General features: G+C 45.6%; 1 protein-coding gene across 1 annotated transcript; it reads right to left on the bottom strand.

Annotated features, from left to right (window-relative positions):
* Positions 1 to 16,890: 16,890 nt before the first annotated feature.
* Positions 16,891 to 89,619, bottom strand: TSPAN1 (tetraspanin 1). The gene is made up of 8 exons (XM_069232762.1): positions 89,478 to 89,619; positions 60,786 to 60,850; positions 36,030 to 36,236; positions 34,811 to 34,885; positions 26,783 to 26,881; positions 24,811 to 24,957; positions 23,520 to 23,603; positions 16,891 to 19,621 (listed from the first exon to the last, which is right to left on the bottom strand). The coding sequence occupies exons 2-8, from the start codon at positions 60,840 to 60,842 to the stop codon at positions 19,565 to 19,567; spliced, it is 726 nt and encodes a 241-aa protein (XP_069088863.1). The 5' UTR covers positions 60,843 to 60,850; positions 89,478 to 89,619; the 3' UTR covers positions 16,891 to 19,564.
* Between the last annotated feature and the right edge of the window lie 54,560 nt (positions 89,620 to 144,179).

Raw genomic sequence — 144,179 nt, forward strand, 5'->3', positions numbered from 1 at the left:
GGACTTTACGGTGGAACATCGCCCAGGGGTTGACCACGCCAATGCTGATGGTCTCTCCAGGTACTTCCGCCTTAGCGATGAGAGCTCCCAGGAGGTCGGGTAGCTCTCCCCACTTTCAGCTGGGGGGGACACATGTTAGACCTGACAGCCTTAGGGTAGTCACCCCTAACTTTTTGCCTGCCTCCCTCCTCTTTTTGGATACTGTTTTTGCTGGTTTTTAGACTCTGCGCACTTTACCACTGCTAACCAGTGATAAAGTGTATATGCTCTCTCTCTGTAAACATGGTAACTTTGGATCATACCTGATTGAACTATTTAATCTACTTATAAGTCCCCAGTCATGTGCACTCCAGGTGCCTAGGGCATATAGATTAAATGCTACTAGTGGACCTGCAGCACGGATTGTGCCACCCACTTAAGTAGCCCCTTTTCCTTGTCTCAGGCCTACCATTGCTAGGCCTGTGTGTGCAGTTTCACTGCCACCTCGACTTGGCATTTAAAAGTACTTGCCAAGCCTAGAACTCCCCTTTTTCTGCATATAAGTCACCCTTAATGTGTGCCCTGGGTATCCCCTAGAGCAGGGTGCTGTGTAGGTAAAAGACAGGACATGTACCTGTGTAGTTATATGTCCTGGTAGTGTAAAACTCCTAAATTCGTTTTTGCACTGCTGGGAGACCTGCTCCCTTCATAGGCTAACATTGGGGCTGCCCTCATACACTGTTGAAGTGGCAGCTGCTGATCTGAAAGGAGCAGGGAGGTCATATTTAGTATGGCCAGAATGGTAATACAAAATCCTACTGACTGGTGAAGTCGGATTTAATATTACTATTCTAGAAATGCCACTTTTAGAAAGTGAGCATTTCTTTGCACTTAAATCCTTCTGTGCCTTACAATCCACGTCTGGCTAGGTTTAGTTGACAGCTCCTTGTGCATTCACTCAGACACACCCCAAACACAGGGTACTCAGCCTCACTTGCATACATCTGCATTTTGAATGGGTCTTCCTGGGCTGGGAGGGTGGAGGGCCTGCCCTCACACAAAGGACTGCCACACCCCCTACTGGGACCCTGGCAGACAGGATTGAACTGAAAGGGGACCTGGTGCACTTCTTAGCCACTCTTTGAAGTCTCCCCCACTTCAAAGGCACATTTGGGTATAAAACAGGGCCTCTGCCCTACCTCATCAGACACTTGCTGGAGAAGAAACCGGAACCAGAAACTACATCCTGCCAAGAAGAACTGCCTGGCTGCTCAAAGGACTCACCTGTCTGCTTTCTACAAAGGACTGCTGTCTTGCTGTTGCCCTGCTGCCTTGCTGCCTTGCTGAACTCTTGTCTGGCTGTGAAAGTGCTCTCCAAGGGCTTGGATAGAGCTTGCCTCCTGTTCCTTGAAGTCTCAGGACCAAAAAGACTTCTTCCTTTCACTTGGACGCTCCGTGCGCCGAAAATTTCGACGCGCAGCTTGTTTCGCGGCGAGAAAAACGCCGCACACCGACGCTGATCGACGCGACGCCCTCGGGACGATCGAGACTTCGACGCACAACCTCGCAAGGACAAAGCCGCTCGACTTTCCAGGAGAAATCGACGCGACGCCTACCGTGAGTGCGAAACTTTGACGCACGGCCTCGCAAGGACAACGCCGCCCGACTTCCAAGGAGAAATCGACGCGACGCCTGCCGTGAGACCAAACTTTCGACGCACGGCCTCGCAAGGACAACGCCGCCCGACTTCCAAGGAGAAATCGACGCGACGCCTACCGTGAGATCGAAACTTCGACGCGCAGCCGGAAAACAAGCAGGAGAATCCACGCACAGACCCGGGACATCTGGTAATCCCCGCGATCCACAAAAAGAGACTGTCTGCGCGCCGGAAAACGACGCCCGACTTCCCCGCGTGGAAAAGAACGACGCAAGTCGGTGGGTGCTGAGAGGAAATCGACGCACACCCCCCTTTTTCCACGCACCTCTTCACCTGTGGCCCTCTGAGGAGATTTTCCACCAGAAACCAGGTACTTTGTGCTTGAAAGACACTTTATTACATTCTAAAGACTTAAGACCCTTTATATCACTTTCCTGTGATAGTTCTACAATTTTCCATTGCATCTTTATTCTTTTTGACCTACAATTATCCTGATAAATATTATATATTTTTCTAAACACTGTGTGGTGTATTTTTGTGGTGCTATATGGTGGTATTGTATGATTTATTGCACAAATACTTTACACATTGCCTTCTAAGTTAAGCCTGATTGCTCGTGCCAAGCTACCAGAGGGTGGGCACAGGATAATCTTGGATAGTGTGTGACTTAAACTGACTAGAGTGAGGGCTTTTGCTTGGACAGGGGATAACCTGACTGCCAACCAAAAACCCCATTTCTAACACGTACTTCATTTATCTTATGTCTTTCTCTCTCATGTTTGTGGTTAATGTCTGATAAGGAAAAATAAATGCTGGTCCCCAAATACAAGTGCTGGTGCCCCCTACCAGTTTAAATGAAGCAGCGATTATTGGCCCCAGAGTAGTATAAGCATTGCCTAATGCCAGAGTGCTAGGTTCTCCATGCTTCATCTACTCTCAGGGATGAGGTGAACTCCTGCATACGCACATCTTCACCGCGCAGCCTGGCCAGTAACCTGCAATGTTATCTGACATCACCATATTGGTATCTCTCGTTACCAGCGATCCCACAGGCACTCGCATTAGTGGTGGTCCAAATGTATCCAGCACCGATGGCTGGAATCTGAATGGGTAATGCACCAAGCATAGGCCAATCCACTCTCCATCATGCACTGCGTAGGAGCCCTAGGGATCTCTCCAGATTTGTCCTGCCTCAAATGGAGATCACTTATTAACTAAGATCGCCACTCCTGTAGAGTCTGAAGTGAAGTCGGTATGAGCTAACAGATAACTTTCTCTACCCAGTATGCACCAGACTGTGTCCTTTCCTTTAGGAAAGCCTCACAAGTACCATGTCTTTTCAGCATTTGCAGCACTAGTCCTCTCTTGAGCCGCACCCCTTTCCCAGCCTCCTCAGTTTCTTACTAGTGTCTGCAGTCTGACTCCAGCCACATGGGCCTCCACTCATCAGCACGTGGCGTCACTCGAGCCTACGTCCAAAATGCTGTGAACTCTGATCTGGACCCCCAGAAATTACAAAGTGCTTTTTCTGTCTTAAGTACAGGCCACACGCCTCAGCCAGGACGGAGGAGGCGGAGGAGGAGGAGGAGGGGAATTCACTCTGCCGCTCTCACCTCTCTGCTCATCATAAGCGACCAGTATGTAGTCACCTGGCAGCAGAATTGATTTTCTTTGAACTCACTAGTTTAGTGCCAGTGTTATATCAGGATTGCAACACAATTTTGATGTATCTAGCCGGGAGTACTCAAATCAAGCAGTTATGTTTGTTCATGGCTAGCTATGTCACACCTTCAATACCAATTCTGATACATGGGATTTTGAAGCACCTGGGGACCTAGCCTGCCTTTTGCCTGTCTCTTCCAGTTCCTGCTAGCCTTACCCAGTTGGCACTGTTTGATCAAGTGACACTACTGCTGACCAGGTATTCTCACTCACCATTCTTCCCGCCAACAAAAGCCCTGCCTATCCCAGGACCTATATACTGCAGACCGCAGTGCCTGGACCAAAGGCAAGCCCTTCTGCACCCATCTGCATCTGGACCGCACCCAGTGTCACAACCCCTGGACCTCCCATCTCTCACAGATACACCATTGCTGTCCTCCACTCAGCTACAGAAGACATTTGAGCCCTACTCGACAGAGGTGAAACTGCGGCTCTGATACTACTAGACTTCTGTACAGCCTTAGATACGGTCTCCCACCACAAACTCCTCACAAAGCTTCACAACATATGCATTCAAGAAGCTGCTTCCAGATGGATTGCCTCTTTCTTCACCGTAAAAAAGCAACAAAAAAAAAAGTGCCTTCCCTCCTTTACCTCCAGACCCAAGGAAATCATCTGTGGAGTACCCCCAAAAACCCTTGCTTAGCCCCACAGTCTTCACCACACATTTGACACCTCTGGCCAGCACCTCCAGAGCCTATGGACTCAACATCATATCCTACTCCAGTGACATACAACTCATCCTCTCTCTTTCCCAAGACACCACCAAGACAAACTTCCACAACTGCATGACCGACATCACTATTTGGATAAAGGACAGCTGCCTGAAGCTCAAAATGGACAAGAAAGAGGTACTGGTCTACAGAAATAGAAAACTCCCTATGGGACGCATCCTGGGGGCTGTCAGAATCCAGACCTACTCCTACTCCCACTGACCACACTGGGCATCATTCTGGACAATAAGCTAACCATGACGACGCAGATCAACTCAATCTCCTCCTCCTGCTTCTTCATACTCTTAATGCTTCATAAGATATTCAAATGGCTACTCCAGAGGTCAAGACAAACCCTCAACCAGGGCCTCATCTCCAGTCGACTGGACTACAGCAACACCCGATGCAGGATCGCAGCTCACCTCCTCCGACTACAGACCATACAGACCGCTACTGTACCTTTTCAAATTGGACCCAACCGTTAACCTAGAGAACCTGCCATTTTACACGCAGGAGGAATTAAAGGGGTTCTGTAGAGAGAGGACTACCAGAGCACGGGGAGATCAGGAGGTCTCTGAATTTCTTTGAAAGGTTTGTGACATATGCCCAGGGGGAGAGTGTTCTAAGGGGGTACTCAGCGGGTCCTGATTGCAGTGAGGATTGGCAATGGGAGGGCTCCCAAACCTCATCCCTAGTGAACAGTGAAGAGACTGGCCAGGAGGATGAGAATGACCGGGCAGGGATGCCAGTTGACAGGGAAGGCCCCTGTGATAGGGAGTCCCTTGCTGGGTCCAGAGTAAGGAGCAGTGTCACCTCTCATTTCTTGTCACCTAATGAGCAAAGAGATAAGCAAGAAGAGAGAGACCTGAAGTTGCAGCTAGCGCGTCTGGCTGTGGAGGAGAAAAGGGCTGAGGTGGAAAAGACCTTAGTACAGGAGAGGATGGCAGAGGGGGCCTTTGTCAGAGAGAAACTCACTGTTGAGTGCAGTCTGAAGAGTCTGGGCTCATCAGCGCTGCAGGTGGAGTCCAGTGGTGGCAGCAATGTAAAGTGCAGTAGCAAAGATGATCCACACATACCAACAGATCTGGCACCTAGGTTCTGGGGGGGGGGGGGGGGGGGGGGGGAGGGGTGACATACATCCGTGGTTGAAGGAGTGTGAGGTGGCGTTGGCAGTGTGCAGGACCTCTGAAAAGGATTGGGGGACTGGCCTAGGGAGCTATATTCCTAAGGAGGGAAGGGATGCCCTAATGGCTCTGGAAGGGCGTAACAGGAAGGGGTATTCCACTATGAAGGACACACTGAGAAGTATGATTTTTCCCCTGAGGAATACAGAAAGCAGTTCAGGGGCTGTAAGAAACAGTCCCAGTAGTCTTGGAAGGAGTTCGTGGAGGGTTGCTGCATGGCACTAGATGGATGGGTGATGGGCAGAACAGTAAACAATTTTGAAGGGCTGTTTAATATGATTTACAGAGAGCACCTACTTTGTTGTTTTTAAGGGCTACTCTAACACTTGTCAGTGTGTGAGCTATCTGACCCCCAGGGAGCTTGCAAAGGAGGCAGACTTCTGGGTGAGTGCCAGAGGGTCTGATGAGGCATTTGGGGGTGTTCTTAAAGGGAGTGGTCTAGGTGTTTCCCAACCAAGTGTGGTAGGAGAGGCTTATGTCCCAGATAGGTCCCATGTAGTGGGATGGGTTCGGGTTCCCATGTCCTGTCTCAGAGGAGAGGGAGTGGGGGTGGGGGTGGGCTGCATCCCAGGATGTCTGAGACCGGGTCTCAGAGCATGGTTGGTTCCATGAGTGAAGGCCAGGAGAGGATCCTAGCCTGCACATAGGGCAAGCTCCTGGAAGGGATCATGTTTTGACAGGAGGACTTGGGCGGGTGGCTGGTGAAAGCGTTACGCCGGTACTGGTGTCTGGTAGTCTCATTCCAGAGTGGAGGTGGTGGAAATCCAGACGTAGGGTTGAGAGGGGGTTGAGGGTCCCAGTGGAGAACCAGGAGGGTCAGGGTTCGGCTCTGAAGTCAGAACCCCCCCCATCAATTACCCTGGTAATACCATTAATTGGTTGGGGGGGGAGGGTGATCCAGGCTCTGGGAGGTGGGCAGAGGTCAGGAGACCTGTGCCAGCCAGACTCTAGTGCAGCCCTTAGGGAAGGTGTTTACCTTGTGGGAGGTAGATGTGCCCCCAGGAAGTCCTGGTTTGCCAGGCAGTGGTCCAGCCTCAGGTTGGTTACTCTGTGTTGGATGGTCAGATGCAGGGGGAAAGCTCTGACCTGGCAGGGGTAGGCCTGCTCCCCCGGAAGTCCTGGTTCGCCGGGCAATGGTCTAGTCTGAGGGTGTTGACTCTGGGCTGGGTGGGAAAGTTCAGGGGGTAAACTGACCGTATTTGGGGGGGGGGAGGGAGTGCAGTTGGTGTGCTCACCCCCTTTGTGTAACCTCTAAAGGTTCTTCCCATGGTTGGGGGGGGGGGGGGTGGCGGGTACAGAACTCTGGAATTCGGGGAAGCAGAGACTCACCCGGTGCAATCCATGGGTTGTGACCCTGGGTTGGGAGGCCAGTTGCTGGGTGGTGATCCTGGGCTGGCGGGAGAATTGTGCAGGACAACTGTAACCAGCGCCCTGACAGTTATGGACTCTGGTGGTACTCCTCCTAGGAGAAGGTGGTGGGACCCTAGAGGAAGGGGTAGGGAGGGGGGGGAGAAGAGCTTCGCCTCTAGCCTCTGTGGAACCTATTGGTGCAGACTCTAGGTTGGTGGATCAGTGGCAGGGTAGACTCCCTGAACGGGTGGAAGTGGAGTGTAGACAGGTTGCTATGCACCTGGGGCTACCACCCCCCCACTCGGTATGGTTTCAGAGACCAGAGACCCTCGGAGGGCCTCAGGCTTGGTTCTGGCCCTTGGCAGCTAGAGAGCTCCCCTGGCTTAGCCTAGGTTGCCTGGGAAGCATTGACAGGGGGACCCAACTGGGATCAGAGTGGCATAGAACTGGAGCGTGCCTCTGCAGTTGCGGGCCAGGATCCCTGCTCTATCGCCCCCAACCAGGGAAGCCTTATCAAGGCCTGGCCCTTTTTGCAGGTTCATCCTTAGACTTTTTGCCTCCTTCCTCCTATTTTTTCGGACCTCTTCTTTTTGGCTGTAAGACTCTGAGCACTTTATCACTGCTGATCAGTGCTAAAATGCAGGTGCTCTCCCTACTAAAGTTGGTATGATTGGCTTATACCTAAGTGGCACTTTTCATTTACCTTTAAGTCCTTTGTACAGTGGTATCTCTATACCCAGGGCCTGCAAATTAAATGCTACTAGTGGGCCTGCAGCACTGCTTGCATCACCCACAGAAGTAGCCTTTCAAACCTGTTTCAGGCCTACTAGCACAAGGCCTGCATGCACAGTTTTCTGCCACAGGGACCTGGCATCTAAATGTACTTGCCAGGCCCAGAACTCCCCTATTACTACATGTAAATCATCCCTAAGGTAGGGCCTAGCTAGCACTATGGGCAGGGTGCTATGTATGTAGAAGGCAGGACATGTGCCTGGTTGCGTGGCCTGTCCTGGTAGTGACAACCTATTTGGTTTCTCACTTCTGCGAGTGCTGCCTTCTCATAGGATTGCATTGGAAATGCCCTGCCTTATGTCTAGGGAGTATTGTCTGACTTATGAGGGGTAGCCTAGGCATGTTTGGTATGGGTGTAATAGTAGTGAGAAATGCTGCTTACTGGTATATGTGGATTTTTTTTATTATCATTACAGAAATGTCACTTCTAGAAAGTGAGCATTTCTCTGTGCTTATGACTGGTGTTTTGCAGCTTGACTCCAATCCATGTCTGGGGCAGTGCGACAGTTGGGCTTTGTGCATACTTTTCAGACATCCCTTACACAGGGAGGGTGGAGGTGTCAGAGGTGCATCTACATTTTGGATGGTCTTCCTGGGCTGAGAGAAGGGGAAGCAAGGCACACATGCATCTGTAAAGGCGGTGACTGGCCTCACACAAAGGGCTCATTTACCCCCAACTGATATCTGAAGCCTCTGCTGGAGGAGAGAGGGGACACTCCGAGAACCAGTTGTAACTGGTTGGAACCTCCTCTCCCTCTCTTTGCTAAACCTTTGCAAAACTGAGTATAAGTACCCCATCAAAATGAGACACACTGGACACTGAAACATGCTTGGAACTGGGCACAGGATGCTGCTGGAGGGAACTCGCCAAGAACCGCCTTGGACTGCTGCTGCTGTGCTGACCTGTGGGTGCATCCCCTTTGCGTTGGCCTTCTGCTGGGCCCTGCCACCCTGTGCTCCACCTTTGTGTCCCCCCCCCCCCCCCCCCCCAGGGCTGGTTGCTGTGGCCCCTGACCCCTGTAATTGTCTACCTGAAGCGCACAAGGAGCACTTCATTTTCATGACATAGCCATGGGAGAAGTGCTTTATGTGCAGCTAGTGCCTTGGGAGCACATTCTTTGAGTCTGCCAAAGAGCACGGAGGGCGCTTCTTACCTTGAAAGATCACCGCTGCAACCCGGGCGTTTTGAAATTGATGAGCGCGTTGAAAGCACGCTCCTGGAAATGCCCCCTGGCATGAGTGACGCTAAGACTGGAGCAAGCGCGCTCCTCACGGTGCCCCCAGGGCGAAGCACACTCTAAGGAGCACCCACCGGGCACCAACAGGCACTGAATTTGGCCTGATCACCGCTGCGGCCTGGGCGGGCTGCATCAGACTTGCGCACCAGATTGGGTGCAGGTGAGTCAGTTGGGATCTGGCAAGACTGGCAGGGAGGCGGCCTCCCCTCTCCACTGAGGCCCCAAGTGTGTCGCTGGGTAGACAGGCGGGGAGTAGGCCTCATCAGAGACTTCCAACCCCACCGGGCCCTCATCTTTGTTCAGTGGTCACCGCCGGGAAGAAAGCCTCATCGGACCCCCCCCCCCCCCCCCCCCCACCACCACCACTTGGCCCCTTTCTTGTGTCCTCTGCTCACTCTGGGAGGGGAGTGCTGGCCCCGGGGGGGCCCTGCAGAGACCATGGGTGCCCTAGTTCGGGTGCGGGCTCCAGGACCAAAAAACGGCCCCCATTTTCGCACCAGGGGTCCCGGTTTTCCTTGTGGCACTCGAGATGTGATCACCATAGGAAAGGCAGGTACATTTTAGTAATGTGTTCCTTGTGGGCATTCAGGCTGATATGTTTCTGCTCTTGACTTGCCATATACTTCTAATGTTTCTTTTAAGGGAATTCTGGGAATGTTATGTTAACCTGCTTTCTTTTTATGACGTGCCATATGTTTGCTAATGTTCGTGTTATGGGCATTTACGCTAATCTGTTTTTGTGACTTGCCATATATTTCGTAATGGTCCTGGTATGGCCATTTATGAGGATCTTATGACGTGCATTATTGTACTAATGTTTTTCTGACTACTGCTTATGTTGTAGAATGAGTAACCTGTGTGTTATATGTGACTACTGCTGATTTCTGCACGGTAACAGTACTGTGTACTGTTCTGACAACTGCTTGGGTAGCAGGGTTTTACTAACAGGTGTTTGGTCTAATGAGGTTGTGTAGAATACAGTTTTTTTATATAACTTGGTTTTGTGTTTCCTTTGTGATGGGGATAGTGCGTCACGTGTGCTGTGTGTTTTGTGCAAATGCTTTACACATTGCCTCTGGGATAGGCCTGACTGCTTGTGCCAAGCTACCAAGGAGGTGAGCAGGGGTTATCTTAGGTGTGTAACTCCCTCGCCCTGACTAGAGTGGGTGGGTTCTGCCTGACTTAGGGGCATACCCTAGCCAACCAGAAACCCCATTTCTAACATTAATCTTGAAGAGTTGTGGAACAATGCAGTGAAATATCTGCATTAGGCTACGTTTCAAGTGTGAAACCTGAGAAAATGGAAAGAGCAACATCTTAATGCTGACACAGGCCCTTCAGAGGTTTATCTTAAAAGCTGGAGATTGTGAATCAGGAACAAGAAGCTGATGCTGCAAGCTGAATTGTTTGTGTATGGGATCACCTTTAACATTCTGGTACCTAACATTTCTTCTCCAATTTAGTACCTTTGTATTACCCAAAACAGAAGTTTTGTACACAAATTAGCAAGGGCAGACTGAATTTTCACACATGTAACCTGAATAATTACCTCAACTGTGTCTTTCTTGTCTGGGTGAGCTGTACTGCAGACACTGCACAGGAGGTAGGTCTCCATGGAGAGGGAGGACTTGTAAAGGTGTAGGTTTTGTTTGCTGTGTTGGCAAATCATTTTCAGGAATCCACTGTTCCTTATTTGACTATCTAAAACGCAAACATGCGCTATTTGCTTCAATTTAAAACAAACCCATGAGGCCATTCAGCATTTTTCACAATTGTGAGGTACTCACTTTGTTTTTAATAAATTGTGAGTATTTCTTTGTTTTATGTGCCACTCTCTTTACTATTTAAAGTACACAAGCGAGCTTGGGAGGGACACAGTGACAGATGGAAGACTGACCTCAAGAGGAAATGGGAGAATTCCTGACAGGCCAATGCCTCTGAAAAGCAAGAAAAGTGGGACCAGTCACTTGTTAGGGGCAACTCTAAAAAGTCTGTTGTGCTGTGGCAGAATCAGACTCATACCAGATGCATCTGTGTATAAGCCAGTCAGACCTGTGCCAGGTACTTTTATGTATAAACCAGTTAGTCCCGTGCCAGCCGCATCTGTGTATAGGCCAGTCAGACCAATGCCAGACACATTCAAGTATAAGCCAGTCCGACCTGTGACAGGTGCATCTATGTGTAAACCAGCCAGACCGGTGCCAGGCACAACTGCGTATAAGCCAGTCAGGCCAGTGCCAGCCGCATCTGTGTAAAAGCTGGTCAGATCAGTGCCAGACGCATCTTTGTATAGGGCAGTCAGACCCCTGCCAGACACATCTATGTGTAAACCAGTCAAACTAGTGCCAGACGCATCTGTGTATAAGCCAGTTGGTCCAGTGCCAGATGCCTCTGTGTATAAGCCAGTCAGGCCTGTGCCAGACGCATCTATACAGTATATAATAAGCCAGTCAGGCCTGTGCCAGACGCATCTGTGTCTAAGCCAGTGAGGCCTGTGCCAGACACATCTGCATATGAGCCAGTGAGACCCATGCCAGATCCATCTGTGTATAAGCCAGTGCAACCCGTGCCAGAAGCATCTGTATAAGCCAGTGGGCCCAGGGCTGATTTGATCTGATGTCTGGCTCAGCTCAGACAGGGAAGAACAACAGGAGCAGAGTAAATCACATGCGGCTCTACACGGCTGATATTATGCCTGTTGCTTACCAAGCATGCATGTGAAAGTCCAGGGTAGCTGGGTCAGCTTCAATCATAAAATCAGACACATATTTGAAATGGAAGTCGGTCTGGGAAAGGGTCAATCTTATAGAAGTCATTCCTCTGTAAAGTCAACAGGTCTGAGACAGTCAGTCACATTTTAGATGCATGGTGCACAACACACAAGTAAAGAGGTTTGAGACAGTCAGTCACAAGTCAGCTGCATTAGACAGGACAGTGGACCAAGGGCAGAGTTAGTCTTACGTCAGCCTCGTGTCAGGTGCATCTCTTACAGGTCATAGGGGTGGGAACAGTTAGTCATGCCAGGACTCTTTGTAAAAAAAAAAAAAACAAAAAAAAAAAATAGGCCTTTTGCAGTCAGCGACGTCAAGCACATTTTTTAAAGATTAATAGCGTTGAGATGGAATCATGCACATTCTCAGTTCAGCCCCGATAAGTCAGTTGGTTGGGACATGCATGGGGCCACCCCAATCAGGGGGGCCCCGCTTATGGCGGCAGCGCTGGGCTGGAGAATGTGTGGGCGGGGGGGGGCATTGGGCTCCCTGGCCCCCGCCCTGCAACAAAATTACAGCTGATTAGCTGAAATGGTCCACGGCCCCGGAAGCACTGTTTGTGCTTCTAGGGTCACGCACAACAATGACGTCACAGGGCTGGCCTTAATAAGGCAGCTGTGGTCGGCAAGCGCGTCTCTTGCTCGCCGACCAGACCAGGGGGCCCTAGTGACCACAAGAAGAATTACCCCACCCGCCTCCCCCACAACCCCTTGTTGTTGGGCATCAGTCTCTACTGAATTAGTTTTCTTACAGTTAAATCAAATGCTTTGAATGTTCAATTGTGGTCTACATGGTAATGATTTGTTTTTTCTCAGGTGACTCGATTTGTGGTGGAATTGGACAATTATAGTTTGTCGTATTTGATGGTGGGCAGGGTGGGATCATGATTGGGAATATAAACGGGTACCTTTTTATTACAAAAATTGGGTGACAAGCTAATTGGACCCTCCAAGGGGTGCTGGCTGGGAAGTGTGGACGACATACAAGGGTGCGGGGTTGTGAGCCGTCGCTGGCATCTGGCCCCTAGGGCCAACCACCCACGTATGTGCAGAAGGTCTGAAGTGAGCACTGGTCCTTTTGGGGGGGGGGGGGGGGGAGGGGGGAGGCAGTGGAGTCTGAGTGTGGCGGGCCCCCTCCACAGTAATTCAGTTTGGAAGGTATGAGAACATCCTGATTGAGATCCTACCCCTGGGATTCGTAGCGTAAGGAGGGGCAGGGTTTGGGGTACCAGTAACACAGTCATGATCTCATTCACAACCACCAACATTGGGTATGCAGGAACGAACTGTTTTAGTCAGTGACAGGAATGTGGCTGTATTAGTGTACTCTGTTAAGGCTAGGCATCCCTTGAAAACTCTGTAAATACTTTGTGAATATGATTGTGGTTACCGCGTATAATTTTGATTATGATTAACAATGTCTTGTCAGTAATAAAATATGGGCGGGGTTTACGATCCCTAATCCCAAAGCAAAGTGTATGTAAGGTTTAATTTAAGTTTGTGGCAAGTGGTATTTGGGGGTAAGAGGCCTCGGTGATACCCGGCCATAATGTCAGGCACACTCATAGGCAGAGGGGTACACCATGTTCAGTCAGATGCACCTCTGATAGGTTGGCAGGGTTGCAGAAGAGTCATTCATATTTTGAGTGTGCTATACATTGTTAAAAGTCCAGTTTGCAGTCAATACACCAGATGCTGCTAACAGACTGTCTCTACTTGCATGCCTTCAGGTTTGACTGAAATCTAAAAGTTTGGCTTTTGAATAGTGGATTTGCAAGGAGGTACACGTTCAGAGATAACAGAACAATTAGTGAAAACAAACCAGTACATGCAGACGCCAGTGTATAGACACCACAAACAAAACCATGCACACTAGAGTGGGCACAATTGGAACGTGCACCTGGGCCCTTGAGGGTCCTGATTTGTGTATGAAGCTTGCAGTGTAGTTGCCTGCTGTCTGCCTGTTCTGGCGCGTGAAGAAAGCCTGCACTGCTAATGCACATCTTAACTGTTCTGTATGTGAGTGAGTGTACATGAGTGTGTGTGTGTGGGGGTGAAGTCTATATTGCTGCTGCCTGTATTGTCCCTGATCAGTATTGGGGGGGTGGGGGGGGGGGGTAAGAAAGCTTGTATCGCCTGTGCATCCTGCCCGTGTACCCTGTGCTGCCCCTTGCACACTCCCATTGCCTCTCCACCCTGCACTGCATTCCACCCACTTCACTGTGCTTATCAGTTTGGCTTCTGTACAGTGAAAAGGTACTAAAGAAAGTTGACTTGAATACGAAGGCACTAGATTGGCGGCAGCAGTGCAAAGTTCAGTATCCAAAAGAAGATTCACAGAGCAGGCGCTGGCACTGTGTGCTTCCTCACATGGAGCGGCTACATTTGCATCAGCCGTGTAGGATGCCCATGGCCCTCGTCTGTGGGGAATAAGCTTTGCCTTCCACTGCCCTGGACCCAGCTCTTCTGTGGATTTTTCACATCTGGGAACATCTTTTCAGTATCTGCTGCAAAACGGATTTCCACTGCACTTTGAACAAAGACTTACTGTATTCCAATGGTTCGTAACCTTTTGACTTCTGTGGACCTCTACTTAATCATTACAGGAATCCGGGGACCCCCACTGAATCATTATTGGAATTCGTGGACCCCAACTGAGACATTATTGGAATCCGGAGAACCTGACCTAAGCAATTCCAATCATGTGAACTGAAGAATACCACACATAAATAAAAAAGCAAGTAGTTATCAAATACACAAATGATTATGGATTGTATTTAATTCACGAACAAAAAAAAATAACATTGAAATATTATTGGGAAGTTTGGAGCTTTTCTCATTTCAATGGAGTCCACCCATCTTCCATACTACATTCTGTGTGGTGCACTTGCACTGCGCTCACAAGTTAATTTGAGGATATTATCTTAACTTTCACCCTCCCGTTTCACATTGCTTCACATTTACAGAACGTTCTAAAAATGTTTAATGTACTTCTTTATTTATGTACACTTTAACCTATTAATAGTCTTAATTTTCTAAGGAGTCGCAGAACCCCAAAGTAGACATTGTGGACCCCCAGGTATCCCAAGACCACAGGTTAAGAACCACTCCTGCTTTTCAAATAACATATAGCTCTTAGTGTATAACACTACAACCGCCACATAATATCTATACATTCTAAACGCAGTTATATTTACTTTTTACTAACTATAACTTTTCAACAATGTTGCTTTGCCAATAACAAAAACATTTGACACAACATGCTATGCTTTTGTTATATTATAACAATGTCAATAACTATCACTCTTTGGATCTAGCTTTTTTTTTTCCATCAATGTCTATAAAACCGCTTTCAGTATTCAAGCCAGACATATATGCCGTGTCCAGGTTTGTCAACATAGGCATGCATTGTCTCAGGAGTAGTGCAGTCCTAGTTAAAGCATCAAGGATTGCAACCACTCTCTGCCTTCTATTCAAATTTCAACAAACGGAAATAAAATAGTCACCACGATTAAGGGCGGAATAAAAAAAAAAATCATAGATCAGAAGACAAAGCCTTATATCTGGGTTAGCTGAATTACACAAACCAACCATCACAAAGGTCAAATGAAAAAACAAACAGTAGTGGGAAAATGCCATTAACGACTGGGCAGTCAGTCAAGCATGCTGTTTAAATGATTTACCTCTAGGATAAACCCCTTGTTGTTCGTCCCCAATATGGCCCTTTATCACCTTGTAATGACCTCAACCGCACCCCGAAAAATGCCAACTAGAAGGCTTAGCGCTGTTAAGTTCTAAGCTGTGTCATACGAGGTATCCATAGCAGCTCCTATGGCCTACCTGTGTTTTAACTGCTAAACAGGAACGGGGCAGGCCTATAAGACTTGTTTTTTTAAACTAAAACTTGCCAATTCAATCTTAGAACCTGACCTGTGTCCCGGGTGCTGCTACTCTTCCTAATTTCTCATTTATGAAGCCTATGTCCTGACATCTTGGAAAAACTGTCTGGTGGTCCCATTAGTAAAGCAATCCAACATGGATGTCAATAATCCAGGCAACTTCTGCCCTATCACCACCTTCCCTGTTCTGGTCAAGCTCTCCATAAGAAATGTTGTGGTTTAACAGTAGGCAGGCTCTCAAGTTAGTCCCAGGGTGTGGGGTCATTATTGTTTTGTTCCTGTCCCTCACTAGAAGGTTTTCCTTTCCAGTGATGGACAAAAAAGACTTTAAGTATCCATCCTAAATAAGGTGGGGTGCGTAATCTTCCTCAAATGACCCCCGACTCCGCTGGCTGTTGGAGGAAGTATTCCATCGACCAAGGGACCACGGGCACCATTGACGATATACTTCAAAGTCAGCCCATATCTAAATAAGGCAGGATTGACGCTTTTGCGACAGTGTAACTTGTCTGCCAAACTCTACATGCGGCCCTTATTTTATTTTTTTATTGACAGCAGAGGAGCATGTCAAATGCCAGATCCACCAATGTGAGATCACAAAATGATTCACTGTTGTTCGTACAGATAACATCTTCAAGGAAGCAGAGGTCTGTGTGCCAATTGCTTTTGAAGAACTGTATAAGTGTTTAACATTGATCTCAGAGGCCCAGTCTGGTGTCTCAGCATAAGGTAGCACGGTCGCTGTAGTAAAAAAGTGCTATGAGCGGATCAAAAGATGTATGATGTCCTAAAATATTGATAAAAAAAAAAAAAAAAAAAATCTTATAGCAATAACCACATATTGCCATTGTGCAGTCTTGAACCAGGTAGTGGTAGCTTCCAGAAGTAGTTTAGCAAGTACAACTTAAACACAGACTTCTATTGCCTTGAAGAAGTCTCGACGAGGATGAAACATGTGTTGGCTGACTGCTTCTATGATAATACCTGCAGGAACAACTGTAAATCTTTTACAAATGGTATTGATGATTGCACGAAAGGTCCAGCACGGTTTGATGGCAGATACAGAGTTAACATTCCTGTCCAGTGGTGGAATTTGCCACAAAATTGTTTCCCAGGAAATGATGGTGCAAAAACACTGTAGTCAACATCTTAGCTTCAGACGTGTACCAGGTACTGAGATGCTTACATACAATATAATGCCTTAGCAAGGAGGCTCATACAGAGTCTAGGGTATAAAATTCAATTAGAAGAAGCCAGTACTTGTCATGCCACAAGATGATGATGAGGATATGTGTTTTTACTTCTGGAGCCAAATTAAGACAAAGATCTGTACTGTAAGGAAAGGACACGCTAGGCAAGGCTGGGTATTTGCTATACAGTGTTGATTTAAGTCACAGGTGAACAAAGACACCAACAAAAGTGCTCACAACAAAGTACAAGTACATTATGATGGAACCCATTGTTCTCTTTCCTAGTGCACAATAATTTATTTCTATTAAATATCAAACCGCCTTCAATTGCCACGTTACAAAGTACCCGTGGGTTTACTTGCGTTTCCATACAAAAAAACACTACGACAAACAGGATGGTCAAACAGATTTTTTTTTAATATTCTAAATTACAAAAAATTGCTCTTATTCCTACAATAGAGAATAATTTAAGGTAGAGTAAGGTGTAGTTACTATATCACAAGCAGATGTAAATGTACAGGACTACCTGATTTATAATCATGTTTCGAATCATTCAGGGAGAACAGAACGTGCTGGTATTATAATAGCTCAGAACACTACAATGTCATTTGGAGGATTTGAGCCCTTCATGTAACCCCCAGAGATGGGGTGTGGTAGGACAAAGTCCTTCATTCAAGGCTTTGAAGAAATGAAAAACTGGAACAGCAGCACATAGTCTGAAATGACAAAGGACTTGTGAAAAGTTGAAAAAGGGCTAAACAATAGGGTCTCTGCTTTGCCAACCTCCCTGGATCATTGACCAGAACAACTATTTGTAACACATTTTTCCTTTTTCTCACTTCATCGCTCTGCCCACAAAGGAGGAATAAAACAAGCAGAACGTTACTAAACTTTACATATTGGACTTCTTACTGTCTTTCTGATAGACTGTAGAGGAATGTTCAAATTACATCTCCAAGTAAGGCAGCGATGGCGAGAGATCCCTTCATATAACGCAATGCTGTCAGAGTGATGCAGATGGGAAACTTCGGTTCACAAAACAACAGGATGGATTGTCAGAGAGAAACGTCACAAGACCTGGGCTTTCAAGAGATTAATTCCGGAATTTACAATGAAACACCCGTGTCTGAAGACTAAAAGGTCTGCAATATCCAAGACAGTCCAGAACTGAGGTGGTGATGCTTGTCACACAGTTTAATGCTGACAACTTCAAGAGATGAATGCCACCCTTTACAAGTACAATTAGAACTGCTTGAACTAATACAGAGAACATAGATTTACTCATTCTGGTTAAAGTGGAAGCTGTGTAAATTACCTGTAGTCACTAATATTTTGTCTTATAGGGTGATTGGATCAGAGACATTACATGTGATTGGTACAGTAAATAGCTGAAAGAGAAATATGAGGCCCAAAAACACATACTGTGCAAACTCTAAAAGGCAATGTAGATTGGTTGTAAAAGCACATGAGTTTATAATTCCTTAGGCACTTGCAACGTCTTTATTTCTTCCTATATCAAAGTGTAAATGTGACTTCTGTCTGTTAAATCACCAGAAGCTGGATCATCACAACATGACAGGAAAATAACCAATCTTTGGAGAGTGCATGAACTAGGGAGTCACCCAAAAATAACTACAGGACCGGACCTGTTGACAGTTCCACTTCGTGTCATGATCCTCCCAAAGGTTAGCCTAGCATCCCTCTCTTGATGAAACTCGGTGATATCATTTTTGGGAATCATCGCAAGGCAAAACCCACAATACAAGGCTAATGTGGATTTGGCATAAAAACAATCATTACTGCAGACTAGTCTGGATGCGACAAAAAAAAAAAAAAAAAAAAGAAAAAGAAACATTTAGCATCGAAACAGCATTTGAAACTTAGGAAATGTTTATCTTTTTCATAGACCAAAAGGTATGTGTAGTTCTAAGGAGCAGACAATCCTCTTCTTCACAAACACAACTTATAAACTCAGGAGGATAATGGAAACTGGAATAATGGTACTTGGTCCACCGTTAGCATGGGGCTGCAGAATTATCAAAAGGACATATTCACAGTAACTACAAGTACTCTGGAGTGGATTAGACATCCGCTGCCAGCAGTGGATGAAGACAGAGCTAACTCACCTGCAGAATCTTTCAAAACCAGGTGGAGTCCTTGTCTGGTAACGTTGAAAGTTTAGACCCCAAGAAGACTTAACAGCATGGACTTTAATCAATGTAAGGGATGCAAAAAATAGCGATGAAAACAATCCAGGCACTGCTGCTGCATTCTTTCCGCAATGAAGGCTTGCAAGAAAGAACGCAGTCTAGAAGAGCAGTCTGGCAAACCAGAAGGTGTGCAGGTCATCAGAGTAGAAGTGCAAGACATACGGATGAAGTGGAGGGTGGGGCTCTGGTTACACCATGGATTTACAGACAATGGGGTAAATAGTGGCACATCTGAGGTCTGTCGGGGTAAACTGCAGAGCATTCTCCCCACTTGCCCACATTCAAATGCCACACTCAGCACAGAGAGGTAATGAGGCAAAAGGAGGAGCTGGCCAGAAATTAAAAAAGGCCAGTTCAAGTTACTGCAAGCCTCTGTTCAGGGAAGGTGAGCAAAACATTTTAGTGCCTTATGTACAGCATAAAAGCATCAAACTCAAGGACAGTAAGGTACGGAACATGACACACATATAATGTTTGCACCGTATTTGGTAAACAAGCACAGATTGGAAAGGGGCCTGACAAGAGCACAACCTGCAATAAGTCCTCCTTGAGTGGTGATAGACTTAAGACTACACATCTTTCTCAATAGGCCTCAAGTGTATAGTGCAGTAGCAGCAAGTGGAAATCAGCGGGCAAGGGGATGGAGCAAAATGAAGTAGAGTGGAGTGACAATTATTTTTAAAGTGCTATGCAGTCTCCCAGCTGGGTCGCTCGTGAAGTCAAATTAGCGTGTTTCCTGGTCTTAGCAACAGGTCAGCGCCTGGAAATCAGTTCCTTACAAAAGCCAAGTAATGAACACACAATCCTCCCATAGATGCTGCAGTCTGTCATCAGTGTCTTTGCAGGCCTCATTGGTGGGTCTAGGCTTTATTATCGATATGGCAATACAGGTACATAGCCACCACCATTGCTGCGATCTGTCAAAAAGCAGAGACAAAGGTTACTATTTGATAACTTGTCCATGTTATGAATTAAACACTGCAGTAGAAAACTGAAGCAATACATCATCACTGAAATACATTACAAAAAAAAACAGCCTATCATCAATCACTGATATAGCACAATCGAGAAGTAAGCCCATCAGTCATGAATGATATATAGCAGAAGAAATCTCGGACATGTGATCATTTATTCAAATAAAGCAGAAGAAAGCAAAAAGACATGAAGCAGAGAACTGAACCAATAGGTTCCTAGTCACTGAAATATAATAAAAGAAAACTAAGTAAATAAGTCATCAATCACTGAAATACAGCAGAAGAAAACTATGCCAACATGTTTCCAATCACTGAAATATCAAAACAAAAGCAATAGGTCATCAATTACCAGAATACAGCAGAACACTGAACCAATAGGCAATAAAGCACGGAAATATGGTGGAAAAACACCAAACTGAGAAAAACTAAACACTAAACTGTGATTATCAATCACTACTGCAGAAGAAATGTCTGCCAATGTGTCAACCCATAAAAAACAGAAGAAACTATACCAGCAGGTTAACATTCACTGAAATAGCACAGAAAATACGAAGCTAATGAAACACAGGAGAAAACTGACCAAGTAGGTCATCAATCCCTGAACTACATCATCAGTAGCTCAAATATAGTATCAGTCATCCAAATATAGCATAAATCACTGAACTATAGCATCAGTCATCCAAATATACCATAAATCACTGAACTATAGCATCAATCACCTAAAGTCACTGAACTAGCGAATTGTTCACTGAACTAGCGAATTGTTCATCGAACTAGAGCACCAGTCACCGAAATAGAGCACCAGTCACTGAACTGTAGCAGAAAGAAAGCGCTTCTCTAGAGCTTTAAATAAGATAATTCCGTCAGTGCTCTCTGACGGACTGTGTATCTGTAAGTGCACAAGCATGCACTAGCTTTGCTTTTCTATCCTCATTTAGCCCAGTAAAAGTTAGTGAAACCCAGCACAAGAGGACGGTTACACTGCACTAACAGAACATTTGTATGTTTGCATGTTATAGAGTAGGAAGAGTACCCAAAGAAGGGGCCACTGGGCAGTCAGTGTCATACCCTTGGGCTGCCATTCTAATATGGGGATTAACAAGTAACTGGCATACACAAGTGCCAGGAATATCACTAGTTTGTGTTGGATCACGAGGTCTTCATGAGCAGTTTGTTACTGGGTCTATGTGCACAGTGCACACACTCTTGAAGACCACATGGTTCTTCATTGGGAGCTTCTGCAAGTCTTGAAGTGGAAACTTTACAAGTCAAAGACAAAGACCAATGCCAGCATGGCGGCCTTACTGTGAACCAATCAAACCTGTTGGTCAACTTTAGCAGGAAATAATATTGATGGAGTCGTCATAATCTAGACAACAAAAGTTAACCGCATGCAATCATTTGTGCACTTTAATACACTCTGCACAATTTGAATTTTATTTTCAGAGAAAGCCTACTGCCATGTGCCCATACAAACGATTAGACCAATATTTTATTAAATATTCTCTTATTTAAGAATTTTGAGCTGCTGGTAAACACAAATTCTGAGCGAATTCTTCAGTAAAATATAGTGTCAAGTAGGAGTATATGTCCACATTCTCAAAGTGATTTTATGAAATTAGATGTATTATTAGATAAAGAACAAAGAGGAGCATGGAAGATCAATGAATATCATTTTATGAAAAAACTTAACGAGGTTGGAACTATAACAAAATTTAGTGTTTTTTTACTGTGAAATCCTTCTTCATAGTCTGATCTTTTGGAACAGAATAGTCTTACATACAAGCATTGCTTCCAAAGGGTGGACAGGTGAGTTTGTTACAGATTCATAGTCCGAAGCTACAGGTCTTAAATACTTAGCTGCTCTGATCCTCGAAGGAATACCTACACTCCCCGATTAACAGATATTAGCCCTACACAAATGGAATCAAGAGGATGATGGGGTTGTCAGAAGGAGGATGACAAACCAGGGGATTTGTTGCTTCCACCTTTACAAATTATTTTGTCCTATACAGTGCAAGCCAGTAAGCGTGTAACTATGCCTGTTGATAAACTAGACACTTTCTGGGATAGGTGGAAGGCTTTCCCTACACGTTTCCACCTCCTGCGGCCAGGTACCACCACACAAGCTGGTTATTCAAGGCTAGTATGAGAGGTGAGCTCAATGAGTGGGGTCATGCTGATGTTGAACATGGAGGAGATGTGTGGAAGAAGATAACCACAGTACGCCTCACCTGTGGTAGTGGTAGTGAGCATCTGGTTGATTCTTATTCCACCAAGTGCTCTCATCTGTAGAAACCGGTCACGGGCAGCAGCATTACTTAAAGTGTATACAAGGCTATACTGACAGCTCTTAGCAGGAGCCAGATGCTATGGTTTGGCCAACACGGAAGAGGGGGCTTTGTTTTAAGATGCCACCATCCAATGCAATGTGCTGCATATGATGAAACAGACCCTTCAGTACGCTGTAAATATTAAACATTTTTATGCTCGTTTTCTGGCTACGTATGTGCACGGCAGCAGTCTGCAGAACCGTTTTTTTTGTACTTTTCCTTTGATTAAGCAAAGTAGGTCAGTTTTTTCGTGCAACACTAAATGTGTGCAACCCTCGAGTTGCATCTACCAGCCCCAGGAGCACAGGCTTGAAGGAAGGTCATCAGCCTACCAGAACATTGCATCTAAAATGTGGCCATCGCTAAAACCTAGTGTCACAGGAGCTCAGACCTACAGGCAGCTGTAAACTGTAAAAAAAGCTTCGCACTTGTATAGTGCACTACTCACCAGTTAGGGTCTCAAGGCGCTGTACACATACCGCTGTGGAACTCCTCCTGTCTTTTCCCTGTGAGGCACCTACTCTTGGACAGCCCCAGGGTAAAGCCAGGCATCCAAGCGCTGTGAGGGCCATTGTGGAGATTAAGCAAGAGTTACAGAGTGGGACCCATTAATTAGATTAGGCACCGAGAATTATCTGGTCCAAGGGAATTAAGCCCAAGACCCGCCGAGGTGGGAATTGAACCCTGGTCCCGGGCCAGATCTTTGCATCAGGGTCTGCCGCTCTAACCATTGTGCCACACTTCTCCACTTATTGAAGAGGAGTGCCTTCACGTCAGAGATTGGGGTGCCATGGGATGAGGCTTTCGATACTGTCCAGGTAAACGCCCTCTTCCTACAGACGGGCTATTAAAAATAGCTCGGAAGGTATTAGGGCGCATGAAGCTGTGCAGCAAGATCCCTGTGCCGCACTGTGAAGACACGCAGTAGCAATGGACGTGAAGCACTATTGCTCCTCTGCCCATAAAACGTGACTGGTGCCAACTCGACCAGCACCAAAGTGGCCAGCCTGAAAAGGGACCTCATTTCCTCAACATACACTGCTAAGCTGAACTGTTTGAAAAAAACTCAACAAATAAAGGCACTCTTGGGGGGACAGAGTGGTTTGACCTGCAAGCAAATAAGATGCTGAAAACAACTCACAACCTCACAAACCTTCATAAAATGTGCACGGTCTGTGAGACAGGAAAGACAAGTTTCTGTCCACAACACACATTTGGCATATAGGGCGATCTTGCTTGGAACAGAAGACTAGATCCTAGCACCAACCGGATGTAGCGGAGCCCAGAACACCTGGTTCTTAGCCTGAAAAGTGCAGAGCAAGAGAAGACACATATTCCCCCATATGACTTGGCTTGCATCTTACATGCCACTCTTTGGCACTACTGGCGCCCTGCTGCCCCCAGACCCCGTGACAATTAATGTAAATAAACCAAAGCCCAGTAGCACAGCCAGTTTCATCAGCATAAAACCGAGGAGGGCGAGCAACCAGCCCTGCAAGAATACATACCTCTAATACAGCAATTCCTGCCGCTACTCCACCGACCACAGCGGCGTTCTTCCTGATGGTGTCCAATAACTGCTCAAAGCACCCCTGAAAAAAAGGTAAAGCGGTTAGGAAAGCACATCAGCACAGCATCAATGAGTTCGTCGACAAAGATCCAGTTTGTGCTGGTCCCAGTGGATCTGTAAATCACAACAGTGCACACAAGAAGGCGCGAGAAAAGGCGCACCTCTGGGCCCTGATTCATGAAACCAGTGACAAATTGGCACCCCAGATTTAAGTCACTGTGCGACTGCAGTTGTGCTATTGCTGAAGTATGGATAAAAAAATGCACCAGATCAGGCTTCCAGGAGTACGTCTGGGAATGTCATATGATGGGTCCGGGAGGTGGGGGGTTGGCAGATTCCTTATAGGGGAAACATTTTGCTCTACCGAGAATGCAACCCCCCTTCACGTCCACTGAATGAGGGTGTAACCCTTCTTCCCACCTTGGAAGGGACGTTTCTCTGCCCTTGTAAGTAGGTGTATGCCTGGCAGGAATTCCCTGTGACTTCCTCACAGTCGTAAACAATGTACATTTGGTCGGTAAACTCACTTTTTTGACCAAATTACCTTTCTGAACAGGGCCCGTGGTGTCTTAGTGGTTCAGGATTTGTTCACTTTGGTTGCAGATTAGAAAGTAAACTTTCAGTTTCACTGCCTGTCCATTGCTACAAACTACTGCGCGTGTGGATCTCAGAGATTTTGCAAAGGTTACTGTGCCCAGGCCGGGATCCTAGGGGCACCCAGAAACTGGAACAACCGACCATTCATGTGACTGCAGAACACATGTATTTATGCCAGGTGGGCTTGGAAGTGTGGGTGTTAGGGGCTTTTAAATTCACAAAAAAATAAAGAAAATGAACGGGAGAGGCTAAACCACAAACCAGGTATTATGTATTATTTATACCACAACGGTACAGCCCTCTTACAGCCTGTGTCAGAGTGCTGCTGGATAAGGTCACGGTGGAGGAGGCCAATGCATTATGGAATCTATTTTTTTTAACGAAATAACATTATAACACGACAAATGTCCCGGGGCAGACTTGCAGCGGTCTGTCACAACACCGGGTTACTACAACAGAAGAGCAAAAAAATCTGTCAAACATTCAGCATTGCGGGTGTGCTATTAGGAAAACCACAAAGGTGGCCGTTGTGTCAGAATGGAGCGAACGCAACAACCACAACAGTAGGTGGAAACGCAGACAGTCATTTGCGGCAAGGATTCCAGGAGGTAAACACATCTGTAAACACTTACTTGCACATTTGCAGCTGTCGCCTGTCCCAATTTACAAGTCGTTGTCACGTTGAATCGGCAGCACTGGGAGGGGTACGAGTCGCCATTATGTTTCATGTAATACGAGTTTGTGAAGTCGGTATAGTTGGAAAACCCGCAACATTTCAGCTGAAAAAGATTGCAAATGAATGATCAATACCGGTGTGAAGTCCCGAGACCACCACCACCATCTTCTTGCACATCCACACACCTTGAGGAGCACACATGAACTCACGCCAACTCTGGGGGGGCAGCAGACCTCATTGTTCAAACCCACAAGGAGCTATCAAGGAGTGCAGTGCGGCAATCGAAGGGCACACACTGTTGACAAGCGGTACAATAAAAGTGAAGTGATAGCACTTTGAAACAATTACATCTCTGAGGACACCATATCACCTCCAAGAATTTAGGGAGGTGAGCGAACAAGTGAAAAGCTTGGGTGAGCAGTTGCCGGAGATGCGAAGAAATTTCCAACAAAACTGATGTAATGCTGAAGGAACAAACTACGCTCATCCACCAGCAGCATGCAGCGGCCAGCGAAGGCTCACGCCTTTGGACTACGTACATCGTAGGAAGTAGGCTGGGTACAGTCCAGGGGCTGACTGACCAAGAGACCATTGGTTCTAGTGACCGGCCTGATAGGCTCAGGCATCGGAACCTTTACAAACCGGAAGGAGGTCGATAGGCGAGTCCGTCACATTTCTGAAGGAGTGATACACAAGATGCCGGAGAGATGGGGCTTGAGCTGTGGAGAAGCAGCATCAAGGAAATGTCGAACTGCGATGACAGCGAACTCTAGTAGCAGCTGTGATCCACACAGGAGATCCACACAGCACCTACCAGTAGGGAACAGCACATGTAATAGTGCACGGTCTGAAAGAAGCTGGCATAAAAGGAATGGGTGGATAAACTAGGCACCTTCCCAGGATGTTAACTTTTAAATTACTCTGATGGGATTCTACATTAACAACTGACTCAATTGACAGCATTGAAACCTTTGTCAGTGTTTTTAACAAAGCAGAGGTGAAAAAACATCTGCTGTTCATACTCCTATATATATTTGAATTAAAATACATACATGCACCCACTACCATAGCCCACTTCTATTCTACACCCCTACAGTCTCTGATCTTACCCTCAATGTAGGCCAGTTAATCCCAAGAACTCTATAAAGGATCCAGCAAATGCCTGCAAGTAATAAACTTCCAGACTTCAACTGCGGCCCCTTACATCTGATTGGAAGTTGAAGGAAACCAATAATTCCTATTGCAAATGTGACTTTGCTCTCTGTTCTGGGGTCACAATACAGCTCATCCTTCCTTGGGCTCACGGTACAATGGGAACATTACATTTCCAAAACCACAGAGAATCCCTGGCTGCTTGCTGAGGGCTCCCTGCCCGGCCACCCTTGCATCGTATCTTCTCAAAGAAGCAAATCACTTGTGCAGCTTTACACTACGAAGCTTTAACCCTTTCTTTAATGGTGCTTGCTCCTGCCACACTTCAGGGAGGAGTTCAAAGGACATCAGTCTTCATCTAAAAACCTCCATTGCTAACCATAGGTGCTTGAGCAGGCCAGAACCAACGAAGAGGTGCGACTTTTTTAAGCTTGAATTTCAGTACATCCGCAGATGAAAACCCTCCAACGCCAATGCAATACCAGACAATTAGGTAGCATACTTAAAGCAAACATGCTAGCCTCAGAATCGCCCAAAGTAACGCAGGAGGATCAGTGTTAGGGCTTGTTACATCACTGGATGCCTTGTGTGGCCATGGCTAGAGCTAGCCAACATGCGCAACTGCTGGTCATTCAAATGTCTCCTTATTTGTGAACTATAAACAGATGGCACATGATTCAGTACAAATGTCAAAAATTAACCATTCCTACCAAAAGTTAAATCCAAAAACCAAAGGTTTTTAGAAGAGACCCAGGGCAGTGCAGTAGATTGCTTACCTCAGTCATGGTGGTATTCCAGATCTGAGTGACGGCCGGATCTCTGCCATAGTCCCTCTGCAACACTTGCCTTAGCACAGGCTCCATAATGCTTTGTGCCTAGGGGTGGACATAAATGTTTAACGTTGAGTTAAATCTGTGTGCATTAATGAGGGTCACTTTTACCCAGTACAAGTTAGATCACATTATTCTGTCTTTTTCACACATCATATATTCTTATTAGTGCAATTCAGATACCACACTTCGGTTCCAAATTCCCATTTAACAAAGTCAATAGGTTTTGCTCTTGTATAGGTTATTTAAAGAAATCCATCAGCGACAGGCATATATCAAGCACAAATACATAGTTTCACAAAGTACAACATACTTCTAGCACACAGACCGAAAATAGAGGCATCAATGCTCAGCTGTCCATGAACCTGTGGAACGCAATGTAGATGCTGATGTGCACCAGCCAATGCTTCATTTGTAAATAAAAACGTGCTGGTGCCCAAAGCTCTCCTCTGAAACTCGCTGCTGCAATTAAATGTGCGAGCACGGAATACTGAGGCAGCTTAATCCAGAGGCCATCTTGGGCTTCTTTAATCCATTTACAGTGGGAAAAATCACTTACATCGCGGTGAATACAACAAAATGCATTTACAGCGCATATGCGTTTACCACACATGCCTTTACCACAAATATACCTTTAACCACGAATTAATTTACAACGAATAATCCAGTGTATACAATTGTCAGGTTTTTTAAATTGCAATTTTCACTGCAAGCATAGAGCTGCTGCATTTAGGAGGCGGCATGTTTCTTTGATTCTTCTTTTTTGGCGCCTATGCTTGTAATAAGAAATAAAACGACTCAGCCATCACACTTGCTTGTCAAGGCCAGACTCATTGGCTTTGCCAGTATTAAGCTTTCTGGAAATTGTAGGTTAATTCTCATTCCAAACAAATCGCGCTACATAGATTAGACAACAAAGGCAACCAAGCTCTGGCAAAGTCAATAAGTATGGCCTCAGAAAGATAGTGACATGTGACGCCAAACTAAAAAGAAGGGGATCAAAGAAAACATGCTGCTGTCCCAACGTGGCATCCAGAATTTCATTGTACATTTTAAATACAAACCAAAAATAAATGCAGCATATATATTTTAATAGAACAGTGCAGCCGATTCCCAGCAGACATGGTTACTTAAAAACAGGTATAGAAGAATTGTTTAGTTTTAAACAGCTTCACAGGAAAATTGAATATCATTGATAAAAAGATCACATACTGCTGGCTTTGAATTACGGTAACCTTAAGGCACAAAGAGTTCAATGGATTTTGGCAGATGCAGGACATCAGCCAAAAAGTGGTTTAATTACACACAGGTGAATGCAAAGGAGCTTGGGAAAAAATGGAGAGCAGAAGAAACTAAACCGCGAATGACAGATGAACAGAGAAATTTGTAGTGTCGTCACACTACGCAGTGCACTAGCGCAGTAATGATACAAAGACACACTGATTGCGGTTCTGTGGCTCAGCAGGCCGTGCTCACTCTGCATGTATCCCATATTATTCCCCCGCCCACTCGCTGCGCTTTATTTATATGCACCAACACGTGACCCGGAGGTCAAACAAGATACGGAGGGGTGGTCAGAGCGGATCCCCTCATGTCACATTCTTAACAGAGGTGGTAGTGGCCAGTTACGCCACTGGTGCGACACTACAGAATCAAAGGAGAGGCTGACCCAAAGCCATTATACATATTACTGTATGGTTTGTGAATTGTTTTGAGTAAATAAGGCTGGTGTAACAGCTAAAGCTGTATCTATGCCACACCTAAAAATAGTCACAGGATAAAATACCTGACATTTGGAAAGTCAAGAGGGCTATTTGGTTCTCTCCTCTCAAAACACTTGAGTGGCGTGTTAAGAGGGGCAGGGCAGATTTTTCAAAGCCAAACCTAAACAGGGGGGTAATTTGAGCATTTATGCTTCTATATTCTCCATACTCATGGAAAAATGCAATAAATGTAAAAGTAACTTGCACGTACGTTTTACATGCTAAGATATACATATGACGTGACGCAGATTAGGAAAGAAAAGTAATTTGATACTCTGAAAAAAAGTACATTCATCAAATAAGGAGAATCTTATTTTCATTAACCCGACGCACATAATTAATTAGCAAGTCAAAGACAACATGTTGAATACTACTTTTGAATTGCAATATACATCATAAAGTAACCAAACCAACCACATATCAAATACCTGGAACAAAACAACCTGCTCTACATCTCCATATCAGGATGCCAAGGAAACTGCAGCCCTCATCCTCCTCAATCATTCAGCTGTATTCAACGCTGTATCCCACCATACTCATCAATAGACTCAACAGTTTCAGCATGCAGGAATACACCCTTCCTCGCAGGATGCACGCAAGCATCCGACTGCCTCCTTTCACCTCTAAACCCAAGAACATAATCTGTGGTGTAACCAAAGGATTATCCCTCAGTCCCATGCTGTTCAATACCTACATTACCTCCCTTGCAGACATCAGATCCCACGGTCTCAACATCATATCCTACGCAGATGACATACAACTCATCCTCTTGCTCACCAAGGACATGACCTCCACACCACCAGAACAAACTTCTGTGACGACATGACCAGTGTCACAGACCAGATGAGAACCAGTTGCCAGATGTATCAAAGGGTTTTACCCATTCTGTGTCTATGGGAAAATGTGTTTGTACATATGGCCCCAATTGCCTTAAATTCAACTCCGACAAGACAGAAGTACTGATCTTTGGTAGAAACACCTCCATATGGGACCAAAACTGTCAGACAGCCAAACCTGGACCCACACCCACGCTGTCAGACCATGCACAAAACCTTTGAACCACCCTCAACAGCCAACTGACCACGAAACGGCAGATCAATGGAGTTGCATCCTCTTTCTTCCAAACCTTTTGCATGCTCCGCAGAATCTTTAGATGGATCCCAGTCAGCACCAAGACCACCATCACCCAGGCCCTAGTCACCAGTCGCCTCGACTACTGCAACACACTCTACTCAGACATAACCACCAACTCCTCAAGAGTCTCCAGACCATTCAGAACTCTCCAGCCAGACTCAAACTGGACCTTCCCAAACAAGCCCACATTACTCCCCACCTCAGAAACCTCCACTGGCTCCCCATCCAGAAAAGAAGCCAGTTCAAGACCCTCATGTATGACTACAAAGCCCTATGCTAGAGGTCTTCAAACTTTGAGTTGCGACACCCGGGGGGCTGTGGAATCATCAGAAGGGGTGGGGTGCGCATTCCCCAGTCACTTCTGCCTCGAATCCAAAACTTCTTCATTTTAGAAAATGACTACTGTCCTGGGATGGTTAATTTCAATAGTTTAGAAAGCTTCAGCTCAATTACCATCGGTGAGTCTCCTGTTAAGTGAATCAGAGGGAAGGGCAGACATCTAAAGAAACATTCTTGCCAGGGTGCCTGCTTGCCTGAAAGAAATGCAAATATGCGCTAATAGTTAATTTGCAAATGTAAACTGTAATCTACAAATGTAAAGGATGCTTGGGAGCCGGTACTGATCGAATCACTGGAAGCCTTGTGATGACACAGATTTATTCTTTTTGAGTGGTAGTAAAAAGAGTTAACTGAACTGTGAAGTGCGTACTTTTAATTGCAATTACATAGTGGTTGCTGCCCCTAAGGAGGTGCTGAAGGGATATTTATGTAAAATAAACTGTATTAGGTATGGTCTGCGTATTACTAAAATCTATATTTTGGAAGCACTATTTAATGGTAAAAATTTTGCACATTTTGTAGTAGTCTATTTTATACTGTGTCTAATGCAGGTATAAAATAATGACTTGCGTACTCAAGACTTACATGTTCACAGTGCTTTCTGTCCTCTCCGGCTACACACTGACCTATGCAGTGCATTAACTATTCGAGGTTTCATAATGCACTGAAGTGCATTTCCCACTGAGTAACAACTTTCTTTTATTTAGTTTTCATTTAGGCTGGCTGTAATTTCATATGTAGTTACCTGACAGTGAAAGACCTAAAAAGAAAAACCCTTTCAGAATATTTTGGAGCTTATTTATGAGAGGCTTGCGTTAGTGGAGCATCACTTTTTTTGACGCTCCGGCAGCACAAGCCTGTTGTCAATCACCCTATGTGGCTTTGCATGGTCTCATAGAAATGGAGGATGGCAAAGCAGCGCAAGCCGCTGCGTTGCCTTACTCTGTGCCAAGGAGCCGCACCATAGGCGTTGCATGGTTGTTCCCATGCAACACTCATGGATTTTGATGCTGCCCCAGCTTTTCAAAATCACTTAAACTGGAGCAGTGGCAAAACCTTACGCCTCCCCAGAGCAAACCTAATGAGAAATGTTTTAATTTTTTCTTTTTGTTATGTATTTTGCATGCTACAGCACACATAGAAAGAGGAAAATGCCTCTCTGGATTGTTTTTGTGCAGGAAGGTGCCCCTCCCTGCCTACATTGGCGCTAGGCAGCAATTTGTGCGCCAGCGCAGGGAGAAACAACAGGAAGGCACTGTATTTCATAAATACGGTCCATTCCTGCCCTTTTATATTGACTTAGGGCAGTGTAGCAAGAAGACTAGCTGCGCTCCCCTACGATAATTACTCATAAATAAGGATCTTTGTTTTTTGCCACACCTTTGACCACGCCCCCACACTCACTGACCTTTGGTTTGCTAAACACTGTTTAATATTATTTCTTCCCTGTAAAAATGATTTGGAGCGGAAATTGGGGACGTTTAGGATTGTCAATGATGAGGAGTAGCAGGTTTTAGACATTTTTGTCAGGAGGGGGTCCATACATCTAAAAATGTTTTGAGGGGGGGGGGGGGGGGTCCCGGCATTAAAAGGTTTGAAGACCTCTGCCCTACACGATCAAGGGTGGACTTCTTTTAACCACTGACTGAACACCCGCGTTCCTCCTCACTGGCCCTCGCCTACACCCCCCGTATTCATCACAACCGTGGTCACACCTTCTCCTACACCGCTGCCAAGTACTGGAAAGAGTTTCCCCTCCACCTTCTAGCAGCACCCTCCCATGCGGATTTCAGAAAGAAACTCAAGACCTGGCTTTTCGATGGAGACATCACACTTCAGCACCCAGGGACCCCTGTGGTGACAGGGTCGAGCTTTACAAATACTGATTGATCAAACAAGGGATTATTACAGGTGCTATAATGGACTTATTGTGGAGAAAGTAAAGTGTCATTTTCCACGGTCTTGTTTATGTACTACAACAACAGCAAGCTGCCCCCAACAGGCATAGGACATAGGTTTAACGTGATGTTCTAAAGATGCCACATGCTGTTAACTAAAAAGATCTGCCAGATATCTTGTGATCCAGGCTGCTTAATTATGCGCACTTTCTCTCCCAGACCCCATCTCATAGCCTACAGCATAGGTCATGGAACTCCCATGGGGCATGATCTGTAATCCTAGAAGGCTGATCCAACCTTCTGGAAATTTACCTTGGTTCCTTCATGACATGGAGGGAGGCTGAGGGCCTTGGGTAAACTTTACAAGCACCTGTTTGGTTCAGGTAGAGCCACCAACTCGCTTATTCTTGTAATTAGTTTCTCACTGAGCTTTGTCTTAAATACACTGTGGCAACAGAAATTCAAATTTACAGCTAGAACTTGATCTCTCCATATACCAATGCACATCCATATCATTTACAGTCTGTATCTGCAACAATTTATGGAGTTTGCTCCAACATGATACAAAAGACAGCAGTGGTACCTATGGAGGCAAATTGTCCTATTCAAGTTTTGTGGGTTCTCCTCTTGTGTGTGTCTGGGATGTGGTTCTTCTGATTTTGACTGGGTTACATATAGATGACCAGACCCAAAAAACCCAGTCCGGTGTGGCATGCACTACAGAAATCACACTGTCAATCAGAAACATACCTTCTTCCTGCACAACCATTTAAAAAAAAAAAAAAAAAAAAAAAAAAAAAAACCATACTGGTACTTGTACTTTTCGGTAATCATTTTGAGAAGAACAGGGGCCAAGAGAGGTGGTGCGATACTACCATCAACATGGGAAAGACAACACTTACTAAGAAACCTCAGTATGGTAATTGTGACAACTTTTAATAGCACTGCAACAAACTTCAAACACTTCTCTGATGGTTTGACTTGGCTCCTTCTAATCACACTTTTTAACGAAATGAAATACAGAGAACTGTTTGGGAAGAATGGTCATGCCAACCAACGCCTGAGCAATTAAAGGACGTAATTACAGAACTGCGCGGAAATAAATCTAAACAAGAATCATGTGTTGGTAGAAACATTTGAGCCCTGTCCTCCAGAAACGTAATCTGTGACCTTCAAGCATAACCCATCCCCAGACAATGGCACAAAAGCCGATGAACTATAACAAAAGGAGGAGGAAGTAAAATTTCCCACAAAACAGGTTCCGAAAAAAGCAAGCAATAAAACCACAACTAACATCTAGAAAATGATGTGATGTGATGACACTGAAAACAAGGCTGTGTTGATTCAGTCATTCCATCCTGCAGGAGAATCCTCATCGTAAATGCTAAAGCTTTGAACTGTGTACTTCACTGTTCTTTGAGGAGTTTTGAACCACTGCGTACTCTACAGAGATTCAGTAAAAAGTGCTCACACTTTACATCTCCTAGTTCATGAACATTTAATGAAGCAAGGTTGGAAAGGGTAGCCTGGGTCCTGAATGATGCCCGATTGTGGGGACAGTGAATCTGGCTTCATATTCAAAGGTTTTCCCTGCAGGCCGGGATTTGCATTTGTACCTCTGCATGGACGAACTACAGAATTTACATACGCTCTGCCTCATGTTAGGAAAATCAACGCAAGACAGAATAGTACTTGGTTTACATTTTGCAAATAAAGTCAAGATACACAATACCACAGACGCTGAGCAGCAGGGATTAAATGAATTAGTTTCTACTAATCTGAAGGAAATCACAATGTGATCTGACAGAATATACGTTGATCCAGAGTAGGAAGAAGCCCCAGTGAGCTTACATCAGATTCAATTTACATTGTTCTCATCAGATACCATAGGCCGCCCCATTGGCTAACACTTGTTAGAGGATAAAACTCCTGAGTTTTGTCAAGGTGTGGGCGGTAATAATGGGTCACTTTTTAGACCCATAGTTGTTTCTGATCAGGGAGGACACTTGCAAAGGTCCCGTTTCTTTGGCAGGGTATTGTTTGATGATGGTCATCAGCCTGTTTGTAGTGCGTTCCACACTACAATCTCCTTCCATTTTGCAGAAAATTGTGATACTAATCTACAGAAGGGTCTTTCTTTCTCCAGGGAAGCTGTGCAACACACCCCCCCCCCCCACCACAATCCTATGCAAGACGTACAATAAATGACAGCAAAAAAAAAAGAGAACAAAATACTGTGCGTCACAGTGACCATTACAGGTTCCCCTGAACTCAATACCTGCCCAAATATTACATTCTATTAGAGCACTGTTAAACAAAGGCCCTTCTGGTAACTAGTACGCAAAGAGAAAGCTTCTACCCAGCAAAAAGCAAACCCATAGGGTGCTATTTCTGTATGCATCTTTCAATAACATGAACAGGCGACAATTGCAAACTTCAAAAGGTACAGGAACAACATGGCGACATCCCATGTTTAACACTGGCACAGAAGGAATGACCTGAACACCAACAGAGAATGTCCGTGCCCTTCATGGCAATTCTTAAAAGGCACATCGGGACAGAGCCAATCAGGGTTAAGGATACTTTTAAGGGTCACAGAACTAATCAGGTCAATTAAAAATTGTGATTATTTTAGATCTCAATCATCCAGGACACTACACTTTGCAATATGCGCTAGTTAAATACCGCATGGTACACCATGGTGGGAAATGCACAGCAGGTCAAAGGCTCACATAGGTTTCCTGGATGAACTCTTGAATAACCCTAACCACCAATAGCATCACATGTGATCAAGGTTACACTTTTTTTTTATTTATTTTTAACACAGTCGAAGTCCTTACCATAGAAGAGTAGACCAACGCAACAACTGCACCAGCAACTTCAGCGATGAAGATCAGGAGGATGAGTGTGAAGAACTGAAAGAGACAACACACTGAATGAAAGCTGGCATTTACTGGGACAGAATCGCGATGCCACTGTCATTTTGCAAATAGTAGTACGGATTGCCCTTGTATTTTACTTTGCACAATACTAAATGATTAATGTTTATCTTCCTTACAGTAACTTAAACACATTATTTGCCTGTTCCTCCTTAAACGGACTACACAGGTGCGTAAAGTTTTTGTTTCATTTGAGGCGTTCGATCCCACCTCTGTGATTACAGAGCAAAAAAGTTAAAAGAAGTTAATTCCCACTACAAAGGTGTTAACATCTGATAACGCCCCTGGCATTAGGTAATAATGTTTGACTAGCATTCTTGGACCATCTGAGACAACCCGACGGCTTGGAATTCTGACATTAGCTACTCTGTGACATTGTTCAAAGTTCAGCGAGTGTGGAGTAGGGACATTAGGGAGGAGTAGAGGTTGTGTTGGATGAGACAAGGGAAACCAGTGCCAACAGCCTTATTGCCAACATACTGTCAGGCTTTAACTACTTTTTATTGCTCTTGAATAATCATGCACCTTTGTATTCAGTTCTGGAAAATACATGTATCGTAGACAATTAATAGTGGTTAATGCCCTGAAGAGCAGACATTAACTGTTGTTAATATCCTGACCATTAAAAATATCACCTAAATGTGTTCTGGAGATATTGCGTTCTAGCTTAGAGCTCTGAATCTACTGAATGACATGACAGAAGGTATTTAAGATATATCCTTTACCAAAGTAGAGCACTTTACTTTAGAGGCCCTTTCCAAAATCCTGAAGGAAAGAACTTATATGTCTTGTGGCACTCCAGCTTCAAACAGTAAAACGTTTAGAAGAATGAAGCTCTGTGGTTTAGGGGTTGGTTACCAACACTTCTAATGTTAAGACAGACATCAAGACAGAAACGCTTCTTAGGGTGAAAACCGGAGATAATTGGATTTGGAAGGGGTCAGTGAATTGTCAGGATGATTTTTCCCCTCTATATTGGCGAATTGCAAGCCACTGGAGAGATGCACTGTGGGATGAACACTGGTTTTCCTGAAGCATAACTAGTCAGCTTTGGGCTGAGGTGCCCCCCATGCATCAGATGTTCACACTGCCTCACAACAGACAGCAGAACAGAGCTTACCGTAATGAGGAGGCACTTGCTCTCCTTCTGGGCTCCGCAGCACCCCAGGAATCCCAGCACCACGAGGACGGCTCCGATGGCGATGAGGAAGTAGCCGACGTTCACAAACTGGCCCAAGTCACTGGCAAACGCGCCGAATATATTCAGGAACGATTTGGAATCCACAGTGACCCAGATGCCAACTCCAAGCAGCGTTCCTCCACCCAGCTAGACAAATGAAAAGGAAGACCTAGTTAGGGCGAGGATTAGATTCTGCATATTTAATCTCCACAGCATTCAGACCTTGGGCGTGGTGGAACAAAAACCTTTTCAGGATTAGTGCTTTTCAGACTTGGCAAATCATTGTAGAAAGACCATAACTTAAAAAAAACATGACTTCACAAAGCAGAAATTAAAGTTGAAAATCATCATGCACGTACAGCACTCCTGGAGACAAGAAATCTACTTTATCAGGGGTATATATTCGAGAGTTAAAAGTTTACTGTACACAGATCTGCCCTGCAACCATAGTCCTATGTCCAGCCTCAGCTGTTACATTACATTGAACATGTGCTACTTTGTAGCGTCTGTGGTGACCTCTTCAGTACAACAGATACTTTTGCAAATTAACTCAGGAGACAAGGAAGTCACAAGGATCCCTATATTTCATTAACTGAGAACGGAGGTAACTATAGGAAAGGGTGAGGAGTTCAGGAAAGAGGTGATAAACATGACAGGTGATGTAGGAGTGGGGAAATGCAGTCTCAGAAGTCTGAATTAGGAAGTATTTAAAATATCAGTAACAAGACACCAAAGGCCCAGCAAGGTGAGATGAACCGTTTTTTAGGTCACTGTCTTACAAAGAACCAAATGGGAAATTGTTGGACTTATCAGCCTTAGGGTGTTCTACCCCATAAACCTTTTGTCTTCCACCCCCATTTTTGCTGATCATGTTTTTGCTGGCCTTAGGACTCCACACTTTATTACTGCTGACCAGTGCTAACGAGCATGTGCGCCCTCCTTAAAACAGGGTGGCATTGACTTATCCCCAAATGGCATATTTATTTTCTTTTAAGTCCCAGTAAGGTGGTACTACATGTAACCAGGGGCTGTAAATTAAATGCTACTAGTGGTCCTGCAGCACTGATTGTGCCACCCACTTAAGTAGCCTTTTAATCGTGTCTCAGGCCTGCCATAGCAGCCTGTGTGTGGAGTTTTAAACTGCCATTTTGACCTGGCAAATTAACACCCTTGCAGGCCCAAACCTTTCCTTTTAAAACATGTAAGTCACTCCTCAGGTAGGCCCTTGTCAGCCCAAAGGGCAGGGTGCAGTGTATTTAAAAAGTTGGACATATACATTATACTTGTACATGTCCTATCTCTCCCATAGGTTAACATTGGGATTACCTTATTACATTTTATAAGTGTACTTTCCAATTGGGAAGAGATGGGACCCCAGGTGTGGCGTTTCTTGAATCACAACTTAAAATCATAATTTATGGTGAAGTCGGATTTTTTAAATTGCGATTCTGAAAAATGCCACTTTTAGAAAGTTGGCATTTTCTTACTTCAAATCATCTAGTTCCTTCTGCCTGTCTCTGAATGCATGTCTGGGCGGGTGACAGCTGGGCTCTTGTGCATTCCCGCCAGATAGCCACACAGAGAGGGAGCTTAGGTGTGACTGATGGCCCATCCTGGGCAAGATGGGAGTGAGGACAGTGTCCTGAGGACGCATAACATAACCCTCTGTAGTGTGTCTGGAACTAGAGCAGGAACAGCAGGGATTCTGTGCAATTCAAAGGCCTCTCTTTCAAGTCTCCCCCACTTCAAAGGCACCACTGAGTATAAGAACTGGACTTCTGACCCCAACAAAACAGTACACTTCTGGACCCAAGGACATTCTGCCAGGAAGAAGGACTGGTGGGCTGCTGAAGGGACTGTCACTTTGCCGGACACTGTTGGGATCCTGCTCTGCTGTGCCTGCCCTGCTGCCCTCCTTGTCAGGGAGTGAGAAGGACCGGACCTGCATCTCTATATCCCCAGAACCAAAGTGATTCCAAGGGCTTGCTTGCCTCCTGTTCTGAAGTCTCAGGGACAGCAAATGCTTCCCTTCCATCTACAATCAGGGCCAAACCTTCCTTTTTAATACACATAGGTCCCCCCTAAAGTAGGCCCTAATCAGCCCACAGGGCATGGTGGGGTATATAAAAAGTAGGACATGTAATTTCAAGTTTCACATGCCCTGGTAGTGGAAAACACTTAAGTTTGTTTTTCACTACTGCAAGGCCTGCCTCTCCCATAGAATAACATTAGAGATTACTTATTACATTTGATAAGCTGTAATTTCCAAATGGATGCAGGTAACAAGTTCATGTTTGGTGTCTTTGGAAGTCTAATGTAAAATCTATTCTCATTGGTGAAGTCTGATTTTAAGTTACAATTTTAGAAAGTTGGCATTTTCCTGCCTTAGCCATTTAGTGCTTGCAGCCTGTTTCTGGTTCACATGACTGGGTTTAGTTGACAATTGCGTTTTGTGTATTCCTCCTAGAAAGCCTCACAAAATAGAGAGCTTAGGTGTGCCTGAACAGGCCATCACTGGCAGATTGGGAGGGTGGAGGTGGGCACAGCCCTACTTACACTTCAATAAGCTATGTTCTCTCTGCTTACAAAGTGCTACATAACCCCTATAATTAGTCTGGAGTCAGGGAAGGAAGAATGCCTTGGGACTTCAAAGGGAAACCTCTAGAAGCTTCTCCCACTTCAAAGGAACAACAGGGTACACATTTTGGACCTCAGATGCCAACTCCCTCAAGACAGCCACCTTTCCAGAAAGATAGAAAAATGCCAAAGTCATCTCCCCCTCAAAATAAGTACTCAACTATTGACTCATTTGCTTGCCCCCTCCCCCTTCTCAGGCAAAGTCATCAAGAAGACCATCAAAAGACAACTCTCTGACCACCCAGAACACCACAAACTCCTGAATGACTTGCAATCAAGATTTTAAAACAACCACAGCACTGAAACAGCCGTAATCGCTGCCACAGATAAAATATGCACAATTTTCGACCGTGGACATACCTCCGCGCTCATTCTCTTTGACCTCTCTACCATCTTCGACACTTTCTCCCACCACACATTCATCACCCGACTAGTGCAGGAATACAAGGACCAACTCTCAACTGAATAGCCTCTTTCCTCTCAGGATCAACTCAACAAGTCAGCTTCACGCCATTCACATCAGAACCCAAGGACCTTATCTACAGAGTTCCACTGGGATCATCACTCAGCCCCACACTTTTCAATATGTAACTGACTCGTAAGATCCCACAGAATCAACAGTCTCCTATGCTGACACAGCCAATTTTTTCCTTCTCAGATGACACAGTCATCATCAAGACAAAGTTCAAACAATGCATGACCAGCATGGCTAATTGGATGAAACAAACTGCTCAAGCTCAACACTGACAAAACTGACGTGCTGATCTTCAGGAATAAGAGCTCACTTTGGGACTTCACCTGGTGGCCCACTGAACTTGGACCCACACCCACTCTAATCGACCAACTAGGAACCTAGACCGCATCCTGAACACCAACCTCACCATAAAGTCCTATGTCAACGCCATCACCTCCTCATTCTTCCACATCCTCTGCATGTTACGTAAAATCTTCAAGTGGACACCAAACACACCTTTTCGAAGGCCCTAATCACAAGCAGATTGGACTACAGCAACACACTATGCCAGCATTTCAACCCCTTTTCTTCACAGACTTCAAACCATCCAAAACATCACCATTAGACTTGTGCTCAACCCCCTGCGCTGAACCCACACCACTCCTCAGAGCGCTCCAATGGCTCCCCATCAGAAAGCGCTGCCAGTTCAAATTTCACACATGCATTCAAGTCACTACACAACATTGAACCCGCATACCTCAATCACCAGCTTCACTTCCATCAACCAACAAGACAACTTTGCTCAGCATCATTCTCACTTGCGCGCACGCACACACCTCGTATCCACAGAAGCAGAACAGAGGTCGATCATACTTCTACAAGGTGCCAAATCCTGGAACAACCACCTCCCCCCAAATCACAGCCTCCTCCTCACCTCCTGAATTTCACAAGAAACTGAAGACCTAGCTTTTCAATTAGTCTTTTTGCAGGACCATCAAGACTGCCTGTATTCAGGCCCAGTCTCACCACAAGCATACATTCACCTACTCAGCAGCACCTGGATACCCTCACGGGTGACAAGCAGTCTCTACAAATCCACCTTACATTACTTTGCAACTCTTCAGTACACTTCTGGACCTGTGGAAACTCTTCGAAGAAGACGGTCTGCTGTGCTGCTGAAAGGACTGCCACTCTGCTGGACTGCTCCCTGCTGCGCTGAACTGCTGCCCTCTTGCATCTGTGAGAATCACTGGATTGGCATCTATGGAACCCAGTACCCCAAAGTGATCCCAAGGGCAAGTTGGCTGGCCTCCAGACTAGCGCTTCAAGGACATAGCTCCAACAACCTTGAACCCAGCACCTGGGCTTTGCCATCCATGACTCCTATCCTTCCAAGTGGTGCCACCCTAGATGCTTGGAAGTGGGCATGAAGGTGCTCTGCCAGACTAACTGTGGATACAGCAAAAACCAACGCATAGCTCCTACTGCAAGGGTTCTCCTGATGCAAGGACTCAGCATCCACCTCTCCTCAGAACCGCTGCATGTGCGAAGCTTACCCAGCGCAGTCCCGCACATTGCAAATCCTTCATGAACTGCAGCTTCGATGACGTCGCAGATCTTCACATCGAAGCCTCATAGCTCCACGGAACTGACACATTGCCTAGACTGTGCAACATATCCTCGACTCCTAACTTCATATTGCAAACCCTCATCAATGGGATCCTTGAAGACAATGCAGGACCTCGCATTGCAACTCTGCCCAGAACCGATGCATTCTCAGTGCAGGTACTTGCAAAGCTCTGCAAGCAGAATATAAGGTACTCTTGCTCAAGGGGCCTAATTTGGCCCCTGTAGCTGCCTGGTACTCTATCGTGGTTGGCCTGAACTTGTGACTTTGTCCTGGTTAGTCATGACCAGATAGCCACAGTTGGCGCTTTGTGCCTTCTGGTGCTATTTTCCCTGAGATCTCTAAACCAGTGTATCTTCAGTTCTAATTAATGGATTTTTGTCAATTTGGTCTGTTTTCATTTATTAAAAAACACTATTGTTTCTAAACTGGTGTGGCATCCTTTTGTGATCTGTTTTCATTTTATTGCTGCTTGGAGTGTGGTGCAGATACTTTACACATTGCCTCCATGTTATGCCTGTGTGCTCTGTGCCAAGCTACCAGATGATTAAGAACAGGTTAATTTGTGGTTTGCTTGTGACTTTACCCTGACAAGGATTCTGGTTGCTGCTTGAGTAAGGTTTTACCAACCAGCAACCCAATGTCTTACAGAAATCACCTACTATGGGTAAAACAACTGAAGTGATGGATGGAGCACTTTAATTACTCTTAGCCACTGGCAATTATTTGAAGCCGCCATTCATGTGCAAAGCAAACTTGCCCTGATCCAATCGAAAAAGAGATACTCTACGGTCAGTACTAGGAAGACCACCTTACGCCAGGTCATTACGTATCCACCTTTCAAATACAAACAATTTTCAGGAGTTTTAGTCTAACAAGTTTAATGGAAGCACAACACTGCAACAGTCAAAATGCATTGAACACCAAAGTTCAGAATTGGAGCTAGCTTCTGTAGTGAACTGGAGGGAGGTCACCTTAATATGTTTCCTCAAGATAAGAGTACAAGAAAAGCTGCACCAGTTTCAGACTTGTTGCACCTCCTCAGTATGGTGCAGATTCAGTCAATGTGGCCATGTGCTTTATATAAAAAATAAAATTAAAAAAAAAGACAGAAAGTAGCCCAGAACAATGACCCATTATCTTTTTTGTTTTCATAATTAAGACACGCTTGCTACAGGAACAAGACTAGGACGAAACTTTGATGCAAAGCTGTTAAATAAGTAATCTACTACTTTTCACTTGCTCTCACAGTGCTCCAGCATATTCAAGTTGTGAAGGGAGTTCCGTGGTCACTGGTTGGCACGGAGGCCCCCGCATATCGAATTTCTAAGGGAAGTATATAATTAATTGCCCCAGAATCCCCGAATTTCCAGTTCCTTAGTGGAACACTGTGGTCACTTTTTAACCCAGTGCCCCCAGCATATTCAAGTTCTTAGGGAAGTACTATTGTCACTCAATGCCCCAGATCACCCTGCGTATTGCGTTCCTTTCGGGAGTACTTTGGTCACTCATTGCCCTAGAGCCCTTGGATATTCAGGTGCTTAGGTTGTGGTCACTCACTGCCCCCAGCATATTCATGTTCTTATAGGAGGTCTTAGGTTACTTATTTTATCAGCACAACTGGACAAACAGGTCTTAAGGGGAGTGCTCAGCAGCACTCATTGCCCAAGCGTGCCTTGCATATTCATATTATAAGGGAAGTACTGTGATCATTCATTGCCCCAGTGCCCCCTGCATATTCAGGTTCTTAGTGAAGAACTGTGGCCATTTGTCGCCCAAGGTACACTGCATAGTCCGGTCCTAAGGGGAGTGCTCAGGTCCCTTATTGCGTCAGCGCCTATTCCATTCCTTAGTGAAGTACCTTGCACACTCATTGCCCCAACACCCCTGCATGTTCAGGTCCTAAGGGGAGTACTCGGGTCACACATTGCCCCATGGCACACGCAGGTCCTTAAAGAAGTACTATGGTTACTCAGTGCCCCAGCTGCTCTGCATATTCGGGTCCTTGGTGAGGTTCTGTAGCCACTAAATGTTCCTGCATATTCAAGTCCTTAATTAAGTACTGGGGTCAATCATTGCTGCAGCACCCTTCCCACCGCATATTCCGATCCTAGTGGGAGTACTTGCATCACTCAATGTTCCAGGGCCCCTGTATAGTCAGGTCCTTAGATACGTACTGTGGTCACTCATTGCCGCGGTGCACACTGCACATGCAGTTCAATAAGGAGATAATGGGGTCACTCATTTCCCCAGCATCCCTGCATGTTCAGGTCCTAAGGGGAGTATTCAGATAACGCATTGCCACAGGGCCTATTTAGGTACTTAGAGAAGTATTGTGGGCACTCATAGCCCAGTCTCCAGTTCATATTATGGTTCTAAGTCCAGTACTTGACTTTTCAGGTCCTGGGTCAAGTAGTCACTCAATGTCCTTAAATATTCAAGTCCTTAGTGAAGTACGGAGCTCAATTATTGCCCCAGTACCTAGTCAGGCCCTTAGAGAAGAGAAGTAGTTACTGATTGCCCCAGCTCCCCTGCATATTCAGGTCCTTGGGGAAGCACTGTAGTCATTCAACATCCCTGCATACTCATGTGCTTAGTAAAGTACTGCGTTACTCACTGCCCCATCAATGCTACATATTAATGTCCTAAGGGGAGTCACTCATTGCCCGAGATCCTACTCAGGGCCTCGGTGAAGGACTGGGTCATATTAGGGTTCTAAGTCAAGTACTTGACTATTCAGATCCTGGGTGAGAACTTTGCAATTTCAAGTTCTCTGTGAATTACTGGGGTCAATCATTACCCAGTCAGGGGCTTGCAGTCCTGGACCCATCAACTCACTGGCACAAGGAACCTTGGTTCTCACAATGAGCACCCAGAAGACATCTTTGACACATATTGCAATTTTATAGTTTCATGGCAAAACGTAAAGTGTTGGGTCATTCTGGAGCAGCCTTTCATTCCATATATGTGGAACGTGAGTTATTATAGACTCTACAATTTTCATAATCGTTTCCGGATGATGGGTTTGTGAGGTAGAAGCAACGCTGTTAGAATTCCTCTTCCTTCCCAAGGTATTGATTGCACACACCTTTCGCCCCTCCATGATTTTGCGCTTGCCTACAATTGTGGGGACATGACGTCAGCGATACAGACGAATGTTGTGGTTGCCCAGGACAGCGGTGCGCGCGGCTCATTTAACTAAGGTGTGGTAGAGGATGCCAACAACACGACAAAACCCAACAGGTGCGGCCTTCTGCAGGCTGCGCACATGTGTGCGAGCACACACAACACACAGCGTCGAGAAAAACGAGACAAATAGATAAGTAGAACTCGTAATCCTCAGGGCTGCAAGAAGAAATATTTTATCAACACAGATCGTAGGGGGAGCAGGTTAAACCGGTACATACACATCGGGCTATAAATGCTCCATTCAGCGCTTGCTGGTTTAAATAGAAGGCAATATTTATTTGCACTATAATTCAAACAATATCATTAGAGCCTGCTTGCGCAATGAGGTGTTTAGAAAACAAAAAACTCTCAGAACCTTTTCCATTAAAAGCCTGGCCCGTGCACACCTTGTCATGCAGCCCTTAACGGTGAGGTCTGAAGTCCACACATTGTGTGCACAGCTGCATCTATGTGCCCATTCTTGTGACTTACTGGGTGACTCTGAGCAACTCAACCACTGTGAGCCCCTAGAGTTGTGCTCATGCTTGTGTTGCTCATCAATAGAGCCTGCGACTGCAGGTGCACCCAAGGCGTAGCCCGACCCATAGCAGAGGATGGTCACTGGCTACTGCCCACTAATCAGGCTGAAGTGGGAGATTTTGGCAGCTGAGATTCTAGTGGGAAAGGAGTCTACGGAGCTTTGTTGGATAAAATCTTAACAAGACTGTCTTCCTAATGAGAGCGTATTGCAGGGGAAGTAGGACTGGCACATGCGCCTGAAAGGCATGGAGACTCTGCACTTTAAACAGTGACCTTTGCAAGGACATATCGCATGCAACACACGGTTGTGGTTACCAGATCAGGGATAAGACCATTCTGGCGTCCAGTTTCTGAAGTAGCCCCCATGACCACTAACCCAGCAGAAGATTTACCGGGGCAAAATATATTCAGACCTACATCAGTTTGCTTCCGTGAGTAGATTTGCTATTTAAAGATGTCGGGGAAGCCTTCTATCAGATGTGTCGAGAGAGGGAGAGGGAGAGAGACAGTGGGGGGGTGGATGTGAATAAACATCTGTTTTATATAGAACACACAGCTACCAAATGGACTTCTTATTGTTTTGCTGCGAGCATATGGCCTAAAACAGGGATATTGATGGACTGAGATCAGAATTGGTCAGGTGACTGTGGAAATAGACATGGCTTAAGGAGTCCATATAAAACATAATAGTTGGCCTAAACCCTGTAAAAACAGACATAGAATTTTAAATTAATTAAATCCAAGTGAAAATCGTTGCTCTCCCAGCCTCACCCTAAATCCAAGGCGAGCTGTATGGAAGAGCTTTGCCCATTGCACCTGCCACTGGCTAATCAAAGAAGGTAGGATGAGGACTATAAAGCGAGTTTACGTTCAATGAAGGTAGGTTGCATAATGTACACACATACATACATACACAGAGAGCCGTATACCTTTCACTGGCTAAAAGGAAGCTGTGGAAGTCTCCAGGTACCAGAATAATGTGTGCAATAGTGCGGTCTCATTACAGGTGAAGAGCAGCATTTTGAAGCGTTTTCTGGACTAGTTGGTTCCGGGCCTTCTCTTTCTGCTACCACTTGATTGTCTTGTGTCAAGAATTTTAACCTGGTGTCAAGAATTTTAACCTGGCATTTAAGACTGGATTGCCCTAGCTGCCCAACAGTGTACATGGTTTCAGGCAAATCCTGCCCCAGCCCAATTAAGCATTCTTCATGACATCTCTGCTGCACCAGTACTGAAGGACATCTGGTCATGGACAGGGCTCCTAGTTGCTGTTTGTCACAACTATGGGTACAAACCTAAGGCTGTGGAGGAAACCCTGCTCTATAGCATGCACAAAGCAGAAGATAGCCTGACTGGGGCAAAAAGAAGCAGGCATCTGAGCACAAAACCAGTGGTAGCATTAGCCTATTCCAGAAGATCTCTTTTAGTGACTCACTCTGGAAACCACTTGGCATATACTTTGATCCCCACTTGTGCTAGATCTTTGCCTGGCACTTGCTTCGTAGCAATCACAGGGGGAGCCACTGAGCTGGACACAAACTTTTATTTTGGATCAGTTAATTTCCAGCCTAAAACAATCATTTTCTGTAGGTGAGAATCACAGTTCACTTTTGAGTAGTGGATGTTTTGGGCGTTTTCACATTGTTGTGCATTGCAAAACATTTGCTAGTTTTGCAGATGCTTATGCTCAAACTCACCAAGTTGCACCCCACAACCATCGATGCTAGAAACGAGGATCAGTGGCAGACGGATCTTAGCACACATGATGTGGTCACACCGTGCCTCACAACTATAATTATATTGACAGGAGTCTATAATCAAGGCCAAAGAAAGAGTACTGTGACCCAAAGATTCCGAGGCAGCAGATACTGCATAGGCTTATTCCCATAAAAAACATTGTCGATTCATGCCCACATTATCTGAATTGTGGGGTTTTACAGTACAAGAATTGTTAACATTTTTGGTCATCTCAACCCCAAAAAGTGGTGTAAAATTCAGGTTTGTTTTGTTATTCACCATTTTAAGCATGTTTCACTTCCTCTTTTTGTAGTTAAGGTGTGTACTACAGGATCCCATAATGACTCCCAACTCCACACCTGTGTTCAAAAACACTTTTCTCCTAAAGTACCTGCACTAGCAAATTTATCCCTGAACCTATGCACTCCTCTCTCCCGTCACTTTCCCTCTGGGCTTTAACGCCTTGATTTCTAGATTCTTACTTAAACTAGGCTCCCCGTTTCCAACCTTTTTATCACACCCATGTCCCCATAACAGCATTTCGTTATTGCTAAAGGAGGACTCGGGTGTATTGGCTCAGAATTCTCAGGTAAATGATACAACCCCTGCATTTGAGCATGTGTGTATATATATGCTACTAGGCCTTTCCAGCCAAGTGATGCGTCTACTACTTTCAGTGAGTAGTCACCCAGAGACTCTGGGACATCAGCAGTAAATGTCCCAGAACAAAAACTGGCCCGTAACCTCGGTTTACCTCAGAACCTGGTAAAAACGCATCACATTGGTGGACATTTGCTTCCAGACATCAGGAGGTATGTGGTGTCGCTCAAAGTCCTCTAAATTTACAGTACTGCTGTTAAGAGCGGCCCAACAGAATTAGCATAGGAGTCTAATCTGAAGGTCTAGCACAAATATAAGGCCAGAAGCCTTAAAAATAATGGGCTTCTGAAGGAGGAGCTCCTAGACAGAGTTGTATCAGACATGTGGATTTGGCAGTCAGGTCCACCAAGTACAAAGACACTCGGTGTAGCACCATTTTTGGTCTCCCCAGTATCTGACTGGTGAGAGCTCATGAAATCACACAGCACAAACCCACAGAACACATTACACGCAAAATGTGGCTTTTGATTGATCAGCCTTCCTTAGTGATAGGCTCGTTTACGTGAGCCCCCTTCTGGCATTGTCTTAAAGGGATCTCAGTCACATTTTGGATTAGCACGCTGCATATTACGGATGTTTTTATGTACATAAAGTAACCCCTTGCTTTCATAGATTTACTGAACCAATAAGGCTTCTATCCTGCATCTGGCATCCATGCAGCCTTCATTTAGCTGTGAGACTGTGGGGAAAGGTTTTCGGGTCAGGTTTAACAGACAGCGACTCAGCAGCCCATGGACACACGTTTCACCTTATAAAGGTAGGCAGAAGCAGCGCCTGAGGCATTGGAAGCAGCTGTGTGCCACTCGGGTCTTATGCGTGTCAAATTATGTCCTGTCTTTTTGGGACATGCAGCCAATGATATCAGCAAAACATCTTTCAGCCGAGCTTAGCTTGCACAGCAAACTGGAGCTCCTCAGGGTGCATTCTGTTGCTTCTAGTGAGAATCTTCTTTGTGCCTCACCCCTAGCTCTCACTTTGTGCCTTGAAAATTACAGGACTGCAAGCTGACTTTTTTAAACTGAAGATGTAGTTCACTGCCATAATAACTCAGAGAATTGGAAATTGCGGAGCTGCTGCTTTGTCTACTCTAGTAGTAGCTAGTGACCATTAAAAGTGTGTGTGTGTGTGTGGGGGGGGGGGGGGGAGGGGGACAAATTCCAGTGAGCAAAACCGATTCAATTACGTGGGTGGTTTCAGGGAATAGGGGTCGCTCACACCTAGCCTTAATTTCTCACTCCATCTGAGTCATTCACTCTCATTCGCACCTGAAATTACTTTCACTGGAACATGCAGTCTCACTCATTCTCACTCTGACCCACTCATTCTTGGTTATTCTCATTCAATTCCGGTTATTCTCACTCAATCCCACTAATTTTCAATCCTTCTGATTGACTCAGTCTTACTCATTTTCACTCAATCTCACTCACTCATTCATTCCTGCTCAGTTGCACCCACTCTGTAAGTTACAGAAATTGTGGAATCTTGAAAAACAATGTATGTATGGTTTTCTATTTAATTACTCATAGGTGTGAATTATCATTTCAGTTTTGGGTATTCACATTACATTTAAAAAAATCCTGTGTGCATGTCTGTATGAAATAAAATATACAGAGATTACATGACTTGTGTGCCATTTAATTAATTTATTTAATGACTGACTTAATTACTATCATCTGTTGAGATAGTGCATGATGTTTGAATTTATAAGAACACTATTCAACAGAACCACTGTAGTTTTATACTGCATACATGCCCAGGTTCCAAGGAACACCGGGTTACCCCTTTGTGATTAATTTTGGCTTGAACAATGGCATAAGATTACTGAGAAATAAGGCGCACTGCAGTTTCCCTGCTATGGGGACACAATTTGAGAATTATTGAGAATTTGAGACAAATTTTATGAGATTAAACCACCTCCTAGACCTGCACAATTTGAAGCACTTAATACTTGGGAACACAACACATCAGAGACAGAGACAGAAAGAGAAATATGAGGGAAAAGGTAGAGAAGCAATGCAAACTTGCACAGATGCTAGGTGGGATAATCAACAAAAAGCTCGGAGAACAGACATAATTGAGGGAACTAGACTATATCCTGCCTTAGCTAGTGAAGAAGAAGGAAATACTAAAACAAAAGAAAGGAAAAGGAAGGAAGGAAGAGATTAAGGCCATTGAGACTAAGGTTGATAACTAAGAAGATGATTCGGATGATGATTTCATAAGTGAACTACTGTTAAATCGTCCACCACCATACAATGTGGTCCAAATGGGAGGGACAACTGAGACAATGTAAAATGAGAATTTCGGTACACCTATGGCACTGGTAGAATTAAATTCAAATCAGACAGGAGACAGTTTAGGGATGAAAATTCTTCGGAGTTCTAAAGTTTTGACCACTCTAGATGCAAGGACTGTCCCTGTTACAATCAATCCTGTCGTCCCATTATATGGTCCAAGAGCAACACGAAATAATACTCATACATTGGCTGTTCATACTGTTCCTTTACAAAGGAGTGTCCCGAGTAATATCAATTCAGGGAATTCGACAATAAAGAGACTTCCTTCAGTCCCGAGACAGAAAATCCCTACACGTATTGCAGACTTAGATCTGACAACTAGCCAGACAAGATTTTCCCCTGATGCGCAATTTCCTCAGGGATCCCCAACATTTTTCGTACCTAGATCCAAACCTATTCCAAATGCTGACTGTAGTACTCCCAGAAGAAGAATCTTTTTCAATGTGCCAGATATTGCAATGCCTATTGCAAATACCCCAGATAATGCAAATTTGAACACTTCTTGAGGTGAGACATTATTAAACACTTCAGCAGAAATTCAGGGTCTTAATGCCCAAGATTTAGAAAATTGGCTCAAGAGCACTGACACTCAAAATGAAGCAGGGAGTTCAGGATTACGTATGAGAACATTTCAAACCTGAGACAGAGAGAAAACTGTGTTGAAATTGAAATTAATTGAAATGATACAAGGAACTCTTGATTTAGCCCAATTAGACACCTACAGAGATGGCAAACTACTATTCATGTGCAAAAACATTACAAGACGTGCAGGACAAGCTTATGGGAAACTGATTTCATATCGCTGGGCTAAATCAGCTAATTTGGAGAAGTCTAAAGCCTTACATAGAAGTTATCACTTGAGTTTTAGTGATCGAGATATTGCAAGCATGGGACCTCCAGGAGTGAAATTACAGATTAGGGAACTAATTGGCTGCATTCCAAAATGGAGAGAACTAGACCGATGGGAAGAAAGATGGGTAAAGAAAAAGGAGTCAACATGAAAGGTAAAAGTTCTGCTTTCAACTGGAGCAGATGAGTGAGGAAATGTACACATGCTTTCTAGGAGGGAAGTTCCTGGTGGAGGATACGTTCATGTACCCTAGAGAAGAGGTGATATTGTGTTGTTAACAAAAGATTTCCCAAAATTGAGAGAGAAACCTGTGGAATGGTACCAGCAGGTTGAACGATTTGTGAAGCTGTCAAAATTTTTATGGGAAGATTTGAATGCATTGTTCAACATTGTGGTTCTAAGTAATTTGTGGGCTGAATGTAAGTTGACTGTTGATTGGCCTGAAAAATAACCTATGAGACATCCAGTGACTAAGGCTCCATCTCTGCTTGTGATGAAAAAGTACTGTCAGGGGATTTCATTTCTGAAAACCAAAGTGTCCCTTAACCATATTGATTGGCTCAGGACTAATAGGAATGTATCAACTCTTTAGACTCTTGAGTCGTTCTATTATGAGAGATTGTTACAGGTTTTTAAACATTTCAGTGGTACAGAGACTAATGAGGCAAAAGACACGGGACATTCTGTGTTCATATTTATACAGGGATTAAAACCAGAAGCGAATAATGTGATTCAGCATCATTTGATTTGTTAGCAGAATAAGCTGATTGATGAAATTCTGAGATATGCCAAATATTACAGCAGCAAACTGGAATGGAAACAGAAAAGGTCAAAGGAGAAACTGATGGTAGCAAAGGAGTCAGAATCCACAGTTTGCAGTGAATGTAGGTACTATGCAGGGAGTTTATCAACAGGGAGTTCCTATGATGCAAAGGGGTAATGGCTTTCAACAGCAGGGTACAGGACGAGTGTTCCAATTGACGCGAGTACAGGAATGTATGTCATGACTTTGAAAAGAACTAATCCATGTCACTGCTGTGGCAAATTGGGCAATTGGAAGAGGGAATATCATTTTAATCCAGATAATATGGCAAATGAGAACCAGATGCAGAATGGTGGACTTGTGCAAACGCAGGGAAACAATCAGGTTCACTTACAGCGTGTGCAGAGACAGCAAGTGCCCAGTATTAATGCATCCCAACACCAGACAATGCAGGTTCAAACAATCCTTGATGCCTCAACAAAATGCAAATGTTCCTGCATCAAATCAGAACCAGATCCGAAATGTAAACACTAAGCCTTTCACGAATCAGAGCACATCCCAACAGTACACCTGGATGGATGAAGATTACAATTCAGATCAATCCCAATGATGGTACCTGATTTGGTGGGGAAGGGGGAATGTGTACTTGGCGCATCCTTGCAGGTAGACAAGAGTGGCCCATTCGTGGATGGTAATGACAATGGCCACCACATGTCATTTTTGGTTGACACAGGTGCTACCGGCTCTACTGTGAGAACAGGAGAGGGTCCCAACCTACCCTTCTCCGGAAAAATAATCCAAGTTGTAAGAGTTGCAAATAATCAATTGACAGGCCTCGTCACAGAAGCTGTATCTGTACAAATAGGGTCCTTTGAAAGGAATCACCAATTTGTGGTGTGTGATTCCAGTCCTGCGAGTCTGCTTGGAAACGACCTCTTGTGCAAGCTTAATTGCTCTATCTATTGCACTACAAGAAGCATAGAGATACAGACTCATGATGACAATGCTGAATTCAAAATTGTGAAACAAACTCAAGCTATCACATTGTACCCCATGCAGACACTTATCTATTGACGAGAGACAGTGTTACCTGAAGTATAGGACTTTTCAGGAAAAGATGTAGTTCTCATCAAAGGTGTTGAGCCTGTATGGATAACTGTAAAGCCAAATGCCGAGTATACAAGAATCCCACAATACAACAGGACTCCCGGAACAATCGAGGGAATCACTCCTATGATCGACTCCATGATTGAGCAGGGAATATTTAAGGAGACAGTGGGGAATCCATATAACTCTCCCATTATGGGACTGAGGAAACCCAACAAAAGTATCACATTGTCCAGCACTTGAGAAAGATGAATGAGATTGCGGTTCCTTTTCCTGTGGTACCAAATCCAGCTGTGATTTTGTTTCAAATTCAACGTAAAGCTGAGTGATTCACTGTGACCAACCTTTGCCAAGCATGTTTCTCCATAACGTTGCATGAGGAAAGCCAATTCCTTTTCACATTTCCGTTTGGCAGTCATGTTTTGGCATTGTGCAGAGTACCACAAGGGTATACTGAGAACCCATCCATTTACAATCGGATTCAGAAAAGAAATCAAGAGACCCTTGAGAATCCCTATCATTCAGTTCTGAGTCAGTATACTCGCGACCTATTGGTAGTGTCAAACACAAGAGAAGCTTACAGATGAGACACAATTGCCTTGTTTAACCACTTAGCTGAGAATGGACATAAAGTATGCCTGACCAAATTGCAGTTCTGTAAGAGGGAAGTCTTATACCTTGGACATCACATTGAAAAAGGTGCAAGGAAGGAGTCTGAGAATTTGAGCAATTTTGAAAATGAATTACCAACAAGAAATCAGGACATTTTTGGGAATGGTTGGCTACTGCCCTCAGTGGATTCCTGACGTTTCCCTTTTTGCCAAGCCTTTACAGAGGTTGACACACAAGGATGTGTCAGATCCGGTACCACTAGATGACACTTCCATTCATGTCTTCTCAGAGCTGAGCGAATGTCTGTCATGTCCATGTCCAGGGAACAAATGTTTTACTGCAGTGAGAGGGAGGGATGCACTCGCTCAGTGCTGACTCATTTACACTGAAACACTTCCAAGCCTTTGGCCTATTTTTCTACTACACTTGACTCAATAGCTTCAGAGTTGCCCGGCTGCCTTAAAGTGGTCATTGCAGTACGTGTCAGCATAGAACAGTGTGAGAGCATTGTTATGGGTCATTCTCTGAATGTTTTTGTTCCCCACTCTGTAGAGATTTTGTTGACTTGAACCAAGACTCAACACCTCACATATATCAGGTTAACAAGATATGAACAAACCAATTTGGCTGCTCCCAATGCGAATCTGAAGTGATGTACAACATTGAATCCTGCATATCTGTTACTGCTGCCTGTAAATGACGCAAATGTTGATGATGAAATTGAGCATGACTGTCTAAATGTCAGTGAACTCTGCACCAAGCTGAGACCTGACATACTAGATAAGCCACTTGCTGAATCAGATTACGTGATGTTTGTTGATGGCTCCTGCTTGAGAGACCATGAGGAAAACCCGAGAGCTGCCTATGCAGTCTGTACCGTCTCAGGTGTGGTTGAAGCCTCCTGGCTTCAAGGAGTCTTTACTGTACAAGTAGCTGAACGGATTGCCCTTACAAGAGCATGCTGTGCTTCAGACCAGTTGAAGGTGACCATTTTCACTGATAGTCAGTATGGCTTTGGAGCCGCTTATTACTTCGGGCAGTTGTGGCCCCAGAGAGGGTTTATGACCTCCTCTGGATCTCCTATCTATAATGGAGAGAAAGTTCACGATCTGATGAAGGAATTACAACTGCCTGCCCAATTTGCAGCTGTGAAGTGTTCTGCACACCGCAAGGGAGATGGCGATGTAACAGTCAGAAATAATTATGCAGATGAAGTTGCCAGATATTGTGCTTTAAATGCTTGAGCGTTCAATGGTGAGTACCAGGGTGAGGGAACAGATGAGACAAATTATAGTCCCTTGTTAACTGCAGCAGATGCATGGGAGGAAGTTAAGAGGTTGCAGAAAGAGGCGCAAGAAGCAGAAAAGCAAGGTTGGATTAGACCAGGATGTGTCAAAGAGATGAAGATGGTATTTGGGTTTCAAATGATGGAAGAACTGTGCTGTCAGATAGCTTGTTACCACCTACAGCAAGAGAATACCATGGTCCAGCTCATGTGGGATGTGACGCAATGGTGAGATTGTTTAGACAGCTGTGGTTTAACCCCAGGTTTAGGTTGATGGCAGAAGCTTTGTGTCAAAGATGTGTAACCTGTCAACTGATGAATGTAGGCAAACTCCAGATAGGAGGACAGGACTGTCACCCCATGAAATCCTAATGGGGCGTGCCATGAAATTACCAGCTGTGCCTGCAAAAGCACTTGTGATCATTACAGATGACCTGGTTCTTGATTACTGCAAAGGACTGGCTGATGTGTTTGTTCTGAGTCCTGTCAGGTTAGAGAAGCTACAGTACAACCACAGCATGAGCAAGCCCATGATCTCAGTCTCAGAGACTGGATTATGGTCATAACGCATGTTTGAAAGCTATGCTTGAAGCCTTGATGGAAAGGGCCTTACCAGGTTATCTTGTTCACTACAACTGCTGTGGAATGTGGCGGTCTCCCTAATTGGATTCAAGCAGCACATACTTGTAGAGTACCATGTCCTCTTGATGATACAGCAGCACCGGTCCCTGAAGAGCAAGTTACAGTAAGACGAAGGGAACAGGTTAGTCAAGCTGTTGGGGATGAGCAAGTGACTGAAACCGCACATGTATGATGGGAGGGGAGTCTGACTGAGTCAACAGGTGAAGTCGGTACAGAAGGGTTGAGCAGAGAGACGGCTGCCAAAAACGCAGAAGCTGACGAAGGACCTAGTGCTCCGGCAAAATGAGACAGGTGCGAATTCCAAAGACTATTTCAGAAGAGACTGAAGAATCTGGACAAAGTGACAGCGATACAGAAGGGCCGGTAGTTCGGAAATCGAAGAGAGCAAGGGTGCCCTGTCAGAGGTACTCCACACCTGAATGGACATATTTTGCTACCAATGACTGGGAGATAGAATTTGGAGTCTTTTGTTTTAACAATTCAAAACCAGCAGAGTCTCCCTGAACTGAACTTTGAGATTGCATTGCCACTTGATGGACCGAGACATATCCTGGACGTGATTAATAAATGCACAGTTGAAACTCGCTAATAGAGACATTTGATAACTTTGTAGAGAATAAAGAAGATCACCCAGGTCCGAATATGCTGAATTCATCGTAAGGTTATCATTTAAAAGAACACCAAGTAGGTTTAAGGAAGATTAACAAAGATATTGCAATTAACATTTCAATATTACTGAAAAGACAATTGCTTGCTACAGCTTTGCTCAATTTAAAGATTGAAGAGACTATTGCTATTGCTGCATTTTTATCAAATGGTCTGAGCTGCAAGAAGCCATGGAGTCTATAAACCAAAATGGTAAATATAGATACATGTATGTATGACTGTTAGTCATGACAGTTCTAGTAATGATTGTTTTGCTTATAGGGTTAAGCTTACCTACATCTTTTAGAGTAGAACACATTAGATCTACAAGTGGCCCTCAAACACCACCCCCTACTGACAATAGGTTGTATGCAGTAGATGAGAAAGACCTTACATGTAGATGCTTCAAAAAGATATTATTCATTGAATGCTTATTCAAAACTACTTTATGAATATGTTGACACCATGGATGCTAGGGATTGCTATGCTTGTATGCAATTACCTGCATCAGTTGCGGAGGGAATTTACTGACCATCATGTCCTCTTGACATATGGAGCTACCTGTAGCTTGTTGCTGAGTTTATTCTATGGAAAGGGTCCTTTTCAATATTATTACTCAAATCACGACTTGTTCCTGTGCTGAAGCATTTGAATAGGCAGCCTCATACTAAGAACATTAAGATAAAGGGGGAATTCTTTAAACCCACCATGACACTGCTTATACACACCAATATAATTTGACTTGTTCTTTAACAGGTGTAGAAAAGAAATGCATAGATTTAGTAGAAGACACAGGAAGAGACCTATTAGCTAAGGCTATGAACAATTGAAAAGTACCACAGTGGGCTAAAGAGGACAGTGAGCACAGATTAGAGGGAAATATGGCAGCATTAGCTCTAGATTGGCAACATATAAGGGAAATTATGCATTTTAGTTAGAAAATCCACAACTAACACAAAATCATGTCTAAAGACCTGCCACTGCAGTGTCTGTGTGTGCAGATTTAACTGTAAATTCGACTTGGCAAGTGTACCCACATGCCAGGCCTAAACCTTCCCTTTTTGTACATATAAGACACCCCTAAGGTAGGCCCTAGGTAGCCCCCAGGACAGGGTGCACTGTATGGTTAAGGTAGGACATATAGTAATGTGTTTTATATGTCCTGACAGTGAAATATTGCTAAATGTGTTTTTCACTGTTGCAAGGCCTGTCCCTCTCATAGGTTAACATGGGGGGCTACCTTTAAATCGGATTAAAGTGTAGATTCCCTTTGGGAGCAGAGGGACATGTGGAGTCTGGGGTCTCTGAGCTCACAATTTAAAAATACATATTTTAGTAAAGTTGATTTTAAGATTGTGTGTTTGAAAATGCCACTTTCAGAAAGTGAGCATTTTCTTGCTTATACCATTTCTGTGACTGCCTGTTTGTGGATTCCCTGTCTGGGTCAGTTTGACAGTTGGGCTGGTTGCACCTCACACTAGACAGTGACACAAAGGGAGCCGGGGTGTAGTCTGCATTTCCTAATGAGCCATCTATGCTAGGAGGGAGGGGAGGAGTTGCCACTTACACCTGAAAGGGCTATGAGTGATTGACACGTCTCATTCATTGGCATGACCTTTAATCCCACACCACTCATTGGCCTTCTACTCAGCCTTCTGGTTATTGTAGTAACATTAACGGTGTTACTATAATTATATATTTTTTGGAACCACTATACAACATTTGTATTATAAAACTCTAAGGGGCCATTCCCCTGAAAAGAAGCTTGTAGGATGGGACATGGTAGAGTGCTACATTCTGTGTGCCTGGGCAAGGGCAAACATTTGGCTACAGCTGGATGTTTTCCTGACTCTGCGCATAGTCTAGCGCAGTGGATACCAACTAATTGACTTCTGTGGACCCCCACTTTATCATTACTGGAACCCAGGGACCCCCACTGAATAGTTATTAGAATCTGGGGACCCCCCACTGAGTCATTACTGAAAGCTGGGGACCCAATCGGTTAGTATTATTTAATTTTCTAAGCAGTCGCGGACCCGTTGGAGACTTTGCGGATCCCCGGCCACAGGTTGGGAACCACTGGTCTAGCGGTCTTCTAGAGGCGCACGCCCAATGACAAATCATCACACTCTGTAACAGGCCAGTGAGCATCTGCGAGCTCCTGGTGTCTCAGTAAAGGCTCTTGCACAAGGGAACAGTTCAGTATGATTGCCACCTCAATGGATTGGAGAAAGGTGTAAAAGGACAAGATTTGTTTACTTTTATGTGTGGGGCCAGCACGCACGGTTACCAAACGTGGATCATCGAGTTCTGAAACTGTTTTTAGGGACAGAGCAGAGCCTCTCGAAGAGGAGATCAAACACAAATAAACTGCCCGATGTTCCTTCTGGCTGGTAGAAACAGGATATACATGTGGTAGACCTAATGGGAGTCTTGGCAGAGGACAGATCTTGTGACTTCAGATGACAAAAGCTACTTGTGCACACGTGTATTTGTTGTACGCTAAAGACCAGCTCTTATATTTACTGAAGCTTAGAGCAAGCGATGTGCAAGTTGGTAAAGGGAGGCGGTGTGTACAGGCACACAGTCACAATCAATATCCACCCTTCTGCATATAAAGTGCTAAATAACACTCCCTTTTTCTGTAAGAAATGCCAGTCGAGTTCTCCCAGCAAAGAGGACAAAACATAAGACATTTAGAGTCTGATTGACAAAGGTAAACTTACACTTTTTTGTAAGTTTAGACTTGCTGTAGCAACTTCTTGGTATTCACAAAGTAGGAGTGTACTTATAATTTTAACAGCAGTAAAATTACATTCGTTTGTGAATACCAAAAAGTAAAAAAGTTATTATAGCAAGTGTAAATTTACACGAAGGTGTAATTTACCTTTCTGACTCCATGAGGATATAAATCCCAATGTGGTTTTCAGGTAGGAATTCTCAGGGGCATGTTTTACTCTTGTCCAAAATCTGCCTCAGATTCCTTTTCACAAGGCTAACGTGCTAAGAGAATAGCAAATTATCGCGAAAACATACCAGTTGGCCTTCCTCAATCCTCTTGCAGCTGGACAAAGATATCACCTCTACCACCAGAACTTACAAACTTCTCATGAAACCCACGCACTCTACAACCCGGCTGGTTATCTATAAAAACATCTTACCTAAATAAACTATCTGCTTACCACCGAAAATGTTTAGTTGTGGTTCTGTTGCTATACACAGCATTTATCGAAATAATAATTTTATTGCACAATAAAGATAAATAAATTTCAGCTGCATGCAAACTGGGCTCAACTAACTAGAATTTAACATGTTCCTATAGTCTAAGGCATATATACCACTACACCTACAGTTCCCGACCCCTTCTTTATATTCTTTACTTGTATCTTTTAGATTTAATCTGATCCATTTTAGAGTGGCGTTTCCGATAAAATGTGTGTGGGAAAAAACACTACCTCCATGCCCTTGTGATAACTTTTCAAAACAAAGTACTTGCCACTTTATTTTATTTTGTAAACTTTACTCGGCTCCCAGGAAATCCTTTTTATTACCCATTTTGCGTAATTTGCACGCTTCTTCCTACAAAGAAGGACTGATTGGCATCCAAAGCCTCTCAACCAAACAAATTTGTATTTCTATTCTTAGTTTTATCAAATCCGCTATCACTATTAGAAATCGATATGAATTGGTAACGTGATTATTTATTAAGGGAAATTAGGCATTGTCCTTTTTACTATATTGTCTTATTGTTATATATGTTTTATAAGCACATATTTTTTTACTGTTTTAGTAAGCTTGGGTGGCAAATTTAGATTTAATAGACTCATTTTAATGAATGTTATAAGTACTGTATTTTATGATGATCTTTATGTATGCATGTTTACTTTTGTGGCTTACCGCCGAATAAAGTTATTTTGACTGACTGACTGACACTACACCTACAGATTTCTACTCACTAGCCACTTCATTAAAAAAATAGCTCTTAAATGATTCCTTCTTCAGTTAAGAGTTATTACTGGTTAATAGAGAATAATGACTAGATTTGTATCCTCAAGTAAATGTCACTAACTAACCAATCACAGCACCTTGGCCCTCCATGTGTATACACTGCTCATCTCTCCTGGGGATTTTTGTTAATACTCATGTATTTGTGTGTGGTTCACAGTGTGCCACACACTTCATAATACGTGTCAGTGGCCATGCAGTGATGCAGATTTTCTAGACCGCCACTTCTCAAACATTTTAGAACTGTGACCCAATTTTTGTAACGACAAGCTTTTGACTCCCCAGCTAGCTTTAATGGACATGAAGAAGGAAGATTTTTTTATGTAATTATTTTTAATACTGTTTTTTACATTTATTATTGAATATTGAATATCAATATCAAAAATCTGATTAATTACATACACTAACTTTCGAGACCCACCAAAAATTGGCTTGTAACCCATCAGTGGATCATGACCCACAGTTTGGGAAATGGCTGTTATAGACCTTTCAGTGATATTTGCTAAAGCCTATATTAGGTGAACCCTTTTTATCCTTTTTTGAGTATCTGTGCAAGTGTCCAGTGTGTAATGCACACTTCCTTGCACTTTTAAGGATGTGTGCTAAAGCCTCTGTGTGGTGAAAACTGCTTATTCCTTTTAAGGAACTCTACTAGTGACCATACATTCAATATATGTGCTTCCAAGACCTTTTGAGGATATGCACTAAAGAAAACTATGTTGAATGCAGATTAGCCCTTTGAAGGATCTGTGTTGTTACTTGTGTACGCTTGTATGTGTGGTGCACATACCCCTCACACACTTGAGAATCTGCGCTGCAGCTGATGTGTGTGGTCATCATTCCTTATACCTTTTGAGGTTATGCGCTATTGCCAATTTGTGAGCTCTATGAATGCCACGCACCTCTTTTGTCTGTACTAGTGACTGTATCTGTACACATCATCCAATCTTATAGAAGCAGGTGGCTGGGTCTTTTTTCAGTAAAGACATATGTTGGAAAACATACATGAGTTTGCATAGATTTTTTTAAGACCCAGATAATCAATGAGTGTGTGCACACATCTTTATCCCTTCATTAGAGAAAGTTAATGTCACGATGATTCAATAAAAGTAATGCATGTGTGGACACATACTGAACATTTTTTTTTCAGGGAAAGGTTGGTGTGTGTATACGTTCAGGAGCCTATACTCTCAATGGAGACTCTGCCAGACCACCTGTGTGCCTGCACCTCCACTCAGTCCTATTCAGATGTTCACACTACAACATTACCCTAAAGATTACCACATTAATACTGCAAGAGGGCATGTACACATTCAATACTGCTTACACACAGTGAGAGAAACTGAGGTGAGACTGCACACTGCTGGTTTTCTCGTAACTGAGTAATGCACTCTAGTACTGAATCACTGTTATATACACCATAAGATAAATCAATTTTAAGAAGTGTATTTTGGAAGTGTGCCAACTTAAACTCTAGCTCGAAACAACAAACTCAGGGGCAGGACGAAGGTCTTGGAAGGAGCTCGCAAAGGTAACCTCTCTGGTTAGCAACTTTTTATTCATGTAATTAGGACACATGCTATCCTGCTAGTTGCTCAAAGGGATCTTACAACAGCCAATCATTCCTCTCCATCCCCACCTTAAAAAACAAAGTATGCAGTACTCACAAAAATGATGAGGTTGAATAAGATCATCAAGACCTTGACACACGTAAAGCAACTCATTTTGGCACCTGGAACGGAAACAAAGTTTGAATTTTACATCATCATCACCACCATCACCTCTATTTTACAAACACCACGTCCCCGGAAACAAACATTAGGCAACGTTATTCATTAAGAAACTATTGTTGACAGGCCCAGGGTAGTACAAGTATATATGTGGAAGAGCCATCTCAAACACCACCACTAGTCAACACACCATATCATAAACAGGCAAACTACACGCAAATGGGGAGGGAAGATCACTGCTTAGTATTATGCTATAAGGGTGCCCTACCCAGAACTCCGGGTCTAGGTGGACTGAAGGGAAAGCCTAAGCAGCGGTGGAGCAGTCAACTGCAAAAACGGTGAATCCCTCAGTGGGTTGCAGGCGTGGTGGTGCCTTTCATGCGTTTTGGGCACAAACAGCTGTGATGGTGCAGTTCTCTCATCAGCTCTGCAATACAAGTACACATTTGCATCTGTGCTGCGGGAGGTTTAGCACATGGTTGAACATGTACATGCAGTGTTAGACCACTTCCTCAAGATGTTACACGCTCACCCATGTCACTGTGACAGTGCAGGGCTTGCAACACCTGGCATATCACCATGCAGTGGCATTGGTAACTGGCCATCAATTGAAGGGCTCTTAATGACAGTCACACTAAGGTGCAATCATGAATCTTGTACAAAGAAGGAAGATGCCAACTTGCACGCCCACTACTTACTGCAGCACCCCAGGCGCTTACCGGCTTGTGGGCAGAAGCCATGGAGGAGGGGAGATTGGAAAAACACTGACTGGGCTTACTGGGACGTTGGGGGAAGTAGGTCCAATCATTTTGTGAGAGGATTGAGTGGAAAAACATGTGTGCCCTTCAGCCCCTTTCATCTGGTGCTCACCACTCCTTCCTCCAGGGTCTCTTTGCATAAGGTGGCCCACACTGGTATGTTGTGAGCATGGAAGGCAGCATAGTGCACCTCATTGGAATATTGACATGGTGGCTCAGCCAGTGAATAATTCACTGATGACAAACAAGCATGTGCAATGCAATGAGTCTCGCGTTTGCTCGAGTTAAAGCTATTAGCATTGTAAACTCCTAACCGGAGTTTTCTTGTCAGATAAACTGAAAATGAAAAGTAAAACAGTTTCACATAAGCAAGCCGATGGCCGTCAGGAGTGCAAAGCAGACACACAAAAGGAAACAGAAGTTTGATCGCAGTGAAACAAATCAGCAAAAGTGCAATTATCCATTTAACTGGCAAAATTGCAATTATCCGTGTAACAGGGTTGATGTCATGCAAAGTGCTCAACTACTGCCCAGAAGATCGTGCTGCCTACGAAATAAAGAGAAAAAGTAGTCCAGAAACCATACCAAAAAAAAGAAATATGGAGCCTAGTATGTTCTCAGTAGTTGACCAGCGCTAGGAGGTGGGCAAAACACCAGAAAAGGTGTTTTTACTAATTAAATCAAGTGAATTTTAAAAGGCAAGCCCACAAACCAACCAAATTGATGGCCGTGACTTGAGCGTGATTAAAAGCCCACAGAGAAGGGCCCTGTTTGGAACAGTGGAGTTATTCTAACCACTAGGAGTGGCCTTGGCATCGGGTGGCACTATCCAATATATTACGGGCATTGAAATCAACAGGTGGACTCAACAGCAAACGCCTTTCCTTCGTATATTGTGAGCACTTCGATGGCCCTGGTGTAAGATGGTTTTCCTCAGCAAATTTCATTCTATTCCTAGATATTAGGCTATACACGGCGTATGGCGGTCACAGATTTTTCCACATTGACCACCAATATAAAGATGGGCATCCCTGACATTTAGTAGTTAACACCAGCATATGAAATGTAATACATTTATATGCAAACCATATTCTGCCCAAGTGGAGCATTAGTACATGTAAGTTCACGAAAATGACAAGCTGGTATTTGTGTACAAAAGTTGAGGATCTACTAAATGATAAGTTGGTGTGTGGGAATAGAAGTGTGAATTTTCTTGAAAATGTAACACTGTCTGGGGACATACTTACAACTTTTCCATAATAGATTCAATACGGATTTTGAGAGATAATTCATGGTAAATTGCACACTCGACTCAGAATGCTGATATTTCTCCTCAGTACCAGAGGGCACTTCCTGTTATTTCATGGCTCAACTACATGGTTAAAACTATAGTATTTGCATCACTACTGTTGTCAGTGAGGAGAACCTGCAAGGATGTTGTAACCCACATACAACTAAAATCATTCATTTAATAACTTCAGTCTTTTAAAAGTGTTATTATAAATCTATGTTAAAAATGATGAAAGAAATTGAAAATAGTACATAGAAATGGGTTGCAATAAAATACACTTCATATATGTGCTTACTAATTCATTTGTGCAGGGTACAAAAAAAAAAAAAGGTGCAAGGGTGTGGAATTCAACAAAATATATGCTTGTCAATGGCACAGGTTGCTTCGTAAATCTACTTGTCCTGAAAAAATATCTACTAGACACTTTGGTATCATGTAGCGAAGACAAATTATGGCAGCAAATCTATTTATATAAGAGCTCCAATTATATGCCAGGTCTAACACCATAGTAGAACTTGAATACTAGCAATATCCTTATTTTGGAACTTTACCGCAGATCTACAAACTGGGGCAGGAGGAAGCAGTAAGCAATAGTTCAAGGGTTGGAATGCCTTTGAATCTGTGGAAACCTACTAGCATGTTTTAAGGATTTTCACTAGCTCCTCTCTAATTTTTCCATACTGAGAAAGGCGGAAATTTACTCGTGACAAGGGCAGAACTGGACGTTCTTCCAGGGTTGGGAAAAAAATTGCTGGAGGAAAGGTGATCTTGTAAAACGCTCAATAAATGTTTGCATGAGCATATCTACACTTGTTTGCTTGTGATAAAATACAATTCACAAATATTTTCCAGGAGTATGATTTCTTGGTCTATTGCTGTAAAGTCGTGAATTCACGAAAGACATAATTCTGCACTAATGCAAAGACTTATATCATGGGTGCACTTTTGTGACTTTCTTTAAGAACTGGACCCCTAATTAGTTCTGGCATTAGCCAAGACGTTTAGTTTTTATTAAAATTCCATCTCTCTTCCTAGCTATGTATCAACTGGTTATACTGTGAGTGATGGCATTCTGCTCTTCCACAAGGAGCATTCTGGCACACAAATCAGTTTTGCTCAGTGCCAGATACTACTAATTTGTACTTTTTTGAGACCAAAAACGTTATCTTTTTTTCTTTTTCGCAATATTTTTTACAATGGCGAGGGCCTGGCAACTCCCACAACAATAACGTTTTGTAAAAGTCATGTTAAAACAAGACACGCATTGACAAAACCAAAAGACTGACCACCAATGTCAGATCACTTGGTTTTGCCAATGCTTGTTTATTTTCATAAATCCCATAATCTTGTTGATATTGGTTACACTGATTTTCCATTATGAATAATTTTTGGAAATACTGGCATGCATCAACACCTTTACAAAGAAATGGTACCTAACATTTCACAGTAATTTAGAAAAAAGTTTTTTCCTACTTGCTCTTTTCCCCCAGAACGTTTTATTTTTAAAGCAAAGAATCATCAATCTTGCTTACAAGCTTCTGCAAAAATGTGCATCTAATCAGAAAGCATTCTGGGAGCATATTGTTAAACTTTTCAAACGTGTGTGTAGACATTTGTTTACTGGAACCACTGTCAGTAGTGTTGAATGAGCTTACAACGTTTATTTAGAGCGCTCACACTAATAATGAAGGCTTTGCCTTATTCAACCATAAATACAATTCCACCTATATTACCTCAACTGCAGAAAGTTCTCTTCCCTGTAAACTGGCAACCAAAGGGGTTGTGCTGCAGGGGGTTGGGCCTACTTGTCCCACGGACAAGATAAACATGAAAAATTGTTGTCGTTGACCCTAAACAAGATGCCCTGGACGTCAGAAGAACGAGTTACTTACCTTCGGTAACGACTTTTCTGGTGGATACATTAGCTACCTGTGGATTCCTCACCTCATGAATACTCCCATGGCGCCAGCATTCGACGGAAATCTTCTTACTAGTCTCTGCACGTCGACGAGGACGTCACTGTCTCGCACGCGACGCCGTCTGACGTCATACAGGCAATAAGAGGTCCTCGACGACGTGCAGACGTCAGTACCAATCATTTTTTACGTGCATGAGAACAACCAGGCAATGCAATGAAAGAGCAAGGCAACATCCATTATATTGTAAAAATACACCACATTGTATGAATAACTGTAAATCTTTTTATGTACATATATATATATATATAAAACTCTCTTTTAAAATATATACACATACCAAGTATATACATAAAGATATATACACATATACATATATATATAAATATATTATATATACATCTATTGCACCCTCAAAGACCAAGAGGAGCGCACTCAAGGATTACTTGGCAAGACCATAAAGGCAACGGGGAGGCGGGTGGGACCGTGAGGAATCCACAGGTAGCTAATGTATCCACCAGAAAAGTCGTTACCGAAGGTAAGTAACTCGTTCTTCTGATGGATACAACTACCTGTGGATTCCTCACCTCATGAATAGAGTCCCAAAGCAGTACCACGCCCGGCGGTGGGTGCCTAAATGGTCAAACCAAGAAATCCTGCAGCACTGACCGTGCAAAATGGCCGTCCCTTCTAACCTCAGAATCTAAACAGTAATGTTTTGCAAAAGTGTGAAGGGACGACCAAGTTGCGGCCTTGCAGATGTCGACCACAGGAACACCTCTGGCTAAGGCCGAAGTGGCCGACTTAGCTCTGGTGGAATGAGCTCTAATGCCCTCAGGAGGATCCTTCTTTATCCAGGTGGGTTGTTCTTTGCATTAAAATATGTTACTCTTTGGCAGTGTTCTCTTGTGGACTGCCTTTCCTCTCCTCTTGCCCACGTATCCAATAAACAGCTGATCCTCCAGCCTGAAATCCTTTGTTCTATCGATAAAGAAGCTCAACGCTCTCTTTGGGTCCAGACGGTGCAGTCTTTCTTCCTCTTTGGAAGGATGAGGCGGAGGATAGAACGTGGACAAAGTAATTGCCTGAGCCAAATGGAAGGGTGAAACAACCTTCGGGAGGAAAGCAGCCTTGGTCCTCAACACCACCTTATCCCCATAAAAAGTTGTATAAGGGGGTTTTACTGATAAGGCCTGCAACTCACTCACTCTCCTTGCTGATGTTATAGCTATCAGGAAGACTGTTTTTAAAACCAAATACCTCAAGGGGCAAGAATGCATAGGTTCAAAAGGGGACCCCATAAGGAAAGTCAGGACTAAGGACAAATCCCATTGCGGCATAACGAATGGCTTTGGAGGATATTGATTTAGAAGACCTTTCAAGAATCTGATAACAATAGGGGATTTAAATAAAGATGGTTGGTCTGGAAGACATATGAAGGCTGACAAGGCCGATAAATAACCTTTAATGGTAGCCACTGCACAACCTTTCTGCGCCAGAGATAGAGCAAAAGACAAAACGTCCGATAGATGAGCATGTAAAGGATCAATCTGCCTCTCTCCACACCACGCAACAAATTTAGACCACCTATTAGCGTAGATAGATTTAGTGGAGTGTCACCTGGCCGCTAATATAACATCCACTACCTCAGGCGGGAGAGAGAAGGAACTCAGGTTGCCCCGTTCAATCTCCAGGCATGTAGGTGCAGACTCTGGAGGTTGGGGTGTAGAACCTGCCCCTGCGACTGTGAGAGGTCTGCCCTGAAAGGGAGACGGAGCGGCGGGCACGTTGAGAGTTGGAGAAGGTCGGAGTACCACACCCTCCTTGGCCAATCCGGAGCTATTAAGATTACTAGAGCCCGGTCTTGGCGAATCTTCCTCAATACTCGAGGAATCAAGGGTATGGGAGGAAACGCGTAAAGCAACTGGCCGCACCAGGTCATTTGAAACGCGTCCCCCAACGCTTCCTGCATCGGATACTGAAGGCTGCAGAACAACGGACAATGCGCGTTCTCTCGAGTGGCGAACAGATCTACCCGAGGAAACCCCCACTTCTGGAAGATTAAACGGACTTGATCTGGATGGAGACGCCACTCGTGGTCTGCCGAGAAGTGGCGACTGAGACTGTCCGCACGCACGTTCAAAACTCCGGCCAGATGGTTTGCTATCAAGCAAATCCGATGGTCCTTTGCCCAGGACCATAGTCGAAGAGCTTCTCTGCAGAGAAGGTACGACCCCACTCCTCCCTGCTTGTTTATGTACCACATCGTGGTAGTATTGTCCGTTAGGACCTGTACCGACTGACCACGAAGGGAAGGGAGGAAGGCCTTGAGAGCCAGACGTACAGCCCGTAACTCTAACAGATTGGTCTCCAGAGGAACAGATTTTTCACATCAAAGACCTTTGATCTCCAGATCCCCCAGATGAGCTCCCCACCCTAGAGTGGAAGCATCCGTTATGACTGTGGCCACTGGTGGCGACTGCTGGAACGGCTTTCCTTGTGAAAGATTGTTGCTTGCAATCCACCACTTCAAATCCACAGCAGCATCTCTGGAGATCTTGACAGTACCCTCTAGATCCCCTCTGTGTTGAGACCACTGCCTTCGGAGGCACCACTGAAGAGCCCTCATGTGCCAGCGAGCATGCGTGACCAACAGAATGCAGGAGGCAAAAAGACCGAGCAGACGAAGGACCTTGAGGACTGGAACTACCGCTCCATTTCGAAACATTGGAACCAAATCCTGAATATCTTGAATCCGCTGAGGCGGAGGAAAGGCCCGACCCAATGTTGTATCCAGTACTGCCCCTATGAACAGGAGGCGCTGAGAGGGCTCTAGGTGAGATTTGGGCTCGTTCACCGAAAAGCCCAGGTCGAACAACAACTGGGTTGTTGACTGCAGATGACGCAACACAAGCTCCGGGGACTTGGCTTTGATCAACCAATCGTCCAAGTAAGGGAATACTGCTATCCCCTTCCTTCAGAGCTCTGCCGCAACCACCGACATCACCTTCGTGAAGACTCGAGGTGCTGAAGTAAGACCAAACGGAAGGACCGCAAACTGGTAGTGTTGCGATCCCACCACAAACCGGAGATACTTCCTGTGTGACTTGAGTATCGGGATATGAAAGTAAGCATCCTGCAAGTCGACAGACACCATCCAGTCTTCCATGTTCAACGCCAAAAGCACCTGTGCTAGGGTCAGCATCTTGAACTTTTCCTGCTTGAGGAACCAATTCAAGATCCTCAGGTCCAGAATTGGTCTCAAACGACCATCCTTCTTGGGAATCAGGAAATACCTTGAGTAAACTCCTTGACCCCTTTCCTGCTCCGGGACCAACTCCACCGCGCCCTTTAAAAGGAGGACTTCTACCTCCTGTTCTAGCAACAGGAGGTGTTCTTGTGAACAATACGAAGGGCGGGGCGGGATGAGGGGCGGAAACTCCCGAAAGGGAAGGGTGTAGCCTTTTCCCACAACACTGAGAACCCAAGTGTCCGACGTAACAGTCTCCCATTTGGAGAGAAAATGCTGTAATCTTCCCCCTACAGGAGAGGAGTGAGTGGGAAATGGTGGAAGCCTAAGGCTGCTTCCCCTGCTGCACCCCGCCAGAGGATGAGGAAGAGGCAGAGTGCTGCTGAGAAGCTCCCCTGGTGCGGACCCTACCCCTCCCCCTAAAAGATCTATAGGGATGGGAAGAGGCAGGTTGCTGATATCTTCCCCGAAAGGAAGAGGAGGAAGAGCCACGCCCAAATCCACGAAACCTCCTGAAGAATCTGGAAGAGGCCGTGGAAGAAGGAGCTTGGAGTCCCAACGACTTAGCCGTGGCCCTGCTCTCCTTAAACCGTTCCAAGGCCGAATCAGCCTTAGCCCCAAACAGTTTGTCCCCATCAAACGGGAGATCCAACAATGTGGACTGTACATCTGCCGAAAAGCCCGAGTTACGGAGTCAGGCCTGTCTCCTTTCCACCACAGTTGTGCCCATTGCTCTGGCTACCGAGTCGGTGGTATCCAGTCCCGTCTGGATAATTTGGGTCGCAGCAGCCTGGGCATCAGAGACAAGATCCAAAAGACCCTGAGGAAGCTCTGTAAACGAAGAGGAGATGTCATCCATCAGAGCATGAATATACCTCCCCAGGATACAGGTTGCATTGGTGGCTTTTAATGCCAGACTGCAGGACGAAAAAATCTTCTTCGACTGCGCCTCCAGCTTTTTTGAATCTCTGTCCCCAGGCACCGTCGGAAAAGAACCAGGCGCTGACTTGGACGAACAGGAGGCCTGCACAACCAAGCTCTCCGGCGTAGGGTGCCTAGATAGGAAACCAGGATCAGTTGGAGCCGTCCGATACCTCCTGGCCACGGCTCTGTGAACTGCTGGGGAAGATGCCGGCTTCTTCCACACCTCTAAAACCGGATCCAGCAGAGCGTCATTAAAAGGTAATAGAGGCTCCGCCGCGGCTGAGGCCGGATGCAACACCTCTGTCAAAAGGTTTTGTTTCGCCTCCACCACCGGCAAAGGCAGGTCCAAAAAACTAGCTGCCTTCCGTACCACTGTATGAAAGGAAGCAGCTTCCTCGGTATATTCCCCCGGGGACGAAAGGTCCCACTCAGGGGAAGTGTCCAGCCCACTGGCCGACTCCAGTCCACGCAGCCCATCACCAGAGTCCTCTAGCTCTCCTTCCTCTAGGGCTCGTTGGTACTCCTGCTCTTCTAGTACCCGGAGAGCACGCCTCCTTGAATGCAGTCGTTGCTCAATCCGCGGAGTCGACAATACCTCCGCCGAAGTCGGAGATCGGCGCCGATCTTCCGAAGCCACCGACGCCGCATCCGGCGCCACAGGTAACTTCGGCGCCGACTGAAGCGCAGTTGAAACGGATGGACCCACCGGAGTCACAGGCCGAAATCTCGACGTCGACGGGATGGAAATCCCTGGGGCCAATCCCTCCGAAGCCACCGGAGCGGCCACCGGCGCCGACACTGGCGCCGAGCCCACGTTCCCAAACGGGAGAAAGGGCATAAAGGGTGCCGGCCGAAGAGGCGCAGGATCACCCAAAGAAAAGGCCAAAGGCCCAGCCGGAGCACCCCCTGGAGCCATCTGTTGGAAGATGGCATACATCGCATTCAAGAATGCGGAACTATCGGCTCCAGGGGTGGGAAAAGCCGGATACTGGGGTGCCTGACTGGGAGGCGACCCCGACGCCAGCCTCGGCGTCTGCGCCGGAGAAAACACTTGAGGCTGTCCAGGCGAAGTTGGAGACGCTGGAGAGGGCAACGGCGTCGAAGGATGCGGCGTCACCGTGGGGCTGACCTCCCATGTCCTTCGGCGCCGATCCGGAGACCTGGAACGAGCCTCCCTTGAATGACGCCGAGATTCTCTACGGCGCCGGGAGTCTCGATGACGCCGATGTCTTGGAGAAGACTTTTTCTTGTGATGCTTCTCCTTTGACTTGGCCATAAACAGCTTCGCCTCGCGTTCTTTAAGGGCCTTCGGATTCATGTGCTGACATGAATCACAAGCCGAGACGTCGTGGTCGGAGCTCAAACACCAAAGGCAATCGGAATGAGGATCCGTCACCGACATCTTGCCTCCACACTCACGACAAGGCTTAAATCCAGACTTTCTCTGCGACATTATTTCCACAGAGAAAGAGTACGCAGCAAGATATACACTGTAACCGCAAGAGTAACAGTTGCTCCCTCGAAGATAACCGTTTCGAATGCACGGAAAAAAGGGAACTGACGTCTGCACGTCGTCGAGGACCTCTTATTGCCTGTATGACGTCAGACGGCGTCGCGTGCGAGACAGTGACGTCCTCGTCGACGTGCAGAGACTAGTAAGAAGATTTCCGTCGAATGCTGGCGCCATGGGAGTATTCATGAGGTGAGGAATCCACAGGTAGTTGTATCCATCAGAATATAGGAATTTCCAAACCCCTGAATGTGGTGAATTTAGCTTCACCATATGATCACAACTCACAAATCTATCACACCCATGAAATGATGTGGAGGCATAGAGGGGTTTCAAGGCGACCCAGCACTTTGAGAAACCCTTTATCTGGACTAGGAGACATTTTCTCATGTTATACTGGAACAACTATTAAAGCCAAACTGTTTTCCATTTAATAAGAAGACACAGAACTAATGGATTTGCCAATGTTTTCCTGCTTTGCAATCGTTCAAAGTATTTAAAAAAAAAAATCCAAGATGTTTGGTGCATCAGTACATGTGGGTGGCCCTCTTGCAATTGCTTTTTGTCGAAGAAAACGCATCCTGAGATGCCCGTCTGTGTGTCCCAATGCTTGCTAGTGCACTGATGGCCATCTCATTTTTCTGTATATACTTTTTATTAGTGCACCATTCCAAGATGGCCGACTGCTATTTCACATGTTAAACTACGGTTGTTCATTTTTCAATCTTTTTGTCAAAGTTTTTATAAAAACAGTGGAAGATGGAAGTCCATGCATGCACACTGTAAGCAGCAGCCAGGAAGCAGTATCTGAGAAGTTGCAACGTTTTTTTTTTTTTTTTTAAGTTATCAGCATAAGTTCTGGCCAATGAAGGAAACTTTCTGGTGACAGTGCACTTTGTTCGCAACCATATTTTTGTCAGTCAACCAGAAGGAAACCAGGTGAGTTGACCCATTTCTCCATACAATATGCTGTGGTGTGTGAAGTGAAATATGAATGACACAGAAGCAGACCAATTGATGATGGGGGCTGGCAGAAAACCCAAACAAGCAAATACATTCTACAGCTCACATTTTATTTAAATAAAACGTTTTTGGCTAACTCAAGACCAGATGACCCACGAAAAAATGAAGCGAGGAGACATGGCAGGAAGGGAAGGGGTGTCCGGGGTTAGAAAAAGCGAGTAAAGTGATGCACCTTTATAAAGTGATACAAGTAAAATAAATGTCAGCAGTGGAAGGATATAACTCAATCAAACAGAAACTATGATAAAGAAGAACTACATAAGAATTCACTGATGGAAATTTCCAATTAGTGCATTAGGCGTAGCCCACTGCTAGATGGACCCAGATGACCATATGGAAGCTATTTTACCTTTGGTATGTTGACCATTTTCCTCCTTGAGGACCAGATTGCCGTATTGTGTGGGAGAGATTGTGGATCCTTTTTGCACCACCCGTCAGTGCCCTTACAAATAAATCGCAATGTTTTGAAGAAAGAAAGCCAATACTGGACTTCTAGGAATCCACTGAAATGGATTTAGAGCTGGCTAATAACCTGCAATCCTAGAACAGACTGTTACATTTCCAGAGTATGACTGCTCAATAAGTAAGCAGAGTTATAAGGAGGGTGCACATTGTGTGAAAATAAGCGGAGATGTGTTCTACAGTCGATGCCTGCTCAACAGAGGATTTACAGGGGGTCTGGGTGCACATGGGCATGCAGTCCTCATCACACTGTCCTAATGTAAGTAGCTCGGGTCTATGGAATGTTTGGAGAAAGGAACAGAAACAATAGTGCCTGCAGGAGTGTTTGTGCAGGGTTTAATGGTCACCACCCTGGTGTCCTACATGTGTGGACAGTGTACTGTTCTTTCAGAAAATTGGACCATGGGTACCAAATTTGTCAAGGAGAGGGACGAGCTGGTACATTATCTACATGCGCAACAAATCAACAGGGGGTGGTATGTAGGACAAACAAAATAGGAGAAAACAAGAATGAAACAAGCAGGAATTATTGCCGCCACCTACTGGGAGGCATTGTTAGTGGATTGGTGTGGTGAACCCTGTGCAAGTGTACAAAGGGATTACAAGTAAAGGAGCCCATCCCAGTTGTGCATCCTGTTTTCCACTATTAGGACATTTCAGTGATCGCTGTTGGGACCACAGTGGAGATGTACAGCGTCCATTAGATGAGAGGTAACTCTGGAGGGGGTGGAGGTGTGTTTGTGTGTGCGTTTCAGAATGCTGCAAATGGCGTATTTGGTAAACCTCGAGGAGTAGTTCATGTTGGAGACTAGGCAGCTCACCAAAGTCCCAGGAAACACAAGCTGAGGTAAATTAAGGAGAGAGAGTCTTCTAGCAGGAGTCCGAGATAAAACAAAAAAATAACAGTCTAGGTACGAAAGCAGAAGGTGTGGTAAAATTCGGACTTTTCAGGAATGGTCAACAGTGGCATGGAGTCAGAGTCTTCGTGGCAGGGATGTAGTTTTAAAACTCTAAGGCGGTGGTTCCCTAACTTTTGACTTCTGTGGACCCCCACTTTATCATTACTAGAATCCGGGTACTCCCACTGAAGCATTACTGAAAGCTGGGGACCTAATCTGTTATTATTATTTAAGTTTCTAAGCAGTCGCGGACCCCCTGAGGTGGCTTTGCGGGCCCCCACGGGCCCCCAGACCACAGGTTGGGAACCACTGCTCTAAGGCAATGCCTGAATCTCTCTGGAAAGTGACCTAGGAACAGGTGAGGGGCCAATCCCACTAAGCAGAGGAGTATTTTTTGTCAGAGGGCATTATTTGCACACAGGGGGACAAGCATAATAATCTTATGAGAGTAACAGACCTCTGCCAGATCAGCAATTGCAGATGGCACACTATATACTGGGGGAGAACTGTTTATAATCCCTAGGATCCCTGCACCCAGGGTGAGTGACGTTGCATGGAGAGAGACGCTGTCCTGAGAGGTACGTCCTCCCCAGATCACACAAGACCTTGTAAGCATCAGTACTTGCTGCAGCCTACCAAGGACCTGCAGGGCAAATGAGAGTGAGTGATAGAGAGAGAGAGACCAGCACGTGTCTTATATACCCTTGTTTTCATTTAGAGAGGAATCAACAGGACAGAAGGTGGTAAGAGAAAGGCAGGCTTTATTGTGCTATTGAGATTTGCACACTACCTGTAAACTCCCTCATTCCTTCCAGATGTTTACAGTAAGACCGAAAAACTAACTCAAAAGGTGGCAATTCTCTTTTGTCATCAGAAATGTCCCTGCGGTCACTGGATCAACTGGCTCCAGCAGCCAATCAAAAGTAAGGCTCTGGTCATCCTTCTTGGTCAATGCAAACTCCATGTGAAACCCAGCAGTTTCTAGATTCTCGAGCGTATGGCTTTCCTAGAGCTTTCTCCATCCTGCAGAAGAGAAAGCAGTTAGGGGGCAGGGGTGGGGCTTTGATGGACTAACTTCTGAGTTCATCGGAGGCCTCAACTGACAGGGGTGATGGAGGAAGGAGCCCCACAACACGGCAATCTGCCATGTTGACCATTTGTCTCTCTGAGGACCAAAGATAAAATAGCTCCAATATGGATACCTGGGTCCAACTAGCAAGGGGCCACTCCTAACGCACTAATTGGAAATGTTCAGGATAATCAGGGTAGCCTTTGGTCAGACAGCATCCTAAGGGACAAAAAGCGTTACTACCCTTCACAGCCAAGCTACCCGCTATTCAAGGCCCTGCCATCCTTGTCTGAGAAATGCCTTCATAACACCCACTTCACAATCAGTGTGTTACATGAGCAAGTGTAATCACGGGTGGAATGTGGATTGTGGAATGTGGAATGGGGAACGAGGAGCGCGGGGGAGTTAGGAGGCATTCGCGCTGGGGAGATTGTAACGGCTGGACGTAGATTGGATATTATCTAAATAAACCCTGAAATTGGTATTCAGTCTGGTGGATTGTTTACTACATTTTGGCGACGAGTTCTACATTAACCATGCGTAAACTATCAAGCAGCACTGCTGAGCAACACAGAGAAAGCTGTATTCTCTGAGGAACGAGGAGCCGAGTGCATTGTGAAAGGAAAACTGACTGGAGAATTGTATTCGGCGGTAAAGGGGGACGTTCTTTTCCAAGTTTGACATTTTTACTTGTTTTTTTTCAACTTTCTCTGCCTTCGTTTTTTAGTAAAAGCTGTTGTGAATACTCGCGCAGCACAATTTTAAACGACGCACCGTGTGACACTGTTGTTATGCCTGGAGGCCTACTCGAATCTTCAAGCTCGGAAGGGTTTTGAGGTCCACGCGTGATTTTTTTTTTTTTTTTCTATTTACCTGTATGGGGGACTGTTTCTTACCTGTGTCCTGCATTTCAGCTCGAATCTGACTGCATATCCTGCCCTTTGATTTCGTTTTGGGCGGAGCCTGTTTCCGAGGTGTGGATATTGAGAAAGGACTTTGTTTCGTTCAGTGTCAGTGAGGAAGGACTAATAAACATTTGTGTTGACACTAAAAAGGGACTAAAGTTCAGTTCCTTTTGGAAATACAGACTTTCAAGGAAGAATAATTGGTGGAAACAGATACATATTTTGATTGCTTGTCTACAAGTGGTTGCATTGGTTTTCTTTTCTTTTTGTGTTATTTTTCTCTTCTCTCATTGTAAATAAGGAGAGGAATGCAGTTTGAACCACCAGCTAAATTTTTACAGAGCAAGGGTGATCCACCAATGCACTGGTCTAGGTGGAAGGAGGAGTTCTTAACCTACATGAAAGCTATTGATGATGACGACATGTCACAGGAAAGGAAGAAGAATATTTTATTGCATTGTTTGGGTTCTGAGGGGCAAATGGTCTTCAGAACTTTACCCCCTATACCATTACAAGATCAGGCAGATGGTGGGGTGGACGTCTTTCAAGAGGCGCTTGTGAGATTGGAGAAGAGGTTCAAACCTACTGCAAGTCTAGCATTAAATAGATTCAAGTTTTACACAAGGGTACAGCATTCAGAAGAAACATTTGATGAGTTCCTTACAGCACTGCGTGGATTATCTGTACATTGCAATTTTGGAGATATGACTGATGAGATGATCAGGGATCAAGTTATAGTGCATGTCAAGAGTAGGAAAATCCAAGAGCATCTGTGGGTTATGGGAGACCCTAAATTACAGGATGTAATTTCTACTGCAAAGGCTCTAGAGCAATCCGAGCAATGGATGAGAACAGTACAAGATGCTGATAAAGTCAAATGTTTAGAATCTGAGGTGGTGGGTGCATGGGCGAGTGGTAATTCTTCTGTCAAGCATACTACAACAGGGAAGAAATATGGGAAACATGACAGGATGGATAAACCTTCCTGTTTCCGTTGTGGTAGCTTGAACCATTTAGCATCATCACCTCAGTGTCCAGCGATTGGAAAAGAGTGCATGAAGTGTGGAAGGTTGGGACATTTTGCTCGGGTATGCAAAGATGTAAAAAAAGGTAACTATGTTACCAAAGGAAAGATGGCGTGTGTGAGTATTAAGAAAGATGGTGAAGAGTGTCATGAGTCTGGTGGCGAGTGCAGAGGCATGGTGTTGTCGCTTAAGCAAGGAGATGAAGTTGGGTATGTACGTTTAGGTCAACCAAGATGCGAGGTGCTAGTTGCTGGAAGGAAATTGGAATTAATGGCAGATTCGGGGTCGCCTTAGACTATTGTCACACTGGATTGTTTTAAACAAGTTTTTGATGGGGTTTGGGAGAGGAGAGATTTGAAAGAGTCTGATATTATTGCGGAAAGGTTTGAAGGGGGTACTATTGAGATGATTGGTTTTGTTGATACAATAATCAATTTTAAAGGGAGATGTGCGAGCATTAAATTGTATGTTGCGGCTAAAGGTGTGAATGTCTTGGGATGGAGAGACCAAGGCAAACTGGGGATAATATTGAACCCCCGATGTATCGAGCCTGTCTTAGTGGTAGAGTCAAAGGAAGCAACTGAGTGGATAGCGTCTAAATTTCCACAAGTTTTCACTAGTAAATTGGGCAAATTAGCCAATTATAGCCACAGAATTAAAGTTAAAGCTTATGCTAAACCTGTGATACAGAAACTTAGGAATGTTCCCATCAGTGTAAGAGAAGAGTTAAAACAGATATTATCTGAAATGGTGAATGAAGGTGTGATAGAGGAGATTGAATCCTCCGAGTGGGTTTCTCCGATTGTTTTGGCACGGAAGTTAGACAAAACTTTGAGACTGTGTGTTGATCTGAGAGCTGTAAATGCCAACATTGTTGTGAATTGTCATCCCTTGCCTAAGATCAATGAAGTTATTAGTATGTTGGAAGGGGCGAAAATCTTTTCCACATTGGATTTGAGATCAACGTACCATCAAATTGAATTAACGGAAGACTCTAGACATTTAACAGCGTTTATCACCCGGCAAGGCTTATACCAGTTTAGAAGGATGCCTTTTGGCTTGGCATCAGCTGCGTCTGTTTTCCAGAGAGCGATGTTTCATCTTTTTAAGGACATGGACAAATACGTGAAATGTTTTCAAGACGACGTTTTAATCTTCTCGAAGGATGAGAGAGAACATGAACAGCATGTAGAGAATGTGTGTAAAGTACTGAGTATGAATGGTTTAACCTTGAAGGAGAAGAAATGCATTTTTTTTTTTTAAATCTGTTGAGTAATTAGGTCACACCATTTCAAGTGAAGGGGTGGTTCCCAAACGGTCTCTTGTTGAAGCAATTGTCAATGCTCCTGCTCATCGGGAGAAGTTATTATCTTTCACCGGTTTGTGTGAATATTATAGCAAATTTATCAAGAATTTTGCTTCCAAAATGGAACCTTTGAGGGAACTTACACGCAAAGGCGTTCAGTATGCTTGGACAGATAAACAAAGTGATGCATTCGAGATGATCAAAAAGGAAATTGTTGAGGCACCTACTTTGAAGCCTTTCTGTGTGGGGGCACAATGCATTGTAACAGTGGACGCAAGCATGTATGGGATCGGTGGGGTTTTGTCTCAGTTGTGTGGGAAGGACAAATGGAATGTTACCTTTGCCTCTCGTACTCTGACTGAGGCAGAGAGAAGGTATGCAGTGATTGAAAAAGAATTGTTAGCGTGCATTTGGGCTGTTGAACATTTCCGGGACTATATCTGGGGGTCTAAATTTATTCTGCAAACGGACCACAAGCCTTTGGTTGGGATTTTATCTCCAGGTGGAGGCTGGAATGCTACTGCCCGTATTGCCAGATTAGTCTCCAGGTTGCAGGAGTATTGTTTTAAGATTGAATATGTGCCAGGAAAAAACAATGCTGTTGCGGATTGTTTATCGCGCCTTCCGCAAAATGAGAGAGAAGGTTTTGAGGGTATTTTGGAGTGTGACATTGTATCTGCTGTGTCTGGTTATATGTCTGCTGAATTTGGTTGTATAGAAGAGAATGAATGGATCAGATGTAGTCAAGAGGACCTAGTACTCCAGGAAGTTAAGAAATATGTCAGAGGTGGTTGGCCACGGCGGAGTAATGTATCTGCTGAAATAGAGCCGTTTAGTAAGGTTAAAGATGAGTTGGATATAGAGAATGAATTGTTGTTTAAGAATGGGAAATGCATCCCTCCCAAGGGAATGCAAGAAGTGATTTTGAGATTGGCACATGAGGGACATCCAGGAATGTCATCCATGAAAAGATTGATTACACTTGCTCATGTAACAGCCTGATTGTGAAGTGGGTGTTATGAAGGCATTTCTCAGACAAGGATGGCAGGGCCTTGATAGCCTTGAATAGCGGGTAGCTTGGCTGTGAAGGGTAGAAAAGATTGATTCGCACTTGTTTTTGGTGGCCAGGGCTGGATAAAATGGCGGACAGGGTAGTGAGGGAGTGTTGTGTGTGTGTTAATGCAGAGAAAATGTTGAAGACTGTGCCTGCTCCCCTGATTCCTGTTCCCTGGCGGAATTCTCCATGGCAGAAATTGGGATTTGACATTTTGGGCCCATTTTTTTCCCTTCCAACAGATACACGTTATGCTTTGGTATTGATAGATTATTTTTCTAAATGGCCAGAGGTGAAATTGGTTGCCCAGGTGACATCAGCAACTATCGTTGAATTTTTTAAAGAAGTGTTTGCGAGGGAAGGTTATCCAGAAATTTTGATCTCGGACAATGGTGTCCAGTTAACTTCTGGTGAGATGCAAAAAAATGTTAAATACAGTAACATCAAACATATAGCTACTCCTTTATATGATCCTAAAGGTAATGGTCAAGTAGAGAGGTTCAATCGAGTTCTTAAGGATAGTATTTTCTGGGCGCGTGGATTTGGTGGTTTGTGGAAAGAGAAATTGAGGGAGAAGTTGTGGTATTATCGTATTACTCCGCAAAGTACTACAGAGGTGAGTCAGTTCAAATTACTTAAAGGCAGACATCCTGTGTCTAAATTGTGCCCATGGTGGTTTAAGAAGAAGCAGAGTAAAGATTGGGAGGTAGTTTCAGTAGAAGAAGTCAGAGAAAGGGTAAGGAGAAAACAAGAATATTTCAAGAAGAGGTATGATGATAAGTAGAAAGTGAAAGAACCTAGTTTTGAGGTGGGTGATTGGGTGAAGGTGCGTGAACTTGGTTTCATGGTGAAAGGGGCGGCTAAGTTTGGAGAGGCTTTGAAAGTGATAAAAGTTTTCAGGAATAGTGTTGTTACGCAGGATGGCAAAGTCTGGAATGTGAATAGATTAGCTAAGTGTGCATGGAATGGTAAATGCCAGGACAAGAATTATGCAATACATCCATGGATTAAGTTTCATAATGGTATGCAGTCTGGGGAATACAGGAATGGAGGGATTGGTTGTGATCAACAGGGGGTTGTGGAGGATGGATCTGGAGAGGGAGAGTCGATGCAGTTATGTGATAGTGATGTTAATGTTGCTATGGGGGATACCTCAGTTGCATCACGAGTAAAGTCCAATTCCAGGACAAGGCGCCAACCTACCAAGTTCAAAGATTTTGTTTAGTAAAAAAGAGAACAATAGGAAAAGTGAACTCTTTTTACAATGTTGTATTGCATTGTGTTAGAATGTTTTTATTGCATTATGTTGATATTGTTTTTAGTTATATTTGTTCATCATTTGGTTTTCATATGTACATTTATGCTAATTATTTGTTTTTGTTTAAAGAGGGAAAGTGTGTTACATGAGCAAGTGTAATCACCGGTGGAATGTGGATTGTGGAATGTGGAACGAGGAGCGCGGGGGAGTTAGGAGGCATTCGCGCTGGGGAGATTGTAACGGCTGGACGTAGATTGGATATTATCTAAATAAACCCTGAAATTGGTATTCAGTCTGGTGGATTGTTTACTACACAGGCCAGTTGCGTTTTTCACTCAGTTGCCCCCCATAGCAAGATGTTGGCATTTGGCCGGTCCTGGTTTTCAGTTGGGAACACTAGCCTTAATGGGACTTGAATATTACTTTTCCAGTTATACGAGGGCCTGATGAACCGCAGAGTGGATAGTGCTATTGGATGTAAACCCGGGTCTGAGAGTATCCTCCTCCTGATGGCATGAGACTGATAACTTTGAAAGAACTCAAAAAGATTTTGGCCCAAGAGGACTGGCGCCTTTGGTTGTTACTACATTGCGGTCCTTTAGCCAATATACCCTTAACATTCTGGAAAACTCAAGGTGATCGGAGGTAAGTTCACAGCTTAAATCTTCTGAGTTTAAAGTATACAGGAAAGCCGATGACTGAAATGACAATCACAAAAGAGTTGTTGGCCAAAACAAAACAGAGGAGTTTTGTTTTCGAGTAAACTAACACCTGCTGCATTTTCCACCAACTTCCAGTAAATATTGACCATGGGCCACCTGCAACAAACCAGTCTGTCACACAGGGCTGTAATAAAAGTCACAATATTGTCCAAGTTGGAGTATTCTTTAGATTGGTCTCAGAATGATGAGACCAAAGTAGTCTTTGCAGGTTAAACTCACTGTGACAGGACGAACAGTATAACGACAACGGAGAGAACCTGAAGTGTTCAGGTAAGTGGTTTATTTTAAGTATTATTTCAATAATGAGGTTTACGTCGTTCTGATTTAGTCTCTAGATGTTGGGTTATTCTTCCTTTTAATGGTGTTTCCTTCTGCTTTTCTTTTGTTCTCTTTTAGGTGGAGAGTCCGTCGGTCTCTCGTGTGGTTCCAGGTTGGGCACCGAAAACAAAAAGGAAATAAATGCGACGGTAAGTGGGACGGTAGGTATATTTATTCTTCTTAACTTATACAAACTGGGGAAAAGAAACCAAAGGGTGGGTGGTGCCCGTGAAGAGTGAGGTACAAAGTGCCTAATGTCCTTTATTAGTGCACTGATAGGTGTTTGACCCGCGATTCCTTGTGCCCTCCAATCCCCTCCCAGTCCACCCCTCACCCTTCCCTAGTTCCCTTCCCCAGCTCCCTTTACTTTGGTGCACCTTCGGTTGGTCCAGAAAGACCGTATCTTATTAAGCCACGACCCTCCAGGGTCGTGGCTGGCGCGGAGGTGTTCCGCTCGTGGGCTGTCTTCAACACTGCGACCCGGTTCCAGCCCCTCGTCGTGAGAGAGGTCCGTCCTCCCTCGTTCTCCCGTCTCGTTGCTCCAGTCGATCTTCTTTCCGATGTCTCCTTCGTCGATTGTTCCTTCCTCCCCTCCGCCTCCTTCTCTCTCGGGCTCCGTCTCCTTTATCCTCCCTGTCCTCCGCGTCTTCCGCGTCTTCCAATCCTCAGGCCGGAAACCCTCCCGGGTTTCCGAGGCAACGCCGGGATGCCGGCCTCCTTCTGGAAGCGTTCCCACGGCAACGTGGGAACGTGGATATGACGTATCGGAGGAGTCCGATAAGTCAGCTGCAGCCCGTCCGGAAGGGGTGATCGGGCATACCCGTTCACACTCACCCTACGGCAGTAGGTTTCAATCACCCTCTGGGAGTAGGTTTAGTGATAAAGGTTATTGCTGCTCTGACGTTTACACTGATCCGCGGTGCTGTGCACCCTCCTCTAGCCCAGACAGAAATCAAGAATGTAAGTTCACTTCAAGGGCAAAAACTTTGTTGCATGGGGTAATTAACACTTCAGTTAATAGACAGCTGGAGCTTCCAGGTTGCTAAACTGAGTGGGCAGCTGCCCGTGCAGCTTGTGTCAAAAGCTCTCCTCAGGACTTTAAGATCATTGAGCTGGCTCTCACAAGTGAAATGTAACTCAAGCTGAATCAACGAGAGGTTCAAGCATAAATCCAGGCCAGGCTCGAGGACTGCGAATGAGGTGGGCAGGCTGGAGCTGAATAAAGCAAGGGTTGGCCGTGAAGTCAAAGGGTGTGGCTTATCTGTGAAACAGCCCTGATGCCTCACCTTTCTACATGCTCTCAAAGTTCTGAGGAGCTGGACTAGAAACACCACGCCCTGTGGATGCAGGGTTTGTGTGGAACAGTCCTAGACTTGGACCTAGGAGGTGCTCTGTCAGAATGGCAGAATTCCAATGTTTTTTAGGAGTTGAATTGAGCCCATAGTGTTGATTTAGCTAGAAGGTTAGCCAAGATTTAAAATGTAGACAATCTAGGGAAACGTGTAATTCATGCACAAAAAAATGCTATTCAAAATAACGTGCGGTAACACTTGGACTACTCGGCTGCATGACCTACAGGGTCACCAGAACAGTTCACTTGTTAGCAGGGCCACAAGATACCCATGATCTATCTTGTGTGTACCCACATAAAACAGTAGACCTTAGACCTAGTCTAGAATTTTTACAGGGGAAGTGAAATACTATTTAGCTGTAACATTTGAGATCTGACTTAAGTTCACAAAATTTCAAGTATCTGACATCTGAAGAGTCTGGAAAACACTCAAGGATTTCAGAGTTTAAAATATTATTTAGCACCATCTTAGTATTAGCTTGTTCATGTAAGGACTTTAGACAAATTCATAGATGTGAGAACATTTTGAGAAAAAAACCACTTCAAATTAGTTCAAATCTAATCTATACTTCGGCAGTGTGCAACAGTGATATAATACTCCACAAAGCTTTCACCAAAGCAAGTACAGTCACTAACCAGAACCATGAAATGGGCTACATACTGATAACGGTACAAGTCCACTCCACTCCATTACCTGGGTGGAACATAAGGAATAGTCTACACAAATCATCAGTGTCACCATTCAGAAAAACACTTTTACATTACCTCGTATTTTCATACAGAACGTCATACTTACTGCACTCCTCCCATTTCTAGCACTGTGAATAAAACTGTGAAAAGTGTTCTAAGGCTTAACTTTTATGGCACAAATACTTTACACATTGCCTTCTCTCATACAGTAATACAGTGAAAACACCACAACAAGTACTCCACGCCAGTTTAGGAAAATAGATAATATTTATCTGAATAAAATAAGAGCACACCAACAAAAATCCAATATGTCCAAGTTCAAGATATCCCTTTTTAAAGTTTTGGATAAGTCTCAATCCTTAAGAATCAGTAGTTGTACCCTTTAACACACAGTACCTGGGATGCGTAAAAAAATAACGATGCAGAGCAGATGCGTTGAAAAGTAAAGCCATGCATTGATTTTTCCAGCTCCGCAAAGCTGATGCATCGTTTCTTTCCACGCTGCAAGGTGATACATCGGTTTCCAGGATTGCAGCCTTGGTACCTCACTGCAATGCAGAGATATTTTGATTCCCAGGGACGATGTGAGGAAAATCCGGAATGCGTTGAGAAGAGGCATCAAGCATTGCGTCAATCTGGCAGGCGATGCAGTGATTTTTCAGCTACAAGACAGGTACTGCATCGATTCGGCAGACGTTTCGTCGAATTTGGCATGTGTTGCGTCGATCTTCCGACATGCTGGGTTCTCTTCTTTTTGGTGAAGTCTTTGATAGCCCTGAGACTCCAGAACAGGAGGCAAGCTCAATCCAAAATCCTTAGAGAGCACTTGTGGAGCAAGGCAGAGACCTTCCAGCAGAGTCAGGGGTCAGCAGGGCAACAAGCAGACCAGCAGTCCTTCCAGCAAAGCAGTCCAGATGAGTCCTTTGGGCAGCCAGACAGTCCAGTTGTGTTTGATTTGGTAGGGTCACAGACCCAGTATATACACACACCCAAAAGTGCCTTTGAAGTTGAGGAAACGAGACTCAGCTGCTGGCACATTAACCATCTAAGCTGCCTCATCTTTGTTGCATGCTAGTAGTGTTTAAAAAGCCAGGTTGTTTTTGTTTTTAGGCCTGTTCAGATGTCAAGTGACATCACTGGAATGTGCAGAAGGCTCATGCCACGGCAAGCATTTGCTTTATAAATATCAAATGCAACCTAAATGATGTACCCGTACACATCTGATGGACAAGGGCCCAAAAGCTGCGATTTTAAATTCCTCCCATATATTTTGAATTTACTGTTCACAGATCTTGATCATTCTCAGTATAGTGACCTGGCCTGGCACTTCACGTCTGTACTGCATCTGACATACCAACCTTGGCAGAAGAGTAAACTAGAGTCTTTCTGGACCCCTTTCATCTAGACTCTGTGCCCTTTCCTCTGAGACAATCAGGTTACGGCACTGTTTTCTCAAAGTGATCATGGTAACCCTTTAGAGAGGACTCTGTGACCTTAATGTTAACTTGTGTGGGCAGGACTGGGAGTCAGGTGGCAGGTAAAGTGCTGCAGCTTAAGTCAACATCTACTTAGGCAAACCCTCAAATTCCCCTCTTCTTCAAATGTTTTTTGGTAATGGAATAGGCTCTCTAGGAACAGAGATTTGAAAGCCTAAGATTGCAAGGAAAGACAGTAGGCCTGTATAAAATAGTTCATTATTCTCATTATAATTCCTCTATTTCTGGCGTAAACTGACACACGTTAATATTTGATTTACATACATGAAGTTAGATGGCGTGTGTGACAGACACATTGTTTACTAGGCGATCACTCAAACAATTCTCTCATCTACCTCTACCTGCTAAATAATCCATGGTCATAGTCACTTGGCTGTGGTGACAATTTAAAGATCAAATCTAGAAGTTGCCAAATTCCTTTAGAAGAGGAGAGCAGTTTGTTTTGATATTCCATTTAGATCACTCGCCACCACAGATTTTAAAATGTTGGTGATATTTATAATGTTTAGCCCATGCACTACAAAGGTCATTGTTTGAATGTCAATCTGGCCCAAGGTATACATGGCATGTAAGGAGGACATTTTTTTTTTTTTTTTAAGTTGAACATTTTGATAGTGGTTGAGGCTACTAAAGAAGGGGGGCAGTCTTCCATATTTTAGGTCAAAATAAACTCTAAATCACTTAAATTAGTCAAAACAAATGTAATCTCACAGTTTGTACTAAGATATTTCCGATCAAACTTTTTTTTCCTTAATCAGAAATCGACTACTTGGATAGCTACTTACACTGCTCCAATTACTTGGGTCAGACCCGAGAGTAATGGTCCTGCTTGTTTTTGGTTTGTTTTTTTTAACACTTGGCAGCTGTGATGATCGAATGCCCTTGAAACACGGTAGAGAATGCTAAAATGGCCAATATTGCAACCATAAAAATGACCATGAACCAATCTGAGGGCATGCATTTTTCTCTCGTAGGACACATGTATTTTACATAGGTGACTCTTATAGTTTTCCCATTAAGCATCAAATCTAAAGTGTGTTTAATGCGTCATTATATTTTCAGTGATTTCTGCAGTGAGTTCCCTTTAAGAAAAAGCGGACAAAAATGTGCACGAGCTTTGTGAAATCAGATCAGGGTAACTGGGTTATATTTGAGATATTTTATGGGACGAAACTCAGTCGTTTGGAAACAACAAAAGAAAAATAAGGTGGAGGTATTATAATGGTTAAACACAAATATCGAGTCAAATCAAAGATGTAAATGAAATCTTCAGTGTAGTCCCAGAACTCCAGCCAGCAACGGGCCCCAGCAGATACAGGTCAGTTATAATTTTCCTGAGGGTCCGCGTTTTTCGTACTTTTTTTTCTACTTTTTTAAATAGATATCCTGAGGCTGCTTAAGGGAACACAAACTGAACCAGCAAAAACAGTCCCTCCGAGATGGCGGTAAATCAGCCATTTCACATACCCGGAAGAGAAGATTGTAGGCCAGTCTTGTAAACCACGCCCAGATTCTCAGGCACTGACTGGCTTGTATTAGCACTGCAACTAAAAGATGTTACTGTAGTCTGGTACAATGGCACTAAATTCATTCATCTGAGAAAGATAAAAGGCCAAGCTGCCCTGTTGGGAGTCAGTCTGCAGCCTATCTTTGTACATACTAAGATATTTACAACAATTATCGTGGTTAGACTTGCGAACTATGCTGCACCTAAAAAAAGAGAAGTGTCACTCATTTTAGGAAAATAATTTAGGCAATATTAACACTCATGAAGAAAATGGGAGGAAAAAAAGGTTTATCTTGGTTTCCAGAGATAGGCGAGAGCGCTGGTCATAACTGGAAATAGAAGAGAGCTGAATCAGTGTTAAATTATGTGGCTTTGTATGGCACAACTAATCACTCATGAGGCTATCCAGGTGCTGGAGCCGGCATGTAGGCACAGGTGTTAGGTGTCAGACCTGCAGAATTATTCAAAGAGTCAGGTCTTCAGCTTCTTGTGCGATTGAAAAAGTGAGAAGGAGACCCTGATGTGTTGGGGGGGAGGTTGTTCCTGGTCTTAAATGTGATGTAGGAGGTTGCTCAGCGTCCCGTTCTGCTTTTGTGGATGTAGGAGGGGGAGGGGAGTGGCTGAACATAGTTGTCAGGTGACTTGGTGAAAATGCAGGTGGCTGTTCAGGTATGCAGGTCCAATGTTGTGCAGTGCCTTGAATTCGTGCATGAGGAGTTTGAATTGGCTGCGTTTGTAGATGGGGAGCCAGTGGAGCTTTCTGAGGTGTGATGAGATGTGAGTGCCCGTGGGAGGTCACGGATGAGTCTCACTGCGGCGTTCTGGATGGTGTTGGAGATTCTGGGGTACTGTGCGTTGACGTAGTCTAATCTGCTTGTTATTCAGTGAAGAGTGGACCAGGTCAGAGAAAGCAATTTGAAGGATCTTTGAGCATGTGGACAGGAGACAGATATAAACAGGCGATAACAAGGAGAGAATGTAGCCTCATGGCCAATGTTTTTGGCACTATTTTTTCCAATTTAACGGTACATTCTGCGAGTTTTAGTCTTTGTTCCTATAATTAACATATCTGATACAGATTTCTAAGAGCAAGAACTGACCCTAACTACTTTGAGCAATCTGGTAATTGTTCATGAAAGGTTGCAAATACTAGATTTTAGCACAAAAGAGCTATGAAAGGTCGAAGCAATGGCAAAGCCCTTTTGTCTGGTTTTTAATAGGCGATTCCTGACCAACTGATTAACAGTGATGAAAATGAAAAAAGCATTAGGTAAATACCAAAATGACTGCAGGATATCACAGGACATACATGTAAGTGTGTTTTATGTACACACAGTGGCTGTCTTGGAATGGGTAGCATTCCAAGAAGGCTGCTCTGTGTGGATGGTTTGTGATGCATAGCAGCCATTTTGGCTTTTGTTTTTACACTTCTGTTCAGACATCGGTAGCCGTGTTGGAGAAAATGGAAGACGGAAGCTGTCAAAAAGCCCCTTTCTGTATCAGTTATGTATGTATCTTGAAGTGTGTGATAACTTGAGCTCTCAGCAACCATTACACATAGAGCTGTCTGTAGGAAAGATCTAAAAAGAAGCTTGAGGTAAACCTATTTGATTCAAATAATTTTATTTAGGTGGTGCCACGTTGTATTGGTCTATGTGGGGGGTGGAAGGGGACAGAAAAAAAAAATAGAGAAAGTAGCTCAGTTGGGTGTCTCAACTTGAGGCAAACCATTATACTCAAGCTCATTACTTCTTATTTGTTTTTTAATCATACCAGTGGACACTAGAATAAATGTGAATTACCAGTAGTCCACTAGGTATTTTTAAGCATCTGGATCCTGCTATTGTCCAACAAACTTTATATAAGGACTCCCTCTGGTAGGCCCGAACCAGGGTCTGCCCTGGTGACACTGCTCTACAAGGGTGGGTAGGGGTGGTCTATGATGAAGCATGACACTACTAAGTGTTCGAGACCACCCATTCCATAAAGGAAACTTTCCTTTGTCTTTCGTGCACAGAGGGATTTCGTATGAAAGTATGGAGTTATCCCTAGCAGGGGTGTTTTTCAAATAAACTATCTTCACCCTTTGACAGTAGGAGCTCAGCTACTCACTGGTTTGCCTCAAAATGAGACACCCAACCGAGCTACTCTCTCTATTTTTTCTGCCATCCTCCCCCACACCCCAACTTTTGGTGTGTACAGATTGATCTTCGGGAGGATGTGTGGTGAGATGTACCTCTCAACTCTCCATTAGTGTAAGGCCCCATTGTATTGGGCCAACAAGTGCAATAAACCTACATGCTCCATAAGAATGGGTATACTCTTTCAAAAGCAGCTTCCTGATTGCTTCATGATGCCAGTGAGATTGGAGCGGTTGCTAAACCACTCCATGCCCATAGGGCATGCCCTCCTGTGCTTTTACCTGAGAACCTCAACCTAATGACAGTTTGGTAGGTGTAGTCTTAGCTCATCTCACCAAAACGGATTGGAATTAAGACATAAGGGCCTGGTGCCCTAATACCCATTCACCAACACGGATGTGGAATTTATACACTACTGGTTTGCAAATGGATTCTGCAAGTTGTTCTGAGATCCTTGTCCTAATAAGTTGGGCTGCAAGTTGTCCATCTGCAGGAGGTCAGCAATTACCTGGCTAATTATTATTAATTAGGCAGGTTGCAATTTACAACCCCCCAGCGAATGACTGACAGTTCGGGGATGGAGTCCTGTAAAGGTCACGGACCATCATCCCCGCATTTTCATTCTCAAATAGTAAACATTTATTTTAAACCTACTTGTGCCCATTAATGTGGAAAGTAAGGATTTGAAATTTAAGAAAAGTTTTCCATTTGGGCGGAGGAGGCTGTAGTGATCCTCTAGGAGGCTGCCTGCTCCCTTCATGAAGTCCACAGGGGGAGCTGTCCCCTTTGCGAATCAGATACCACCAAATTTGGGGATCCCCGAGTAATGGGTTACAACCACAACTGTGCACAAACCATATAAATACATTTCGGACTCGTGAATGGGAGGCAGGGCCTCGTTTTATCGTCCGGGAAGGGTTGCATAAGCTCTTATGAATCTGACCTATTTTTCCGACAAATAACACGACTTTCGTACATTGTGTAAAACTCCTGAGGTTGCGCGCCCTGTAATGTTGCCAATCGCAGGTTTTTGTACTTCAGACCCTCGAGTGCAATGAATTGCAAAGGAAAGTGGATGCCTGGAAACTGCCCGGTTGATACAGGGAACTACTGCGCGCCATCAAAAAGTTAAACGACTTTCGGGTACAACCGAAGTAGGACTTTGTCAAAATAATTGGTGCCACTGAAGGGTTCAGATTTCGGAGTCTGGGGATACATTGATTTACTCTATGTGCACACAGGACCTCTAAGGTCCGGAGAACGAACTTTTAAAAGGGTGTCTCACTGTTCAGACCGAAATTACCCACAAAATATTCAACCACAAACTCCACAATAGAAGGCAACAGCTATTGCTTGGAAAACGCAGAGGTCATGAACTAATGCCATCTAAAACAGGACACAACCCACTCCGAGTAAGGCACAGGTGTGCTGAATCGCAAACACTAAATTCGAAACACAAACACGATCCCTGAAATGGTTGTACAAAGACCCTCTAATGGCAACCCTCACCTGCCTCACGGTACACGCTACAGGGAACCTTTTCATCATGCCTTTTTTTATCATTGTCTTTTTTTTTTTAAACAAAAGAATAAAAAGAAAAAATACACCAACTTTAGGTACAGGTACTACAGACGATAAAAAAAAGTCCCTCCCCGCATTAAAGATGTTTTTTCTAGTACTCTCTTCCATTACTTAAACGTAATGCTCTTACCCAAGGATTTCAGGCTCTTAATGTTCTCTAATGACAAACTCACCTTAAAATCTGAGCAACTTCCAAGCGACGAGAAGTGACAGCTGGAAAGCGGCTGTTTCCGCAGGTTCTGCCCGTCCGGTGTGGTGCACCTGTGGCTGCCTTCCCCTACTTTAAACAGGTGATTCAGCCAAGCCCTGCAGGAAGTCTAACGGCCTTTCTCTCGACCAATCAGCATCTGCCCTGATCAAAAAGTGAAGTCCCCTTACCTGATTTTTACAGCGCCTCAAGTCTCTGCTGCCCTCTAGAGGCCTTTATCAGAGTTGTGCCACTAGATTATAAAAAATCTCAGTTCCTCCACCCTTGGCAGGTGTTGGACTGGCGCATATGTGTGATGAATGGCAGTGTCGAAAAACACTTCCGAGTCTCACACTAGGCTGATGACAGTACACATGAGATCTGCCGTGAGCCGCTCTTCTAGCCGCTGTAAAGCCATACTTATGTTGGAGAAAGAGCTGTAGGATTAACACACAGGACCGGCTTTCACGCTAGTGGCGCGCGGTGCGACACTTTTTTTTTTTAGCGCCCCCACACTTTTTTTTAGCGCCCCCCCCGGGCTCCAATGACCTCCTTCTCCACCTCGGATTCCATTACCAACACCCCGACAGTGTCCCTAATCTCTCCATGACCTCCCATTCATATGCATTTCGTTTGATCTACAGCGCTAATTATACCAGTGTAGGGTGTCAGAGCGCTTTATAACACCCCCCACACACAGCGACAAAGAATCATACGTGTATAAATCAGTCTACGGGCAATGTAACATAGGCGTGAGGATTACAAAGTGTAGGACTCATGTCATTCACACTAGCAGGCAGGATATTTTATGAGACAATTTGGTCCGGAGAAGCACAAACTCAGGATTTAAAAAGTACCAAAGTGGCTGGGGTGAGCTTTTGTAATAAGAATGTACAAATACTTATTAGCAACATTAGGATAATGAAAGACTAGAGAAAAGAAAAAAAAAAAACCTTTACCATGCAGTTTACATTCAGCTCTTTGATAACAGGTCATATGTCACTGTCCTACACTGGGATTATGAACTCCAAATCACCAAATGATCTCATGACAAAACCACTGAGCGATCTACAGACAAATATAAAGTTCTGTGATCTGCATGGTACACGTCCTTTGCAGCAGGCACATTAATCCTCTGCACTACTTTAAAAGTAAAAATTGTCACTAGATGCAACTCTGCTCCAGCAAGACCATTAATCACCAGCGTTATTGCAACATTTGTATTGTTGCCTGAAAACGTTGCGACACACAAGAACTCTGCGGCAGGTGCTTTGAAACATAAAAGTTATTTTTAACACAGTGCCCCCCAGGTCAGCGCCAGGTGCAGCTGCACTGGTCTCACCGCCCTAAAGCCGGCCCGGTTGACACATGCTTTCCTTAAAGAAATCATTGATCAGCGGGTCACAAGTTCGACCCCTCAGACTTCCATCTTTCGTCAGCAAACTTAGCACCGCCCAGTGGGGAATTGTTACATCTATTCATCGCTATTGTTAAGTGAGATATGGGCCATGATTCCTGATAAGTGAAAGGGCCATGATGTCTCTATCTTCCCTAATGAAACAGCACAGTATACTCTGCGCAGTTTACGTCATGATACGTCACGTCCATTTATTTTATAAAAAATAATGTTTATTTAAAATAAGGATGCAAATTATGTTAAAAACACGAAGCTGCCTCCTATTAGGAAAGTGTTTCCCCACTGCAAACTGCAGTTTACTGACATAGATTACATTTAACAGTTAGTTTTCATGTCATTTTTGTTATGCTCTGGTAATAAACAGGAACCTGACCTTTATACTGCAGTAATTAATGTGTAAATGTGCATTTATTAATAAAGCTGCTCTAAATAACATGCATTGTAAGCTAATATATCTAGAGGAGCCTGCACCCACCTGCAAGGAGGGTGAAGAAGGTGGGCCGGAGGGTGCGCGGTTGTCACTTGCCAAAGGCAGGTGGAGTAGAGAAGTATGCAGTGAATCCAAATTATTATCGTATTTCAATACCATTTTCATTGTCCTAGTTTGCACCAAGGACCATAGCACCCTTACCATGGCATTGGAATTCATAACCATCAATACTTTGGCCAGCTCACTGAGAGTTTGCACAAAAGGCTTGATTTGGGACCACTGACCGACTATTCCTTTCTGGTTCCCTTTAAGAGTTAAGAACTTTTTAAAATTACCCTCAGTTTTAGAAGAATACATCATTCATTATCCAAAATATATCATTAATTACAAATCATTCCCCAATGACCATTTAAGGTACTGGCTTGGTAGGATTACTGTTTAGTAAATCAACGCAGCCGCCATACAAATTTGATGGCTGACAATATCTAGAATCTGTATATAGTCAACCATCAAGCTTTACGGCTGTGTTTATGGATACACTGGGTAGGGAACAGTCTGACAGCTTGAGAATGTGCAATGAAATATTATCAGGAGTTTCTAACCTTTGCCTTGTTCTGCATATTGTCTGTTGAAATATTTTTTTGTCTGTTGAGTTCAGATTATTATAATACACAAGATTAGTATACAAATACCGCGAAGTATATAATTACATGACGTCAAAATACTAATTATTACATGTACGTAATAATATGGGGAACAAGGATGGGACTCGGTTTATTATCTCTTTCAGACAAGTGATTCTCCAACACGTTTGACTCCTAAAACTTTCAATTTTTGAGGATAACTCACTTGAAGTGGAGTGAGAGACACCTGCTATGTCTCATTTTCTCTGAAAAGGGTGCCCTTCCCTTTGGGGTTAGGAGGATCTACCAAGGGTGACCCCAATAATATTGGGTTAAACACAATCCATTTGTTGCTGAGGAATTTGTGAAAGGACAAGGAGTGGAATCTACAGAAAATGAAAGGGACTCTTGCAGCCCTCTTTACTTCAGTTCCTGCTGCTCCTTACATGACTCTTAAACTCGAAGTAGCAACTACCATGCCAAAGAGCAAGCCAGGAGTAGCACCTGCTAACCTTAATTAACATCCAAGTGAAATTTCCAAGCTGTAGTCCACTGTTACAAAACCTGTGAATAACAACTAGATCAAGTGTTACCAAGTTGCAACTGGTCAGCTTAAGTCTCCTCTAGAAGAGTCAAAGTTATGTCCAACCCAGCCCCTCTATCTCCTCCCTGGGACAAGAGGTCTGTAAGTGAGAATTTACAGTTCTAAGGGGCACATTTATAAGAAAGTTGTGCATCATAGATGATGTGCCATTTTTCTAGCGCCTCCCTACCGGCACCTAACACCACAATGATTGGGCCATATTTACAATACGGTACACCATGGTAGTAATTAGCACAATAGCTGCAACATTTTTTTATGCTATTGTGGTGCTTTGCTAAACTAGCATTAAAAATGTTGACGCTAGTGCAGCAAAGCTCAGGGAGGCCCACTGAACATAATGGATGCGTCATTTTAAAGCCTGCTCTAGCAGGCGGTAAAAATGAAGCAAAAAATGGCCCAGTGAAATCTTGTTAATTTCACTCTGTCATTTCTTCGGGCCTCCCAGCACCGGACCACACCCCTTGCATACATTATGCCCGGAACACGCATAATGTGGCGGAAGGAGTTACAAAGTTGGGCTATGCAAGCACTGCGCCACTGTGACGGGTTCTTTTTATCCCAAGCCGAGGGGATGCTGGAAGAAGGTGACAGACGCGACGCTGAAGGGTGTAGTACGTTTATTTATTTGTTCGTTGGGATTGTAGCCCTAGCTTTTCCGCCAAAGTGTGATATTCCAGTACAAAACTAATATATAAATCCCTTTTCTTTCAGGGTTCCTTGATGCTCCCGGGACGGGCTGGTCTGGTCCGGAGGGAGAGGTCTTGTTCAGCCGGCTCTCATGGCCCCCAGGATTTCCCAAAACAAAGAAGGAGAAAGGAACAGGTAAGTGGGGAAATTTATTTATATACAGTTAATTGGGGTTAGTAAGGTGTGAGGGGGGGGGTTTGTGTGGAGGTGAAGGAATGTGGGGTTGCACTTCTCTTGTGTCTTTCTTTCGTCGTGCCCCGTTTGTGACCCCCTTACAGTTTCATTCACTGGTCTGGGTATGGCCCTTGTGGGGTTATCCTTCAGTTTAGCTGTGGTCCTGTTTAAATAGACTCCCCTTCCTTACACGACCTCAGCCCTCCCTTCTTAACCCCCTTAAAGCCAGCCAACCACCCAGAACCCCAGTCCCAGCCCCGGTACGCTCGTACCTGGCTTGGCCACGCCCCTCCGGGGACGTGGCCGGCTTGTAGGCGATCTCCCGACTTCGTCTCGGCAGGGGCGGGAGGCGCCCAAGGGTTTCCGCTCTCCGTGCGTTGCTCCTTCTCCACAGCAGGGTTTGCCTTCTCTTTTGGTGGTCCTCGGCGTTCTTCTCTCCGGCTTTCCTTGGCGGCGGCTCCCTCTGGGTCGCGCGGCACTCTCTTTTCTTCGGTCGTCCTTCCGGCTTCTATCTGACGGATGACGTCATCACGTCAGGAATTCCTTGGGTGCCCCCGGGGTATCCTCCGGCGGTCGTTCGCTCCACCCAGGAACCGGCGCCCGGTTACACATCCCCTCATGAATGGGGCTGATCGAGCCCATCAGATCCGGAAACCGGGACAAATAGTCAGCCTGACCCATAAGGTCACCAGGGAGGTGGCAAACCTGGAAGGAGAAAGGTTGGAGCTCCATGAACCATCTCAATATACGATTGTTGGTATTTTTATATCTTGAGAGCCACGTAAGGGGTGCATGGTCCGTATATAGTAGGAAAGGTCTGCCCAAAAGATAGTATTGGAGACTTTCGATAGCCCACTTAATGGCAAGACATTCCCGCTCTATAATGGGGTATCTTTGCTCCCTGGGAAATAGCTTACGGCTAATAAAGACGACGGGATGGCTCACTCCGTCTTCATCCTTTTGAAAAAGAACGGCCCCTACCCCCACGTCGGAGGCATCCGTTTGGAGATGAAAGGGTTTGTCAAACTCAGGACATTTCAATATCGGTTGAGTGGTGAGACACCTTTGCAAGGTATGAAAACTATGAAGTCGAGTCGGGTCTAGTCCTGGGATATTGTTGGGCTGTCCTTTTCTTAAGAGATTGGTTAGGGGGGCAGCCAAACTGGAATACTGGGGAATGAACCTTCGATAGTACCCCACTAGACCTAAAAAGGAACGAACTCCCTTCTTCGTGGTGGGAGCACTGGTGTGTAGGATGGCTTCGATTTTATTTTTTTGGGGTCGCAGTATACCGTTGCCAATGTGATAACCCAGGTAGGAGATCTCACTAAAAGCCATTCGGCTCTTGACGGGGTTGGCTGTCAATCCAGCCTTCCCTAAAGCCGAGAGGATGTGGTCTATGTGGTCCACATGGTCTTCCCAGGTCTCACTGAAAATAACGATGTCATCCAGATAGGCCGCCGCATATCTGGTATGAGGTCGTACTATGGTGTCAATGAGACGTTGGAAGGTGGCGGCGGCGCCATGTAACCCAAAAGGGAGAACCTTAAAGTGATACAATCCTGAGGGAGTAGCGAAAGCCGTCTTTTCCTTGTCTTCGGGATCCAACGGGATCTGCCAATATCCCTTGGTCAAGTCAAGGGTAGACATGTATTTCGCTTTCCCCAGTCTTTCTAAGAGCTCGTCTATCCTAGGAAGAGGATATGTGTCAAATTGTGATATGGAATTGACCTGTCTAAAGTCGATACAAAAACGTATAGACCCATCAGGTTTGGGTACCAAGACCACGGGCGAACACCAGGGGCTTTGGGAAGGTTCTATGATGTCTAGATCTAACATCTTCTCAATTTCGTTTTCTACGAGGGTTTTCCTAGCTTCAGGGATACGATAAGGTTTTAGTCACACGGTCTTCCCAGGTGGTGTGAGGATTTGATGATGTACCAACTGTGTCCTACCGGGTACCGAGGAGAACACCCGCCCGTTTTTATCGAAGAGATTCTTCAATTGTCTATTTTGTTGAATCGAGATCTCTGTATTAATGGTAGGAACCTCTCTCTCGCCAGGGGGATCAGTGGGGCACCATCCCATCTCTAGTTCCTTAACGGTATTAACTAGGCAGCCGTGCCTTGGGTCGTTCGGAGGTTCTTCCCATCTTTTTAATAAGTTAACATGGAAGATCTGTGACCTAAGGGGAATGTCATTAAGCTGAATTCTATACGTTACGGGGGTTACTAGTCCTATTACGGTGTAGGGTCCCTGCCACTTGGCCAACAATTTGCTGTCTGAACTGGGAAGAAGAACTAGCACTTTATCTCCTAGGGAAAAGGACCTCAATTGGGTATTCCGATCATAATTCCTTTTCTGTTTGTCTTGGGCCCTCTCCATGTGTTCCCTTACGCTTTCCCATACTGTATGCAGGTGGGTTTTTAACTCACGGACATACTTTAGAATGGTTTTTTCCCAGTCTTCTTCTTCCCACATCTCAGCGGCCATATCTAGTAGGGTCCGTGGTTGTCGCCCAAACAACAGCTCAAACGGACTATGGCCCGTGGAGGCTTGTTCGTGTGTCCTGATTGCGTATAATACTAAAGGGAGTTTCTTATCCCAGTCCTTACCAGTCTCTGAGATAGTTTTCTTTAGTAGTGTTTTGAGAGTACGGTTGTATCTCTCCACCAAACCATCGGTTTGTGGATGGTAGACCGACGTCCGTAACTGTTTAATCCCCAATAGCTGACATATTTGTGTCATCAGGTTGGACATAAATTGGGTACCTTGGTCCGTTAGGAATTCTCGAGGAAACCCAATTCGGGAAAAGAACCCTATCATGGCGTGAGCAACACTTTTGGTGTTAATACTAGAGAGGGGAACAGCCTCAGGGTATCTCGTGGCGTAATCTACTAGTACCAATATATAACGATAGCCTCTCGACGAGGGCAGAAGAGGGCCAACGAGGTCCATCCCTATTCTAGAGAAGGGGACATCAATGATGGGGAGGGGTTGTAAAGGGGCCTTTCTCCGCGAGCGTGGGTCAATCAATTGGCATTTTGGGCATTGTTGACAGAATTTCCTAATCTGGGAAAATACCCCCGGCCAGTAAAACTTCCTCAACAAATATTCCTCTGTTTTCTCCCTCCCATAGTGTCCACCCCGGGCTGGCTGTGTGCTAAGTGTAGAACTTGTTGTCTATAAGGTTCTGGAACTATCAACTGTTTCTTTTCCTCTTGGTCTTTGTAAGTAACTCGGTATAATAGGTCTTTAACTATGGTGAACGAGGGACTCTTATCCTGGGGGTTCCGTGGCCGTGCACTTTTCCATGCATGAATTAAACTAGGGTCTTCTCTTTGCGAAGTCCGGAAGCTGGGAAGGGCAGTGAGGGCGAGGACCTTTGTAATTACCCTGTTGGAGCGGTCTTGGTTTTAGGCTTTCTTAATAATTCTTTTCTCCTTCCGGGTGAGTTTAGGTCGTACCCTCGGAGGTGATAGAGGCATATCGGAGAAAGGAGCGTCCTTCCACCAGTTGTTGGTTTCTTCGAGCTGTCTAAGGCTGTCTAAGAGTTGCGGGAACTCCAAAAAGTCAGTTCCTATAATAGCTTCTTCAACCAGTTGCTCTACTAAACCCACTCTTATGGGTATTTCTTTTCCTCCCCAGGTGAGGGTGGTCCAGATTAGGGGATATTCTCTGGTTTCTCCATGGATACAACAGATTGATACAGTGAATTCCGAAGTGTAGTAAGGTGCGTCGAACAACCCGGCCCTGACCACAGATTGACTGCACCCTGAATCGATGAGGGCTACTGTGTTTTTCCCATTGATAATCAGTCTCTTTTTATAAGGGGTGTCTCTTCTCCCTGTATAAAAGACTCTTCCCCTAGTGACCCCTATTTCCATGGGTTCCGATTTTTCTGTTTTCAGGGGGCAACCTCGAGCTATGTGGCCCCATTCCCCGCAACTGAAACACTGAGGTTGTTGTATATAGGGCCTATCTAGTCCCCGGGATTTCCCTATGTCATCATTGATTCTTCGTCCCACCGAAGATGTTCCCGAACCCAGACGCAGGGGACTAGGTGTTGATCGGGGGGTGGTTACTTTGAATTCAAGGGAGCGATGAAAGGCACAGGCCAACTCGATGGTAGTACTGGTATCCGGGTTTGGATGTTGTTTGATCCAGTTGCGTGTAGACGGGGGCAGAGCGTCCAGGTATTGCTCTAAGAGCACAATCTCAATAATGTCTTCCCGATTTGTCCCTATGGGACCCAACCATTTGAGACCCAGATCTTTGATCCTAAAATATAGGGCCCGGGGATTTTCGTTGGGTCCCCACTTCGCTTTTCTAAACCGGACTCGATAATGTTCAGAATCAAACCCCACTCGTTCTAAGATGCTCTTTTTGATATCGTTATAGGGGGTTATTCCACCGGGGTTTACCACTTGATAGGCTGCTTGGAGAGTCCCGGGTCAATAAGGGGGCGATATATTGGCCCCATCGCTCCTGAGGCCAAGTAGCGAAAGTAGCAACCCGTTCAAAATTGGTGAAAAAGGCATCGGGGTCTTCACCTTCTTGATATCGTTGTAAGACCGAACTGGGCACATTCGGGTGTACGCGGGTAGCAGCGATGGTATCTGTGAGATTCTTAATGGCGGTTTCATGAACCAACTGGTTGTTGGCCATTATGGTGGCCTGACTCTTAAGGGCATTTTGTAGTGCCTCCCTTTCCAATTTGGCCTCTTTTTGTTGCTCTTCCCACACTAATTGTAGGTGTCTTTGTCCGGAGGCCAACTGTTGCATCATATCGGATAGGGTACACTTCTCCTCCATGGTTGGGAAGTCTCTGTCTCCTATTCCAACATCCCACTTCTGACACCACTGTGACGGGTTCTTTTTATCCCGAGCCGAGGGGATGCTGGAAGAAGGTGACAGACGCGACGCTGAAGGGTGTAGTACGTTTATTTATTTGTTCGTTGGGATTGTAGCCCTAGCTTTTCCGCCAAAGTGTGATATTCCAGTACAAAACTAATATATAAATCCCTTTTCTTTCAGGGTTCCTTGATGCTCCCGGGACGGGCTGGTCTGGTCCGGAGGGAGAGGTCTTGTTCAGCCGGCTCTCATGGCCCCCAGGATTTCCCAAAACAAAGAAGGAGAAAGGAACAGGTAAGTGGGGAAATTTATTTATATACGGTTAATTGGGGTTAGTAAGGTGTGGGGGGGGGGGTTTGTGTGGAGGTGAAGGAATGTGGGGTTGCACTTCTCTTGTGTCTTTCTTTCGTCGTGCCCCGTTTGTGACCCCCCTTACAGTTTCATTCACTGGTCTGGGTATGGCCCTTGTGGGGTTATCCTTCAGTTTAGCTGTGGTCCGGTTTAAATAGGCTCCCCTTCCTTACACGACCTCAGCCCTCCCTTCTTAACCCCCTTAAACCCAGCCAACCACCCAGAACCCCAGTCCCAGCCCCGGTACGCTCGTACCTGGCTTGGCCACGCCCCTCCGGGGACGTGGCCAGCTTGTAGGCGATCTCCCGACTTCGTCTCGGAAGGGGCGGGAGGCGCCCAAGGGTTTCCGCTCTCCGTGCGTTGCTCCTTCTCCACAGCGGGGTTTGCCTTCTCTTTTGGTGGTCCGCGGCGTTCTTCTCTCCGGCTTTCCTTGACGTCGGCGGCTCCCTCTGGGTCGCGCGGCGCTCTCTTTTCTTCGGTCGTCCTTCCGGCTTCTATCTGCCGGATGACGTCATCACGTCAGAAATTCCTTGGGTGCCCCCCAGGGTATCCTCCAGCGGTCGTTCGCTCCGCCCAGGAACCGGCGTCCGGAGGCGCCCGGTTACAGCCACTTTGTAAATATTGAAATGCCTAACATGATATTAGTGTAAAAAATAAAATAAAAAAAATGAGGCTAATTATGGTGCAAGGAGCTTGTAAATATGCCCCTAAGTTTCTTATTAACAGCAACGTAGCAACCCCTGGAAAATGTGCCTGATTCACAAACCTTTTATGCACCCGAGTGCAGCATAAAACTAGAGCCGAAATACCAGTAACACGTACATGTGGTGTCAACAATGAACACATTTCCTTGGATTGGCCTTTGTTGCTCTGGGGTAGTGGTTGACAGGAACTGGCATGGAGGATTTTATGCGTTCAAGGGGGGGGGGGGCTATCATGCGTGTTGTGGTCTTTGATAATGTGGTATTGTGGCTTGTGCACAAGTCCCACACTATATGCACTTGATGGGATGGCGGCATGAAGGGGCGGGGTAGTGTAAATGTTACTTTGAGTAGTGAAATGGTGGCAGTGGGTCGGTGTGGTGGAGTGACTCCAGTGTAGCTCTTTGTGTGGGCGCGCTTCTTACGTATATGGGACTTCCAAAACAGTTTAACGCCCCAGTAGGGTCTGAAGGAGCCTTTGTTTTTCCCGGCTCCCTGTTCGACGTGGACGCATTTTGTTAAGTATCCGGCGACTGCCTTTGTATTAGCGCCGTCTCCCTTCTGGTTTGGAGGGAGCACGCTCTCCTGAAAAGTGTGGACTCAACCAATCGGGAAAAGCGAAGCGGTTACTCTGAACCCCAACATTATTCTATAATGAGAGATGCTTCTACTTAGGACTTTGACAATTGTTACAGCAGTGGCCACATCAGAGAATCACAATAGTGGCCATACCGCGCAGAACAACAAGTAATGGCCACTCATACATATGTCTCAATATTGAGTGATGCCAAATATGCCCAGAACAATCACTACTACAATTGTACACATATAGGTGAGAACAGATTTTTTTAATTCTAAACTCCCCGCCTACATACCTCAAAGATATATATTGTAAGTAGGAGTGGAGTTAAGAACGTAGACAAAACTCATGTTCATTATTGAGATAGTCTATATGCTGAATAAAATATTTCGGCTGGAAAACATTTAGAATGTGATATTGTCGTTGAGCACCACCTACCTAAAGCATAAGATGTTGTTGCTAGCAGTATTGCCAGGAATGATTTATCATGATAAAGTGCCTCCACATGACTAATAACATAAAGGTCACAGAAGTAAGTGCCCACTGGCACAAAAGAAATACTAAAAGCTATAAATCTACACATCTTGGTACGAACTATTATTCAAATAGGTATTTAAATTTGGTTCAGATGTTCAATGTTTTTGTTTACAAACCTCAACATATCAGTTACTCAAAACACATGGTTTTCTAGCAAATATGTACTTTCCATTTTGGTTTAACCCACTCATTGAAAATCTTTGTCTTTTTCTTGCAAAGTGACCTTCTTTAATAAGGATAGGGTAGCCGCTCTGAATTTAGTACTATGCTGGGCTGCACTTCAGGAAGCTACTTCCAGGATACTGACAAGCTACCAGTATCTCCAGAGTTACTTGTTGATGACCCCTGCTCTAAAGTGCACCCATGCTGGATGATGATAGCCTTCACATGCGCTTCTGGGTGTCCTGAGAAGCATGGCAGCTCGAGCCCAAAAGCGGATGCAGTGCTCTTCCTAAGTTGTTGGGCCCTGTTAGTGAGGATAGACCCTGTCGAGGACACACATTTTTATTTGTAGCAAACCTTTGATTGTATATTATTCCCTTTAACAGTTAATTCTGTATCCTGGTCGCCTTCAGCAGGTTATTATTCTATTGGTGTCACACAGGGACTTCATCTCAATGATGCATTTGCAGTATAATTATGTGCATATTTCTATCCACCCAGCTCAGATGTTTCTGTGATTTGTGGTAGATGATTCATATTTTTAGTTCTGGGTCCTTCCCTTTAGGCTACAGTCCACCCCTCAAGTCTTCTTAAAAGTTTTGGCTCCTTTAATAGCTCCTCTGCACCTAGAGGGTATCTGTACCTAGCCTTATCTTGATGATTGCCTAGTACTTCCGGCAGAGTGACTTGAGGAGAGTTCTCAAGGTCCTGAAAGTACATTGATTTGTAATAAACCAAAAGTTCCTTACATTCGGTAACACCTTTTCTGGTGGATACACTAGCTACCCGTGGATTCCTCACCTAATGAATTCTCCCAATGCGCCAGCATTCGACGGAAATTTTCTTCCTAGCTCTGCACGTCGATGAGGACGTCACAATTGCCCGACTCCCAAGCGACGCGGTCTGATGTCAGAGGCAATAAGAGGTCCTCGCCGGCATGCTGACGTCAGTTTTCACCATTTTTTACGTGCCTCTGAGGTGAACAGGTGACTACCGCCAATACATACTTGACATGAGTACATCAATCAAATATAAAACAATATTAAATCAAATATAAATTGCAAAATATCAAATATATATACATATTGAAAAATATATATAACCTCACATATGTACAAATATATACATATACCATCAAGCAAAAATACACATTCTTATATACAAACAAACCACAGGATATCCTGGGAAGACCATCCAGGCAACGGGGAGGCAGGTGGGAGCGTGAGGAATTCACAGGTAGCTAGTGTATCCACCAGAAAAGGCGTTACCGAAGGTAAGTAACTTGTTCTTCTGATGGATACAACTACCTGTGGATTCCTCACCTAATGAATAGAGTCCCAAAGCAGTACCGCACTCGGTGGTGGGTGCCTGAATGGTCAAACCAAGAAATCCTGCAGCATGGACCTTGCAAAACGGCCATCCCTCCTAACTTCCAAATCCAAACTATAATGCTTTGCAAAAGTATGGAGGGATGCCCAAGTTGCGGCCTTACAAATGTCAGCCACAGGAACACCTCTAGCCAAGGCCGAAGAGGTCGACTTAGCCCTGGTGGAATGGGCTCTAATTCCCACAGGAGAAATCTTCCCTGCCAAGGAATAACACACTTTGATGCAAACAACCCACCTGAATAGTGTTCTCTTGTGGACAGCCTTGCCTTTTCTCTTCCCCACATAACTGACGAAGAGTTGATCCTCCACTCGGAACTCTCTCGTCCTGTCGATGTAGAAACTCAGCGCCCTTTTTGGGTCCAGCCGATGCAGTCTCTCCTCCTCCTTTGATGGATGGAAAGGAGGATAGAAGGACTAGAGTGTTACAGACTTCCCTAAATGAAAGGGTGTAAAAACCTTCGATAGGAAAGCCGCCTTGGTCCTCAACACCACCTTGTCCACATGAAAGGGAGTTTAATGCTAAGTGCCTTAAGCTCACTCACACGCCTAGCCGATGTAATGGTGTAGGAAGTTGGCTCTGTATGTACTATTTCAAAGAAAGAAATAGCATGCACAGAGTCCAAGGGTTCCCCTTAGATGTAAGATAGTGGCAAAAAGAGATAATTCTAATGCTCTATTTTGTGGTAGTGTGGTCGAGCAGTAGGCTTATCAGAGGGTAGTGTTAAGCATTTGTTGTACACACACAGGCAGTAAATGAGGAACACACACTCAAAGACAATTCCAGGCCAATAGGTTTTTGTATAGAAAAATATATTTTCTTAGTTTATTTTAAGAACCACAGGTTCAAGATTTACAATCATTACTTTAAATGAAAGGTATTTCACTCAGGTATCATAGGAACTTTGAATCAGCAAAATAGCATGTACAGTTTTGGCAAAAATGGCAATAAGCTATTTTAAAACTAGACCGTGCAAATTTCAACAGTTCCTGGGGGAGGTAAGTATTGTTAGTTTTGCAGGTAAGTAAACCACCTACAGGGTTCAAAGTTGGGTCCAAGGTAGCCCACCGTTGGGGGTTCAGGGCAACCCCAAAGTTACCACACCAGCAGCTCAGGGCCGGTCAGGTGCAGAGGTCAAAGAGGTGACCAAAACGCATAGGCTTCAATGGAGAAGGGGGTGCCCCGGTTCCGGTCTGCCAGCAGGTAAGTACCCGCGACTTCGGAGGGCAGACCAGGGAGGTTTTGTAGGGCATCGGGGGCACAAATCAGCACAGGAAGTACACCTTTAGCGGCACAGGGGCGGCCGGGTGCAGAGTGAAAACAGGCGTCGGGTTTGCAATAGGTTTTAATGGGAGACCCAGGGTCTCTTCAGCGATGCATGCAGGCAAGGGGAGGCTCCTCAGGGTAGCCACCACCTGGGCTAGGGAGAGGGCCACCTGGGGGTCACTCCTGCACTGGAGGTCGGATCCTTCAGGTCCTGGGGGCTGCGGGTGCAGTGTCTTTACCAGGCGTCGGGTTCTTTGAAGCAGGCAGTCGCGGTCAGGGGGAGCCTTGGATTCGTCCTGCAGGCGTCGCTGTGGGGGCTCAGGGGGTTCAACTCTGGCTACTCACGGGCTCGCAGTCGCCAGGGAGTCCTCCCTGTAGTGTTGTTTCTCCGCAGGTCGAGCCGGGGGCGTCTGGTGCAGAGTGGAAAGTCTCACGCTTCCGGCGGGAAACGTGTTGTCTTTAAAAGTTGCTTCTTTGTTGCAAAGTTGCAGTCTTTGTGGAACAGGGACGCTGTCCTCAGGAGTTCTTGGTCCTTTTAGATGCAGGGTAGTCCTCTGAGGCTTCAGAGGTCGCTGGACCCTGGGGGACGCGTTGCTGTTGGTTTTTCTCGAAGTGGGGAGACAGGCCGGTAGGGCTGGGGCCAAAGCAGTTGGTGTCTGTCTTCTCTGCAGGGCTTCAGGTCAGCAGTCCTCCTTCGTCTTCAGGTTGCAGGAATCTGTTTTCCTAGGTTCTGGGGGCACCTAAATACTCAATTTAGGGGTGTGTTTAGGTCTGGGGGTTAGTAGCCCTGAGGGTGGCTACACCCTCTTTGTGCCTTCTCCCTGAGGGGAGGGGGGCACATCCCTAATCCTATTGGGGTAATCCTCCATCTGTAAGATGGAGGATTTCTAAAAGTCAGAGTCACCTCAGCTCAGGACACCTTAGGGGTTGTCCTGCCTGGCCAGTGACTCCTCCTTGTTTTTCTCATTATCTCCTCCGGCCTTGCCGCCAAAAGTGGGGCCGTGGCCGGAGGGGGCGGGCATCTCCACTAGCTGGGATGCCCTGTGGCGCTGTAACAAAGGGGGTGAGCCTTTGAGGCTCACCGCCAGGTGTTACAGTTCCTGCAGGGGGAGGTGAGAAGCACCTCCACCCAGTACAGGCTTTGTTCCTGGCCACAGAGTGACAAAGGCACTCTCACCATGTGGCCAGCAACATCTCTGGTGTGTGGCAGGCTGGCAAAACTAGTCAGCCCACACTGGAAGGCGGGTATGTTTTCAGGGGGCATCTCTAAGATGCCCTCTGGGGTGTAATTCACAAAAAAATGTACACTGGCATCAGTGTGCTTTTATTATACTGAGAAGTTTGATACCAAACTTCCCAGGTTTCAGTGTAGCCCTTATGGTGCTGTGGAGTTCGTGTATGACAGACTCCCAAGACCATATACTCTTATGGCTACCATGCACTTACAATGTCTAAGGTTTTGCTTAGACACTGTAGGGGCATAGTGCTCATGCATCTATGCCCTCACCTATGGTATCGTGCACCCTGCCTTAGGGCTGTAAGGCCTGCTAGTCGGGTGACTTATCTATGCCATAGGCAGTGTGAGGTTGGCATGGCACCCTGCGGGGAGTACCATGTCGACTTAGTCATTTTCTCCCCACCAGCACACACAAGCTGGCAAGCAGTGTGTCTGTGCTGAGTGAGGGGTCCCCAGGGTGGCATAAGACATGCTGCAGCCCTTAGAGACCTTCACTGGCATCAGGGCCCTTGGTACCAGGGGTACCAGTTACAAGGGACTTACCTGGATGCCAGGGTGTGCCAATTGTGGAGACAAAGGTACAGTTTTAGGGAATGAACACTGGTGCTGGGGCCTGGTTAGCAGGCCTCAGTACACTTTCAAATGATAACTTGGCATCAGCAAAGGCAAAAAGTCAGGGGGTAACCATGCCAAGGAGGCATTTCCTTACAAACGGCTATAAGAAAAACTGTTTTTAAAACCAAAAACCTTAAAGGACATGAATGCAAAGGTTCAAACGGTGAACCCATCAGGAATGTTAACACCAAATTTAAATCCCACTGAGGCATAACAAAAGGAGTGGGAGGAAACCTGTTAGTAAGGCCCTTTAAGAACCTTAAAACTATAGGGGACTTAAATAAAGAAGGTTGATCAGGCAGGCACAGAAAGGCTGACAGTGCCGACAAATAGCCTTTAACAGTCGCAGCTGCACAACCCCTCTGCTCCAAGGAGAACACAAACGATAAAATGTCAGACAAATGGGCACGTATGGGATCAATTTGACTCTCTCCACACCAAGCCACAAATTTTGCCCATCTGCCAACATAGATAGATTTGGTGGAGTGTCGCCTGGCCGATAAAATAACATCCACCACTTCTGGTGGGAGAGAAAAGGAACTCAGATTGCCCCGTTCAATCTCCAGGGATGAAGGTGCAGGCTCTGGAGGTGTGGGTTTAAAATCTGCCCCTGCGACTGCGAGAGCAGGTCTGCCCTGTGAGGGACACTGAGCTGAGGGCACAGTGAGAGTTGGAGAAGATCTATGTACTACACCTTTCTTGGCCAATCCGGAGCTATCAAGATAACTTGGGCCCGGTCTTGGCGAATCTTCCTCAGAACCAGCGGAATCAAGGGTATGGAGGGGAACGCGTAAAGCAACTGGCCGAACCAGGACATCTGAAACGCGTCCCCCAACACTCCTTGCACCGGATACTGGAGGCTGCAGAACGACGGGCAGTGCACGTTCTCCCGAGTGGCAAACAGGGCCACCTGTGGAAACCCCCACATCTGGAAGATATAAAAGATCAGTTCTGGATCGAGAGACCACTTGTGATCGGTCGAGATGTTCCGACTGAGGCTGTCTGCATGTACGTTCAGAACTCCGGCCAAATGGTTTGCTACTATGCAAATCGATGGTCCTGTGCCCAGGACCAGAGCCGCAGAGCCTCTCTGCAGAGAAGGTACGACCCCACCCCCCCTGCTTGTTGATGTATAACATCGCTGTAGTGTTGTCCTTCAGGACCTGAACCGACTGACCGTGAAGGGAAGGGAGGAAGGCCTTGCGAGCTAGACTTATCGCCCGCAACTCCAACAGATTTATATGAAACATCTGTTCCAGTGGAGACCAATGACCTTTGATCTCCAGGTCCCCCAGATGAGCTCCCCACCCTAGAGTGGAAGCATCCGTTATGACCGTGGCCACTGGCGTTGGTAGTAAAAATGACCTTCCATGGGAAAGGTTGCCGTCCACAGCCCACCACTGCAGATCCGCTGCAGTGTCTCTGGAGATCTTTATCAACTCCGAGATCCCCTCTGTGTTGAAACTACTGCCTGCGGAGGCACCACTGAAGAGCCCTCATGTGCCAGCGTGCTGAGTGACCAACAGAATGCAAGAAGTGCACAGACCGAGCAGACGAAGGACTTTGAGGTCTGGAAAAACCGCTCCAGTTTGAAACATTGGAATCAACGCCTGAATGTCCTGAATCCACTGAGGTGGAGGAAAGGCCTGATTCAATGTTGTGTCCAGTACTGCCCCTATGAACAGGAGGCGCTGAGAGGGCTTCAGGTGAGATTTGGGCACGTTCACCAAAAATCCCAGGTCGAACAACAACTGTCATCCGCAGGTGATGGAGCACGAGCTCTGGAGACTTGGCTTTGATCAACCAATCATCCAGGTAAGGGAATACCGCTATTCCCTTCCTCCTGAGATTTGCTGCAACCACCGCCATCACCTTCGTGAAGACTCGAGGTGCGGAAGTAAGACCAAAAGGAAGGACTGCAAACTGGTAGTGTTGCGATCCTACCACAAACCGGAAATACTTCCGGTGCGACTTCAGAATGGGGATATGAAAGTAAGCATCCTGCAAATCGACAGACCCCATCCAATCCTCTTTGTTCAACACCAAAAGCACCTGTGCTGGGGTCAGCATTTTGAATTTCTCCTGTTTCAGGAACCAATTCAAAACCCTCAGGTCCAGGATAGGCCTCAACCGACCAACCTTCTTTGGGATCAGGAAATATCTTGACCAACAACCCTGACTCCTTTCCCGCTCTGGAACCAACTCCACTGCACCTTTTGACAAAAGGACTAGAACCTCCTGCGGCAACAACAGGAGATTGTCTTCCGTGCAGAAGGATGGGCGAGGAGGGATGGGATGGGGAAATTCCCAAAAAGGAAGGGCATAACCTTTCTCCACAATATTGATGACCCAGGAGTCCGATGTGATTGACTCCCACATACAGAGAAAGTGCAATAGCCTTCCCCCTACAGGAGAAGTATGGGATGGAATGGATGGAGGACTAAGGCTGTTTTCCCTGTTGCACCCCTCCAGAGTAAGAGGAATAGGCAAGGTGCTGCTGGGCGTCCCCTCTCATCCTAACCCTACCCCGCCCCCATATGACCTATAGGGAAGAGTAGTGGTAGGTTGCTGGCCGCAATCTCCCCCGAAAGGAAGAGCCACGCCCAAACCCCCTGAACCTCCTGAATGATCTAAAAGGGGTGGTGGTAGAAGCCTGCAAACCCAGAGACTTAGCGGTAGGCCTGCTCTCCTTGAAACGTTCCAAGGCAGAATCAGCCTTAGTTCCAAACAGCTTGTCCCCATCAAAAGGCAGGTCTAGGAGGGTCGATTGCACATCAGATGAAAACCCAGACGACCTCAACCAAGCATGCCTCCTGGTTGCTACAGACATGCCCATCGCCCTGGCCACTGAATCAGATGTATCTAGAATGACTGAATGACCTGAGTCGATGCTGCCTGCGCATCAGTCAGAAGGCCGAGAACATCCTTGGACAAATCTGGCTGCGCAGCCTTGGCCGCATCCATCAAGGCATAGATGAACGAGTTACTTACCTTCGGTAACGACTTTTCTGGTGGATACATTAGCTACCTGTGGATTCCTCACGTAATGAATACTCCCATGGCGCCAGCATTCGACGGAAATCTTCTTACTAGTCTCTGCACGTCGACGAGGACGTCACTCTAGCCCACGCGACGCCGTCTGACGTCATACAGGCAATAAGAGGTCCTCGACGACGTGCGGACGTCAGTACCAATCATTTTTTACGTGCATGAGAACAACCAGGTAATGCAATGAAAGAGCAAGGCAACATCCCATTACATTGTAAAAATACACAACATTGCATGAATAACTGTAAATCTTTTATATATATATATATATATATATATATATATATATATATAACTCTTTTTAAAATATATATCTACACATCAAGTATATACACAAAGATGTATACCTATATACATATAATATATACAACATCTATTGCACCCTCAAAGACCAAGAGGAGCGTACTCAAGGATTACTTGGTAAGACCAGAAAGGCAACGGGGAGGCAGGTGGGACCGTGAGGAATCCACAGGTAGCTAATGTATCCACCAGAAAAGTCGTTACCGAAGGTAAGTAACTCGTTCTTCTGATGGATACAACTACCTGTGGATTCCTCACCTAATGAATAGAGTCCCAAAGCAGTACCACGCCTGGCGGTGGGTGCCTAAACGGTCAAACCAAGAAATCCTGCAGCACTGACCGTGCAAAATGGCCGTCCCTTCTAACCTCAGAATCCAAACAGTAATGTTTTGCAAAAGTGTGAAGGGACGACCAAGTTGCGGCCTTGCAGATGTCGACCACAGGAACACCTCTGGCCAAGGCCGAAGTGGCCGACTTAGCTCTGGTGGAATGAGCTCTAATGCCCTCAGGAGGATCCTTCTTTGCCAAAGAGTAACAGATTTTAATGCAAAGAACAACCCACCTGGATAGTGTTCTCTTGTGGACTGCCTTTCCTCTCCTCTTGCCCACGTATCCAATAAACAGCTGATCCTCCAGCCTGAAATCCTTTGTTCTATCAATAAAGAAGCTCAACGCCCTCTTTGGGTCCAGACGGTGCAGTCTTTCTTCCTCTTTGGAAGGATGAGGCGGAGGATAGAACGTGGACAAAGTAATTGCCTGAGCCAAATGGAAGGGTGAAACAACCTTCGGGAGGAAAGCAGCCTTGGTCCTCAACACCACCTTATCCCCATAAAAAGTTGTATAAGGGGGCTTTACTGATAAGGCCTGCAACTCACTCACTCTCCTTGCTGATGTTATAGCTATCAGGAAGACTGTTTTTAAAACCAAATACCTTAAGGGGCAAGAATGCATAGGTTCAAAAGGGGACCCCATAAGGAAAGTCAGGACCAAGGACAAATCCCATTGCGGCATAACGAATGGCTTTGGAGGATATTTATTTAGAAGACCTTTCAAGAATCTGATAACAATAGGGGATTTAAATAAAGATGGTTGGTCTGGAAGACATATGAAGGCTGACAAGGCCGATAAATAACTCTTAATGGTAGCCACTGCACAACCTTTCTGCGCTAGAGACAGAGCAAAAGACAAAACGTCCGATAGATGAGCATGCAAAGGATCAATCTGCCTGTCTCCACACCACGCAACAAATTTAGACCATCTATTAGCGTAGATAGATTTAGTGGAGTGTCGCCTGGCCGCTAACCTGCCCCTGCGACTGCGAGAGGAGGTCTGCCCTGAAAGGGAGACGGAGCGGAGGGCACATTGAGAGTTGGAGAAGGTCGGAGTACCATACCCTTCTTGGCCAATCCGGAGCTATTAGGATGACTAGAGCCCGGTCCTGGCGAATCTTCCTCAATACTCGAGGAATCAAGGGTATGGGAGGAAACGCGTAAAGCAACTGGCCGCACCAGGTTATTTGAAACGCGTCCCCCAACGCTCCCTGCATCGGATACTGGAGGCTGCAGAATAACGGACAATGCGCGTTCTCTCGAGTGGCAAACAGATCTACCCGAGGAAACCCCCACCTCTGGAAGATTAAACGGACTTGATCTGGATGGAGACGCCACTCGTGGTATGCCGAGAATTGGCGACTGAGACTGTCCGCACGCACGTTCAAGACTCCGGCCAGATGGTTTGCTATCAAGCAAATCTGATGGTCCTTTGCCCAGGACCATAGTCGAAGAGCTTCTCTGCAGAGAAGGTACGACCCCACTCCTCCCTGCTTGTTTATGTACCACATCGTGGTAGTATTGTCCGTTAGGACCTGTACCGACTGACCACAAAGGGAAGGGAGGAAGGCCTTGAAAGCCAGACGTACAGCCCGTAACTCTAACAGATTGATGTGAAACATCTGTTCCTCTGGAGACCAAAGGCCTTTGATCTCCAGATCCCCCAGATGAGCTCCCCACCCTAGAGTGGAAGCATCCGTTATGACTGTGGCCACTGGTGGCGACTGCTGGAACGGCTTTCCTTGTGAAAGATTGTTGCTTGCAATCCACCACTTCAAATCTACAGCAGCATCTCTGGAGATCTTGACAGTACTCTCTAGATCCCCTTTGTGTTGAGACCACTGCCTTCGGAGGCACCACTGAAGAGCCCTCATGTGCCAGCGAGCATGCGTGACCAACAGAATGCAGGAGGCAAAAAGACCGAGCAGACGAAGGACCTTGAGGACTGGAACTACCGCTCCATTTCGAAACATTGGAACCAAATCCTGAATATCTTGAATCCGCTGAGGCGGAGGAAAGGCCCGACCCAATGTTGTATCCAGTACTGCCCCTATGAACAGGAGGCGCTGAGAGGGCTCTAGGTGAGATTTGGGCTCGTTCACCGAAAAACCCAGGTCGAACAACAACTGGGTTGTTGACTGCAGATGATACGACACAAGCTCCGGGGACTTGGCTTTGATCAACCAGTCGTCCAAGTAAGGGAATACTGCTATCCCCTTCCTTCTGAGTTCTGCCGCAACCACCAACATCACCTTCGTGAAGACTCGAGGTGCTGAAGTAAGACCAAACGGAAGGACCGCAAACTGATAGTGCTGTGATCCCACCACAAACCGGAGATACTTCCTGTGTGACTTGAGTATCGGGATATGAAAGTAAGCATCCTGCAAGTCGACAGACACCATCCAGTCTTCCTTGTTCAACGCCAAAAGCACCTGTGCTAGGGTCAGCATCTTGAACTTTTCCTGCTTGAGGAACCAATTCAAGATCCTCAGGTCCAGGATTGGTCTCAAACGACCATCCTTCTTGGGAATCAGGAAATACCTTGAGTAACATCCTCGACCCCTTTCCTGCTCTGGGACCAACTCCACCGCGCCCTTTGAAAGGAGGGCTTGTACCTCCTGTTCTAGCAACAGGAGGTGTTCTTCTGAACAATAAGAAGGACGGGGCGGGAACTCCCGAAAGGGAAGGGTGTAGCCTTTTCCCACAATACTGAGAACCCAAGTGTCTGTTGTAACAGTCTTCCATTTGGCGAGAAAATGCTGTAATCTTCCCCCTACAGGAGAGGAGTGAGTGGGGAATGGTGGAAGCCTAAGGCTGCTTCCCCTGCTGCACCCCGCCAGAGGATGAGGAAGAGGCAGAGTGCTGCTGAGAGGCTCCTCTGGTGCGGACCCTACCTCTCCCTCTAAAAGATCTATAGGGATGGGAAGAGGCAGGTTGCTGATATCTTCCCCGAAAGGAAGAGGAGGAAGAGCCATGCCCAAATCCACGAAACCTGAAAAATCTGGAAGAGGCCGTGGAAGAAGGAGCTTGGAGCCCTAACGACTTAGCCGTGGCCCTGCTCTCCTTAAAACGTTCCAAGGCCGAATCAGCCTTGGCTCCAAACAGTTTGTCCCCATCAAACGGGAGATCCAACAATGTGGACTGTACATCCGCAGAAAAGCCCGAGTTACGGAGCCAGGCCTGTCTCCTTGCCACCACAGTTGTGCCCATTGCTCTGGCTACCGAGTCGGTGGTATCCAGTCCCGTCTGGATAATCTGGGTCGCAGCAGCCTGGGCATTTGAAACAAGATCCAAAAGACCCTGGGGAAGCTCTGTAAATGATGAGGAAATGTCATCCATCAGAGCATGAATATACCTCCCCAGGATACAGGTTGCGTTGGTGGCCTTCAACGCCAGACTGCAGGACGAAAAAATCTTCTTGGACTGCGCCTCTAGTTTCTTTGAATCTCTGTCCCCAGGCACCGTCGGGAAAGAACCAGGCGCAGACTTAGATGAACAGGAGGCCTGCACCACCAAGCTCTCCTGCGTAGGGTGCCTAGACAGAAAACCAGGGTCAGTCGGAGCCGCCCGATACCTCCTGGCCACGGCTCTGAACTGCTGGGGAAGATGCCGGCCTCTTCCACACCTCTAACACCGGATCCAGCAGAGCGTCATTAAATGGCAAAAGAGGCTCCGCCGCAGCTGAGGCCGGATGTAGCACCTCTGTTAGAAGGTTTTGTTTAGCCTCCACCACCGGCAAAGGCAGGTCCAAAAAACTAGCTGCCTTCTGTACCACTGCATGAAAGGAAGCAGCCTCCTCAGTGTATTCTCCCGGGGACGAAAGATCCCACTCAGGGGAAGTGTCCAGCCCACTGGCCGACTCCAGACCACGCAGCCCATCACCCGAGTCCTCTAGCTCTCCTTCCTCCAGGGCTCGTTGGTACTCCTGCTCCTCTAATACACGGAGAGCACGTCTCCTCGAATGAAGCCGTTGTTCAATACGCGGAGTCGACAATGCCTCCGCCGAAGTCAAAGATCGGCGCCGATCTTCAGAAGCCACCGACGCCGCGTCCGGCGCCACAGGTTACTTCGGCGCCGACGAAAGAGCAGTTGAAGCAGATGGACCCACCGGAGTCACAGGCCGAAATCCCGACGTCGACGGGATGGAAATCCCCGGGGCCAATCCCTCTGAAGCCACCGGAGCGGCCACCGGCGCCGACACTGGCGCCGAGCCCACGTTCCCAAAAGGGAGAAAGGGCATAAAGGGTGCCGGCCGTAGAGGCGCAGGATCACCCAATGAAAAGGCCAAAGGCCCGGCCGGAGCACCCCCTGGAGCCATCTGTTGGAAGATGGCATACATCGCATTCAAGAATGCGGAACTATCGGCTCCAGGGTGGGAAAAGCCGGATACTGGGGTGCCTGTCTCGGAGGCGACCCCGACGCCGGCCTCGACGTCTGCAACGCCGGAGAAAACACCTGAGGCTCCAATACCTCAATCACCGACGCCTGTCCAGGTGAAGTTGGAGACGCCGGAGAGGGCAACGGCGTCGAAGGATGCGGCGTAACCGTGGGACTGATCTCCCATGTCCTTCGGCGCCGATCCGAAGACCTGGAACGAGTCTCCTTCGAATGACGCCGAGATTCTCTACGGCGCCGGGAGTCTCGATGACGCCGATGTCTTGGAGAAGAAGACTTCTTGTGATGCTTCTCCTTCGATTTCGCCATAAACAGCTTCGCCTCACGTTCCTTGAGGGCCTTTGGATTCATGTGCTGGCATGAATCACAAGTCGAGACGTCGTGGTCGGAGCTCAAACACCAAAGGCAATCGGAATGAGGATCCGTCACCGACATCTTGCCTCCACACTCACGACAAGGCTTGAATCCAGACTTTCTCTGCGACATTATTACCACAGCGAAAGACTACGCAGCAAAAATACACTGTAACCACAAAAGTAACAGTTGCTCCCTCGAAGATAACCGTTTCGAATGCACGGAAAAAAGGGAACTGACGTCCGCACGTCGTCGAGGACCTCTTATTGCCTGTATGACGTCAGACGGCGTCGCGTGGGCTAGAGTGACGTCCTCGTCGACGTGCAGAGACTAGTAAGAAGATTTCCGTCGAATGCTGGCGCCATGGGAGTATTCATTAGGTGAGGAATCCACAGGTAGTTGTATCCATCAGAAATACCTGCCCAAGACACATGTTGCATTGGTACACATTAGGGCCATACTGCAGGATGAGAAAGTTTTCTTTGCAGATTGTACCATCTTTTTCGATTCTCTGTCCGATGGGGCCCCAGGGAAGGACCCAGGAGCTGTGCGTGAGGAACACAAGGCCTGTACCACCAGACTCTGGAGTCGGGTGCCTTGAAAGGAAACCTGGATCCCCAGGAGCCACTCGGTATCTCCTTGCCACAGATCTACTCACAGCAGGGGACGATACTGGCTTTCTCCACACCTCCATGATCGGTTCTGTGAGCGCCTCGTTAAAGGGGAGGAGCGTCTCCGCCGCAGCTGAAGCAGGATGCAATACTTCTGTGAGGATTTTAGTTTTGACCTCAGCTGCAGGAAGCGGAAGATCTAGAAAATCTGCCACCTTCCTCACCACTGAATGGAACGAGGCAGCCTCCTCAGTATACTCCCCAGGAGATGCCAAATCCCACTTCGGGGAAGTGTCAAGACCGCTAGCGGAGTCCAAGCCCTGAAGGTCTCCCAGGGGCTCCACAATCTCTCCTTCCTACAGGAGCTGCCTTCTATATTTCTGCTCCTCCAATAGTCTCAGAGCCCTTCCCCTGGAGCGCAACCTGGCCTCTATCCTTGGCGTCGACAAGGAGTTAGCCGACGTCAAAAACCTCGGATGACGTAGATCTTCAGATTCGCCCGACACCGGATCCATCGGTGCTGTAGGCAGGCCCTCTTCATCGGTGTCGACTGGAGCCGTGGCGAAGTCAACGGCGCCGGGGCAGCAGAAGCTATCGGCGTCACAGGTCTTCTTGGTGACGTCAACGGTACCGGCGTCAAACCAGCAACTTCTACCGGAGAGAAGGGCATGAAAGGGGTCGGCCTGCGTGAAGCCAGAACACCCAAATCAAAGGGCAAGGGACCTGAGGGACCAGCTGGTGCACCGCCAGGGGCCATGGAGGCGAAGATATTGAACATCGCATTCAAAAATGCGGCCGGATCCGCACCCGGAAACACCGGATACCCCTGCGGCGTCAGATACCCTTGCGGCGTCGGTGCCGTAAACTCCTGTGGAGCCGGCGTCGTATCAGGCACCTCAGATTGCGCCGGCGAGAAGCCAGGGCTCTGTTGAGGGTCGACTTCAAAGACGGACGGCGCCGAGAATCCCGAGGGCTCTGCATCTGAGGCATCACTGTTGGGCTGATCTCCCACGTCGAAGGACGGCAAACCGATGGAGACCTTGAACGAGACCGGTCCCTCCCCGACCGACGTCGGGAATCATGCCGGCGTCGGGAGTCATGACGACGTCGCTTATGGGTCTTCAAAGATTTGGAAGACAACCACCCATATCGGTGCTTCTCCTTTTTCTTCTACTTAACCAAAAACAACTTGGCTTCACGTTCTTTGAGCACCTTCGGATTCATTTGTTGGCACGAACCGCACTCCTCCACATCGTGCTCGGAGCTTAAACACCACAAGCAGTCATTATGCGGGTCTGTCACCGACATACGGCCCCCGCACTCCCTACAGGGCTTAAGGAGACCTAATATACAAAGTATCACCTTCTGAGAAACAGTTGCTCCCTAGAGCCTGAAGAAAAAAACGTTACTCAAAAGGCACGGAAAAAAGGGAACTGACGTCAGCACGCCGGCGAGGACCTCTTATTACCTCAATGACATCTGACGGCGTCGCGTGAGAGTCGGGCAATTGTGATGTCCTCGTCGTCGTGCAGAGCTAGGAAGAAAATTGCCGTTGAATGCTGGCGCATTGGGAGAATTCATTCGGTGAGGAATCCACAGGTAGTTGTATCCATCAGAAAAATGTTTCGCGTAATCCTTCTCACTATCACACTTTCAAAGAAGCCTGATTTGGCAGAGTGAGGGATTGTGACTTTGCCAGAAAAGGAGTGGTAAGGATTCAGAGCCATATGCAATTCACAGACTACTCACCAGCAGCAGTCGGGATGAAGGTACAGGGAGAATTAGCAGCTACAGAGTTTCTAGCCCCACAGGCAAGTTTCCATCTGAACAGGCTGATCAGACACATTCTTCTGTATTGGTTCCGGATGCCCACTACTTGTCACTGGTAATTCCCATGTCTCAAGAGATGAATCTAGAATTGGGGAGGTCGATGAACACACGGAACCTCATGGGAGGTCCCCAGAAGGTGATAATTGTGATGGATGTCAGCAAGAAGTATGGGGGGCATGGTAAACTTCTCACCAAATTCAGGGGTAGGGCCCTATACCCGGAAGACAAAATCCTCAAGCTAGATGGAGACAGAGGCAATCTTCTCGCCTGGCTCTTGTCTGGGAATGCAGGTTGTAATCAGGTCATACACTATGATGTCAAAATCATATTTCAAATGTCAGGCAGGAATAAAGGTGTCAAAGATTTCCAATCAAATATTTGTCTGGGCTAATGAGAACGTCAGCTCTCTAACAGCAGTTTACATCCAAGGGACAGTAGATCTAGTAAGAGACAAATTGAGCAGGGAGATCTCATCATCCCTTGAGTTCTGTCTCTCCCCAGTTGTTTCTTCCAATTTCTCAGGAGATGGGGCCTCTTACAATAGATCTTTTTGCCTCAGTCCAAAATTCCTTACTTCCTAGCTTTTGTTCAAGTGCAAGAGAGACCAACTTATGAGCCATCAATGCCCTCTCATGTCTATTACCAAGGAAACCCATTTATCCCTTCCTGCAGTTACCTTTAATCCTCAGATTTCTTATTTGTGTGAGGAGGGAGAAAGCCCAAGTGATCTTTATGGCTTCACTCACCTTGGTTTCATCTTCTGGCAGCAATGAGGACAGAGCAAGAATGGCTTCTGCCGACTGTCCCATCCCCTCTAGTTTTTCCTCTTCTCCAGGTCGAATTTCTCAGGAGGCTCACATTGAAGGCCTGAGGGTTGTAAGGGTAGGGCTGAGAAAGAAGGGTCTGTCAGATTCAGTAGCAAACTCCATTCAAGCACCTAGGAGAGTTTAAACTCATTCATCATACTCTAGGCACAGGTCAGCTTCCAGGAAATGGTGCTATTCTAAGCAACCGCTTCCGCATGCTACCAGCCTACCTCAATGTATGGACTTTTACAGTACGGCTTCTTGTTGGACCTTAGTGTTTCTACTCTAAAGATACAATGGGCAGCAATAAAGGCCTTCGGAGCTCCCTGCCTGGGTAATATAGGAGGAGAAGGGATTATTTAAATGTTTCAATAACATCTGTTGCCCTGTACCTTTTTCCTGTCCTGCTTGGTATCTGCCCTTAGTATTGAAGGCGCTTAAATATCCTCCTTATGAGCACCTACAGATGGTTGACATCAGAACCCTAACCCAAAGGAATTCACTGTGGTTACCATTCCTTCAGCCAGGAGACTTGGCTCTGTAGAAAGTTGGCTCTGTATGTACTATTTCAAAGTAAGAAATAGCATGCACATAGTCCAAGGGTTACCCTTAGAGGTAAGATAGTGGCAAAAAGAGATAATTCTAATGCTCTATTTTGTGGTAGTGTGGTCGAGCAGTAGGCTTATCAGAGGGTAGTGTTAAGCATTTGTTGTACACACACACAGGCAATAAATGAGGAACACACACTCAATGACAATTCCAGGCCAATAGGTTTTTGTATAGAAAAATATATTTTCTTAGTTTAAGAACCACAGGTTCAAGATTTACAAGTAATACTTCAAATGAAAGGTATTTCACTTAGGAACTTTGAATTAGCAAAATAGCATATACAGGTTTTCACACAAATGGCAATAAGCTATTTTAAAACTAGACAGTGCAATTTTCAACAGATCCTGGGGGAGGTAAGTGTTTGTTAGTTTTGCGGTTAAGTGAACCACCTACAGGGTTCAAAGTTGGGCAAGGGGGGGGCTCCTCGGGGTAGCCACCACCTGGGCAAGAGAGAGGGCCACCTGGGGGGTCGCTCCTGCACTGGAGGTCGGATCCTTCAGGTCCTGGGGTCTGCGGGTGCAGTGTCTTTACCAGGCGTCGGGTTCTTGGAAGCAGGCAGTCGCGGTCAGAGGTAGTCTCTGGATTCCCTCTGCAGGCGTCGCTGGGGGGGGGGGGGGGGGCTCAGGGGGGTCAACTCTGGCTACTCACAGGGTTGCAGTCGCCGGGGAGTCCTCCCTGTAGTGTTGGTTTTCCGCAGGTCGAGCCGGGGGCGTCGGGTGCAGAGTGCAGTCTCACGCTTCCGGCGGGAAACGTGTGGTCTTTAGAAGTTGCTTCTTTGTTGCAAAGATGTTTCTTCTTTGGAGCAGAGCCGCTGTCCTCGGGAGTTCTTGGTCCTTTTAGATGCAGGGTAGTCCTCTGAGGCTTCAGAGGTCGCTGGACCCTGTGGAACGCGTCGCTGTTGCAGTTTTTCTTGAAGTGGGGAGACAGGCCGGTAGAGCTGGGGCCAAAGCAGTTGGTGTCTACGTCTTCTCTGCAGGGCTTTCAGGTCAGCAGTCCTTCTTCGTCTTAGGTTGCAGGAATCTATCTTGCTAGGTTCTGGGAGCCCCTAAATACTCAATTTAGGAGTGTGTTTAGGTCTGGGGGGTTAGTAGCCAATGGCTACTAGCCCTGAGGGTGGCTTCACCCTCTTTGTGCCTCCTCCCTGAGGGGAGGGGGGCACATCCCTAATCCTATTGGGGGAATCTTCCATCTGCAAGGTGGAGGATTTCTAAAAGTCAGTCACCTCAGCTCAGGACACCTTAGGGGCTGTCTTGACTGGCCAGTGACTCCTCCTTGTTTTTCTCATCATCTCCTCTGGCCTTGCCGCCAAAAGTGGGGCCGTGGCCGGAGGGGGCGGGCAAATCCACTAGCTGGAGTGCCCTGGGGTGCTGTAACAAAGGGGGTGAGCCTTTGAGGCTCACCGCCAGGTGTTACAGTTCCTGCAGGGGGAGGTGAGAAGCACCTCCACCCAGTACAGGCTTTGTTACTAGCCACAGAGTGACAAAGGCACTCTCCCCATATGGCCAGCAACATGTCTGGTGTGTGGCAGGCTGGTAAAACTAGTCAGCCCACACTGGAAGTCGGGCATGGTTTCGGGGGCATCTCTAAGATGCCCTCTGGGGTGTAGTTTACAATAAAATGTACACTGGCATCAGTGTGCATTTATTGTGCTGAGAAGTTTGATACCAAACTTCCCAGTTTTCAGTGTAGCCATTATGGTGCTGTGGAGTTCGTGTATGACAGACTCCCAGACCATATACTCTGATGGCTACCCTGCACTTATAATGTCTAAGGTTTTGCTTAGACACTGTAGGGGCATAGTGCTCATGCACCTATGCCCTCACCTATGGTATAGTGCACCCTGCCTTAGGGCTGTAAGGCCTGCTAGAGGGGTGACTTATCTATGCCAAAGGCAGTGTGAGGTTGGCATGGCACCCTGAGGGGAGTGCCATGTCGACTTAGTCATTTTCTCCCCACCAGCACACACAAGCTGGCAAGCAGTGTGTCTGTGCTGAGTGAGGGGTCTCCAGGGTGGCATAAGACATGCTGCAGCCCTTAGAGACCTTCCCTGGCATCAGGGCCCTTGGTACCAGGGTACCAGTTACGAGGGACTTACCTGGATGCCAGGGTGTGCCAATTGTGGAAACAAAGGTACAGGTTAGGGAAATAACACTGGTGCTGGGGCCTCGTTAGCAGGCATCAGCACACTTTCAAATCATAACTTGGCATCAGTAAAGGCAAAAACTCAGGGGGTAACCATGCCAAGGAGGCATTTCCTTACAGGCTCCCTATCCTGTAAACCTCCTTTTTTCAGGGTATTCAAGGACAGGAGTGTGCTTCTTCCCGGACCGGCCTTCCCATCTAATGTAGGAGGTTATTCTTCTGATGTATCACTCCCTGGGTGTAAGAAGGGCAGTCCTAATGTATCTAGAAAGATTATCTAACATTAAAGCTCACCTCCTCATCATTTGTCAAATCGGGTCCAGCCAAAAAGGGGTTGAAACCTTCTGTGCAAACCCTCAGTAGGTAGAACTCTTCCCAAATTTCTTTAGCCTACAAGGAATCAAGTGTCCCGTCATCTTTGGGAACCCAGGGCAGATAGACAAGGGTACGCTGGCATCTTTCGGAAGAGGTACAATGAGCTTCATTAATGAAAAATGCAGAGCAGTCACTAGTGCCGTCCCCTCTGCCTTTATCAAGTATTACAGAATATCGCAAAGGCCAGAAATACAGGACTTTTTTTTACGAAATGGCTTTCTTCTGCGAAGTAAACATGAAGAAAATAGTTGAATACAGTTTTATTTGAATTGAACGGAGATTTAGAGATGTTCTTATTAGCTTGGGTACATCCAAAATTGTAATTCAGCAACGGAAAAGGGATGAGAGGTAATGCTTTGAATACTTATTAGTAATTACATTACCCGGAGTCCATTTTTCCCCTTTGGTCAACTCCTTTCTTCCATTCTGGCTGGCCAGACCAACTGTATATTCTTATGACCGGATGAATGGAGGCGAGGGGTGGTCTTTTAACTGCTGAATGGGGTAGCGGTGTCTGGGGAGGCCTCACATTTTAATTGTTCAAAGCAAGAGAGGGACTCAAAGTAATTCAATTACCAGTAATTAATCGAAGCATTCCCTTGAAGAGACTGGCCAATGGATGAGGTGAAGGTTGTAAGCCGACAGTAACAGACGTCTGCAGGTCAGTGTCCTGCTTTATGGCTGTAGGAGGAGTTGAGGTAGGTAGTGAGCAAAAACAGCTCTTTGGTGCTCTGGTAAAGATATGACCATGTTATACATCTAGAGCTGACAGTTTCTCAATCTGGATGACTTGTTAAGAGGGAAAAGATTGAGGTCAACCAAAGGGGCAGTAAAGTTTACTAAAAAACACTAAATCGGGATTTCAGAAATCCTCCATTCCAAGTTTGGGCATTTTCCCCAGAGGGCCTGCAAATACTCATAGGTTTTGCCAGAATATAAAAAAATCTGTTTGAGATGGCAGGTTCTTACAGTGAAATGCATGTCTCTTAGATCGAGTTAGCAAAGACTTTTTGATTTTAGTAAACATAGAAAATGTAATATACTTACTTATAGGGGCTTTCATCCAGCCACCATTAACCATTTGTCTTTTAATGTGTAATTTGAAATTTATGTCTGCACACTATAGCTTGGGCCAGCTCACATCATCAATTGGCTAACTTCACTGTGCATGAATTCTGCCACAGGGACCACATCCTCACACAAGTAGTTCTCCTCAGTTAGAGGCTACTATTTCTATTTCATATAATAAGCCAATGTGATTTTTTGAGACAGTAAACATATTTTTGCTTTTTTCCAAGTGTGTTTTTATTTTTGTTTTATTTTTTTAATATGGATGAGGCCCCAGCAACTCGCTCACCAATTAAACAATGTTTTGTTAAAACTATGGCAAAACAATCACTGACATAGCCAAAAGGCTGGTAACCAATGCCAGACTGATTGGCGTTGCCAATGCTTGATTTAAAATGCCATGTGGATAGGACAGACAGGGCAGTGTAGCTTTGGCCTACTCCCAAGACATAACAAACCTATTATATCAATGTAGCTGGAGATCTATAAGGGTGACCCACATACTAGAAATATGTAGGTGGAGTCCCGAAAGGTCTCGTGCTTCAAAGTCCTTATAGACAGATTGGTTCCACTCTGTAGCATCCAAACTGGTCCTTATTCTGCTAAATGTAAGGTTTCCTGACGACTCATTGTCGTCAACGATGCAGTGTCCCTTCCTGGTCTGGGTTTCTGGTAAAGAATTCTGAGTATTGTATTGCTGCTTCACTTCAGATCAGTGCTAGATTTAGGGAGATGCATCTGGTGCCACCACAATGGACGCCAAGCTCAAGGGGGGGACCTGTTGTGTGGCAGGCTCAGGTGAGATATGAACACCTTGCAGTGATCTTTCTGTGCCTGACAGTTTCAAGAATGATAACAGCAGCGTTAGAACTCTGGTGCTAATGCACTTGAGGGACACATCTGTGATCTGTCTGGGCTCAGTTTTGTTTCATGACAAGTTAGCAGAGAGGGTTAATATTTCTGCTGAAAAAACATGCAACACACACAGATTTGTATTTTATGTTGATAGCTCAAGGGGTTACTGTTTTTGACAGAGATCCTTTTTGGTACTTGGAGTTCATAAATTGCAACCCTTCTGGCATCATGGAGCTGCGCGCAAGCAGCAAGGTATAGGTTTAGAACCTGATCGTTTTTTTCCTCAATCTTTCATTACTCTAAGAATGCTAAAAAAAAAAACCAGAAAGGTTCCTAGGGGAATAATAAATTTTTGTTAGCATAGACAACCCACTCGTGTTACATTTCAAATCCTGAGTTTATGGGGCAGATATACTAACACTTTACAGTAGGTTTGCATCACCTTTGTGTCAACCAGGCAATTTTTAAATTGAATAGGAAAGTAGCCCTAAAGTAACGCAAAGTCGTGCTCTGCACAAGTGCGTCATGAAGGCATACCATGGGTGGTACATGGATGTTAGTAGCTATGGCGCTGTCGTGCTCTCTCCCTTTCACGCAAAGCATCTTTGGTCACCTTTGGGGCATCTTTGGAGGGGTGGGAGGGAGCAGGGGGGCTGGGGCAGTAAGGGGTCTAAAGCTGGCTCTGCTTCAGATGACCCAACGGGTGTAGGAAAGTACCATCTTGCCTGGCATGTTACCCCCATATTTCACTGTATATATGTTGTTTCAGTCTATGTGTCACTGGGACCCTGTCAGGCAGGGCCCCAGTGCTCATATGTGCCCTGTATGTGTTCCCTGTGTGGTGCCTAACTGTCTCACTGAGGCTCTGCTAACCAGAACCTCAGTGGTTATGCTCTCTCTGCTTTCCAAATTTGTCACTAACAGGCTAGTGACTAAATTTACCAATTCACATTGGCATACTGGTACACCCATATAATTCCCTAGTATATTGTACTGAGGTAACCAGGGTATTGGGGTTCCAGGAGATCCCTATGGGCTGCAGCATTTCTTTTGCCACCCATAGGGAGCTCTGACAATTCTTACACAGGCCTGCCAGTGCAGCCTGAGTGAAATAACTTCCACACTATTTCATAGCCATTTACCACTGCACTTAAGTAACTTATAAGTCACCTATAGGTCTAACCTTCACCTGGTGAAGGTTGGGTGAAAAGTTACTTAGTGTGTGGGCACCCTGGCACTAGCCAAGGTGCCCCACATCGTTGAGGGCAAATTCCCCAGACTTTGTGAGTGCGGGGACACCATTACACGCGTGCACTGTACATAGGTCACTACCTATGTACAGCGTCACAATGGTAACTACGAACATGGAATTGTCACCCCAACCATGATCCCCTGGGTCTCTAGCACAGAACCCGGTACTGCCAAACTGCCTTTCCGGGGTCTCCACTGCAGCTGCTGCCAACCCCTCAGACAGGTTTCTGCCCTCCTGGGGTCCAGGCAGCCCTGGCCCAGGAAGGCAGAACAAAGGACTTCCTCTGAGAGAGGGTGTAACACCCTCTCCCTTTGGAAATAGGTGTGAAGGCTGGGGAGGAGTAGCCTCCCCAGCCTCTGGAAATGCTTTGATGGGCACCATCACATAAGCCAGTCTACACCAGTTCAGGGATCCCCCAGCCCTGCTCTGGCACGAAACTGGACAAAGGAAAGGGGAGTGATGACTCCCCTGACCTGCACCTCCCAGGGGAGGGGCCCAGAGCTCCTCCAGTGCATCCCAGACCTCTGCCATCTTGGAAACAGAGGTGTTTGTGGCACACTGGACTGCTCTGAGTGGCCAGTGCCAGCAGCTGACGTCAGAGGCTCCTTCTGATAGGCTCTTACCTCTTTTAGTAGCCAATCCTCCTTCCTGGGTAGCCAAACCTCCTTTTCTGGCTATTTAGGGTCTCTGCTTTGGGGATCTCACCAGATAACGAATGAAGAGCTCACCAGAGTTCCTCTGCATCTCCCTCTTCACTTTCTGCAAAAGGATCGACCGCTGACTGCTCACTACGCCTGCAAAACCGCAACAAAGTAGCAAGACGACTACTAGCAACCTTGTATCGCTTCATCCTGCCGGCTTTCTCGACTGTTTCCAGGTGGTGCATGCTCTGGGGGTAGCCTGCCTCCTTTCTGCACCAGGAGCTCTGAAGAAATCTCCCGTGGGTCGACGGAATCTTCCCCCCGCAACAAAAGACTGCATCACCGGTCCTCTGGGTCCCCTCTCAGCACAACGAGTGTGGTCCCTGGAACTCAGCAACTCTGTCCAAGTGACTCCCACAGTCCAGTGACTCTTCAGTCCAAGTTTTGTGGAGGTAAGTCCTTGCCTCCCCACGCTAGACTGCATTGCTGGGTACCGCGTGATTTGCAGCTGCTCCGGCTCCTGTGCACTCTTCCAGGATTTCCTTCGTGCACAGCCAAGCCTGGGTCCCCGACACTCTAACCTGCAGTGCACAACCTTCTGAGTTGTCCTTCGGTGTCGTGGGGCTCCCTTTTGTGACTTCGGGTGGACTCCGGTTCACTTTTCTTCTAAGTGCCTGTTGAGGTACTTCTGCGGGTGCTGCCTACTTCTGTGAGGGCACCCCGACTTGCTGGGCGCCCCCTCTGTCTCCTCATCCAAGTGGCGACATCCTGGTCCCTCCTGGGCCACAGCAGCATCCAAAAACCCTAACCACGACCCTTGCAGTTAGCAAGGCTTGTTTGCGGTCTTTCTGCATGGGAACACCTCTGGAAGCTTCTTCACGACGTGGGACATCCATCCTCCAAAGGGGAAGTTCCTAGTCCTCTTCGTTTTTGCAGAACACCAAGCTTCTTCCAACCAGTGGCAGCTTCCTTGCACCCTCAGCTGGCATTTCATGGGCTCCTGCCCACTCTCGACACTGTCGCGACTCTTGGACTTGGTCCCCTTGTCTTACAGGTACTCAGGTCCGGAAATCCACTGTTGTTGCATTGCTGGTGTTTGTTCTCCTTGCACAATCCCCCTATCACGACTTCTGTGCTCTCTGGGGGTTGTAGGTGCACTTTACACCTACCTTTCAGGGTCTTGGGGTGGACTATTTTTCTAACCCTCACTGTTTTCTTACAGTCCCAGCAACCCTCTACAAGCTCACATAGGTTTGGGGTCCATTTGTGGTTCGCATTCCACTTTTGGAGTATATGGTTTGTGTTGCCCCTATACCTATGTGCTCCTATTGCAATCTACTGTAACTTTACATTGCTTGCATAACTTCCTTTTGCTATTACTTGCATAATTTTGGTTTGTGTACATATATCTTGTGTATATAACTTATCCTCATACTGAGGGTACTCACTGAGATACGTTTGGCATATTGTCATAAAAATAAAGTACCTTTATTTTTAGTATATCTGTGTATTGTGTTTTCTTATGATATTGTGCATATGACACCAGTGGTATAGTAGGAGCTTTACATGTCTCCTAGTTCAGCCTAAGCTGCTTTGCCATAGCTACCTTCTATCAGCCTAAGCTGCTAGAAACACCTCTTCTACATTAATAAGGGATAACTGGACCTGGCACAAGGTGTAAGTACCTCTGGTACCCACTACAAGCCAGGCCAGCCTCCTACATTGGTTGTGCAGCGGTGGGATAAGTACTTGTAACTACTTACCACTTTGTCATTGTGTACTTTTCATAAGAGAATAATATACAAAACAAGTTCAGTGTATGTACACTTAACCAAAAAGTTTTGCTTTTCTCCTTTGACACTTTCTAATAAGTGCTGAAAAGTACTCTAAAACTTCTAAAAGTTTCCAAAAACTTTGAAAAAGTTTTTTTCTCTGTTCTTTAAAAAGTTCTGAAACTTTCTCTCTTCTCACTGTCTCTAAACCTTCTTTTATCATGTCTGCTGTAGAGTCTACTCTTAAAATGGTCAATACTACCTATGACAATTTAAATTTCAAGAGCTTAAGGAGTCACTGCTTAGATAGAGGTTTAGTGATAGGAAAGAACCCTACAAGAGAGTTTCTATATAACATGCTTATTGTGAATGATGAGTCCCAAGCAGGCACTTCCAATGAGAAGTTAATAGATAGCTACCATTCTGACTCAGGGGGACTTCGTGAGGGAGGTGGGGAGGGTTCTGTTCCAAACCTGCCCCTTAGCAGGCCACCTAGCAATGCTGCTAGTAATAGAAGCTCCCATCATAGTAGGGGTGTTTCTATTCCTGGAGGCCAGGTTATTAGAGTCCAGCCAGTTAGGGACAGATCTCCCTCTGTTGTGTCCAATTTATCTTCTGTGTCCAAGCATTCCCAACCCACCCACCCTGAAGACAACATGTTAGAAAGGGAACTCAAATAGTTTAGAGTGGAAGAGACCAGACTGAAGCTTAAACAGCAACAGCTGGCTCTAGACAGGGAATCCCTAGACCTGGAGAAGGAGAGACAGAGATTGGGGTGTGGACCCCAAGGTGGCAGCAGCAGTATTCCTGATAGTAATCCTGTTAGAGAGCATGATTCCAGGAATCTGCATAAGATAGTTCCCCCCTTACAAGGAGGGGGATGACATCAACAAGTGGTTTGCTGCACGAGAGGGCCTGTATGGTACAGGGGGTCCCTCAAAGGCAGTGGGCTGCTATATTGTGGCTATCTTTCAATGGAAAGGGTAGGGATAGGCTCCTTACTGTTAGAGAAAGTGATGCTAACAATTTGCAGTTTTGAAGGATGCACTCTTGGATGGATTTGGCTTAACCACTGAACAATACAGGATTAAGTTCAGAGACACCAGAAAAGAGTCCTCACAAGACTGGATAGACTTTGTTGACTGTTCAGTGAAGGCCTTGGAGGGGTGGTTACATGGCAGTAAAGTTTCTGACTATGAAAGCCTGTATAATCTTATTCTGAGAGAGCATATTCTGAATAACTGTGTGTCTGACTTGTTACACCAATATCTAGTGGACTCAGATCTGACCTCTCCCCAAGAATTGGGAAAGAAGGCAGACAAATGGGTCAGAACAAGAGTGAACAGAAAAGTTCATACAGGGGGTGACAAGGATGGCAAGAAGAAGGATGGTAAGTCTTCTGACAAGGGTGGGGACAAAAGTAAAACTGAGTCTTCATCAGGCCCACAAAAATCCTCTGGTGGGGGTGGTGGGTCCAAATCCTCTTCAAATCAAGTTAAAAAGCCTTGGTGTTATATGTGTAAAGTGAAAGGTCATTGGACAACTGATGCCAGTTGTCCAAAGAAAAACACCAAACCTCCCACTACCACAACCCCTACTGCAAACTCTAGTGCCCCTAGTAATAGCAGTGGTGGTGGGAGCAAACCTACTAATAGCCAATCCAAGGGAGTAGCTGGGCTCACTTTTGGTAATTTAGTTGGGGTTGGTCTTGTTAGGGAGACCACAGAGGCTGTGTAAGTCTCTGAAGGTGCCATTGATTTGGCAACCATGGTTGCTTGTCCCCTTAATATGGATAAGTACAAGCAACTTCCCCTAATAAATGGTGTTGAGGTTCAGGCCTACAGGGACACAGGAGCCAGTGTTACCATGGTAATAGAGAAAATGGTCCACCCTGAACAACACCTACTTGGTCAGCAGTACCAAGTGACAGACTGTCATAACAACACTCTTAGCCACCCCATGGCTGTTGTAAATCTCAACGGGGGGGGGGGGGGGTGGTTACTGGTCCAAAGAAAGTTGTGGTTGCTTCAGATTTACCTGTAGACTGTCTACTAGGAAATGATTTAGAGACATCAGCTTGGGCAGAAGTGGAGTTGGAGGCTCATGCAGCAATGCTGGGCATTTCTAGGCATATTTTTGCTTTGACAAGGGCTCAGGCCAAAAAGCAAAAAGGACAGGGTAACTTGGATCCTGGAACAATGGACCAAGTGCTCCCTAAAGCTAGGTGTAGCAAGGGTAAATCGCTACCCACTATCCCTCCCTCCACAGATGATTCTCCTTCTGAAGAAGAAGAATTTCCTCCCTGTGCAGAATCTTCACCAGATGAGCTGGCAGCAGACACTGCTGAGCTTGTGTGGAGGGGGACCTGCCAGGGAAGAGCGGAGTGTGGCACAGCAATCCTGTCCCACATTAGAGGGTCTCAGACAGCAAGCTGTCAAGCAGCAAAATGGGGATGTCAGTGACTCACAGAGTTTACTGGGAGGACAACCTCTTGTACCCAGAGGCAAGGGATCCAAAACCTGGAGCAGCCAGGAGATTGGTCATTCCCCTGCAGTACAGAGAGTTCCTCCTAACTCTGGCACATGACATTCCTTTGGCTGGGCATTTGGGCAAGATCAAAACATGGGAAAGGCTTGTTCCCCCTGTTTCACTGGCCTAGGATGTCAGAGGACACAAAAGATTTCTCTAAGTCTTGTGTGACCTGCCAAGCCAGTGGCAAGACTGGTGGCACACCAAAGGCCCCCCTTATTCCACTACATGTGGTTGGGGTCCCCTTTGAAAGGGTAGGGGTTGACATAGTTGGACCCCTTGACCCTCCTACTGCTTCAGGCAATAGGTTTATCTTGGTGGTTGTGGACCATGCCACAAGATATCCTGAAGCAATTCCTCTAAGGACCACTACAGCACCTGCAGTGGCAAAAGCCCTCCTGGGAATCGTTTCCAGGGTGGGTTTCCCAAAAGAGGTTGTATCAGACAGGGGTAGCAACTTTATGTCTGCATACTTGAAGGCTATGTGGTGTAACCTACAAATTCACCACACCTTATCATCCACAGACTAATGGACTGGTAGAGAGGTTTAATAAAACTCTCAAAGGAATGATAATGGGACTCCCTGAAAAACTCAGGAGGAGATGGGATGTCCGGTTACCTTGCCTCCTTTTTGCTTACAGGGAGGTACCCCAGAAAGGAGTGGGCTTCAGCCCCTTTGAACTCCTCTTTGGACACCCTGTAAGAGGTCCACTAACACTTGTGAAGGAGGGTTGGGAACAACCTTTAAAAGCTCCCAAACAGGACATAGTGGAGTATGTACTTGGCCTAACATCCAGAATGGCCGAGTAAATGAAAAAGGCCAGTAAAAACCTTCAGGCCAGCCAAGAGCTCCAAAAGCAATGGCATGACCAGAAGGCTGTTCTGATTCAGTACCAACCAGGACAGAAGGTGTGGGTATTGGAGCCTGTGGCCCCAAGAGCACTCCAAGACAAATGGAGTGGACCCCATCTCATTGTTGAGAAAAAGGGCGAGGTCACCTACTTGGTTGACCTGGGCACTTCCAGGAGTCCCCTTAGGGTGATTCATGTCAACCGCCTAAAACCCTACTAATGCAGGGCTGATCTCCCCCTGCTCATGGCAACAGATGAAGGACAGGAAGAAGAGTGTCCCTCTCCCTGATCTCGTCTCCTCCACTGAAGAGGATGCTCTAGTGGAGGGAGTAGTTTTGGCAGACTGTCTTACTGCAGAACAGAAAGACAACTGCATAAATCTCCTTGGACAGTTTTCTGAACTCTTTTCAACTGTGCCAGGCACCACATCTTGGTGTGAACACACAATTGATACTGGAGACAGCATGCCTGTCAAAAGTAAAATCTATAGGCAGCCTGACCATGTCAGGGACTGCATAAAACAAGAGGTTCAGAAAATGCTTGATCTAGGAGTGGTTGAACCTTCTGAAAGCCCATGGGTGAGTCCTGTGGTGCTTGTACCAAAGCCTCACTCAAAAGATGGAAAAAGGGAGATGAGGTTTCGTGTTGATTACAGAGGTCTCAACAAGGTAACAAAAACGGATGCTCACCCTATACCCAGGGCAGATGAGCTCATAGATACACTGGCATCTGCAAAGTATCTAAGCACCTTTGATTTGACTGCAGGATATTGGCAGATCAAATTGGCTAAAACTGCATTTTCAACTATAGGAGAGCACTACCAATTTACAGTGATGCCCTTTGGTTTGAAGAATGCACCTGCCACTTTTCAGAGGTTGGTGAACACAGTCCTGCAAGGGTTGGAGGCTTTTAGTGCAGCATATCTTGATGATATAGCTGTCTTTAGCTCAACCTGGGATGAGCACCTGGTCCACCTTTGGAAAGTTTTAGAGGCCCTGTAAAAGGCAGGCCTCAGTATCAAGGCTTCAAAGTGCCAGATAGGGCAGGGAAAGGTGGTTTATCTGGGACACCTGGTAGGTGGAGAACAGATTACACCACTTCAGGGGAAAATCCAAACAATCATGGATTGGGTTCCCCCTACAACTCAGACCCAGGGGAGAGCCTTCTTAGGCCTCACTGGGTATTACCGGTAATTCATTAAAAACTATGGCTCCATAGCAGCCCCACTTAATGATCTCACCAGTAAAAAGATGCCTAAAAAGGTATTGTGGACAGCTAGCTGTCAGAAAGCTTTTGAGGAGCTCAAACAGGCCATGTGCATTGCACCGGTCCTAAAAAGCCCATGTTACTCCAAGAAATTCATTGTTCAAACTGATGCATCTGAATTAGGGGTAGGGGCAGTCTTATCACAACTGAATTCTGGGGGCCAGGATCAACCAGTTGCTTTTATCAGCAGAAGGTTGACCCCTAGAGAAAAGCGTTGGTCTACCATAGAGAGGGAGGCCTTTGCTGTGGTCTGGGCACTGAAAAAGTTGAGGCCACACCTGTTTGGCACTCACTTCATTGTTCAGACAGACCACAAACCTCTACTTTGGCTAAAACAAATGAAAGGTGAAAATCCTAATTTGTTGAGTTGGTCCATATCTCTACAGGGAATGGACTATACAGTGCAACATAGACCTGGGAGTACCCACTCCAATGCAGATGGACTCTCCAGATATTTCCACTTAGACAATGAAGACTCATCAGGTCATGGCTAGTCTTATTGTCCTTCGTTTTTTTTTTTTTGGGGGGGGGGGGGGGGGGGGGGGGGGTTGTGTAGGAAAGTACCATCTTGTCTGGCATGATACCCCCATATTTCACTGTATATATGTTGTTTTAGTCTATGTGTCACTGGCCCCAGTGCTCATAAGTATGTGCCCTGTATGTGTTCCCTGTGTGATGCCTAACTGTCTCACTGAGGCTCTGCTAACCAGAACCTCAGTGGTTATGCTCTCTCTGCTTTCCAAATTTGTCACTAACAGGCTAGTGACTAAATTTACCAATTCACATTGGCATACTGGTACACCCATATAATTACCTAGTATATGGTACTGAGGTACCCAGGGTATTGGGGTTCCAGGAGATCCCTATGGGCTGCAGCATTTCTTTTGCCACCCATAGGGAGCTCTGGCAATTCTTACACAGGCCTGCCAGTGCAGCCTGAGTGAAATAACATCCACATTATTTCACAGCCATTTACCACTTCACTTAAGTAACTTATAAGTCACCTATATGTCTAACCTTCACCTGGTGAAGGTTGGGTGCAAAATTACTTAGTGTGGGGGCACCCTGGCACTAGCCAAGGTGCCCCCACATCGTTCAGGGCCAATTCCCTGGACTTTGTGAGTGCGGGGACACCATTACACGTGTGCACTGTACATAGGTCACTACCTATGTACAGCGTCACAATAGTAACTCCGAACATGGCCATGTAATATGTCTAAGATCATGGAATTGTCACCCCAATGCCATTCTGGCACAGAACCCGGGTACTGCCAAACTGCCTTTCCGGGGTCTCCACTGCAGCTGCTGCTGCCAACCCCTCAGACAGGTTTCTGCCCTCCTGGGGTCCAGGCAGCTCTGGCCCAGGAAGGCAGAACAAAGGACTTCCTCTGAGAGAGGGTGTAACACCTTCTCCCTTTGGAAATAGGTGTGAAGGCTGGGGAGGAGTAGCCTCCCACAGCCTCTGGAAATGCTTTGATGGGCACCGATGGTGCCCATCTCTGCATAAGCCAGTGTACAGCGGTTCAGGGATCCCCCTGCCCTGCTCTGGTGCGAATCTGGACAAAGGAAAGGGGAGTGACCACTCCCCTGACCTGCACCTCCCAGGGGAGGTGCCCAGAGCTCCTCCAGTGTGTCCCAGACCTCTGCCATCTTGGAAACAGAGGTGTTTGTGGCACACTGGACTGCTCTGAGTGGCCAGTGCCAGCAGCTGACGTCAGAGGCTCCTGATAGGCTCTTACCTCTCTTGGTAGCCAATCCTCCTTCCTAGGTAGCCAAACCTCCTTTTCTTGCTATTTAGGGTCTCTGCTTTGGGGCTCTCACCAGATAACGAATGCAAGAGCTCACCAGAGTTCATCTGCATCTCCCTCTTCACCTTCTGCCAAAGGATCGACCGCTGACTGCTCAGAACGCTTGCAAAACCGCAACAAAGTAGCAAGATGACTACTAGCAACCTTGTATCGCTTCATCCTGCCGGCTTTCTCGACTGTTTCCAGGTGGTGCATGCTCTGGGGGTAGCCTGCCTCCTTTCTGCACCAGGAGCTCTGAAGAAATCTCCCATGGGTCGAGGGAATCTTCCCCCTGCAACCGCAGGCAACAAAAGACTGCATCACCGGTCCTCTGGGTCCCCTCTCAGCACGACTAGCGTGGTCCCTGGAACTCAGCAACTCTGTCCAAGTGACTCCCACAGTCCAGTGACTCTTCAGTCAAAGTTTGGTGGAGGCAAGTCCTGGTCTCCCCAAGCTAGACTGCATTGCTGGGTACAGTGTGATTTGCAGCTGCTCCGGCTCCTGTGCACTCTTCCAGGATTTCCTTTGTGCACAGCCAAGCCTGGGTCCCGACACTCTAACCTGCAGTGCACAACCTTCTGAGTTGTCCTCTGGCGTCGTCGGACTCCCTTTTGTGACTTCGGGTGGACTCCGGTTCACTTTTCTTCTAAGTGCCTGTTGAGGTACTTCTGCGGGTGCTGCCTGCTTCTGTGAGGGCTCCCCGACTTGCTGGGCCCCCCTTCTGTCTCCTCATCCAAGTGGCGACATCCTGGTCCCTCCTGGGCCACAGCAGCATACAAAAACCCTAACCGCGACCCTTGCAGCTAGCAAGGCTTGTTTGCGGGTCTTTCTGCGTGGGAACATCTCTGCAAGCTTCTTCACAACGTGGGACATCCATTCTCCAAAGGGGAAGTTCCTAGTCCTCTCCGTTCTTGCAGAACAGCAAGCTTCTTCCAACCGGTGGCAGCTTCCTTGCACCCTCAGCTGGAATTTCCTGGGCTCCTGCCCACTCTCGACACTGTCGCGACTCTTGGACTTTGTTCCCTTGTCTTACAGGTACTCCGGTCCGGAAATCCACTGTTGTTGCATTGCTGGTGTTTGTTCTCCTTGCAGAATCCCCCTATCACGACTTCTGTGCTCTCTGGGGGTTGTAGGTGCACTTTACACCTACCTTTCAGGGTCTTGGGATGAGCTATTGTTCTAACCCTCACTGTTTTCTTACAGTCCCAGCGACCCTCTACAAGCTCACATAGGTTTGGGGTCTATTCGTGGTTCGCATCCTACTTTTGGAGTATATGGTTTGTGTTGCCCCTATACCTATGTGCTCCTATTGCAATCTACTGTAACTTTACATTGCTTGCATAACTTCCTTTTGCTATTACTTGCATAATTTTGGTTTGTGTACATATATCTTGTGTATATAACTTATCCTCATACTGAGGGTACTTACAGATACTTTTGGCATATTGTCATAAAAATAAAGTACCTTTATTTTTAGTATATCTGTGTATTGTGTTTTCTTATGATATTGTGCATATGACACCAGTGGTATAGTAGGAGCTTTACATGTCTCCTAGTTCAGCCTAAGCTGCTTTGCCATAGCTACCTTCTATCAGCCTAAACTGCTAGAAAAACCTCTTCTACACTAATAAGGGATAACTGGACCTGGCACAAGGTGTAAGTACCTCTGGTACCCACTACAAGCCAGGCCAGCCTCCTACAATGGGGAACTCAAATTCTTGACAATATTGATTTGAAAAATATACTGTATCTCAGCAGGTTTCTCACTCGTGACCTATGAGGTCATTCTGTTCCAATACGACTCTGTAAGGGTGTGGGTGTTGCACAAATATCTGCGAATCTCAGCAGTCCAGGAAATGCACAGCATCATTAGAGACAAGGAGCTTGATGGCCATTTTTTTTTTTAATGTTTGGCACTCGTGACCTATGAGGTCATTCTCTTCCAATGTGACTCTGAACGGTTGTGGGTGTTGGACAAATATCTCTGAATCTCAGCAGTCCAGGAAATGCACCTGAAATAATCACATCGCCCTTCCTTAAAGATAGCTGTAGGTGTTAGAACTGACGCACAACTTCAGTCAGTCGAAACCTGATCCCATGACTTCTACCAGCCGGATTGCACGCGTCTTTACACCCCCCTCAACTACGTCACACAGCAAGGCTGGGCTGCAAAAACGCTGAGTCAGAAGACAGTGGAATCATCCTACCCCCCGCTAAGTAGGGTAACACTGAAATTATGTATAACTATTGCCAAATTACGCTAGCCTTTCCCCAATTCGCAACGCAAGATGGTTGACATCCTGGAAGGCTCCCTCTCCTGCCGAATCTAGTTTTTTTAATGCTCACAATGTAACCCAATGGAGGGGGTACAGAGTGCCTTATACAGAGACATTTTAAGCCATCAAAGAGAAAACACGAATCAATAAACGAACGTAGAAACATAATACTTCGGCACCTGTTCACGAAAGTATTTATAGGTACAGTAAGCACTACTCCAGTAGTTTGCATACTGTTAAAGCGCCTTCTAAATTGGCCCCCAAACTTCTAAAATGGTACCAAAATAGGAATATTCATGAACTATTAATTTATAATTAGTACAGACAGAAAGGACAGTGTCCTCTTTGCACTTTTAGTAATAGGGAGTTGGATGTTTTGGGGGGCAACTCAGATGCGTGAAAGAGTACACAAAGGAGTACTCCCCTAGTACTTCCCGTGCTAGTAAATGCCTCTGTGAATCAGCCCCACACAGTTACATACAAACACTATATATGTTTGAAACGGACGTCAGAAAAACAATAATTCTCCACACATCAAGCAGCAAAAGAGAAGGTGGGTTCTGCATGAATGGCGAGACTGGGTCTTCCATAGAACAGATGTACCCTGCTCAGGAAATATAGGGGCACCTGTAACAATATTAATTCACTATAGGAAAAGTTATGAAATGTGGTGGCTACTCAATGGAGTTAACTACGGCACACTAATTAGAGGGGCAAAAACGTATTTTTTCTTAGATTTTTAAAGATAGTTAAAAATAACCGGGAAAGATGTTTCTATTCATTATGCTGTCTTATTTATTACCAGCTAGTTGTGTGACCACTCGATATGGTAATAACTTCCTGCTCAAGCAACTTGAAGGCTTATCTCAATTAGTTGTGCGTTTTTTAATGTGAATTTGTTGCGGACTTTTATGATCATATTTATAATCAAATGAAGATTGTTGAATAGAATGGAAATATTTATTACCGGCTAGTAGTGTGACCACGCAATATGGTGAGCCTTCGACTTGCTTGAGGGGGAAGTCAATTTCTTTAAATAAAAAATGGGAAAAAGAATAGCCCCTCCCCCCACTGGCTGTGCCATAGACTAATCCAGTGGCCTGGCAGCCCTTTACTACTGACTAAAGCAGATACTATGCACTATTTGGCTGCCACTTCCTTTACCAAAGGCAAATCCCAGAAGAGTTTGGACGGTTTACAATGGGTGCAATAAATGATTAAGTCAATGTGACCTGGATGTGCCTAAAATTAATTCAATATCTGTCCCAGCCCTATTATACGCAGACGATACATTCTTATTGGTATGCACCGCAAGGAGCTTGGAGCAGTTCGGTTCACAGCCTTTACTACTGAACTCGATTTGGGACCAATTTTTTTTTTTAAATCCCAAATTGACATGTGGGCCAGGAAACGCCACACCTAGAGCTCTTATCATCAAGGGCAACAAACTGTTGAAGGTTCATCAATTTCCTTATTTTGAGATTATTTTTGGTTTCACAAATTCTTTGGGCAACAATTTATCTATGAGGAGTCACAAATGTACACGGTCTGTGGGTGCCTTATTTAACATATCCTCAATGATTAAAAGCAAGCTGCTTGCCCTCGGTTAGCAATAAATAAAAGACAATGTGTGCCAGTAGCAATGTATGGTGCTGGAGTTTGGGGGTATGCCAACACCTGCATTTTGCAAATGAAGGAGAATAGAGACCCCTGTCATCTTTTGTGCCTACATCCTTGGAGTCCTTTCTTTATATGTCATGAAGAGCTGGGACTTTCGTTTATTGAGGCCTCCATTAAACTTGCTCTACTTATCCTTTGGCTTTCTGTCTGGGTAAACTCTCAAGCAAATCTAAACCGTCTCATCATTAGCGATTGCTTGATTTGTGATAAGGGCATCAAAATACCATGGCTCTTATATGTTAAAGATGTCTCATCTTTGTAACAGTCCATATGTGATCTGTAAAACTGATAGGCTGACTGTGAAATGATTGTTTAAGGACAAAAGGCGCAAGGACGGGGAACTGGAGGCAATGATTAAACATACATTAAGTATTATTCTATGTTGCAAACATTCCTGGGAAGTGAGCCTTATATGCTAAAGGTATTTGGTCATTGGGCAAGGGGTCTCAACTCGATTTAGGACAGGGGTCATACGTTCACAGATTTGTTTTCCTGTGGGCCAATATGACTGTGCCAGTATTTGTATATGCTCCTGCCATGGTGACTCAGATCCTAAACAATTTTAGAGTTGGCTTTTTTTGCAGGTGTTATACTATTTATTCTAAACAGTTTTTAATACCTTTGTTGAAGCGATACAATTTTACCCAATGCAGACCGGCCCTGTGTATTTTTACAGTCATTGAAAGGGGAGGTAGTTTATTTTTCATAGCAGCTTTTAAAAACATGCAACAGCAAAACAAAGGATCGATGCTCTTTTAATATGTGAATTAGCCGTGTGTTTCCAATTTTTTAATTTCTTGTGTACTCTTAGGACTATGTAATCGAATAAATAGGTTTGAATACAATTGAATTGATATCTTTATTACCGGCTAGTAGTGTGACCACACGATATGGCGAGCCTTCAACTTGCTTGAGCAGGATGTTCATGTATTTTAAAAATAAGAGAAAGGATAGCCTCCCCCTTCCTGGTTGTGCCATAGACCAGTCGCGTGGCGGCCATTTGCTGGCTAACGCATATATTATGCACTCTGTGGCTGCCACTTTCAAATTCCAGGAGTGTGTGGACTTGTGATGCAGTGTTAAAATATTCCCAACATTTTTTTGGGAGAATACAGCTTAAAGCACTATGGCACATTTAATAAACAAATCTTGTTAAACAAATGCCCAATCCTGTAAAACCAGAGGAATTTTATATTAGAATGTCGCCACTATAGTGTCATCTGGGGTGTTTTGGTTGGCCTTCTATTTTTGCTGCTTTTGAAATCTCTGTGCACCCTACCTCGCTATTCAGTAGGAAAGTGCCAGTGCTCTTCTTTTAAACATAGGTGAATTGCCTTATTCCTAATAGGAACTTTTAGCTTGCCTACAAGTCCCTCGTATTTGGTGTAGAAAGCTCACGCTTCGTATTGCCCCATCCACTACTGTGCTAGTGCAAACATTACTTCAGGCCTACTCTGGGTAAGCTGAACGTTGCAGTGCACCCTGTCAAAATAACACCTTTTGTCAGGGAAAAACCTTCCTTTTAAATATTAATAAGTCAACCCTATGGAAGCCTTCAAGCCCATGAGGCAGGGTGCATTGTATTTAAAAGCGTGGCATGTAGAGATTTCAAGTTAACAGGTCATTACAGAGATTAGCACCCAAAAGCTATTTTTACTGTAGGAAGCCTATAGGAAAACACTAGAAAAAGATAATGAACACTAATATTGTATCTCAGGAATAGGACCAGCTAGAGAAATAATTAAACAGCTATTTTTAATGTTTATTAAAAATCCAGTTCAGTGGTGAAGTTGGAGCTTTAATAAATATTAAGGAAATATAACTTTAGAAAGTTAGCCTTTAATTTCATGAAATGTCAAAAGGCTAATTAGCATAAGCCTCTGCAAGTTCTCAGCCGGCGATTAGCCTTTAATAGCGATGAAAAATGTGTAAAATGTCTCCTAGGAGCACACAGCACGACCTGAATGGGAAGATAGGGCTCCACTGTGTTCAAAGAAGTATGCTGGGTGGCAGCAGAGGGTCTCTTTCAGACAGAACAATGCCATATCCTGCTTCACAGTTCAGCTGAGCCACATGTAACACTCTGGGTGTACCTGAAAGTGAGAGAACAGGATGCCAAGACAATTCTGGTGTGTCAACTGTCGAGCCATTGAAGGACCCTGCTTTTGTCCTACCAAACTTCGGTCTCTGGGTTTGTTGCAAATTCAATACCTCCCTTCAACATGAATTTCAGTTTTAGATGTGGAAGGGCAATAGTACCATAGTACTCTCTCCACTAGTAACCTAGCCTCAGAGCCCACATATAATGTTCCCGAAGACTTTCGCCATCTTGAAAATGCCCTGACACTGGGCATTTTTGCAGTATGGCAAACAAGAACTCCTCAAAAAGTGGGTAAGGTGGGCCAGAGAGCTTTTAGCCCATTGGTTTGGGAGGGGCCATGAGTCACCCCATCCACTAGGTCATGCCAGGCATAAATATGGCACTTCCAGGTTAGAAATTGGGTCTCTAATACATAGAGCTTTGCACCCTGTCCAACTTAGGGCCACAATCCTAGTCAGGGTAAGTCAGTTACACTCCCTAAATTAACCTGTGCTCACCTTCTGGTAGTTTGGTACAGAGCAGTCAGGCTTACCTTAAGAGGCAATGTGCAAAGGGGTTGTGCTACACACTTAAACAGTAACTCAATGAAAACACCGCAAAAAGACACCAAACCAGTTTAGAAAAATAGAGGATATTTGTGTGTGTAAAACAAGATCAAAACAACAATCAGTAGAAGTCGAGATACAAATTTGTAAAGATTAAATGTGGTAACAGTGCTTAGAAGTCACCAGCAGTCAAAAGGTTACTTGAGGTCAACAGGGACCAGTGCAAATCCAAAATCCAGACAGACGGCTGTGGAGCATAGGCTGGCTACAGAACTCATGCAGGGTCCAGCTAAAACAGAACCTGTGATGGGGCAGAGTCAAAGGCAAGATGCATCAGTATTTTCCACGCAGTCACCTCACTGCGTCTGTTGAAGTGAATGTGATGAGTCGTCGTTGAGTCACACAGGCTGTGAATCTGCTGATGTCAAGCAGCCTCTGCGTTGAAGGAATGATGCCCTGATTTTTCACACGCACTCAAGGCGATGCGTCGGTTCTTGCAGAAATCAGCTGCACAACCCACTTTTGAGGCCCAGGACTGGAGTGGGGGCACCTCAGGCCAGGAGAGAACTCACAGATGGCAAAGTCCATCAGCACTATGAGAGTTGCAGGCAGTCTGATGTCCCTGAGAATCCAGGAGAACAGGGGGGCAAGTCAGCAATCCCTCAAAGATCACTTTAGAGGGAAAGTTGAGTCTTTCCAACAGAGTCGGGGAACAGCAGGCAGCAGGGCGACAAGCAGAAGAGAAGTCCTTCAGAAAAGCAGTCCTGTTGAGTTCTTTGAGCAGCACAGTAGTCCTTCGGACAGAGGTTCAGATCCAGATCTGTCTCATTTTAGGGGGTCAGAGACCCAGTAATCATACCTAAAAGTGCCATTGAAGTGGGGGTAACTTTAAAGAGTAGCTTTAAAGTGTAACCGTATCCCTTTCAACCTAGTCCTGTCTGCCAGTCTGTGGGTGCAATCAGTCCCTTGTGTAGTTGGGCCACTACCCTTTGAAGAGTAAATGTGAGCCCCTCCCATCCTTCCTGTCCAGGAAGTACCATTAGTATGCAGATGACTGCAGATGCAGTTGCGTGTCCTGTGTTTGTAGCTGTCTGGAGGAAATGCACAAAGTATAACTGTCACTTAGCCCAGACGTGTATAGGAGACATCCTTTAAGGCACGCAGAGCAGATAGAACACAGAAAAGCCTACTTTTTAAAAGTGCCACTTCTAAAATAGTACTGTTAAGTCCAACTTTACCATTAAAGAGGATTTATCATTACCATTCCAAAGATATGAAACCTGATGTAGCTTCTCCTTTCTGATCAGGCATTACAGCTTAAAAGTATGTTAAGGAAGTTCCAATGCTAGTTCATGAGAGAAGTAGGCCTCACATTAGTGAAAAACTACTTTGGGAGTTTTTCATCACCAGGACATGTAAAGCATAAAAGTACATGTCCTGCCTTTTAAAACACACTGCATCCTGTCCTGTGGGTCACATAGGGATAACTTTAGGGGTGACAAATGTAGGTGCCAGTAAACCACATTCACAATACTTGCAATGGGAAACCTGAGGCATGGTTAAGGGACTACTTATGTGGATGGGACAATCTGTGCAGCTGGCTCACCAGTATTATTTAATTTCAATGCACTAGGCACATGTAGTGCACTTGACTGAGGACTTAGAAGTCAATTAAATATACCAATTGGGGTAGGAGCCAATATTACCATGTTCAGGGATGAGAGCACAATCACTTTAACACTGGTTAGCAGTGGTAAAGTGTACAGAGCACTACATCCAACACAAAATGAGGTCAGAAAAAGAGAAGGCGGAAAGCAAAACATTTGGGCTGACCCTTGAGAAAGGGCCATTTTCCAACACAACCCACTACAGCCTAAAACCAGGGTAGACTAATCCCCACCTTGATGGACTTCCCTACTTAGGATGATAGAATGTGGATAATGGCCCACTACTGCAAGGCCTCTTGCCAGTTATAAGCCACTCTGAACCCAGTTGAATCTTTGTGTCTACACTCTCTGGGGCCACTGAACTGACCCATGGGGAATCCATCTCCTTAACTGTGGACCCAACTGTGCAGCACCTAACATTACTTTGCTCACAGATACATCCCAAGTAAGCAGACAACACCATGGCCAACAAATTGACTTGGCCCCTTCTATCCCTGGAGTCTGACTTCTCTCCCAAACCAGGGAAAACTCTATCCATAAGGACAGCAACCAACATGCGCCATCAACAGCTGTCAGTGTCGAGAGCTAGACTCCATGCCATGTAGGGGTCTCACCCCTGTGGTTTCTCAGAGGGGGGGGGGGGGGGCAGTAGCCCCAAGAATCCTGCACACTTTCTCCGCTCTACCTACTATCAGTTCAGGGTTGGTCTGAAGTCTGAAACTGGTACTTCAACCCCAGGTCTCTACTCTTAGGCTGAACAGGGGTGAGTCCTCCCACACTCTGCCCCTACAGTCAGGCTCCCATACCCTCCTCTGGGGAGTGGTACTTTCAGACAACTGAACTGTCAGGATGCAATTAGGGGCCACCTGTCCAGTTCTCTTGCCATCAGGAGTAACTCATTTCCCAGAATGTAGTCTATGGGCATCTGGGGTCTAACTATTACCCTCCCCTGTGTCACTTCCCCATCCCACTCCAGGGATACCAGGGCCATACGGCCGAAGAAATCCTGCCCATGGGCTAGAGTCACAATACACCCCTGGCCGGTGTATTGCTCTGGGGAAACTAGCCTTTCCACCATCATGGTATAACTAGCCCCAGTGTCTCTCAGAGCAGGGACTGGGACCCCATTCAATCAAACCTGGTAGAAGTGACTCTTTCCCCCCCCCCCCCCCCCCCCCAAAACCAGGGATCATCAGCTCACCCTTTTAATCTATATCCCAACTGATGGAGAACGGGGCATGGTCTATGAACTGCCCCTGGGGACTATTTGCCCCTAAGGCCACATTGGCCACTCCTTTAGAGGTCTCACAAGTAAGTAGTTTCATTGGACAGAGCCTCCCTGCTTGTGTCCTAACCAGGAGTACTCCAACCAGTGGGTTGGAAATGGGGCAGCTCACCGGAACCACCACCATGGTTTTCAGAAGGTGTATAGGAACCCTTCCCTCCCCTTTGCTATGGAACTTGTCTGGGTCATGTTTAACTCCCCCCCCCTCACTCTGCTGGGGGCGGAACTGGAACCACCCTGTTGGGGTTACTCCCAGGTACCTTATTGGACATTGGTGCTAGCCCAGAGGTCCACCTCCTCAGCAAGCTTTCTGGGATTAGTTAGCATACTGTCTACTAGGTGCTGGAGCAACATTGTAAGACAGATACTGAGCATGTGCTGTCTCATGATTAACTTGCACAACCCAACCTAATCATTAAGTTTGCTGCCCCTCACCCAGTAATTCAGTACGTTGTTGGAGTAATCAATAAAATCTATCCAGGATTGGCTGGAGAGCTTCTGACTGTTCCTGAATCTTTGGTGAGGTTTGCACCCTGTCCAAGTAGGGACCACAATCCTAGCCAGGGTAAGTCTGTTACACTCCCTAAATTAACCTATGCCCTGCCTCGGTTAGCTTGTCACACAGCAGTCAGGCTTAACTTAAAAGGCAATGTGTAAAGTATTTGCACAACACATTTAAAATATAGTAACTCAATGAAAACACCATAAAAAGACTCTACACCAGTTTAGAAAAATAGAGAATATTTATCTGAGTATAAAACAAGACCAAAATGACAAAAACCCAATCAGGACACTTCGAGATATTAATTTTTAAAGATTAAATGTGAAAACTGTGCTTAGAAGTCAATAGTGGTCAAAATATTAATTGAGATCTTAAGGGACCTGTACAAATCCAAAATCCAGGCCAACCAAAATGGTGAAGGCCAGCTACAGTATCGAAGCTGAATCCCCTGAAACAGTACCTTTGATGGAAGAAAAGTGTTGTCATCAAAGGCATGAAGAGTCAGTATTTTCCACGCAGTCAGGTCACTGTGTCGCTATCATTGGGCTTCGCTGAAGTCAATGGGATACATCATTGTTGATCTGGCAGAGCGTCATTGAATCATGCAAGCTGTGAATCCACTGTTGTCGAGCAGCCTCTGTGTCCTTGTTAAAGGAGCAATGCGCCAATTGTTCACACACACTCGAGGCAATGCATCAGTCTTTGCAAAAATCAGCTGCAGAACCCACTTCTAAGCCCCAGCAGTGGAGGAGACACCACAGGCAATTGTAGGAATCACATATGGCAGAGTCCAGCAGCATCAGGAAAGTTGCAAGCATGCATTGATGTCCCAGAGACTGCGGGAGAACAGGGGCCAAGCGGGCAAGCCCTTGGAGAATAGTTTGGAGGGAAGGCAGAGTCTTTCCAGCAGAGTCAGGAAGCAACAGGGAGCAGGGCAACAAGCAGAAATGAAGTCCTTCCAGAAAAGCAGTCTGGTTGAGTCCTTTGAGCAGCACAGCAGTTCTTCTGATCGAGTTTGTGTTCCAGATCCAAAGTGTCTGAATTTAGGGGGTCAGAAACCTATTATCTATACCCAAAAGTGCTTTTGAAGTCGGGAAGACTTCAAAGAGTAGCTTTGAAATGCACCAGTATCTTACAACCCAGTCTTGTCGACCAGGCTATCTGTGGAGGGTAATCAGTTCTTTGTGTGGAGTCAGGCCACTACCCTTTACAGTTGAATTATGAGCCCCTTCCATCCCTCCTGCACTGCAAGACCACTCAGTATGCAGATGCAGTTGAGTGTCCTGTGTTTGTGGCTGTCTGGAGGAAATGTACAAAGCGCGACTGTCACCTAGCACAGACATGTATTGGAGACAGGCTATAAGGCACACAGAGCAGGAAGAGTAGAGAAATGCCTACTTGGACATGTAGGTTGAAGTCCCCATAGTGTGTTGCTAAGGAGTCTATTTTTGCAACTTGTTGTAAGTAGAGAAATGTAGTTATTTTGGTTGGGAGCCTGACAGTGTATTATATGGTGCACGTTTTCTATGTTTTTGAGGTACTTTTTTAACTCTTTTTCATGTAGGTGGTGGCCTATACTAGTATCCACGCCTGTGTTTGTGGTGTTTTCTTGGGTTCAACAGGCAATACACATGGTGTTATTTGGCTGATTGCACGTACTGTTTTTATAATTAATTTTCCTATGTGTAGGTATTATTTTACAACAATGAGTTCTGATGATGGTCTGACGGACCTCTGACTGCCACCACAGACTGAAACATCAACATTACATTCTCATTTGACAAGCAGAATTGAAAGACCATGATAATGCTTGAACTCTGACTGAAAACCTGGCAATTATTGTGCAGGACTGTGTCAAGGGGAGGGTTATAACCCCTCCCTGGATCTTCTGTTGGGATACAATTGTGTGATCTAGGGGGGTTACATATAGTGTTGTTGTCAATGGGATGGACATTTGTTGTGCATTTTTTTTTAACTTCCAGAATCATCATTATTCATTAATTGAAAACTGGATCGTATGTATGCAAATTATATCTAAACAATTCCTCTTGGAGCATTTTACAGTGAAATATTACTTTCTAAAAAATTGCATTTCTAAAATAGTAATGTTAAATATGACTTTACCATTAAAGAGGAATTATCATTACCATTCTAGAGATAGGACACAATGTAGCTACGTCTTTCTGAT

The sequence above is a fragment of the Pleurodeles waltl genome, chromosome 4_2 (genome assembly GCF_031143425.1).
Source record: "Pleurodeles waltl isolate 20211129_DDA chromosome 4_2, aPleWal1.hap1.20221129, whole genome shotgun sequence".
NCBI classification, from domain to species: Eukaryota; Metazoa; Chordata; class Amphibia; order Caudata; family Salamandridae; genus Pleurodeles; species Pleurodeles waltl.

Coding starts and splice junctions, on each gene's coding strand:
- TSPAN1 (XM_069232762.1), bottom strand. CDS start 60,842: ATGAGTTGCTTTACGTGTGTCAAGGTCTTGATGATCTTATTCAACCTC. Junction 23,604..24,810: donor CGACAGCTGCAAATGTGCAA/GTAAGTGTTTAC, acceptor CCTTTTTTTCAG/GGGTGCTTTGAGCAGTTATT. Junction 19,622..23,519: donor CAGGAATTGCTGTATTAGAG/GTATGTATTCTT, acceptor GCTTTTTGACAG/ATCGCAGCAATGGTGGTGGC.